At 41.7% G+C, this 144,179-nt stretch overlaps 4 protein-coding genes across 7 annotated transcripts; 1 reads left to right on the forward strand and 3 right to left on the reverse strand.

Annotated features, from left to right (window-relative positions):
• Nucleotides 1-30,752: 30,752 nt before the first annotated feature.
• On the reverse strand, nt 30,753-35,369 carry LOC127671112 (four and a half LIM domains protein 1-like). Of its 2 annotated transcripts, none has more exons than XM_052165793.1 (2): nt 35,138-35,369; nt 30,753-32,208 (listed from the first exon to the last, which is right to left on the reverse strand). In XM_052165793.1, exon 2 carries the CDS (start codon nt 31,631-31,633, stop codon nt 30,794-30,796), a length of 840 nt encoding a protein of 279 aa, XP_052021753.1. In that variant the 5' UTR covers nt 31,634-32,208; nt 35,138-35,369; the 3' UTR covers nt 30,753-30,793. The 2 variants fall into 2 exon arrangements, with proteins under 2 accessions (XP_052021753.1, XP_052021754.1); XM_052165794.1 differs by having other exon boundaries at nt 34,973-35,369.
• Nucleotides 35,370-35,540: 171 nt separating this feature from the next.
• Nucleotides 35,541-51,491, forward strand: Tmem263 (transmembrane protein 263). The gene is made up of 3 exons (XM_052165133.1): nt 35,541-35,808; nt 43,861-43,927; nt 48,530-51,491. Exons 2-3 carry the CDS (start codon nt 43,867-43,869, stop codon nt 48,814-48,816), a joined length of 348 nt encoding a protein of 115 aa, XP_052021093.1. The 5' UTR covers nt 35,541-35,808; nt 43,861-43,866; the 3' UTR covers nt 48,817-51,491.
• Nucleotides 51,492-52,759: 1,268 nt separating this feature from the next.
• Mterf2 (mitochondrial transcription termination factor 2) lies at nt 52,760-60,093 on the reverse strand. Of its 3 annotated transcripts, none has more exons than XM_052165132.1 (3): nt 60,010-60,093; nt 58,306-58,422; nt 52,760-55,545 (listed from the first exon to the last, which is right to left on the reverse strand). In XM_052165132.1, exon 3 carries the CDS (start codon nt 54,688-54,690, stop codon nt 53,512-53,514), a length of 1,179 nt encoding a protein of 392 aa, XP_052021092.1. In that variant the 5' UTR covers nt 54,691-55,545; nt 58,306-58,422; nt 60,010-60,093; the 3' UTR covers nt 52,760-53,511. The 3 variants fall into 3 exon arrangements, with proteins under 3 accessions (XP_052021092.1, XP_052021090.1, XP_052021091.1); XM_052165130.1 differs by having other exon boundaries at nt 52,761-54,718; XM_052165131.1 differs by lacking the exon at nt 60,010-60,093 and adding an exon at nt 59,658-59,979 and having other exon boundaries at nt 52,761-54,718.
• Nucleotides 60,094-63,838: 3,745 nt separating this feature from the next.
• On the reverse strand, nt 63,839-118,433 carry Cry1 (cryptochrome circadian regulator 1). Its single transcript, XM_052165668.1, has 13 exons — nt 118,270-118,433; nt 85,696-85,804; nt 80,223-80,365; nt 77,580-77,764; nt 75,466-75,554; nt 74,266-74,406; nt 73,870-74,181; nt 71,922-72,073; nt 71,398-71,600; nt 71,216-71,320; nt 65,423-65,494; nt 65,240-65,342; nt 63,839-64,454 (listed from the first exon to the last, which is right to left on the reverse strand). Coding segments are annotated over exons 1-13 (1,773 nt in total). The 5' UTR covers nt 118,428-118,433; the 3' UTR covers nt 63,839-64,453.
• Between the last annotated feature and the right edge of the window lie 25,746 nt (nt 118,434-144,179).

The following is a 144,179-nucleotide window of genomic DNA, read 5'->3' on the forward strand; positions in this document are numbered from 1 at the left end:
GCTTCCATGAAACACGAAGTTGGGAGCTATACAGTTGGAACTTTTGTATGTGTTTTGAAATATATGCATGGCTGTGTGTGTGTGTGTGAGTGTGTGTGCCTGTGCATGTGTGCATGTGTGCGTGTGCATGCACACACACGTAAGCCAGCTGTATTGGCACCTAACCTGAGCACTCTGAAGGTAGAGGCATGGCTGGAGAGCTAGATCAATGGTACTCGATTGTAATCACAAGACCCAGAATTCAAACACAGACCCTCACTATACAAGCCAGGTGTCCTGAAAACACTTGTGGCTCTAGCTGTGAAAGATCCAACACCTTTTCCTGGCTTCCACACATACTCACATACACACACTCACACTCCACTTATACACACTCACTCATATATACTCACACATACTAAATCTTAAAAAGAAATACCAAAGTTATCCTCAGTTACATTCAATTCAAGACCCCCCCACACATACTTATACTCACCTACACTTGTACACACTCACATATTTACACACACTCATTCACCCATATTTATACAAACACACCAAGTAAAATCTTAGCAAGAAATATCAAGGTCAGCTTCAGCTATGTTTCAAGTTCAAGACCAAATTGAAATACATGGGACATTGTTTCAAAAACAAAAGACAAAGAGCGACAAAAATCTGAGAACTGCCCCTTGTCCAGAGCATGCTGTTACAAATCTGCTGATATTATTTTATTTGAGATTTTTCATTGATTTTTATAAAATATTGACCTACACTTTTCTTCTCTTGCTCAGATTTTGGTATCGTTATGTTCACTTCATGAAAATAATTTGAATATCTTCCTGCTTTTCTAGGCTCTAATAGCTAAGTAGCCTTATATTGCTGTATTCTTTAAGGGATGATAGAATTAATTATCTTGGGAAATTGTTTAAGCCTTATGCTTTATGAGGGAGGAAAATATTTCAATTACAATTTTATTTATCCCATGAAAAGTAGTCGGTGTAGATTTGTGTGCTCTGAAGTACAGTCCATTTTCTATAATTAAAACAGTTTTACATTCACATCTTCAAGCTCATTAGCATTAACTCGTACAAATAGTCTATTGTTATTAATTACTAAGCAATTTTCTGTTCCTATTATTTTCCTTTTGCATTTTATTCTATGCTTCTAATGTTTCCTATGTTTTCTGTTTATATACATTGCATCCCATGTGTTACTATCAGCCGCTCTGGATAGGCCATCAACTTTCCTACAGAGCTTCTGACTCTTTACAACTGCTGGAATTCACTAACTAGAGGTAAGTGGTATCCAAGCAAAAAGGTGCCTAGTAGACAGTAAGAGTATAGGCTCATGAGAGGCTTCTTGGGGTTACTGGAATGAAGATGCTTCCCTTGAAGCATGCTCATGCACACACACACACTCACACACACATACACATACACTCACACACACACACTCACACACTCACACACTCACACACACACACACATACACACATACTCATACACACATACTCATACACACATACTCATACACACACTCACACATACTCATACACACTCACACACATATACACACATACTGTACTGACTGGTTTTGTGTGTCAACTTGACACAGGCTGGAGTTATCACAGAAAGGAGCTTCAGTTGGGGAAGTGCCTCCATGAGATCCAGCTGTGGGGCATTTTCTCAATTAGTGATCAAGACGGGAGGACCCCTTGTGGGTGGTGCCATCACTGGGCTGGTAGACTCAGGTTCTATAAGAGAGCAGGCTGAGCAAGCCAGGGGAAGCAAGCCAGTAAGAAACATCCCTCCATGGCCTCTGCATCAGCTCCTGCTTCCTGACCTGCTTGAGTTCCATTCCTGACTTCCTTTTGTGATGAACAGCAGTGTGGAACTGTAAGCTGAATAAACCCTTTCCTCCCCTGTCGCTACCATTATCCGTCCAGCAGAATAAGGGAGACACGGGAGACTCTTCTCAAAGCAGTTTATTCAGGAAACTTTACATCAGGAAGCCCCCGATCCTAGCCCTCACTGCCATGGTATCCAGTATCGGGCATAGGCCTGGGGGATGATTAAAAAACAACACAGACACAGGTCATTCTGCAAGGAGAATGCCAAAGCCTTATGGAGAGACCAGCAATATATAGAGGCCAGGGAAGGGAACAGGAAAAAATTATAGTCATAGGTCAGGCACCTGGGAAGCCTGTACCACACCGGGCAGGAAGGCAGGAATCAAGCTAAGCCACAGGATGTTTTGCTCTCAAGAAACCTGTGCAAACAGTTCAGCTGGGGATGTTGAGCCAAGTTCTCTGGTTCCCAACAACTCCCCCTTTTTTATTTTTTTAAGAATGAATAGCGTCTGTCTTAGGACACCTTCTGTCCAACTCCCATTACCCATCTCTGGGGATCTCTGCCAGTCCCAGAGCCCCTGTCTTAGGTTGGTGTGGACTGCAAAGGAGTTGCCCGTCATAGACTAACTGTTCTCGATACAGGCTGAGCCAAATTTGAGCAGATGTATTATCCTGTGCCAAAGACATAAGCACTTGTTCAGTTACTGCTCTGGACTGGTTTTGTTGTTTGCACATATGGTTTAGAAGAAACAATCCCAATCTGGCAGCTCCACAAGCCAAAAACCCCAGTGCTATAGACCCAGACCTTTTTAAATCAGGGGTGGCGATAATGCCAAAGTCTCTCTGATGGTAATACAAGGTGACAGGGAATCTCCCTTCATTATTTAGAGGCATAGACACAATTCCAGGAACTCTTCAACCACAGCAGCATCTTCATACTCTCAGTAGTTTGTCAGTACACACAATTGCTAGAACAATTCAATTTCTTCTTGTCTTCTTTCTGTTCATTAGAGACTTTTCGAACTACAGAAGAATGGGACTAAAACACATGGTTTAGTATTCATGGAAACATTGCAAAGCACAGGAACCAAAAATTGAAGTTCTAGCTCCAATAGGAGAAATAACCATCAGCCTATTTGCTCTAGAACTTGAGAAGCTGCTGGCCCTTTTAAAAGCAGCTTTTCTCTAGTTGTGCTTGACTCCTAGCTAAATGAAGAGCAGCTTAAATCAGCCTCTGCTGTGTAAACTGAGACTGGATCAAGAGATGGACCTCCAGAAAATAAAGTTTTTACCAATTTTTCTTTTCAACATGAAATAAAGTTTTTACCATTTTTTCTTTTCAACATGAAACATAGGACAATCATTCAAACAACGAAACAAGGACAGACACATGTGGACAAATTGGTGCACCAAAGACAATACATAGAAAGAGCACTTGTAACCAGTACTAATATCTTTCAATCCTAGTCTTTTCGCTTTCAACAGATTCTTAAGTGCTGCAAGTAAAAATCTACTAGAAGAGGTGCTACCCATGGTGTATTTAAGTCCACTACCGGAACCTTATAGTCTCTCAATACCCAGAACTTTACTTTGTCCCACTTAACTGGGAACTTACCAGCTAGCTACCCTGACTGCAACGAGTTCTGACGTCCCCATATGGGCCACCACTTGTCGCTGCCATTATCCGTTCAGCGGAATAAGGGAGAAGACATAGGAGACTCTTCTCAAAGCAGTTTATTCAGAAAACCTTACATCAGGAAGCCCCCAATCATAGCCCACGCTGCCATGGTACCGAGTATCGGGCGTAGGCCTGGGGGATTTAAAAACACAGACATGGGTCATTCTGCAAGGAGAATGCCCAAGCTTTACTGAGAGATCAGCAATATATATACTAGAGGCCAGGGAAGGGAACAGGAAAAATCAGTTATAGTTATAGGTCAGGCACCTGGGAAGTCTGTACCACACCAGGCAGGAAGGCAGGAATCAAGCTAAGCCACGGGATGTTTTGCTCTCAAGAAACCTGTGCAAACAGTTCAGCTGGGGGTGTTGAGCCAAGCTCTCTGGTTCCCAACACTCCCCAACTTGCTTCTTGGTCATTATGTTTGTGCAGGAATAGAAACCCTGACTAAGACAGTACTCATATACACTCACACACACTCACAGACATACATACTCACAGACACAACACACACACTCACAGACACATATACACCATACACACATTAACAGACACATACTCACACACATATGCACACACTCACACACACACACTCAGAGACACATGTACACTCATACACATACTCAGAGACACATACACTCATATACGCACACTCACACACACACTCACACACACACACTCACACACACACATACATACACATGCATACTCATACACACACAATACATACACTCACACACACATACACACACATGCATACTCATACACACTCACACACACATACACACACTCACACATATATACACACATACATGCATACTCATACACACACATACACACATACCACATACACACACATACACACACACTCACACACATGCTCACAGAATACATACTCATATACACTCATACACACACACTCACACACACAGACACACTCACAAATACACACACTCATAGATGCACACTCATAGACATACACACACATACACATACATATGCACACACTCATGCACATACACACTCAGAGACACAGGTATACTCACACACATACTCACAGACACATACACTCATATACACACACTCTCACACACACTCACACATACACACATGCATACTCATACATACACACACTCACACACACATACACACACTCACACACATACACACACATACACACATGCATACTCATACACACTCACACACTCACACACTCACACACACACTCACACACATGCATACTCATACACACTCACACACACATACATACATGCAAACTCATACACACTCTCACACACATACACACATACCACATACTCACACATACACACTCAGACACATACACACACTCACAGACACACTCACAAATACACACACTCACAGATGCACACTCATAGACACATACACACAGACACATATACACACATACACACTCACAGACACACATTCACAGACACATACACACATACACACTCACTAGTACACACACATACACACATACACTAACACCACCAATGTAAAATAACAGGAATTAACAATCACTGCTCATTAACATCTCTCAACATCAATGGACTAAATCCCCTCCCACTCCAAAAGACACATGCTAACAGAATGGATGCAAAAACAGGATCCGTTACTCTGCTACATGCAAGAAACACGTGTCAACAATAAAGATAGACATAGTCTCAGAGTAAAAGACTGGGGAAAAGTTTTCCAAGCAAATGCACCCAAGAAGCAAGCTGGAGTAGCCATCCCAGTGTCTAATGAAATAGACTTTCAACCAAAATCAATCAAAAGAGACGGGGAAGGACACTTCATACTCATTAAAGGAAAAATCTACCAAGATATCTCAATTCTGGACATCTATGCCCCAAACACAAGGGTACATTTGTAATAGAAACATTTTTAAAGCTTAAATCTCACATTGGGCCACACACATTAATAATAATGAGAGACTTCAACACCCCACTCTCACCTTTGTCAGGACATCCAGACCAAAACTAAGCAGAGAAATATTGGAACTCACAGACATTATGAAAGAAATGGATCTAATAGACATTTATAGAATATTTCACCCCAACACAAAAGAATATACCTTCTTCTCAGCACCTCATGGATCCCATATTGGACCATATAGTTGGTCACAAAGCAAGCCTCAACAGACACCAGAAGGTTGAAATAGAGCCTTGTATTTTATCAGATCACCATGGATTAAAGTTGGACCTCAACAACGACAGAAACACTGGTAAACACTACACAAATCACAGAAACAGAACAAGTCTCTATTCAATGATCTCTGTGTCAGGGGAGAAAAAAAAGAAAGAAATTAAAGATTTTCAGTGAAAATGAAGGCACAACATACCCCAATTTATGTGTATGTTGAAATGAAAGCAGTACTAAGAGGAAAGTTCCCAGCACTAAGTGTCTCCATGATGAAATTAGAAAGTTCTCATACCAGAAATTTAAAAGTATACTTGAAAGCTCTAGGAAAAAAATCAAGTACACCAAAGAGGAGTAGAAGGCAGGAAATAATCAAAATCATGCCAAAATCAATCAGTTAGAAACAAAGGAAACAATACAAAGAATCAACAACACCAAGAGCTGCTTCTCTGAGAAAATCAGCAAGAGAGACAACCCCTTAGCTTAACTAACCAAGAGTCAGAGAGACAGTATCCAAATAAACAAAAATAAAATCAGAAATGAAGAGGGAGACAGAACAAAAGATACTATCTTACTTCAAAACAGATTAGGTCTTGCTACCACTTACCAAAGTTAAATCAAGATCAGGAGAGGGGTTCTGAGGAAGGGGTTAAAAGGGTCAGCTCAGGAACTTTGGAAAGGTCATGGGACACTTGCCCCTCCCAGAAGGGAGAGGCTAAATTACATCCTTAGACCACAGGGAGGTCCCTTCCACTAGGGGAGGCCCAGAGTTATTCCAAGACCATTGGCCACCTACCTCATTCCCTAACAACCAATCAATTTAAAGATAACACTGTTTTGCCAATCACATTGTATCCACAATGTAATCCACTGTATAAAGGCCGCTGTGTGGGCTGAGCATGGTCGGTCTCTTTCTCTCCATGTGCAGGGTGACCCAACATGTTAGAACAATAACTTTGTCTTGCTATTTTTGCATCGACAGACTCCATGTTGTTCACTCAGAAGGTCCCGGTAAGCTAAGGCTCATCAGAGTCTTACAGAGTGTCTGGGAATGGGGAAAGCGAAGGACTCGAAGTCAAATTGTGCCCAAGCTGGCTGGCTTATGGTGTGCTGGAGACAGTTTTCCAGCTTGCTTTCTCTCTGTTCTGCATTCTGTTTCTCTGATCTGCTTCCTCTGGAGATCTCCAGACAGTGCTCTCTCTGTGTGTGTCTCTCTGTCTCTGTCTCTGTCTGTCTCTGCCTCTGTGTCTATGTCTCTCTCTGTCTCTGTCTCTCTCTCTCTTTCTCTCTTCTGCTTGAGAGAGTTCTCCAAGCAATTGCTATTCTGCAGATCTCATCTCCTGCAGATCACAAGCCCAGTCTTTTTATTTTACATATCAATCCGGTAACTTACTTCAGGTTTCCTTTTGATAATCTTATGAATCGTCATCCCAAGACCCAGCCCTTTGATTCTTAGGAGACAGCAAACACACATTTTCTTTTAACATTGCAAAAGAATTCCGACATCTGCCTGCCTCCGTTTAAGCACAGATGGTAAACTAGCTGGGTGGGACCCCACCCTGGACTTACCATTTCTGTCATACCTGGGCCCAACCTTGCTCTGTTCCAGGGTGATCCTGAACTCAGTAATTTCTCTGCTTTTGTAAGCATAAACAAAAAACTTACCTGGGTGGGTCTCCTGCAATCACCATTCTCTAAATCTTTCTACCTCCTTCTTTAGCATCTTTCTGACAAGTTGGCTCATAGTGTAGCTGCTTCTGTTCCTTTAAGTCTGTGAAGTCCCTCATATAATTCATATTTTATCCTTGTTTTTTGCATAGTTGAGAAATTATATATTTTCGAACACTTTTTTTTTAGAGTCCTTTTCCACACTCTTCAGGGCTGTCCTGAAGGTCCCAGTGTTTACCATTTTGCTGAGACATTAACCACACCTTTGCCTCCCGGTCTCATGCCTTCTCTGATTATCATGGAGTTATTAACAATGTTAATAGGGAGGGCATTCCTTAAAGGAGGAATGTAAAATATGTACAAACTAGCCTTCACTGGAGGCAGATGTCTGCTGGCCTTGTAGGGCAGGAACCATGTTATTCTGTCCCCACCAAGGCCATGCTGGACCAGGGGTGCAGGGATGGTTCAATATACAAAAATACATCAATGTAATCCACCATATAAACAAACTGAAAGAAAACATCACATGACATCTCATTAGATGAGAAAAAAGCCTTTGAGAAAATCCAGCACCCCTTCATGTTAATCAAGGATACAGGGCACATACCTAAACATAATCAAAGCAATCTACAGTGAGCCAATAGTCAACATCAAACTAAATGGAGAGAAACTTAAAACATTTCCACAAAAATCAAGAATAAGACAAGGATGCCCACTCTCTCCCTATCTAGTCAATATAGTATTTAAAGTTCTAGATAGCAATAAGAGAACTAGAGATCAAGGGGATACAAATTGGAAAGGAATAAGTCAAAGTATCGCTCGATATGATAGTACACAGCAAAGATTTGATGTGCCAGGGTGGGGGAGACCTAGAAGGACCCCTGCCTGTGCAGAGGAGAAAGGGAGGGTGTAAGACCCCCCCAAAACCGAGGGTGCCTCAGCACCCCACGCCCCAGAAGGCAACACCCAAATCACTTGCGAGAAACGGTCTCGATGCAATAGCATGAGGATTTCTTTATTCCAGAATTCTGTGTTCCACAGCTGTACACGGCGCAGGAGTAGAGGAATGTGGACCACGAGTGCCAAATTGCGACAGCTTTTATAAGTTTACAACAAAGCCCGTGAATCACAACCTAATCATTTCTTAGCATTGAGAGCCCTCGAAGTGCAAGCCAATCGATTTGTACCACTCCATAGTTTTTTAGGCCAATCAGTTTAAATTGTTGGAGCCCGAGCTCAGTGGACCAATTAGTTTCCTATTTTCTTGAATGTCTATAGCTGCGTGAATTCCTAGATAGGGGTAATGGCATAAGCAGTTTACAGAAGCAAGATAAGCTTAGCCCATTTCCAGTTACCTTATGGGCCCAGGATCACCTATTCAAGGCCTTTCTGCTAGCTCTAAACAAAGGGCGGGCTCTGGAATGTGACCTTTTACCTAGTTTCTAACAAACCGAGATAGCATTTTAAACTTCTGACTTCTTGGGGTCATTAGAGTTAGGCTGTATTATTTTCTATCCTTTCAGAGGGGAAAAGGATTGTGGGAGAGAGTGACTGAAGGGGGGGGGGGCAGTGAGCAGGATGTAAAGTTAATTAATTAATTTTTTTTTAAAAAAGATGATTACCTTGTAGATAAGAGAGATGATTTAAGACCTGGAGATACATAGGAGAACCAAAAAGTCTGTGCCCAGGGCCTCTGGGTACAGTCATGTCCTACTGCTTCAGATCTCTCTCTCTCTCTCTCTCTCTCTCTCTCTCTCTCTCTCTCTCTCTCTTGCTTTTTGCTTTTGAGACAAGGTAGCTCTGTGTAACAAAGACCCGGCTGTTCTTGACTCTCTTTGTAGACCCAAGTACTGTGATTAAAGACATGTGCCACCAAGTCTGGCCCCAGACCAGTATCTCTTCAGCGTGGTGATGGAACATTTCATGCCACCAATGTGTTATTGGTTTGTCTAATAACAAAAAAGTCATTGGTTCTTGCTTTAACCAGGAGTGAAATGTAGCTCAATCACAGACTGCTTAGCAATCAGGCATAAGCCCTTGTTCAACCCTCTGCACTGTGAAACAAAAATCCAGTTAATGTCCTACTTTTATGCCTATCAGTTCCCTCATTCTGTTTTCCTCCCACTCAGTCATTCCTTTTCTAACTTCTTTGTAGATGTTTTTCTAGATTATAGTTCCTGACAGTTTATGTAAGTGTTGACCCTACGAACTTCAGTGTGCATAACTGATTTAACTATATACCCTGTGAGTTCTGATATAATTTTGCGATTGGTACTCTCCAGCTTTAACATAACTGCTTTAACAACCTGTTTTATTCATATGTTTGAAAAGATTTCTATCTTCTGTGTACAAGTGTTTTGTCTGTCTGTGTTCCACATATATGCTTGGTATCCACTATGGTCAGAAGAAGGCACTGCATCCTCTAGAACTGGAGTTATATATAACTGTGAGGCACAACATGGGTGCTGGAAACCAAATCTGAATCCTCTCAGAGAGCAAGCCATCCCTGAGCCATCTCTCTAGCCTCTTACACCCTCTTTAATCCAACGCAGTCAAACTGTTACATCGTTTCAAGGCATTATTATCTTAATAATAATATTTTAATAATTGTATTAATTTCTGGTTTTATTGTGTCATAATCAGAGAATGTAATCTGTATTAATTCTCTTTGGAATTTTCAGAAAATGTGTGGTGTAAATATAACCAATTTTTGTGAAGTCTCACAGGTTCTTGGATGTCAATGTTCAGAGTGTTGCTTTGTCTAAGATGTGCCTGAGTGCTGAATTGCAGTTAAAACACACTTTGAGGGAATCTAGAGGGGCTCATCTGGTAAGATCACTTGCTCCTTTCGCAGAAGACCCAGGTTCAGGTCCCAGGACTCACATAAGCCATCTGTAGATGGCTCATACCATCTCCAGATCCAGGAGATTTGACATGCTCTTCTGGCCCTGAGGGCACATACATACACATACCAATATTTTAAAACCTGTTTGAGACAGGGCTTGCCTAAACTCAGGCTGGCCTTGAACATGTAGTCTTCCTGCTTTCCCCCTCAGCCTTTCGAGATGCTGGGATTCCAGCCATGTGCCACCATGCCTGTCTATGAACTCCTGTTTTGTTTTTATTTGCTGCTTATACAATGGTTTATTCTTTTTGTAAAAAAAATTGTTAGTTTATAATATTTATGAATCAGTCTTAAAGATTATCTCTTATGGGTATTATAGATGTATTTGTTTTATGAAGAGGATGTATTACTTTTTATAATGCCAAAATATAAACCCTGAAAACAGTCTGATAAATGAACAGAAACTAGGCACAAGTGGCCACATGTTTTCCTGCTGCAGATATTCCTTGTCCAATCACATTAGGATAGTGGAAGGCCTGTGATTGGACAGAAAACAGGAGGCAGAGCTAGGAGTTGGGGCAGAGAGAGAGGTTGCAGGAGAAGGCAGGAGAACTGACATGACTTCTGACGTGGACCTGCATGGCATTTACTAGCCACAAATAGCTATGATTTTATAAGGTTAGAAATATTGGGATAAAGCTTTTATAGTTATCAATTGGCTCTAAAATTATTGTATTAACATCTTGTAAATTGTAATATTATTTATGCATAAATCCGATTGATCAATTAAGCTTTAAGAGTTTGATTTACTTGGTTATTGGAATGTGGGTCCATCGATGATGGAGAGAGATGCTGTGGGAGCTAGTTGGGAGAGAATCAGCAGCGAGAAGACACCACCGAGCAGGACCCCTCTAGGACACGGTGTTGTGGCCTGGAAGGATCCCTTTTAAACGTTTGCCGCAACAGCTTCCATTCACATGCCCTTTCTAGACTAGCAAACTGTACTGGCTGGTTTTATGTGTCAACTTGACACAGGCTGGAGTTATCACAGAGAAAGGAGTTTCAGTTGGGCAAGTGCCTCCATGAGATCCAGCTGTGGGACATTTTCTCAATTAGTGATCAAGGGGGGAGGGCCCCTTGTGGGTGGTACCATCCTTGGGCTGGTGCTCTTGGGTTCTATAAGAGAGCAGGCTGAGCAAGCCAGGGGAAGCAAGCCAGTAAGGAACATCCCTCCATGGCCTCTGCATCAGCTCCTGCTTCCTGACCTGCTTGAGTTCCAGTCCTGACTTCCTTTGGTGATCAACAGCAATGCGGGACTGTAAGCTCAATAAACCCTTTCCTCCCCAACTGCTTCTTGGTCATGATGTTTGTGCAGGAATAGAAACCCTGACTAAGACACAAACCCATAGCCAGTTGCTGGTTGCCTCGAGCTGGAAATGCACGGGGAGAATGGGAAATACTTATGCTATGGTCTGACTCCTGCTCCCAGCACAACTGTAGCCATTTTGTTCCATGCTTGCCAGCTATTTCATATTGTTGCTGCAACATGCCTGCCAGTCATTAACACAGAGAAGTGACTTGGCTCAAGGACATGCTGACCACATACCCTGCTTTGTTCTGTATGTTCTGTATGAAGTTTGCTACCCTTAAGAAATTCCATGAAGCTCTATATAGGGTCCATCAAATCAACTGCCAATATGAACTGTTACGTCTAAAATATCTTGAGTCAGAGCTGACCACTGGGCAGTCCTTCCTGCACCTATGTATGAGTTCACTGTGGTTTTTGTGGTTGACACTGAAGAATGCTACTAATAAGGCAAAAAGTTATGATTATAATACTCATGCTCCGTTATCTCAATGAAATTCCCTTGTTCAGCACCCATCCAGCCCACATCTACCTTACTCAGGACCAGTCAGCTTAAAGGTTAGCTAATACTTTGCCTAGTAAGCCAACCGCTCTCCTCCTTGCCCTTTAAACTTTTGAACTGCTGGGCATGGTGGTGCAGGATTACACCTGTAATCCCAGCACTTGGGAGGCAGAGGCAGAGGCAGACGGATTTCTAAGTTCGAGGCCAGCCTGGTCTACAGAGTGAGTTCAAGGACAGCCAGAACCACACAAAGAAACCCTGTCTCGAAAAACCAAAACCAAAAGCAAAAAAAAAAAAAAAAACAAAAACAAAAAAAACAAACAAACAAACAAAAAAACTTTTGAACCTGATTTTTTTCTATAAAAATTCTACTCTGAGAGCAGACTAGTTTTTGCGCTCCTGAACATCCAGTATTATGGTTTGCATTCAATAAACTATTGTTGCTTAACCGAGATCAATATTTGCTTGGTTTGAGTGCCGATTCCTGAACTGCAAGAGATTGTTATTGGTCATGGGGTTACATTTTGAGCTGATGAAAATACTCTAAAAATAGATAATAGAGTCAGGTGGTGATGGCACACACCTTTAATCCTAGCACTCAGGAGGCAGGGGTTGTTGGATCTGTGTGAGTTCAAGATCAGCTTGGCTTACAAAGTGAGTCCAGGACAGCCAGGGCTTTGTTACACAGAGAAACCCTGTTCCAAAAAATAAAAAACAAAAAACAAAATAATAGATAATAGAAATGATCTCATCTCCCTGAGTATGTATAAAGCTGAAGTGTACACTTTAAATGGGTAAAATTGTGTGAATTGTATGTCAATAAAGTTGTAGTGAAACCCATTCTGGGACTCTGTACTGTTGCTTCAGCTGTACCTGCTTACCTGACACATGGTTCTCTGAGCTTCACTATTGATTCTAGTGCAGGCTAGAATCTTGCCAGAAAGATGTCTAGTGACTATTCTGTAAGACCCCAACCCTCAGTCAGTGGTACTTACTTCAAGATGCCCCCTGAGTGAGGCACTGAGATGCAGATCGATGCAAAAGCAAGAGATTTATTTTCCAGAGCATTGGGGTTAACCTTCAATTAGTCCCTCAAGGCGAGTGACTAGAAGGCAACCTCAAATGGCTATTATAAGCAGTTTTTATACTTTTTAGGGGCACAGGTTGCATAAGCAAGGTTACAGTTCAAACTTATTGGCTAAGCATATTGGCTAGCAAGCATGGACAGATCATGTCAAACATTTGAACTGTGCATCTGGGAATTATCAGTCAGTGCATTCTTTTGTTTTTCTGAGAATTTTTTACTCAAGAATGGAACTTGGCCTAGTGTTACCCCAGGTGGGAGGGAGAAGCTGTAGGGAGGGCGTGGGCCTGGGAAAGTCCTTAGGGTCCCTCATCCCCCACTTTTTCTTGTACAAGCTCCAATCCTGGAGCTAAGTTCAGGGGTCTTGGGTAATTAACTTATATTCTTCAGGTCCTTTCCTTGGGGTCTCATATTGTTGGTGTAGGACCATCAGTTGTACTGCTCCTAGTCTCTCTTTTATGAAGGCTATAAGCTTGTTCAATATGCAGGGTCCAAAGGTCAATAATAGCAGGAGAATGATTAGAGTTCCTAACAAGGTAGATAGCAGGGTAGTTAACCATGGGGAGGAGTTAGACCAAGACTCTGACCAGCCCTGACTCTATTCTCTTTCTCTTTTCCACTTGGCTAGCCCTTCTCTCACCTTGATCATAGGATCCTTAACTACCCCCCAGAATGGTCTGCACTATGTGCTTCCTGATGTCTCACACCCCCAGGTAGCACAGAAAAAGTGGTTGCTCCCACCACTGATGGGCCTGCTGCTGGTTTCTCCCATCTCAGGGGCACACATATATGGGGGTTTCTCGCAGGACACTCCTCAACTTTGTGTGTCCAAACCCTAAGTCCCACCCTCCAAGACTGCTTCTGGGGAAATGTTTAGATTAGAAATTTCCCCAGTACCCCACATTCAGGTAATCTCTTACCCTGTGTCTCTAGGGTGGGGATATCTCAGGAGTCAAGCCCTGACACTAACTTACAGATATCAAAGACAGGTCTGGCCACCAGGTATAAGGTGGGTGTTCCTCTGTAGTGGACCAAGCCTGTCTCCAGTGGCCACGAGTACTTTCAAGTCACTTTGGTAGGGTTGTCGGGGTGCTGAGCCTCAGTGTGGAAAGGAAGACACACCATAGCCATCTCATGGTTTCTCTGGCCTTGCAGAAGGGTGGGTTGTAGGGTTCCATAGCTGCCTGCAGCTATTACGAAGTGGGTTTCTGGAACAGAAGCTGAGGAATAAATAGGGAAGCATGTACAGAGCCATATTGGGGCAGTCTTGCACTTGGTCAGAGTTTGACTTTGGTCAAGGTTAACTTCTCCCAGAAAGCCAGGATCCTGCTCCACCTAGGGTGGAGCGCTCGAAGTAAAGGTTAAGTTCATTGTTCCTCCAGGTCTAGGAATTCCTGAATTAAGCAGGTGACCCACCCAGCTGCCGGAGCAGTCAAGACGAGGACCTCCAAGAGAAGCTAGACAACTTCCACCGGAACTCAGCCTGGAGTCTGGGGGGAAGGGTTTGCCCAAACTGTTAAAAGGTCTGGCGCCATTAAAGTTTCCGGCTTTGATCAGTGAACATTGACTTAGCCGCACTTTCTTTTCGCCCCTCTTCCCTATAACCCCAAAATTCTCTCAACAGGTAACCCGGTTTACATGTGGCTGCTGGCAGCTACAGTGGGTGATCTTGAGTTGGGGAGGTTGCTCAGGTGTCTGTCTACTCTCCAGTTGGTGTCAGGTGCAGGTGCTGGTCTGACGTGAGTTACACGAACCCAGGCAGTTTCTCCATCTACTTTAACAGCAGTCAGGGTGGTCAACAACACCAGGAAAGGATCTTTCCATTTTACTTCCAAGTTTTCAGCCCAGTGCCTCTTAACATATGCCTAATCTCCAACTTGGTACTCATGTGGAATCTCTGGGGCGCCTGCATTATACAGGGCACTAAGTTTAGGCCACAATGGTGGCTGGTATGGAAATCTTGCAATTGAGCCTTAAGACCCTTGTCAGCCTGAAAAGTCACTCTGGGGGTGGTCAAAAGCTGGGGTCAAGGGAGTGAGGGGTCCCATACGGGATCTCAAAGAGAGTTAGACTGAAAAGATAGGGACCCTAAAAAATGCCATGAGGAGCACCACCTAGTCTGCCCCAGTGTCTAAGGACAATCTGGTCAAGATCTCCTCCAGGGTCTGAGCCATCTTTTCTAACTGCCCTGAACTTTGGGAACAGTATACACAATGAACTTTCCAATCTGTCCCTAGAAACTTACCCACTCCCTGAGAAACAAAGGCTCGCCTTTACCTGAGCCAATGATTTAGGCATACCAAATCGAGGTAGTATCTCTCCTAGTATTTTCTTTATGACCACCTGTGTGGTTTCTCTCTTGGTGGAGTAGGCTTCTACCCACCCAGTAAAAGTATCTACAAAAACTAGGAGGTACCTATATACCCATGTTTTCCTGGTCTGACTTCAGTAAAATCAACTTCCCAAAATATTCCAGGATAATTACCCCTTAGCCTTTTTCCTGATGGTGCCTTAGTGGGATAGGCATTTACCTTCTGACAAGCTTCACAATTTCTAGCTATCATGTCTGCTAGTTTTCCTAGATTTAAAATAGCTACATCTGACACCTTGATCACCTGTTCTAGCCTTCTACTACCAAGATGGGTATATCTGTGCATTTGTGTAAGCAGTTCAAGGTCCTAATGTTCTGGTAAGATGGTTTTTCCCTCCAGTGTCTTCCAATGTCCACTTTTGTCCCAATAGTGGGACAGCCTTTAATCAGCTTAAGCTCATGATCAGTATACCCAGGTGACTAATTTGCCTTTTTTTTTTTTTTACTACAACAGACAGGTTCTCTCCTCTTTCCTTAACTTCCTCCCAATGCATCACTAAGATATTCAGCCAGCAGAATAGACTCAGTCTGTCCCATGTCCAAAACTATCATCAGTCCAAATCAAAAAAACACAGAATGAAATAGCCAACAAACACAGAAACCAAACCGGCTAAAAATTTGAGTGTGACTTCTGAATTGGCTGGAATTGGCTATACCCACAGGGAATTCTGAAGCATCCCTCTAGACCTCCCACTGTCACAACAATGTAGCATGTCTGCCGACCATTAATTGACTGTTCTGTTCAGTAGTCCTCTTGGCTATTTCCCTTGCTTGCGTGCCAACGTAAATGTAAAAGAACAGAGAAGTAGTCACTCACTCTCCACACTTCAGACACTCAAACTTGAGCTCAAGCCTGGTCCTCCAATCTGGGTAGTCTCAGAACCCAGACAAGTCCCCACATGTAAAGCCCCAGCTGCCAGGAGACCCCAAGTGAGACAATGAGAGACTCAGATTGATGCAAAAACAAGAGGTTTATTTTTCTAATGCACCTTCAGCAGTCTCTCAAACACCACCCTCCCCACCCCACCCCCACCCCGAGGCAGGGTTTCTCTGTATAGACCTGGCTGTCCTGGAATTCACTCTGTAGATCAGGCTGGCCTTGAACTCAGAAATCTGCCTGCCTCTGCCTCCTGAGTGCTGGGATTAAAGGCAGGCACCACCGTTGCCCGGCAAAACCAAGGTGTCCCAGGGTGGGTACAAACAATTCTAACTTACAAGCACCTTTTATACATTTTTTAGAGGGCAGATTACAGTAACAGCAACTAAGCACTTGGTGATGGGTAGTTAGGCTGATCTTTTTGGCTAGCCAATGATGAATGAGTACCTTCATTCCCCTGAGGGCCCAGGTGGCCTTTGACCTGTATATTTTATGGTTTTCTGAGAAGTGTTTTATCAGAGTAGTTTCTGGGAAAGCATCCTGGGGCCAGGAACATGAAACTCTCCTTTGGGGCCAAATGCCCTTTCCTAGAGCCATCTCAGGGCTGAGTCAGAGTAGCTTAATCATATCACTTGGTCTACAGAGCTAGTTCTAGGACAGACAGGCCTATACAAAGAAAACATGTCTCAAACAAATAAACAGCAAACAACAAAGAATTGAAATGTCATCTTGGTGAGTTTTTCCTTTGGTGAATATGAAGTGTTTTTCCTCATCTCTTTTGATTAAGTTTCATTTGAAGTCTATTTTGTTAGATGTTAGACAGCTACATCAGCTTACTTGTAAGGTTCATTTGCTTGGAAATATTTTTCCAATCCTTTAGGCTGAGGTAATTGCTAAATCTGCCTTGGCCATGGCTTGACATAGTTCCTGCCCCTGCAACAGATCCAGCAGGGCATGGGCTATATAAGTGTCAATGGTTGTTGTGAGCATAAGGCTTCTTTGTGTAATAATATACATATTTTCATATTCCTCTTTCAGGGAATGCAAAGGTATGGCTAATGTCTCAGCAAAATGGTAAATGCTGAGACCTTCAGGACAGTCCTCAAGGCTGTGGGAAAGAACTCTAAAAACATGAGTTCAAAAATATTTAATTTCTCGACTATGTAAACTCTAAAGATACAATAAGAATTATATAAGGAGCTTCACATATGTAAAGGGATGGAGGCAGCTGAACTATGAGGCAGACTGTCAGAAATATAGTAAAGAAGGACATGTTTGTGCTTACAAAGGCAGGCAGATTGCTGAGTTTACCAGCTATCCAGAAAAAAAGCTGTCTGAACAGTGAACACAGCTCTTTTAGAATGTTTTCTAGCATCTATCCAGAGAAAGAACTGCTCTAAGAGCTAACACAGCTCTTTTAGAAAAATTTCTGGCTTTCTGGTTTTAATCAGAAAACCCAAGAATTATTTTTAGAATTTTTTTAACGGGATTTCTGACTTGGTCTAAAAACCCAATAATTTTTTCTAGAAGCTTTTCTGACTTTAAGCTATCCAGAGAGCATTTAGAAATTTTTGTAGCATGAGACAGCTGTCTCTAGCAGAAAGCTGTCTTGAGCAGGGAGCTGTCTTGAGTAGAAAGCTATCTGGAGCAGACTACAGAGCCAAGAGCTATCTACAGAGAGCTATCTAGGCAGCTACCTTGAGCAGAACTTAGGCCATCAGCTTGTAACCTGTGATTTAACTTTGAGTCATCTGTTTCACTGCTCCCAAACACCCCTTCTCTCAGGAACCCTTCTCTAAGTCAAGGTTGGTCCTTGGCAGTAAGGTCTACTTTTGATGTTGAGGTGTGTTGTTTGCAGCAGTAGGATGGGTCCCCTTCTCACATCCATTCTGCCTGTCTGTGGGTTTGGGATTTTTTTCTTTTTTCTTTTTTCTTTTTTTTTTTTTTTTTTTTGGCAAGGGGGATGAGTCCACTGATATTGAGAGATATCAATAATTTTGCTTTTAATACTTATATCTGCAGTTCCTGTTCACTTATTGGGTTTTCCATTTCTATAATTCTCCCAGTTTGTGTCTTCCTTATTGCTTCTATTTCCATTTTTAGGTTGTGAAGATTTTTGTTTCCTTTAACTCTTTTTTCTTTAAGAGTTAAGAAAGTTTAAGGCTTTCATTAAGAGATTTGTTCATTTCCTCCAATACTTTGTCTTTTCCTCAGTTTCTTTAAGGGATTTCTTCACTTTTTCTTTAAGGACTTCGATCATCTTCATAAAGTTGGTTTTAAGGTCTTTTACTTGTGCTCCAGCTGTGTAGGGATATTCAGGGCTTGCTTGTGGTAGAATAGCTGGGTCTCGGTGGTCACATGCTGCCCTGGCTGTTGTGTTCTTACACTGGCATCCAGGTTCGGGATGAATTTAGGTCTGGGTGCCAATTTCTGGGTTTGTCTTCATTGGATGGGTATTTTATTCCTTAGTTTCTGGTTCCTCTCTGGTCTTCTGGCCCATGTGTCCGGTGGTTGAGCAGGAGGCCTCCACTTAAATTGGAGGCTGAACTTCTGGTGGCCATTATGGCTTCTGACACAGAAGGGAGTCTCTGTGTGAGTTGGGGGCCAAGATATGGCAACAAGAAGGGGACTGGGGATAGTGTCACAAACAGTAGAGGAAGTGTGCCCACCTGGTCTTCTGGCAGGCATGGTCTGTGATTTGGCAGGTGTCTTCAAAAGAGAATCAAGAGAGTAGGGAAGGTCAATGGGTGGCTGGCCTACCTGGTCTTATGGCTTGTTTTATTATTCTTAGAGGGAATTCATTAGGAATTCAAATGTGATTTTTATTTTTATTGCAGAAATCTAAAGAAGAGTATTTTAGTTAGTTATAATGAACAGTTCTTTGATAGAATTTGTTTATGAAACCATATACACAGTATTTAAGATGATACAAATTAATGATGGAATTGACAACTTCACATCATTTCAGAATCTTATTGATTTATGTATTGATTAATTTATTTTTCAGGTCTTACCATGCAACTGTAGCTATGCTTGGAGCTCTACAGGTTGACCAAGCTGCTTTCAAATTCATAGAGCACTATCTATCTGTGTCTCCCGAGTTCTGGGATTAAAAGCATGTGCTACAATGTCTGACCTCAAGAATTTGTATGTTTGTTTGTTTGAAACAGGCTTTCTTTGTGTAGCCTGGAACTTTCTCTGTAGAGAAGGCTGGTCTACTTGCCTCTGCCTCCTGAGGGCTGGGATTAAAAGCATGCACTGCTACTGCCTGGCTATAAGAATTTTTTATAATTATTATTTTCATAAAATCACTTTTGGAAAAAATGTTTGGCATTAAACAGATGGTTGTTTGATAAATATTTTTAGATTACATTTTGAAATAAACACTTTAAAGCAGTAAGCATTGCTAAGTGTTGGGTTCATTAGACAGTGTTCATTCTGAATTTCACCCACATTGCCTTATTTTTAGAGACCTTGGGTCACTGAGTTCTTAAAGCCTGCTACTTTTGGAAACTAACATTAACATAAAAATCCAGGGCAATACATATGTAATGTGTGGCTGTCCCATATTGAGATGAATTGCTCCGCCTACAGGTACAGAATCTTACAGAGCTGTCAAGTTTCTCTTGACCCACACCTTCTCTTCAGTCACAGTGCTTCCAGAGGGAGAGGTTATCCTGATAAGAAAATAATGCATATGTCTCATTTCAGTGATAAGTGTACTGTAGGTAAACACATTTCTTACAAGAAATGTGACTTCTAGTGCATATATATAAACCTTAAAATATTATTTAATTTGAGTGACTATCTTGTTGAAACTGGGTTTTAATTAACTTTAATCAAAATGCTTAAAGTGGGACTTACGCATGCATGATTGTGGAGGAGCAAGTGAGAAAGCTGAGATGTTGGGTTTTGTCACCAGCTGCATGGGTAAACTAAGACAGACATTGCATTAAGAAGTGACTAAGTGGGATGGACAGTGGTGGCACATGCCTTTGATTCCAGTGCTTGAGTTCAAGGCCAGCCCATTTACAGAGCCAATTCCAGGACAGCCAGGACTACACAGAGAGTAGTCCTGTCTCAAAACAATATAAATAAGTAAGTAAGTAAGTAAGTAAATAAATAAAGTGACTGTAGTTTAGTATGGGTTATGGATATAGTTAAAGCATAAACATGTTTGTATATTATATTTAGAAACTTTTCTTTAAAATGTATTTTTAGCCTTCAATCTAAGTTTAAAAAGGTCACACTTCATCTTTTTTTCTCTGCTTACTTGTTCCTCTTTCATTCTCTTGGTGCAAAACTCAGTTCAAAGCTATTAAGGGTGCCTGCACTTCCAAGGGAGACCTTCTTTGTCAGTTCCTCTATTACTTCCATGTTGCTAAAGCTAAGGTGAGAGGAGGGTATTCACACAGAAGAGAAGGCAGCAGATATTGTTTGGAGTGGGATTAGTCAAATAAGTATATTAAAATTAATCATAACTAGGTATCTGTCCTAGGGTTTCATTTCTGTGAAGAGACACCATGACCAAAGCAACTCTTCTAAAAGCAAACATTTCATTGGGGCTGGTTTACAGTTTCAGAGGTTCAGTCCATTATCACCATGGTGGGATGCATGTTAGTATGCAGGCAGACATGGTGCTGGAGGAGCATAGAGTTCTGTATCTTGATTCAAAGGCAGCCAGAAATAGCCTCTCTTCAGCACTAGGCAGAGATTGAGGTCTAGGAGACTTCAAAGCCCATCTACATGGTGATACACATCCTCCAACAAGGCCACACCTCCTAATAGTGCCACTTCCCACAGGCGAAGCATATAAAAACCACCACAGTGTCCCAAGGTCACAAGACACATAGTATGGAAAGATGGAAAACAAAAATTAACTATATAGTAATGGATTGGAATTAGAGATATTGGTGTGAACTCATGTTTGTCAATATGAAGGGAAATATTATATACCTCCCTCTGTGTATCTATATATAGTATAGAGTTCTGCCAACCTGGACTCTCACTATTCAAATCTGGGCTAAGATGAACATCAAGTAACAGAAGTAGTGGATAATAAAACACCAAATAAAATATAAATCTAAGAGTCTATATTCATTTGAATAAGCAAACAAATCAATTGAAAATTAGGTGAATAATGAGAACATTTATAAAGTCTTACATTGTTTCTGAAAAAAAAACCCAACTTATAATGATGAAAGACTGGTAGTATAGGATACCATATTAATCAAGCTATTAAATGAAATATGGTGAGTCAGACCAACCTAGAACACAGCATCACTCTGGCATGCAGTTGTTGTATGATTGTCTCTTGATGCCTAACAAGTTACTCCAAATATGTGATAGAAAATACAACTGTCTGACATGCTCACAGGGTCAGAATTTGCATGAACTGCAGCAAAGGAATTTCCTTATTCCACATCATCTGGGGCCTCATCTAGGAAGGCCATAACTTCTGGCTGACTGAAACAACTCAGATGCAGAATAGCTTGAAAGCTTCTTTACTCTGTTTGCTGTCTGGCAGGGATTCAGAAGTGCTGAGCTTGGTTTGGGCCATGACACAGAGTATCTGCATGTGACTTGCACTAGTTAGTTCTATGTTAACTTGACACAGTTTAAAGCTATCAGAGAAGAGGAAACAACAACTGAGACAACACCTCCATAAGATTGATCTGTAGGCAAGCCTGTTGGGTACTGTCTTGATTGATGATGTGGGAAGGTGTATTACCGCCCCTGGGAAGGTGGTCCTGACCTACATAAGAAGGCAAGCCATGATGAGCAAGCTAGTAAGCAGTATTCCTCCATGGCTTCTACTTCAGTCATGCCCCTGTGTTCCTGCCCAGCTTGAGTGCCTGCCATGATTTTCTTCAATGATAAACTGTGATGTGAAACTTTAATCCTATAAACCCTTTCCTCCCCAAGTTGATTTTGGTTATTAAAAAAAAAAATCTTAGCAGTAGAAACCCTAACTTAGATGTGGCCTCTCCATATGACTTTGTGTTTCTTTCTGGTTTGGTACTGAGTTCTGAGACCCGGCATCCATGAAGAAGAGGAGAGATATTTCAATAGAGTTCTGAAGGAGCCTTTTGGCTTTTTCTAAACCCAGCATTAGAACACATACATCATCATTTCTGTCTCCTCCTGATGGTTATGAGAGTATCTAACACCTACTTCTTTTACAGCCCAGGCTGACCTTGAGTTTTGGATCAGAGTGCTGGGATTACAGGCTTGGGTAATCTTGAATGACCTTAGCCCTCACTTCTTATTAATAGAGTTATAAAACCACATTACTGAAGATCATGAAAATAGAGGAAAAACTCATGGAAAACTCATTTTTTTCTCTTCAAAGTGGCTCAAGGTTTTGGTATAGCTGCCCAAACATTTCTTCTTCTTCTTCTTCTTTTTCTTTTCTTTTTTTTTTTTTTAAAGATTTATTTATTGTTATATAAGCACACTGTCGCTGTCTTCAGATACACCAGAAGAGGGCAGCAGATTTCATTACAGATGGTTGTGAGCCTCCCTGTGGTTGCTGGGATTTGAACTCAGGACCTTCTGAAGAGCTCTTAACTGCTGAGCCATCTCTCCAGCCCCATTTCCTCTCTTTTTAAACAACAGCTTTGATGAACATAATTTACATAATCCTGTTTTACATGTACAACATAATGAACTTTAGTTAATTTACATAGTATGCAAACATTGCTGTAATCTACGAGTAGAACATTTTCATCACTCTGAGGAGGTCCTCGTGCTCATTTGCAGTAAATCCTTAGCTCCAACCCACCAGTCCCAGATAACTGTGGATCTGCTTTCTGTCAACTAGATTTGCCTTTTCTGGACATTTCATGTAATTAAATAATGCAATATGCATCCCTTAGCATCTGGCTTCTTTCACATGTACAAAATGACTCATTTATATTAGAGGGGTATTGAAGCAGGTAATTAGAAAAAATATCACCTGACACAATTGAGTCTCCAATGAAAACAGAAATTACCACTTCATATACTCCCTTCTTTTAAAAAAAATGTACTTTTTTCTAACAATGACAATCTATATACAATAGGAATAATTATAAGAACCATAAAACTAGTACTTTACTTCATATATTAAATAAATGGCTTATGTACAATATAGTGAAACAATAACCTAACAGCCTTATGTTTTTATCACTATAATTTAAACAAAACACCCTTAAATTTCTATCAATACATAAACAAAAAAAACCTAAATTGCTAAGATTGTTTTTTACCATGAAAAATGCTTAAGAGGATACGTGATGTTAAAGGGTATATGCATAACCTAGCAGACAATGGATAACGCTCTGGCATTGGTCCACCTCGACCCTTACTTTCTTATTCATCCCCAAGATCTAAATTACTTTAAAAGTCCCACAGTCTTTACACATTAAAAGTTCAATCACTTCAAAATGTTCAATATCTTTAAAATTCAAAGTCTTTTAAAAATTCAAAGTCTAAAACACTTTCTTCCTTCAAGAGGGAAACATATCAGGGCATAGTCACAACCAAAAGCAAGTTTCATCTTGGGGATGAATAAGAAAGTAAGGGTTGAGGCTTAATAGTGATATGTTTGTGTGTCAAGTTGACAAGGGGTCATTTGTACTGGTTGGTTTTGTGTGTCACCTTGACACAGGCTGGAGTTATCACAGAGAAAGGAGTTTCAGTTGGGGAAGTGCCTCCATGAGATCCAACTGTGAGGCATTTTCTCAATTAGTGATCAAGGGGGGAGGGCCACTTGTGGGTGGTACCATCCCTGGGCTGGTATTCTTGGGTTCTATAAGAGAGCAGGCTGAGCAAGCCAAGGGACGCAAACCAGTAAGAAACATCCCTCCATGGCCTCTGCATCAGCTCCTGCTTCCTGACCTGCTTCAGTTCCAGTCCTGACTTCCTTTAGTGATGAACTGCAATGTGGAAGTGTAAGCTCAATAAACCCTTTCCTCCCCAACTTGCTTCTTGGTCTTGATATTTGTACAGGAATAGAAACCATGACTAAGACAAATTGGTACCAGCATAGTAGGGTATTCCTGTGACAACCTGACCATGTTTTGGGGAGGACTGTGAAAGGACTTTGGAACTTTGAGCTACAAAGTCCATTAGAATATTAAGAGCTTGGTGGAAAGTTCTGTAGGAGCTTGGAAGACAATGTTAAGAACAGTGCAAAAGATGAAGGCCTGGCTTGTGAAATTTCAGAGGGAAGATTAAAGACTCTTACAGTGGCCATGTTTTGATTGTGAAGATTCTGTGGTTTTGGTTAGCTGGGGCTGAAGAATCAGCTGTGATTAACAAGATACCAGAACCACTAATGCAAACCTTTGTGTTACTGGGACTATTGATGCTGGTTATCTGGAGCTAAGAAATTAGCGGCAATTAAGAAGAGACCAGCATCACTGAGATGAAATCTTCTTGGAAGTGTTTTCTGAGAGCACAGAGAGTGTGTTCCAGAGATAGCCACAGTTGTATTTTGTGCTGTGGCTGGACTTGGTACTGTGTAAGAGTCACCCAGATGGTACTGGTTTTAAAGGCATGAAGGGGTCATGAAGAGCAGCTGAGGTTCTTGGCACAGTGAGAGGCCCGGAAGGCCATTAGTGAAGGTGCAGCCTCCATTGCAGTTGATGGCACAGGACTTGAAGGGGTCATGCATAGGAGCAGAGGCTTGTCACCATGAAGAGAGCCTATGAGAGGCTATTGGTGAAGCCTAAATACAGTAGAAATCAGCATTGTTTTGGAGATGCCAGTGCCATGAGATGACCACCAAGAACAGCAGCAGCAGTGGAGTACAGGCAGCTGGAGCATAGAAGACAAGCTGTGTGCTACAAAGGGCAGAGCTGGAGAAGTGACCCACGCCCTTGGAGGAGCCCGGAAGATTGTGAGTTGGATCCCAGACATTGAACCATTGTAGTTTGAGTTTTGCTTTTGGTTGTGACTATGCCCTGATATGTTTCCCTCTTGAAGGAAGAAAGTATTTTAGTGGAGCCCACAGTTGACTTTGAATTTTTAAAAGACTTTGAATTTTAAAGATATTGGACATTTTGAAGTGATTGAACTTTTAATGTGTAAAGACTGTGGGACTTTTAAAGTAATTTAGATCTTGGGGATAAATAAGAAAGTTAAGGGTTGAGGCTTAATAGTGATGTGTTTGTGTGTCAAGTTGACAAGGGGTCATTTGTACTGGCTGGTTTTGTGTATCAACTTGACACAGGCTGGAGTTATCACAGAGAAAGGAGTTTCAGTTGGGGAAGTGCCTCCATGAGATCCAACTGTGAGGCATTTTCTCAATTAGTGATCAAGGGGGAGGGCCCCTTGTGGGTGGTGCCATCCCTGGGCTGGTATTCTTGGGTTCTATAAGAGAGCAGGCTGAGCAAGCCAGGGGAAGCAAGCCAGTAAGGAACATCCCTCCATGGCCTCTGCATCAGCTCCTGCTTCCTAACCTGCTTCAGTTCCAGTCCTGACTTCCTTTGGTGATGAACAGCAGTGTGGAAGTGTAAGCTGAATAAACCCTTTCCTCCCTAACTTGCTTCTTGGTCATGATGTTTGTGCAGGAATAGAAACCATGACTAAGACACTATTCATTTTGTGTAGTTTGTCCCCAGAAGATTACACTGAGCATATATGCCAACATCTGTTTATAGATTCACTAATTAAAGGGCACTTAGAGTGCTTCTAGTTTTAGGTTGTTATAAAATATGCCATTGTTTATAGATATATGTATATCTGCTCAGGTTGATATCTAGTTGGATATCTGGGTCATAATGTAAGTATATTATTAATTTCATAAATGACTGAACTCTCAAGCCATTTCCCCAGACCTTTATTTAATTCTGCATTTCTACTAAGTGTTTTGGTTGTTCTTCACTAATGGCATTTGTACTAAAAAAATGACCAAGTAGATTTTCATTGAAGGTATGTATATGTGCATGTATGCACAAACACTTGTGGAGGGCGCAGATCTAATTCTGGCATCGTCTTGTATTTCTCTTCACTGAGTAGCTAGCAATCTGTCTGTCCTAGAGATACCAGCCCTGGGGTCACAGAAGCACACCAATACAGCTGTCCTTTAGATATCTTCTAATGCTGGAATACAGGTTTTTACAGGGTTTCTGGGGATCTGACCTCAGTCCTCATGTTTGCATGGCAAGCAAAGATCAAATAAGCCATCTCTTCAGCCTTCATTATGGCTTTGATTTTCATTCCCTAATGACCATGATGTTGGGCATCTTTCCATGCACTTACTTGCCATCAATGTATCTTCTTTAATTATTGGTAATTCAATTAAACAATCATTTTAAAATTGTTTTGCTTTGAGGGATAAAAATTTTTCATATGCTTTGGATATAACTTTGTGTTTTGGAAATATTTTCTTCTAGTTGGCTACCTCTGTTTTCATTTTCTTAGCAGTATGTTAAGATCTCTGTGTGTGTGTGTATGTGTGTGTGTGTCTGTTCTGAATTTAGAGGGCCTCGGGACAGCCTGTTGGTAAACTGTTTTTCACGCAGGAGGACCTGAGTTCAATCCCTAGAACCTATGTAAAAATTCTGGAACTAGTGGCACATACTTGTAACACCAGTACTAGAGAGATAGTCTTACTGGTAAATTTGCTACTCAGCCAGGCTACCCTTATTTGGTAAGTTCCAAGACAGTGATCCATCATGCCTTAAAAAACAAAGTAGATGGCACTTGAGGAATGACATGAGAGTTTCATCTCTAGCTTTAACACCAACATCTGTCCTATATATATATATTTTTTTTGTTAGCCTTTTCCACAATGTCAAATATATACATGGAAACACACATGTACATACATGCACCCATACATATTAACGTGTGAACACACAAATACATTTATAACTTTTATGGATTACGTTTTGTATTCTGAAATGTAGTTTTCTAACTGAAGATCACCTAGATTTTTTTCTAACCATTTTGTAATTTTACATTTAGACTTATGGTTCACTTTAAGTTGTTGTACATGGTGCAAGCTTTGGTCCTGGGCTAAAGTACTTTTTTCCTCTTTGAAATGATATCCAGGGCTCAAGATGTGGTTCAATGACTGATAATTTGTCTGGCTTACCTTGATCCCTAGCTCTCAGAAAACAATATTTTTCAATGATTTCAGACTCTTTTTACCTTGTTTTGTTGAAACAAGTTCTTGCCATGTAGCTCAGGCTGCTTTGAACTTTCAATCATCTTGCCTTAGCTTTCTGTTGCTATCACACTCAGCTCCTTTTTGGAGGTAGTCAGGGAGGGATACTATGGGTTGAACCTAGGATCTTATATATGCTAGGATGTGCTATACCACCGAGCTGTATTTCAGTCATTTTCCAAAATAATGTCTAAATTGACCAGGATGGACTTGAATTATATGTATTCCAGGTAGGCCTTCAACTTGCCATCTTTCTGCCTCAACCTCCTGGGTAGTTGGGATAATAGGACTGAGCTGCTAGACTCTTTTAATGGTCTTCATTTAATAGTCACTATATATATAATCCATGAAAATGAAACAACCTTTTTCTGAAAATCCGATGGCTGCAGATGGATAGTTTTTAGTTGCTTTTGTAAGAAAGGGCTAATAAGTATTGTTATGGGGGTTTCCGGGTTCTTCTTGAAGAATTTAACACAAAGTTTCAACATAAGATTATATATCAAAGCAAAGCATGTAGTCCTAAAATAGTTGTTGGGGATTGGTTCTAATGCATTGAAATAATCTGGCTCCCAAAATCAGAAATCTGCCTGTCCAAACGCTGAAGGTCCTTGTCCCCAATTGGTTTTTGATTGATCAGTAAAGAGTCAAAGGCCAATGGCTGGGCAGGTAGACTAAGGCGGGACCTGTAGATTTGCATTTGGGACCTGTAGAAACTGGGAGAAGGGAGAATTGCTATGATTCAGAGGGAGATGGGTCAGATTTGGAGCTGCAGGAGGAAAATCATCCGAAATGTAGGTAAGAAGAAATGAGGCCCCTGGAAGAACTGTCCAGACGTCTCTTAGTCAGCAAAGACTAAGGCTGTCCAGAAGGTAAATGGCAGCAAAGATAAAACATAGACTTAGAAGGTATTGAGCCAGGAGTACTGGAGGGAAATGTATGCTAGGTAGGTGGAGGATTAGAACTGCCCAACTTTGAGTCAAGGCATATTCAAATTAACTGGTGTGTGTGTGTGTGTGTGTGTTTCATTCTTGAATCCAGATAGCTCCTGGGTAGGTGCACACATGCAACCCTCAGGAGTCAAAGCAGTGTAGTCAAAATTACCATTACAGATAATTTAGTGAGATTCCCTCAGTAGGGACAGGTAACAGCCTAGTGGGTGGATTTGGAGGAGACATATATCTTTATGAGGTGGGTGGTATATCAGTGAGGTTAAGTTGCAATGGTTAGTGCTGTCAACTTGACAGAATCTATAATCCTTGGTTATAGCTAAGGGATTCTTTTATATTAATTCATGTAGAAAGGTCAATTTTAACTATGATTAGGTTTACTCTCTAGGTAGGAGATCCCAGACTATGTAAAATGGAGAAAGCAAAATTTAGCACCATTAATTTTCTGCTTTTCAACTGTGATTTGATAGGCTATTTCAAGCTTCTCCTGCCTTAACTTTGACACAATGCTCACTTGACTGTTAGAATAAGCCCTTTCTCCTTCAAGTTGCTTTTGTCAATTTTATATCACAGCAATAGGACAAGAATGTAAGACATATAAGTTAAACTCTCTCTGCAAAAGTATGCTCAACAGGATCTCCTTGCAGAGTGTTTCTTTTCAATGATCCTCTAGAACAGTTGTTCTCAATCTTCCTAATACCTTTAGTATAACTCCTCATGTTATGGTGAACCCCACAGCCATAGAATCATTTTTGTTGCTACCTCATGAATGTAATTTTACTGTTACAAACTGTCACATAAATATGTTTTTTCTGGAGGTTATAGGTGACATCTACAAAATGGGTCACTTGACCCGTAGGTTGAGAAACAGTAAGAAGCCTACAAAAGTTGGGTGGGGAGGTAGTGCCCATAAGTGGGTCTGTGATGCGGCACCTCAGTCTCTGGTATTGCAGGAACAATCTATTTGCAACTCAAAGGACATATAACCACAGAAAGTCAACATTAGGAGACACAGATACCAGGAGCTAACTGTGTTTTCTTGGTTACCTTCTTTTTGAGATATTTTGAGGTTAACGATTGATCTTATGGATGTCTGTCAGTTAAGACATTTTTTGATAGTAACCTTAAAACATTAAAGTAGAAGCTTCAGGATGAAAGCTGAGGCTGTTCTTTTCCCTTTCTTTTGATGCTGCTACACTGAAATGTTAAAAGCTACTGACAAAATGTGTCATAGGCATCTATAACCACTCCTATAAGAACACCATAGATATTCTCATTTTCATTTACTTTGACATTGTCTCATCATGTACATAATATCACAACAGAGAGTACAGTTGCTGGGTAATCCTATTATTTCAGAGAAGTAGGAAGTGTTAACCAAGGATCACCTATGAAGGATTGTAGCCAACCCATATCCCCAGAGATCCAGCTAGCCTCTTAAGAAAAAGTCCTAAAATCGTAAGGAACTTCGTAGTTTTCTTGAATATATGTGCCAAGGGCAGACAACAGTTACAAAGGATTCAACTTGTCTTGACTTTGAAATGTCATATTAATGTTGATGATGGCTTTGCATTTCTTGGCTACCCATTTATTTTGTCACTTTTACAGGATGAATCATGAAACTGCATGGATGTCTGAGGATACTCAGATATTGCCATGCAAGTTTCCAAACTCAAACTATTTCACATTTTATTAAACAAAAATATCATTAACTTAAAAAGTATAGAAGGGTTAGTTTTGTAAACTTCTAGAAGCAGTTATTAAGATGCTCGGAAACAATGTTTTCTTAGATCAGCTTATAGTTTTCAAACTGTCTTCCGTATTTTAAAATAGGAACACCTATGCTTCTTGCTTACATTATGTGGTACACTTTTGTGATTTATAAGAAACATGCAAAATAAAATAATCCATATGGACCAATCTAATGTTAGTATGTAGAAAAGGTCAGCTGAGAAATATGGCTAAGTTCAAAATTTTATTTTCTGGAACATTTCAGTGGAAGGTTTATTGCCTATGTTTCTCACATCATGTGGCTATATGGTTAGCACTGTTCTGATCTCTCAAAGGAATCTAACTTGTTTTTCCATTGCAACAAAGAAAAATTATATTTTTGCTGCAAGGCTGTTGACTCCTAATACGATCACTGTGTGTTCTTAGCTGAGCAATACTATAAAATGTCAGAAAAGACAGAGGAGCAGCTTCATAGAGGTCAAAGCCCACCCATCCCCTATGGTTGGTGCAGCACAGAGACAGTAAGGACAAAAAACATGGTTCAAATGCCATTTTACAAGATAGGAGCCCTTGTCAAGTTACAGCTTTTTGGCACAGTCAGGACAGTACACCTGCTCCTCATGAAACACAAAGTGCTTATTGGCTAGATTTACAGAACAGGTTTTGCAGTTGAAGCAGTAGTCATGCCAGGAATTCTTTTCATGGGCCACCACATTGGCGCCTTTACCAAACCCAGTGATGGGGTTCTTGCACCCAGCACACTTCTTGGCTATATAGTTCTTGTAGCAATCAACGCAAAAATACTGGTCATCCATAGCAGTGAAACGCTGTCCACTCAGCTCCTTAGAGCAGGAAACACATACAAAGCACTCATTATGCCAGGGCTGATCCTGGTAACTGACTCCTCCAGATGTGATGGGCTTGTTGCATTTCATACAGTACTTGGTAAACAAGGTGTCATAGCAAGTCACACAGTAGAATCCCTCATCTTTAGGGAAGAAATTTTTGGTTCCAATGACTTCCTTGCAGTTGGTGCAGACAAAGCAGTTTTTATGCCAGATGGTACCTTTGTATTCCACATTTTGGTCTCCTTCCACAATATCCTGGAGACACCCTTTGCATTTGGGGAAGGTCTCTCGAGCGGCACACTTGTTGCACAGGATCTTGTTGTCCCAGGCAACAAAGGTCTCAGTAGCCAAAGATTGAGAGCACTTGGAACACCGGAAGCAGGTGTTGTGCCAGAATTGCTCCTTATAACACACCTCCTTAGAATCTGCACCTATGGGCTTGTGGCATTCCTGACAGATATTGGCACAATGTGTATCAAAGCATACCACGCAGTAGTTGGCTCCATCCTTCTGCACATACTTTTTACCTTGCAAGGACTCCTCACAATGGTGGCATTTGAACTCAGACATGGTACCTTACTTATATGGGGGAACCTCACACTGGATGTGCAGAGAACAGGATATGTTTAGGATGAGTTGTATACAGTTGAGAACAGCTATCAGTTGTTGCATGGAGATACTTGCTCATACATAGCAGTGTAGGCCGTCTGCTGGGTGATGGATATGGAGCTTGTAGTTTGAAATTATTAGGTTGTACAAACAGGAAGATGATGTGGGCTGTTTTCTAGGACAACTCTTCCTAGCTCCACTACTCATGTCTATCTTCTACCTAACAGCATGTTTTCCACTCCATAGAAATAGATGGTACAGATAACACAGAAAGAATTGCTAACACGATTTTGCCAAAAATCACCAAGAATTCCTGCAAGCTCAACAGGCTGTGATTATCACTCATTGGAGAAATGGAGAACACACATCACAGTGAATCACATGGCATCTCAGCAATAGGATGTAAGGCAGGGCTATTAGGATTTAGGATTGGGTTAGATATTTTGATGGAGAGTTTAAGGAAGAAGAACCTTCTTGCCTTACTTTCGTGATGAAGCAGGAGTGATTGTATGATTTGTTATCTTCATAAATTTTACCTATAAAGAGGAAAGGCTAGAATGAGTAAAACTAACTGGTGAAGAAGCAATAGCCACTTACTAGTTGTCATTTTCATTTTTTATATACTCTATTTGGTGAGATAGATTATATTCATGATTTTGTTCATATTCAAATATTGTAGTCTTATTTTTGTTTTGACCATTACTGATTGTGAAGTAGCTTTGCCTCATGCTGTTTGGCTTAACTGGAAAATACCAAGGCCTAGGTATATCAAGCCAGCTCCTAGCAATGTTACAGCTTCCTGATAGCACTGAACCATTTGCTAGATTTTAGGAACTGCTTTTCTCTCTTAGAATATATTGGTTTGAGTGCAGGGGCTTTACCTTAAGCCCAGAACTTAGAAAGATCAAACGTTTGAGGCCAGCTTGGATTAGACAGTAAATTCAAGATCACCCTGGCTTATATAGAGAGTTCAGCTCAAACAATAATATGATGGTTTAGAACTTGGGCTGTGGTCACAAAATTGTTCTGTAGAATTTTATCTTCAACAGTTGGGAGGATAGACCAAATTATCTAACTTATCTGCTTCAGTTTCTTTGCATGAATATATATTGTATATATATTAATATACTTGCCTCATTATTGAAAGAAATGAGTGATACAGATTAACAGCAGTGTCAACCTAAACGTTAAAAAGGGTAGTGGGTCAAAGGAAAGACAAAACAGTTCAAGTAATTATGCCAGGAGACCAGTAAGAATGTGTAAATAGAAAAGTATTATAATTTACACTGATGGTAACCTATTCAAAGCTCCTGTTCATTTAGTTCATTTAAAAATACCAAAAGAATATAAAAATGTGTTGCTCTTACACTGATTTGTCATATAAAGTCCAATAGAAATACTGTGAAGGTGATGACAACTCAACAAAGGAATTACTTATGCAAAGAACTGGATCAACTTCCTATACTGGGCAGAAGGTTGGACCCCTCTTTCAGCTTCAGTACTACAGCTTATAATTTATATTTTCCTTTTACAATTCTGTCTTCTGTCTTGCTACTTTCCGGTCTTAGCATTTTGAACTACCCCAGTCTGTTAAGCAATGTCACTTCTAATTACTCCAGGGTCTCAATAAGGTAGCTCTCTGAATATAACCAAGTAGAGAAAAACTCAGGCACTTAAACTAGAATTAACTTTTTTTGTACAGTTTGGGCCATGCTAGGCAAGTGCTCTAAACTGAGTCATAACTTCAGCTATTTATAATGTATTACAAGAAAGTTTTGCTTTAAGTTACTACAGTAAGAACTCATTATTTAAAGACATTTAAAAATATTATTTAGAAATAAAGATATTACAATATTAGAATCAAGAACTACAATGGAGGTCAGCCTACAAAATAAATAGGATCTGATTTCATTGAGGTCCTTTCTGGTTGTATCAAGTTATCTGAAATCAAGATAGCACTAAGATAGAAATAATTCAATCAAGATCTATATACTTACTCTCATATAGACAAGAGTGGCTTAGAACTGAATAGGATGTTGTTCTTAAAAAAAAAATAAGATGGCATTAGTTGTGAGTTGCCATGTGGGTGTTGGGAACTGATCTCAGGACCTTTGAAACAGCAATGAGTGCTCTTAACCACTGGGTCCTCTCTCCAGCCCTCGTTCCATTATTATAGGTAAGGAAACTGAGACAGCAAGAAATGACTGGGGTCAGATCTATAATACTGGACTACCTGTATTTGTAGTTTTAGAAGGAGCCGAAAGCTCACCAGTACCTTCGTTGGTTTATGAAACAGAATAAACCACTGCTTTGAATTATAGCCTTAATTACTAGCAAAACTGTAAGTTAATTTGGGGAAAAAGTTATAAAGTGTAATTCTGCATATTGTAACTTTGCCCAGAGTTCAATCTTGAAAGTCACCTATTAAAATCCTATTAAGAATTCAGGAGTCTGTGACAATAAAAGATAGATACTCAGTTAACACCACAGTTCACTTTCCTAATCATCCATCTCATAGTAAAGTGATAAGATTAGCATTCTCTTTAAGTTCTGTAAAACAAGACTATTATAATTTCAGCACTGTGATCTGAATAGACTTAACTCATTGATTTGATCATGGTTAAGCTGAAGCCATGCTCTAGTTCATTCTATTTAGGAACTGAAGCAAGGTTAGCTCCCTCTCAGGGTTTTTGTTTTTGTTTAGCATCCCTTTTCTGAGACTTGTCAACACTTACTATCTAGTTACACCACGCTGATTACTTTCATTTAAAAATTGAGGCCCACGGTCCCGTGTATGTTTCCACTTCGTAATTAGGTTGTGAAAAGAAAAATCTCACATTTTTGGCATGATTTCACACTTTATAAAGCCCCTTTACAGCCACAGTCTCTCTCTTCTTATCCTCTCAAAAAGCTTAGGGTGGATTTACTGTCATCTTAAAGATGTTGAGAGTCAAGGAAAAGCTAACAGCATTTATCTGGGCAGGTGGCTTTTGTGCCATGTCCCTGCTCCCTAGGCAGCTATGACAAGCCCTCTTGTAAGCTCACTGCCCCGCTTCCCACCTGAAGCAAAGGAAAAGCTGACCCACCGGACTTCCCTGACAGCATCCTTAGGCTGCCCAGGACTTTACCGGACCCCACCAGGAATCTCCCCGCAAGGCTGGAAAGACCCTGGGGTGGGGGTGGGGGTGGGGGTGGGGGTGGGGCTTGGGGTTGGGGCGGGGCCGGGACCTGAAGAAGCCCTAGTTAGGAAGTGACCTTGTCCCTCCCTTTCCAGTTCATTTCTCACATCGATGGACCAACCTTTTTCGTTACCAAAATTCACGGCCCCCTGAAAGGCCTGGGCATCCACTGTGGGACGAGGGCGAACCTGACAGATCTTTGTTTGTTTGTTTTTACGCTCGAGGAATCCAGCCGTAGGAAAGAACAACGAAAAAGCCCACACACATTAGCAAGGCCTCGCCTCACCCTATCGCTTGGTGACACAGGCTCGCAGGCAGGGCGCCCTGGGGAGAACGGCTGACAGATGGCCCTGCCCGTCACTCCCTGAGGGCGGCAGCTAAAGGTTGAAGCCCCTGGGCGAAGGAGAGGGTGACACCGGCGACCATGCCGCCCTCCTCAGGGGAGAAGTTCTAAATCCCCATAACCGTTAGCTCCCTCGAGCCCGGCAGAGCGACGGAAGAAGACTCGGGCGAGGTCGGAGGCGCGCGCCTCGCAGGGCAGCGCCCCTCGCCCGCTCTGATTGGGTGCCTGGGCGGAGGGGGCGGGGAGACCCCGGCGAGGCGCGCGCGCAGGCGGGCCGGGGGGCTGCTGGGAGGGCTGCGCGCGCCGAGCGACCGGTGGGCGCGGGAGGGGGGGTCCGGGGGCGCGAGCGCGAGCGCGCGTGCGCGTCGGAACCCGAGGCGCGGGAGGAGGCGGGAGCTCCGGAGGCTGCGGAGGGGGCGGGTCGCGTCAGGCGCCACGTCCGCAGCCAGAGGCCGCCGCCGCCGCCGCCTCGGACCGAGAGCCTTCCGACTCCTGAGCCTCGGGAGAGCATCTGGGTCGCGGAGCCGCCCCGAGCCGCGTCAGGGCCTCTGCTGCCCCGGCCGCTCCTGCTGTCCTCGCTGCCGCAGCTCCCTCCGCCCGGCCCCGACCCCGCGGTGAGTGAATCCGTCCCGTGGCTGGGGGCGGGGCGGCGCGGGCGGGGGGCGCCGGGCACTCGGGCCCTTTCCGTTAGCCCCATCTGCGCCTCACCTGCACGACCCGGGGCCTGGCCGCTCCAGCCTGGCCTTTGGGGGGAAGGGGACACTGAACGGGAGGGGGATGGGCGGGAGTCGTGGGGGTGGGGGTGCGCACGGAGGCATGGGGTTACCCCAGTGGGTCCACGAGTTCGCGGATGCGGTGTGTGCAGTCTAAGGGAGTAGCTCCGGAAGCATGGGTCTGACCGGTTGCCTTGGGTCGGGCTGGTGCGGAGGAGGAGATGATGGGGCATCCGAAGAGGAGCCCAGCTCCCTTGCCCCACGTAACTTCTGACCTGTTGATAAACGGTCCCGGTGGGTTCAAGTACACAGACAGGGCTTGGCTCGGAGCGGAGATTCCCGCTGCTCTCCCTAAATCGGGAACTCCACTCCCACGCCTGTTCCAAACCCGCAGGTGTGGGGCTGAAGCGCCCGGGGCGCTGGCAGTGTCACGGAGCGACTGGGGAGTCCTGGAGCGGCCGCCAGTGCAGTCGCTGCCGACCCCCGGGTTCAATCCAAACCCGAGCCTGCTGTGCACAAGCAGCATCTACACCAGCCCCGGAGCTTCCACTCCGGATCAAATCGGATCGGCTCCCTTAAGCCGGTCTTAAATTGGAATTCCGCAGGAGCTAGGGTGTGCTGGGTGGACAACGAAGGGGCGGAGGAAGGAGGTGTCCAAGTCAGCACCAGCCTCTAGGGTCATTTTCTGCCTCTCCTGCCACGTCACTCCTCTGCTAAGGAAAAAAAAAAAAAAAAAGACTTGCGGAGCCTAAAGGCTAAAGGTGGATCAATGATGGGGAGGGAGTTAGAAACACCTAGACTAGGAAGCAAAATCTTATTTGTGTCTTTTGTATCTTGTGAATGCTGCTAATCCAAAAGGAAACATTGTGGTATTTGTATCCGCTGTTGGTTAGTGCTTAAAACTTCTACTTGTTTTCGCTCAAAGGCTATCACACCACAGGTACGTGTGTTTCTATTCTTGATTTAGCAGTGTTTAATAAACTCATACACATCTGCTTTCATTTTTCACTTTCATTTTTTTTTCTTTTGGTCTTTGTTATATCACTTATACCGGAAACTAAGTTCAATGAAAACCTCATTCGAAAAGTTTGTCATTTTAACATATACATTTTTGACATATAAATTCAAAAGTCAAGTGTTTGACTTTTCTTTAATTCTGGGAAAACCTTTATCTATCTATCTACCTTTCTTTCTTTCTTTCTTTCTTTCTTTCAATTCTGGGGAAATCTTGACTTTCCTGTTTCAGTCCTCGAGTCTTTGCCCTTTTCCTACATTCTGGTGATATTGTACCAGATTTCATACAAGTAAGAGTACAGTCTTTATGTTCACTCATTGTCTCAACAAGATCTGGCACAAAGTAGGAATGCCAGCATCTCTTGAACAAATGAAGTGTATTTTAGTGAGGATGACATAGGTAATGGTTCTCTGGCTTGGCAGAATACTTTAATCCTATTTCATGTTTCTTTTAAGAAAAATACTTAAAATTCCTATTTTGACACTCTCAATTATTTGTCACTTTGTGTGGGATTTTTAAACGCCCATTGATAAAGTTTTCTTCATTGCCAAACTCAGTGCCTTTCCTGTAGTCTATTTGCTGTTAATTTAGTTGGCAGGAGCCACCTTTTATACAAGCAGTGATCAGTATTGTTAGCTACAGAAGCATAAAAATCAGCAAGATGATGTCTTGCTGTACATTGCTTGTTGGTATATGTGTAATCTTGAAACTCCTCAGAGTTAGTTGTCCAAAGAATGAGGATGTGCCAGTTTCCACATAGCCGGTGCAGAAGAATTCCCTACCTCCTTCTTAGATAGTTTCTCCTTCTAGAGCCTAGACTGACCTAGACCTCCAAGTCTTGCTGTAGCTTCATGAGAGCTGAGATTCTGGGCGTGAGCCACCATGCCTAGCTTCGTCTTTTTCTTATACAAGAAGCCTGTTACTTGTGTAGCAGATGTTTAAAGTGACTTTGAAGGTAAAGCATTGCACACTGTATTTTGTAGTTGAGCTTTTTACTGTTAATTTACTTGACTTTGGAGGGGTTATACCCCAAGGCTTTTTTAAAAGACATATTTTTAGATCTTGTTTTCTTTGTGACCCAAAATTTAATTTGTATATAAATGCTACTGAAACCCACAGACGACATTTCTTTATCAGTGATTTTATTTTTCTTAAAAAACCCCACACATACAACAGAAGGTTTCCAACAGGTGTTTGGTTGCTTGTTTCTATTATTGGAATAAATTACCCTCTAGGGAATAGTGGTATTGAAATTTGCTCAATATATTTGCCAGCTGCTATATTATTTTGTACTAGATAAGAATGATCCCTTTCCCATTATTTGCTATCATGTTATACAGTCTGTAGTAAAGAAATCTTTTGTTGTTGATATTATAATGGTTTATCTATGCCAGGACCAAAAATTGAACTGATTATGTTTATAAAATAAATTAAGTCCTTCGCTTTAATTTAAAGGCTGTTGTCATCATTGCCTTCTTTAGGGAAGCTTTTTTTTTTTTAAACTAGAAACTTGTATGCATCACAAGCTCTTAAAATACAGATAATATATTCATATATTTTGCTTTTTAAGGTGTGATCAAAGTAATTGCTTGAAAAGTGTATTCCCACTTAAGTTTTAGAATAGAGCAGTACCTGCATTGTCTAAATGCATAACAAGATGCAGTTTAGTAGGGTTCACATTATATGTTAAATCAATGATTAAGTCAATTTAGAACAGATGGATTATACAAAAATTAATAATTTGGGGGCCTGGAGAGATGGCTCAGTGGTTAAGAGAACTGGCTGCTCTTCTAGAGGACTGGGGGTTCAACTCCCAGCGCCCACATAGAGGCTCACAATTAACCGTGACTCCTGTTCTAGGGGTCAGATGCCCTTTCTTGGTCTTCATGGGAAGTGTATGCACAAGGTACACACATATACATTTGTACACACAGGCAAAAACACATAAATATGATTTCCCTTTGAGATTCAATCTTGTTTTCTTACTCTGGCTGGCCTGCAGCTCACCCTGTAGCCAAACTGATCTCACACTCACGGGCAAGCAGCCCGCTTTAGTCTCCAGGTGTTGGGATTAGAGGATTGCAGGACACCTGGATTCCTACTTGTAATCTTAGTTAAAACTTTAGGAGTCAATCTTTTTGTTGTAAAAATAAATAGATCACTTGATAGTAATCTTTTATACGAATCTGAGTTAAATTTGTAGAAGACTTGATGTATCTTTCTTTTCTCGGTCTAAATTCCTAAATTCCTTTCTTGGTCTCTATGAATTTATACCAACTATTCAATGAATACTGACTACTCATTTGACTGTTTTTGCTAACTTCTCTTCTTCAGCTGACTCTTAAATACACTCTAAAATGAAGGGTGTAAGTCTGTTTTAGTTATTCACAAGCATGAGCACATCTCCCACTCTCCATAGATTAAGTCGTCACTTAAAGCCATTATCTAAACCTCAACTTGTCTCAGACTGTCTCAGCTTCTTAAGTCCAATTGCCTAATGAATAACTTCTGTGGACTCGATGAAGGCATCGTCTTGTAACTTTCTGTGGATGTTTTGAAGGTGTCTAAAATTGAACTTGTTTAGAAGCTTCTTGATGAAATGGTTTTTTTAAAATGTATACCATCTTGATTATCATTTCTGCGTACTTAGTTGCTTATTCTAGAAATCTAACAAACTAGATTTTCTCCATAAACTTGTTTTAATACTCAAGTTGACTTTATATAGAAATTCAAGTATTTGACCATATCAGACATTAAGGACCTAAAGATGAAATAGTGAACAAACTTCAAACCCTTGTTCTCACAGAGCTTATATTCTAATGGGGATACATATGAAATAGATATTAAGTGATAATAAAAGCTAAGAAGAAATCAGAGTAAAGTAAAAAATGTTAGGCAGAGTTGAGAAGAGAGTGCTTACCTAGAGATCTTAAAAGGAGACACTTACACAAGGACCCCTTAATCGCTCCTAATCCTGACAGCATTTGTTTTTATTTTTCTTGAAGATAGCCATTCTGATTGGAGTGAGAAGGAATCTAAGTTTTGATTAGCATTTCCTTTATGTCTAAGGATGTTGAGTACTTTTTAATACATTGGTGTACTGGCTATTTTTGTGTGTCAACTTGACACAGGCTGGAGTTCTCACAGAGAAAGGAGCTTTAATTGGGGAAGTGCCTCCATGAGATCTAGCTGTGGGGCATTTTCTCAATTAGTGATGGGGGGGGGCTCTTGTGGGTGGTGCCACCTTTGGGCTGGTGCTCTTGGGTTCTATAGAGAGCAGGCTGAGCAAGCCAGGGGAAGCAAGACAGTAAGAAATATCCTCCATGGCCTCTGCATCAGCTCCTGGTTCTTGACCTGCTTGAGTTCCAGTCCTGACTTCCTTTAGTGATGAACTGCAACGTGGAAGTGTAAGTTCAATAAACCCTTTCCTCCCCAACTTGCTTCTTGGTCATGATGTTTGTGCAGGAATAGAGACCCTGACTAAGACAATTGGTTATTAGTAGTTCTTTTTGGTAGCTGTTTAGTTTACTTGCCCACTTTATTGATTATAGTATGTGTTCTTTTGGTGTTTTATTTATATACAAATAGTCTGGATATTAATCCTCTGATGTCTAGTTGGCAACGGTTTTCTATAGGCTGTCTATTCATTTTGCTGGTGTTTCCCTTAGATATGCTAAAGATTTTTGCTTCTGGCTTTTGTTTTTTAAGGGAGGAGGGGTTTAATTTGGCTCAAGGATTTGTAGGAATATAGTCCTTCACAGCACGGTAAGCATAACAGAATTGATGGTATTGGAAACTTGCAGCAGAGACTCCTTACCTAGTGATGGATAAGAAATTGTTGCTAGTTTTTGTATTTCTGTATAGATTATCATAGCTTCTATTGATCATGTTGACCATCAGCAATTGACCATGAATTTCTATGTATATAGGCATATGTGTATAGATTTGTATAGTAGGATATAAAGAACAGTTTACACAGAAATTAATAGTCTGTTGGGAGAAGAAAGTGGCAATATAATAGTTTTTCCACAGAAGGAGCACACATATTTTCCCAGGATTTTCTACATGTCTTGCTTTAGAATCTGTTAAATAATATTCTCATTTTAGGATTAGGGCTGGAATATCTTAGTTTCTATTTTAAATCTCTTAAAGTTATTTTCCTTTGTCATATATTTTATGTCAGTTAGGATTCAAACTTAGGCTTTCTAAAGCTAGAGTCTTTCTGTAATCCCAGCACTCTGGGAGGCAGAGGCAGGCAGATTTCTGAGTTAGAGGCCAGCCTGGTCTACAGAGTGAGTTCCAGGACAGCTAGGGTTATATAGAGAAACCCTGTCTTGAACAAAATCAAAAAAAAAAAAAAAAAGCTAGAGTCTTGAATCTATGCAATATAATTTGTTATGTTGTTACCATGTTTATAGATATAAATGTAAATAAATGTAACTTTTTCGTTTGAGAGTTTTCTAACTAAGTTAGTCAAGAATTTTGTTTTATTCCTGTGCAAGATTATATATGTTTATTGTTACTTTTTTAATCATATGAAATCATGTGCCAAATTCACAAGGCAGACCAGATTAGGTGCTGCTACTAAGTTCTTGAGTCAGGACTTTTACCAGAGCAACTGAAAAATAGTTATCATTATATGATTTATGTTGTTGGATTTTAGGGCCCACTGACTTCTGTTTTGGGATTTAGGTTGTAAAGTCAAGATGTAATACAAAAAATTAAAATTACCTTTAAAATCTCTATTTTTAGTCTGCTGTGCTTTCTATACCCGTCTCCATTTTTATTTCGTTTTTTGGCTAGGATTATTGAAATATAGTGCAATAGGTCTTTCTGTGGTGGAGTGAGCTTTCCTGCCCTTCCTTCCCTCCAGGTAGTCAGAATGCTCTTTTTTCCTCCTCCTCCTCCTCCTCCTCCTCCTCCTCCTCCTCCTCTTCCTCCTCTTCCTGTTCTTCCTCCTCCTGTTCCTGTTGTTCCTCCTCCTCCTGTTCCTCCTCCTCCTCTTTTTTGGTTTGGTTTTTTTTTTCAAGACAGGGTTTCTCTGTGTAGCCCTGACTGTCCTGGAATTTACTCTGTAGACCAGGCTGGTCTCAGAGAGATCCGCCTGCCTCTGCCTCCCAGAGTGCTGGGATTACAGGCATGGACCACCACCGCCTGGCTCCTCCTCCTCTTCCTCCCCATCTTCCAGCCTTAACTTCCTGAGTGCAAGGATTATAGGCCTGAGCCCTCACACCTATTTTATTATTTAAAAACTAAAACAGAACACCTCATTATTCTGTTCAGTGTATTTCATTGGATCTCCAACTCACTCTGCTAAAAGCCAGTTTCCACCATTGACTGCAGAGGCTTGTATGCTGCAGACCACATTTTGTGATTCCATCTCTTTTTGCCCTTTGATACAATCTCTTCACTCTTTATTAGCTCTGTTTCTTGCTGCTCCTGGTAGGCTTTCACCTCAGGGCCCTTTTACTTGCTGCTTGTTCTGATTGAGGACTCTTCATTTAAATATCGGATGCTTTACCTCTTGTGGGATGCACCCAAAATGAAACCTTCACAGAATATCCATTTAAAACTGCACACTTTGTTCTTTTCCATTCGTCCACATGAGTAGCTTTTAGACTGTTTGACACACACTGTAGTGTAATATAGCGTCCTCTCCAGCTAGTGTGACTATTGCCCTATGGCAGGGATTCATTGCCCTTTGTACCTGGAACATCAAGTTGGTACTTAATCATTACTTGTTAATTAGTGTGTTAAAGTTCATTGTACATCCTCACAATGTCTTTTTAAATTCTTCATTTTGTGTATGTATGTACATGCTTGCACATGTAAGATGGTCTGCAGGTGCCAAAGTACATGTATGTGTGTGCATGTATAGGCCAGGGGTGCACATTTGTTGTGTTCTTCAATCAGTTCTCCATCTTACTGTTTTTGAGCCGTGTCTCCCACTGAAGCTGGAGCTCACTAAGTTAGTTAGAATGGCTGTCCAGCCAGACTCATAGCTCTTCAGTCTCCTCAACACTTCCGGGTTTACAAGCATATGCACAGATTTGAAGTTTTTTCTTTAAAGTGGGTATTGGGATTCAGAACTGAAGTTTTCAATATTTGTGTGATAAACACTTGACTGATTGAGCCATCTGCTCAGTCTCTTTGTGATATCCTTTTAAATATCTGTTGTTTATGCATAGATATAATAACTTAGTCCTTAGAGACATAGGGCAAACACTTGGTTGACTGTAAGGCCTTAGAGACATAGGAAAAATACTTATTTGCCTGCTGGAATCACAATTCTAGTTTTCTGTCCAAGCAAGATATCATATAGTCAGTTTTTGGTCAATCTTGTCTTGCCTTTACTTAGTCATGTTTGTTTATTTTTAAAAAGGCAAATATTTTCAGATCATAAAATAATTTGGAAAAGGAATTCTAATCATATTTTCTTTTTCTTAGTAGAGTATTAGTTCTGAAATTTCTTTTATAACTTTACTTAGAATTAATCATAGTTTGTTTTTCCACAGGGTTTTCAATTCTCTCACTATTTCTGTATATAACTATAAGAGAAACAAAACATTCAAGTCTTTCACTGATATAGATTAGGTGTGTTATGAGCGGGATCTTATTTTTCTGTGCTTTTTATTATCGTCCAGCTCTCTTTTACTTGCAGTTTTCTGTTTAAGTTGAAGTGTCACAGTGAAAACAACAAAAGGAAACTTGTGTCAGCATTGCTGTTCTTCATCAGTGCTGCCAGTAAGATTTCTAATGTCTCTGGGTGAAATTTCAAGTCTTTTGTAAACTCTACAGTTTGAAATAGGAGTTAAGATGAGTTACTCTCTGGTGGGTACTTGAAAATGTTCTTTATATCTAAACAAAGTTGCTTAAGTTGATTTAACACAGCATGCAAGAAGTGGTAGTCTTACTCTGAGATATATTTTGTTTTACAGGTGATCATGAATCAGGCAGATAAAAATCAAGAAATTCCATCTTACCTTAGTGATGAACCCCCAGAAGGTAAGCATATACTCAGCACTAAGCTAATACGATGGTAAATTAAAGCTATGATCATTTTAAAAAAATTAAATGTAAGGAATCATAGCCTTTATATAGTCAGTGGACATGTTCTAAAAGTAATTGAGCTTTTAATAAGAAAATACAGAGCTTGGTGTATAGAGACACAATTTCTATTACTTAAGGTTTATTTTCTTGTCACTTTCATTTGAAGTCTATTTCACAAGCAAAAACATCTTTTTATTTGCAGAAGCGTGGAAGGTGCAGGATGGACTGTTTGTTTTTGATGTCCTGCATACGAACACACCTAGTTGAAGATTTGAGAATTTAAAAAGTCCTATCATTTATTGCAGTATAATCAATCCTGCTCTCTATGTTCATATATGGTCTTGTGTTCTGCTTAATTTGTCTAAGTCATAACTAGTTTGGCTTGAAAACTGTGACATGAGTTACTTTTACCCTTGCTTCTAAAAGTCTTGGAAACACTATTTGCCTCTTTCTCCCCTGGTGTCCTAACTCTGTGTAGAAAATGACTGAAGTCTTAGTTTCCTTGTGGTTTTGGTATAAGACTTTCTAAGCTTGATATAAATAATGACCTCCTTGGAGAACTGCATGTTGATTCCTGGGCTAGATGTCCTAACTTTAGGTATTAACATTTTTTTCCCGGTTCTGTTTTCCCTTTCTGAAAGTTTCTTCCCATATTATTAGTCACAAATCAAATTTATGGGAAGATATAAAAATCTTACAGGTAAGCCTAAAAGAAGACTGATGCACTTGTCTGCTGTGGTGACTGACACATGTACTCCCAGCATTGTGAATAAAAACCAGAGGATACCAAGTGCACAGCTTGGCTACATAGTGAGATACCCCCCCCCCCCCCAACTGCTATGAATGAGGAGAAACTATCTAATTGTTTAATTCAGTTTAGACTAACCTGAAAATTATTAGCTCAGCTTTTTTTTTTTTTTAAAGAACAATTTGTGTAAGTTTATATACTCAGGGTATATGTAATTTACAAATATGTGTATATTGAATGTATGGTTTCTGTTTCTGTGTTTTGAATTTTAAAAACTTGTTGTTTTTGGGTTTTTTTTTTTTTTTTTTGGTTTTTTGAGACAGGGTTTCTCTGTGTAGCCCTGGCTGTCCTGGAACTCACTCTGTAGACCAGGCTGGCCTCGAACTCAGAAATCCACCTGCCTCTGCCTCCTAAGTGCTGGGATTAAAGGTGTGTGCCCCCAAGCGCCTGGCTTTTAAAAACTTGTTAACCATGTGTAGTGGTACATTTCTTTAATTACAGCACTTAGGAGGCAGAAGCAAGCAGATCTCTTTGAGTTCGAGACCAGCCTGGTTTATATAGTGATTTCCAGGACAGCCAGGCCTACATAGTGAACCTGTCTCAAAAAAATAAAAAACAAAACAAAAAACTAACTCTTTGTTTTCCATGGAGATAGGATCTCTCTCTGACAAGTATGTGCCATCATTCCCTGATCCTTATTTTTATATTTTACATTATAATAAAGTAAATATATTATTTTTTGAGACAAAGTCATCTAATGTAGCTTAGGCTACCCTCAATCTGAGGCCTTCTTGCTGCCTCAGGACTCTAATTTTATATAATTTTATAATTAAATTAAATTTTGTTATATATTTTATAATTTTATATCATTTTATAACTAATATATTACCTATACCTTAAGTCTTTTATTTTTAGCCATTTAAAAATTAAAAATTTATTATGCTTAGTTGTTTTGATATTTGTGTTTTAAAAACAAATTCAGCAGTAAATATATTTTATATGTGTAATATTTTGTTGGTTTTTAATATTTGTTTTTATATTTAAATCCAAGTATCCTGAAAATTTAAAGCGTACTTTGTTTTAGCTGCTTTTCCTTCCACAGTGTCCCGCTTCCTTCCTCGTCTCCTGTCTGTGTTCCAGGCCGCATGTGTTCCTCTGCCTTCGTGCCCCCTTTTCCTTAGCATCTCTTCTTGCCTTCTTTTGATATGTTTTAGATTTTTAGGTTTTATCTGCATTTCCTCCCTCTTGTATACACATATATATTAAAGCTAGGATCCAAATATGAAAGAGAATATGCAATTACTTCTTTCTGAGTTTGCATTACCTCACCTAATACTTGCCAAATCCATTCATTTTTGGCATATTTTGTAATTTCATGTTTCTTCACAGCAGAATATAATTCCATTGTACATGTGTGCCACATTTTCAGTATCACCTCTTGATGGGCATCCAGGCTGGTTCCATTTCTTTGCTGCTATAGATAGAGCAAATACCATATTATGGTATACTGTCTTTGAGGCTGTGCCCAGGAATGGCATAGCTGGGTCATACAATAATTCTATTTCAGTTTTTCAAGAGACCTTCATACATAATGGCTGTATTGATTTGCATTCCTTCAAGCAATGAACAGGGGTTCCTCTGTCCTCACCAACATTTGCTATTAGTTTAAAATTTTTGTTTGTTTAGAGACAAGGGTCTCTCTATGTCTGGCTGGTCTGCACCTTGGTATGTTGATGGGGAAAATCAGAACCAATTTTGATTGCAAATGCCATAATGATACCTTGTATGTTAAGGTGGAAAATAAGTTTACACAGATATATCTGCCAGTTCTGCTTCCTGAGTACTGGGATTAAAGATATGTGCCATGCAACCAACCTCATTAGTTTTGATGCTAGCAATTCTTACCTGGGTGAAATGGTATCTGACAGTAGTTTTAATTTGCATTTTTCCTGAGGGCTAAGGATATCAAACACTTTAGTTAATGCTTTTTGTGTGTAGGGGGTTTTTTTGTACTTTAAGAAAATAAAATCTGGATATTCATTCTTTGTGCAGCTGGCAGAGATGTTCTTCTGTTCTGTGGGCTCTTTGTTCTTCTTATAGTTTCTTGTGCTGTGCAATAACCTTTTAATATCATGTAGTTCCAACTGTTAATTCTGAGTGCTGTTTTATGCCTAATGTACTATTTGGAATAATCAGCAAGACTGCCCTAGTTAGAATGTAAAGCGTCCAAGCAATGAAAAAAAAGATGAATTTGTGCCTTGTGTCCTAGAAAAACTCCATTTTAGAACTTTCAGATAAGAGATTTGTTACTTAGTTGATACTGTTTGTGCATTTTTATAAATCTCATTACTGTTTGGAGAAAGGACAGGTACATTCTTGCAGCTGTGTTTGCCAATTGTCTTTTGTGCTTTTCATCATCTAATTTCTGGAACTCTCAGTTATAGATTTGTGAGAGATTAAAGTGAAAAGACAAAGGCATTTTAATGTATTTTGAAGGAGATTTTTACTATGTGTCCGCTCTCCTCAAAGTCCTTAGAGACCCCCAAAGTACCTTCTGAACCATATTATATGAAGATGATTATTTTGATAATTAATAACTACATCCTGAATAAGAGATTGAAGGCTACATATGTTTATATTTTATTTTTCATACTTTCTAGGGTAAAATTTTTTTTAGCAAAACTGAAAATCAGAGAGGCATTTAAAATATATCTTTCAAAATAAGATTATATTGTATAAAGTGGTTTAATCTCTATATTATTTCTTTTTATAAAAAATTTTCCTTTTATGGATAAGACTTAGCACTGAGCCACACATGTGTGATATACTCCTGGGTAGACATGGATACATGTCTACTTACTCCATAGGGAACTATTGATATACTGGAGTCAAACTTGGTAAACCAGTAAGTTTAGTTGGATTTACTTACAGGAGTAGAAGTGATTCAAAGACCGCTGCATCACTAAAGTCCACTCCAGTGTGGGTGGCAAGCTCACAGAAGCTGGCAATGTGGAGTGCACTGTACAGCCTGCAGGGGGCTCACAGGGGAGAGCCTCCCTCCCGCGTGGCTCGGCTGGTCTTTGCTTCTTTCAGGCATCTTGTCTGAATGTCTTTCACTGGCCCTTATACTTGGAAAAGGAGGGACTTCATGAATCTGGTCAGTTTCAGGAACTTCATGAAGCTGTTCTGATTTACTTTCTGAGCTTAAGGAGCTTCTATGTAGAATGGAACTTTTACCTTTTTAATAAAATATTCTGTGTCTTATCTTAACTAGCTTCCCTTCAAAATGGAAGATTTTAATCTCAGAGGAAATTGCTAAATAACACTATGTATGTTGGTACATACCTATAATCTCAGTGTTTGTGAGGTGGAGGGAGGAAAATTTTGAGTTTTAGGAAAGCATGGGCTACATTAACAAGACTTTGCTTTGAAAGACTTAGTTGTGAGGGCAGTGGTGGCGCAAGCCTTTAATCCCAGCACTTGGGAGGCAGAGGCAGGTGGGTTTCTGAGTTCGAGGCCAGCCTGGTGTACAGAGTGAGTTCTAGGACAGCCAGGGCTACACAGAGAAACCCTGTCTCAAAAACAACAACAACAACAACAAAAAACAAACAAAAAATAAAAACAAAACGAAAGACTTAGTTGTAGACCAAGGTTAATATAAGACATCTGCAGCTGTACTCAGGCAAGAGCTGTACTCAGTGTAAGGAGCTTATCAGGTTAAGCTACTTGTTGTGAGGAAGGTTACTTAATGATTTGAACTGTTCTTACAAAGACTTGACTTTGACTCTCATACCATTTTCTCTCCTTAGGGTCAATGAAAGATCACCCACAGCAGCAGCCAGGCATGTTGTCTCGTGTGACTGGAGGGATCTTCAGTGTTACAAAGGGAGCTGTTGGTGCCACCATTGGTGGTGTGGCTTGGATTGGTGGAAAGAGTCTGGAAGTGACCAAAACAGCTGTTACAACTGTGCCTTCCATGGGAATAGGGCTGGTGAAAGGAGGTGTATCTGCTGTGGCTGGAGGTGTGACAGCTGTTGGGTCTGCTGTTGTAAACAAAGTGCCCTTATCAGGAAAGAAGAAAGACAAGTCTGACTAAGAGGGGAGTACACTTGCTCACCACAGCCAATGGCATTGAACAGCTCAATTACAGACTACAACCAAGTCAACCGCTAAACTGCTGGGTTGAAAGTATTGGTAACTGGCTGCATCTAAAACAAGAAGAGACCAGTACTACCGCAGTGTCTGAAGGCTTCTCATCCTTAAGTTCAGCTTTTTATCTGGTAAAATGTTACACTTGCTCAGTTGTAACTGAAGATATGGGATGTTTAAATATTTGCTCTAAGTCTTTCAGTTTGACTAAAAAATGTGAAAGTTCAACTTAGTAGACGATTTTACAGTTCCATGTGTACAGTGTGCCAGGTAACTCATATGACCTTTACAAAGGGACTCGAACTACATAAACTGTACCTTTGATGTGCCTAATAGTTTCAGATGTCTTAGTTTTTTTTTTATAACTATAGTGGTGTAGGCCAAGAGGCATTCTTATTTAAGCTGGCAGAAAAGTAGCAGGAATTCAAAAGTTTAGAAGACAAATGGTTTTATGATACTGTTAATTGTTTTTTTTTTTTTTGGGTAGATAAGCATTCTATTTGTTTAATCATTGATGCCTTACAAAAGAAAACATCTTTTCTAATAATCTTAAATATGTGCAGTTCTTATAATTATCAGTGAATTCTTTTAAAGGTTGTAAAACTAGTTTCCCTCTTAAAAATCTCAGGAGTATTGAAGTAAAGGAGTTTCCTGGTGTCAGTGGGTAAGACTGTGCTTGTTAGCTGTTGTGAGTAGTTAACATGAAACTTAGGCTTTAGAAGTTGGATTCGTGGTCCCATCATTAGTACACCCCACAGTATCTATGGAACCTTTCTTAGCTCTTCAAAAACTGTGTGGAGAGTTTGATATTGAGAAGGAATAAATATTAATTTTTAAGTTTTTATAATTATTTGAGGAATCTAAGATAATCCTTCATGCTTATTTCCTTAGGATGTCTTAAATTATTAGTAGTAATTCCTTTAAAATACAATAAAATCAACCATTAATATATGAGGATTGGCTCTTCAAATGAATGAGATGGGCTCTATACATTGGCTTTGAATAAAAAAAAAAATCCATAAGTGCTTTCAATGATGTATTTAGGTTTTTTTTCTTTTTTCTATTGAGATGGGGCCTTCTAAAGCCCAGGCTGGTCTTGAACTGGATATGTGGCTGAGGATATCCTTGAGCTCCCAATTCTGCTTCACCTCCAAAGCGCTGGGATTACGGCATGAGATACTGTGCTTGCTTTATGTGATGTTGGGGAAGGAACCCAGGTTGCATGCACAGTGGCCAAGTACTGTACCGCCTGAGCTGTGTCCTCAGTGGAATGCATTCATGGCTTTAAACATGTTCTCTTATATAACCCTTAAAGTAGCTGTAGACAGACCTTTCTCAAGCCAGTTTCAGGTAGGAGTGGAAGGTCTTTCATATGGATGGTAAGTGTGTTGTGTCTTAATGTGTTATAGCACATTCATTCTCACAAAATATAACTCAAAAGTTCATTTCTTTTTGTCTTAATGCTTAGTTTCACAGAAATTTATTAGTGACATATGTTTGGCATTTATCTTATAATCTAAGCCTGGGAAAAAAACCCTTAATTTTCTTTATACCTAAAACTAGAAGTCTGTCTCCATCTGCCCCTTCTAACTCCCTGGAGGGAGGGAGGGAATGGTTGGTGCCTCGTCGTAAGTCAGAATGTAGTGTTCCTGAGAACAGGAGGGTCACCTGAATATGGAGTTTCAAATGCTTGGAACTCTTAAGAGGATTCGATTAGTAATGTGGACCAACAGTTGGATAAAAGTATAAATTTAAAAAGCATTCATAAACAACAGCAGGACTGTCAAGCAAATCTACAAGTGTTTTTGGAACTTTGTTTATATAAAACTTAAAATTGTTGAATTAAATTTAGAAGGAATTAAATGGTCATTTATTTCATGCAATATCATTTAAAAGACATTTGTTGGTACATCTGGTGAAATGTCTGAACAAATGGTATTTTTTATATTCCAAAATGAATAGACCCATTCTCAGTGATCTAAATAATGGTATTGGAGAACTTGATTCCTGCTATTTAGAAGACTTTATCGATTCATTGCTGGTTTGTATTTCTAACTTAGAGGCTCTGCTATGCTTTGTACTCGAATCAGTCTAAATGTAGGCTTAGTATACTGTATGCTTGCATATTTATTTTCAACTTTGCTTGTCTTTAAAATCACTTGAGGAAAAATGGCTATAATTAATTTCTGCTATAGAAAAGCCAACTGGTAAATTTTGTCAATTGTCTTAAATGTGGTTCAGAGGGGCTTTTACAGCAATAGCAGAGAACTGTACAAATGTACAGGTAGCTGTAGTTCTACCATTTGATGTGTACAGCTATATCCCTGAGTCTCTTCTAGCTTATGTAGACTAGCAATTTGACCTGTTAAACAGGACTAGTTCACTTTGTTGTATACACTTGGAGGTATCTGTTATTTGGCTCCTTTTTTAAGTGGGTTTTGGCATAGTGAAGATACATTTGTGTGACCCACTTGAATGACTGATCTAATAATGTTGACATGAGTACTGTATTTAGTAAAATGTCAGATGAAAATACCTGATTGAATAATGCGGGGATTTTTGTATTAAAGGGATGGGAAAGAACACCTGAATCTGATAATAAAGGATTATGATCTGCAAAGATGGAATGTTTCATAAAGATCTACAGAAATAAAGGGAATTTGTAAACAGGATCATCTTAAACGTTAAGATTACACAGCAGTTCAGGAAGTGCTATAGTCAGTCTTTTTGATGATACTTTACAAACATGATATGGGTGTAGACACAAGAGTAAAGTACAAACACAAACAACTAAAAGTCTGAAAATCAGATGTCTAGGTTTTGTATCTCAGTTTGTTCAGTCTCTTTAACAACCTTCGTGGGTTATTCTTAGCATACTCAGCTGTGAAAACTGAAGAGGCAGACCTAGGGAACACTTGTCTATCGTGTGTAGTTAAGGAGCAACTTGAGATCGCTGCTGCAGGGTCCCGTGGCCATTCACACTGGCGTTTCTTATGAGAGTCCTAGGAGTTAAACCTAACTTAGGTTCTAATGCCCCGTTGCTTCCTCCTCCATCCATATCAACCACTCTACATTGCCTTGTCACTCCCCTATTCCACCAGTCACTCTTGATAAGTCAACCAGTGATCGCCCTATTCCAAATTCATTAGTCACTTCCTACATCTTAGTTGCCTCTGTGACAATCTCATGTATAGCCACGACTCTAAATGCCACAGCAGTGCAGGTGGTGCAGATGTTTATCTCCACTTCTGATTTCTCAGAGCTTCATTCTTGGCCACCTGCCTGTTACTAAGCACCTCACAGTTGACAGGTAACTGTAGAGGACCTTGTCGCCTGCAGTGTTTTCCAGACTGGCTTTAAGAAAGTGAGCAAATGCTTGTATTACTGATAACTGCCAGGACAAAGGTCTAAAGGTTCACTATCACCCTCTGTATGAACCCCTGCTCCTTAGATACCTCTCATTTTGTGCTACACTGAATGAAGCACATGGTCTTTTTCTTATACACATATATGTATATATTCAAGTACACAATTGTGATTGGATTCACGGTGAAGTATGTACTCTGCTACTAGGCTACAGCTGCCAACATCTGGTCTTAGCATTTTTCTTGACAGTTCTAAGTACTTTGGCCTTACTTTGAGTCTTACTGTAAAAGAGAGTATTCTTAACTTCCTGGGTGCTTGTTGCTAGTCAATATCCCAACTAAGGAACTGAACAGATTTGGATAGTGAGGGATATTTCATTGGCTAAGAGAATGAAAAAATAAGATAAAGGCTGCATTTCTCACTATATTTGAGAAGCTGTGCATACTACATAGTCAACTATTGTGCATTACAAACAATGAATATTACAGTTGTTACAAACTATACACCTGAAAATGGGCCAGGCTTTATCTGGGTAATGTTTATCTTAGATATGGAAGTGGAAACACTACAACTGAAGGTGGTATTACATAAAGTCTATTTTCAGGCTTTATAGGAAGCTACATTCATTTCAAGTGCCTGAATTAACTTTGAAATTGGTTTCTAAACCCCTCCCCTATAATCTGTTTGCATTCCTTCTTTTTGCTGTGCAGGAAAAGGTGGAAATCTTTTCCTGGAATTGAACAGAATTCAGATTTTAATAAATCAGAACTCTGCCACGAACCTCATTTGTAAAATGAGGAACAGAATGAATGTGTGTTTTTCTTAAGAGATTTCAAACTGACCATAGAAGTAGGCTCTTGTTCCTTCTGGATGAGTAATACTCCTCATTACAAGGTGAAGTTAGCTCTCTCTAAAGGAATGTGTTGTTGGCCTGTTAATGACTCAAGGCTGGTGGTGAGGAATTATACTTTGGTAGCAGCTCATGGAACAGAGGTGTTTCTGTACTCTGGTCAAGAGTGTGTACTGTCAATTTCTTAAAATGATTCCTGTGAACTATCACACTCCTGCTGCTTAATATATGACGTTTTGAAATAATAGTTTCAAGTTCAAAGTTACCAGTTTTATTTAAACACAATTTATATTTTAAAATACAGCAAATGAGTCCACCAATTATGATGGAACTTGAACACAACTCAGAAGCTCAGTAAGTCCTGAGAATCATTAGTTCTTACAAACTGAATTGCTTAAGTCTTTGTGAACTGGTCATTTTGCCCTGTCACTCTTCAACCTTTAATGATGCCACAGGGTTAAATAATGGCCTTCCTTGTTTGGCTTGCATTTTGCTAAAGTTAGCCTCAAACTCCTTTTTTGTTCCATTTAGACTTGCTAGATGTCCATCCTTTATTCTGTAGCCTAAAGAATTCAGCTTTCTTATCCTATATTGAATTATCTGTGGCGTCAATTCAAGAACCATTGGTGACTCTCTTATTTGAGCTATGGAGATGCCTTCTTTCAGCAGTGCCTGGATTCTCTCTTCTAGGACAGAAGCAGGATAATACAGAAGGGCGGGGCATTTCACAACTAACTGTCGTAGGTCATGGTCTGTACACTCAAAAGTAGTTTCAGTGAAGGAAATACTGTTTTGGATACTTCCTGGCTGAAGTTGAAAAAGAAACCCTTTAAGTTTGGACAGAAGCTGAAGAACTTCAGAATCTGTGAAGCCTTGTCCTTGAAGAAATTTCAGTATTTCATCTACAGCTGTAGGAGAATTTAACACAATAAATGGATTTTGGCTTAATAATTTTAGTAGCCATACTTTAGCATTGGCCTCAGTGCCACCTAAGTTTAGGTAGCTCTCCTGGAGAACCCTTATCATTTGTTTATTGTTCTCTACAGGATTATGGAAAATGCTAGAGGCTGTTGTCAGAAACCTGCTAATCACCACATTCTTGAGTCCCAGCTCTTGAAAGAACTGAACATTTAGCTTCTGGTTTTCCTGGTCCTTGACAGTAAAGAAAGACTCTGGGAACCGCTCTATTAACTGGACTAACTCTGCCTCATTTTTGCAGACCATCTGCCAGAGTTTCCTTTTGGTGTTAACAGCAGCAGGACTGCAGACAATCGCTTCTGGACAGCGTTCTAAAATGCTGGCTATCACAGTTTTGTTGGCGCCTAGTTCTTTCAAAATATTTGCAATCTCTTCAATGTAGGTTTCTTCCTCCAGAAGCACCCATCCTTTCAGCCTGCGGATTTTCCTAACGTCAACTGAACATTCACAGAGCTTTTCCACCGTTCTCTTGTTTTCTTTATTTGACTGGCTGTCGGTTCCATAGGTGACACATGCTGAAGAGGGGTTGATTTTCAGAGCTGGTTGCAGCTTTCTGCACAGTCTACAGAGTTGGTATCCTGTCAGCAACCTCCACGCCATGCTGTGAGCTCGTGCTAATTCCCACATCCTAATACTGACAATGTCCACATTGTGCCTGTGTGGAAGATGAAGACTTAAAAGGAGCGCCGGCTTTTACAACACTTACAAGTCTGAGTTCTAAGTAGTAACTGGGAACAATTTAAGCTGGCAAGGAAAACTATTCCATCATAATACATCTTATCACAATTTAAGGCATCTCATCCTTTATAAAAACATTGTTTGAGCTCTGTATCCATCCTGTGAAGCAGGTGCTCCAATTACAGGTTGAAGGTCATGGGGTTCAAAGGTTCATAAGCCTCAACTTTTCTGACACAAATTCACTTTTCTACAACTGTTATATTTCTTATGTCAGAAAGCATTAAAACCAGCACTGCTGTGCAAATGAGAAGAACATCTATGCCTTGCAGGCACTGCCAAAGTCAAGTGCTTACCAAGTGCTTGAAGACAGTGTGACACATAGTTAAGTATTTACTAAATAGTAGTTGTCATTGGGAACTATCAGGAGCCAAAGTCTTGTAGTGATACAACTTTAAACTGAATTTTAATGTGACTTGGGGTAGAGATCTGGAAAAGGAGTTCAGGTAAGGTGTAGGGGGCAAATATGACCAAAATATATTGTATGTATGCATGGAATTCTCAAAGAATAAACTATATTTTAAAAAGGATTTGAAGAGATTGCTTGTCTTTCCATTGTGAGGCCCATAAAAGATGGCATGTGAGAAGAGAGCATCCTTCGAGTCTGTAGGTATCTTGGCCTTGACCACTGTGGCCTCCAGGAGTGATGGGTAATAAGCCTGTGTTGCTTGTAATTAACCTTTCTCTTTCCTTGGACAGTCCACATGCATTAAAACAAAAAATGTCTTCTTATGCTAACTCCAAATTCTAGGGTTTAAATAGAAGTATGACTTAACAAAGGGCAAATGAGAAGTATGTCAGATTTTCAAAATCACTCCATAAAATTAACACACTGACTTCAGAGTTGCTGAAGTCTGAGGTACATAAGCAGAAGAAAAACTTAGAGCCCTACCACTTATAATTTAACACGTCATTGTTTTTGAGATAAGGTCTTGCTATTTAGTCCTGGATGGACTGATACTTGATGTGTGGCCTAGGTTAGACTCAAACTCATGGCAGTCATTCCCCATCCTCTTGAACGTTGGAATTGCAGGCATGTGCCTTGCTTGACAGCTATTCATATTTCACTATGTTCTGTTTTTGTACAATTCTCACTTGTAATTCTTTAAATATACAGAACAAATCTGCACATGGGAATTACATCTGAATCCTGTCTGTAAAGTGAAATTGAAAAAAATGTATACTCTAAGCAAGTCCCCAACAGCCAAGGGTTCCTTGAGGATGGGGGCAGGTCTTGTGTAGCTCAGGCACCAGTTAAAGTAGCTCAGCCTGAGGCTCTCACCTTGAAAAATGACAGGAGATCAGAGCCACATTTTTATGGCAAGGCGCCACTAGCAGGCACCTGTGAAACGAGACAAAGGGAAAGGCGGGCCATTGACCCATTTTCTGCTTTCTTAAAGGTCATCTGGACGTAGTCATCAGGACAGTCAGGGCTGTCCATCTTGCTGCCTTTCTGCTGGGCAAACATGGTTAACAGTAAAAATGGAAAGCCTGACTTATAATAAATGTACATTATGACTTCTTAGGAAGTCTATCTGCGGTGTTAGAATGCTGCAGGAAGCAGAAGGACCAGCATTTGGTATGGGTGTGCCGACGTAGCTCTTACTGTTGAGTAGCTGTGCTATTTGCAGTTTTGCGACATGCCAAGCATTTGTCTGCCTACATTTCATGTTTGCCCTTTAAAGCGAGTTTCTAGAATCCCAGAGAGGGGTGGAGAGCCTTCACTTACAGTCAGGAAACCCCATCTCAGATGACCCCCCCCCCACTAAAGAACATGAGCATATAAATGATTCTTCTGTTATTCTGAAGTGTGGAAAATAACTCACTGGTGAAAAGCTTTGTTACTGAGGCTGACTTTTGGCTAATATGTTATTTTTGGCCTTATCTTCCCTTTGCCTGTTTGTCCTTGATACATTATCAAAATTAACATGTATAAACCCTTATTATATAAGGAAAACATAGTTTTCTAGAATTGGCATTCTTTGGTTCATTTTTAATAGCTATCACTTTTTTGAGAGGGGGGAGGGGAGGGGGAGGAGAGGAGAGGAGACACAGAGATTGAACTCTTACATTGTAGTTCCTTCTGCTTTAGCTCCCAAATGCTGGTGTCACAGGCATGAGTTAGAGTTGACACTTTTTAACAAGTTATGGTAAGATGTTAATAAAGGCATGGTAGTATTTGGATCCTTTTCAAGTGGATAGTTCAGTGGCATAGGGTACTTTGACAACACCGTACAACTATTAACTACTACATCTAGGACTTCCTGTCAAATACAAATTCTGTGCTCTTGTCCTCCACAGCTCTCGATAAAGACCGCTTAGTCTGATCTGGTTGACCGAATGATGCAGTCACATCAATGCGTCTATTTCTAATCCCACTTCTGCCACATTCCATATTTCTTTCTTTTACAAGATTCCCAATGGCATCTGTGAGGATTGAAATCTTCTCCCTCCAACTCCCATAATGCTGACGTCTTGGCCTCGCCCGCACGTTTTCAACAGCAGCTGGAGGAGTGAATCCTCCCCACAAGATTTTCAACGAACTCTGCCCATATCCCGGGACTTTGTACGTCAACAAGGAAACGAAAGAAAGGCCATCAAGACAGGCAGCAGGTAAAGGTGCTTGTCGCCAAGGCTGCTGCTCTGACTTTAGTCCCAGAGATGACCGTGTCAGATGGAGAATACGGACTTCTGCAAGCTGTCCTCCGATCTTCATACATGTACTACTTTGGCTCATACCTCCCCACCGCCCCTAAATAATCTTCTCACTTTATTAAGAAAGGCCAACTCTCCCCACCCAACACATAATCTATGAAGGGCAATAAAGATAAACAATCAAATGAGGTCACATTCACATTTGTGCCTTCAGTTGTGTCCCTTTCTTTTTCTGCATTTCTGATGCTCACTGCTTCCCCCTCAGTCTCCTTCGTTTCATCCTCTTAGCTAATTCTTGCAGACCCTCCTTCCTCTTCTCCCACACAGCTCTCAATAAAGACAACTTCCCTGCTATCGGAGATAATGAGTAGTTTCAATTCCTACTTTTCTGGACTTTTGTAGGATCCAGCATCATTCGACCATTTGTTTTTTGGAAACAGTCTCTTGTCTGCCTTCCAAACTCTTCTTGTTCTCCGTGCTGCTGCTCCCCTCCGGCCACCCCTTATCTGTCCCCTCTAGAGGCTCATCTTTATGCTTGGTAGCCTGAAATTCCAGCACTAGGAAGGCTGAGGCATAAGTTTCAGGCCAGCCTGGTCTACCTAGAGTTTTTTAGGTCAGCCTGGACTGCAAAGTAACAACTTTTATATGTGTGTGTATGTGTATATATATGTATGTATATATATGGTGTGTGTGTATATAAATTAAAGAAATAGAGATCATGAATTTGAGAATAATGGGTGTGTGTGTACTAGGGAAATGTAAGTGATGTAATTATATTTTATTTAAAAGCATTAAAAATTAAACAGGTTTTTCTAGTGAAAAACAAACAAATAGATATCCTTTCTTTCTTACCTTATAGTTGCTCCTGAGAGACTTCGTCCTTGTCCAGGGCTTCAGTCAGTCCACTCAGGGCTTCTCTGTAGCTTCTAAACTGATTTTGTCACCTTTCTGCAATAGACTTCAGTGGCACTTTAGGACAGACATACAATAATTTGTAGGAAAGACTCTTGAGTTTTGCTGCCACCTGAATCCCCATATTCCTTCCTCACAAACCACAGTCACTGCTCAGTCCCAGGGGCTCTAACTCTTCCCACTACATAATCTCCAAAGACTGTGGGCTACTCTAACTGTCCTTTTGTCAAATGACTCTCAGAAGTAAGTGTCACTTTCTTAAGGAAATGGCTCTGATGTTTCAGAATAGATAAAGCCCCCATGTCCCCTTTAAGGGCATTTAGGGCCCCATGGGCTGCAGTGCTCTACCTGGGATGGCTTGACTGCTCGTTTCTGCTTCAGTAGCCCACACTACACTTGCACCGCCATGTTCTAATGCGTTGTCTCCCTGCCCTTGATGGGCTGGCATCACTGACTCTGGGAACCAGAGGGGCAGGCACCTTCCGGCGGTTTTTTGTTTTGTTTTGTTTTACTTTATAGTAGTATTTATCAATTGTCCATTTATTCATCTGGTAGTTTTTTATTTTTATTTTTATTTTTTATTTTTTTAGCTTAGGCTGCCATCAGGATGGATGGTAAGCACTAGCTCTCCTGGTCAAACACTTCAGATTTCTGTTGGGATCACAGGCCATCTGAGAACTTGAGAGTTACAGACTTTACAAAAAAATAAAGAAATAAATAAGACCCACAAAATGACTTTAGCAAGAACCACGAACAACCTGTAGTAACTATACGCCCGGGGAGGGCGGAGACTGAATACTGTTATTTCCTGTAATAAGCAAAGAATGGTGCACAGAGCAGTAACGTCAGACTAACAAATCAGGCTATGAAACAATGTAGAGGGCGAAAGTGAGTTACTTCAGCAGAGCTGCGCTGCCTTGGAATTAATTTCCGATTAGCTGTGACTTTTTAGGAAGTAATATCACCTTTCTGTGCCGGCAGTGTGGGCATCAGGAACGTGGACGCCACTCCTCGGTGAAAGCTCATGCTACCCGAGTTACTATAGTTCGAGTATTAAGAAACAAAAGCCGGGCGGTGGTGGCGCACACCTGTAATCCCAGCACTCTGGGAGTTCGAGGCCAGCCTGGTCTACAGCGTGAGTTCCAGGACAGCCAGGACTACACAGAGAAACCCTGTCTTGAAAAAAACCAAATCCAAAAAACCAAACCAAACCCCTCACATGTACTCATCAAACCACAGTTCCCCTTAAAGATGAGTCGGGATGCAGGTGTAGTTTGCCCGAGGCTGCCCACCTGAGAACCGCAGTCCTCTTAGCCTCGCGTCCTATGTACAGTGATGCTCTTGGTTAAAAGGTCACATGGTCTGCTCTCTTAAGCAATCCTCCCCTAAGCAATCCTGAGGTGCGAAATACATTTTTATAATTAAAGCAGTTCTCTCAATAGCACCAATTAAGTTCTGATCTGACAGTTTCAAGCGAATCCTAATATGAAAGCAAAGAACCGCAAAGTTGGTCAGAGTAAGGGCACCCAGGACCGCTACGGTGGCCTCTTATTTACGCGTGCAGCGTCCCTTTCTCGGTGCTCCGAGCTGGGGTGTCTGTGCACAGGCCTGAGGCTCGGCCTGAGCGGGACGACGGTGGCTCACCTGTGGGCAGCAGCTCCGGCACGGCGCAGAGCCCCGGGCGCTGCGCTACGTTCCCACCCTGCTCCGCAGGCCTCTCCACTCAGGAAACAGAGCCTAGGTAACTGGCAGGCCTTCTCCTTGGCTGGTAACCAATCAGAGCTCGGGAAACTGATGGGCAGGAAGTCACGCCCCCATCCCGAGCGTAGCCAATTAGAACACTGGGTACAGGCTCCCGTGGGAATCAGCGAGCCATGCAACAGTGCCTTTTGCTACCAGTGCCACCTGGCGCTTCTGTCTCGGGTGTTTCGGTCACTTTGTCTCTTAGAGAATGTCACAACCCGCTGAGAGAGAGAAGGGAATGGGGTGGGGGAATCAGAACCTGTTGTAAGGTGGAGCCATTCAGAATTCTCTGAAGTTTAAAACGTTGAAACCTGACCTTCCTGTTCATCGCTGCCTTAAACCCCAGGTCTGACTTCTTAAAGGCTGTTGATCCCTTCTTCTCCTAGATGTCTTTGCCCAAATACTGCTAAACCTCCTTGTGCTTTACATTCTAGTTATTCGTGAGGCCAAAACTCATAAGCCAAACAAACTAAAGCCAGAATCCTTTTCATCCATCCATCAAAGCGTTATTTATAGCCTGCAGCCTCGGAACTGCACGCGGAACTGCAGTGCTAGGACCTTGGACAGGGCAACAGGAACGGAAACACATTAACCACAATTAGAGAGAAGTCCTCCCCAGGACAGAGTCCCCTGTGGCCACCCTGTGCTGTTTGCAGTTGGAACAAGGAAAATGGTGTTTTGGTGTTTCCCAGGCTGGTAGCTGCCTCATTACCTTTCTAAGGGTCTCTCACACAGGGCTGGGGTACACTCAGGGTGACACCTCCCCTCATGTGGAATGGAGGCTACCGATTATGTTCTTAGCCTGGCTCACAGTTAAGAACTCCAGCAATGTTAATCAATTCTCAGAACAGCTTGTGGTTTACACTCTGGGCTTTAGTTAGAGGACCAGTCCTGACTCCTCATCTCAAGATCAGTTCTGATCCTCAGGACACCCTGGAATTAACTGAGCAGCTATTACCTGGATAAGCAGGTTCTCTATGTCCAATAACCCTCCTTGGCACGTCAACACTCTAGTCACAGACTTACGGCACACTTTCTTACAAGAATTTGGGATCCATGGTTAAGATGTGCTGTAATTTCCTCTTCCCCACTTGGGGAAGAGGAAATTACAGCAAAGTATAGAAAAGGAGTAAGTCGCCCCATCTATAATCCTAGCACGGGGAAGGGTTAGTATGGCCTCAAAGACAGCCTGGAATTACATAGTAATCCAGGCCAGTTTTGTTTACAGTCTAAAGTACTGTCTCAAAAAGCCAAACCAACACCCCCACCCCCAAATCAGACAGTTAAAAAAAAATGAAGGGAGAAAGTAAAAGAAAGTTGTAGGTGTTAAAGTCAAGACTTGGAATTGCACACTATGCAGTCACTTGTTAGGAGCGGGAAGCAGAATGAGCATCGCGGTGTGGGAGGCTTGCACCAAGGCTCCACACAACCCGTGCACTGCAATCAAAAGAGATGCTAACTCAGCCGCACCAACTGTGCCCATGACTGGCCTCAGACTTCGCTCTCTTCTTGCGGTGCATTTCTAGGTCCTGACTCAGAAAGTCTTAGGAGGAACAGATGATGAGACTACTACTATGTCTATTTTCTTAAAGGAAATTACAAAATCAGACAATTGTGAAGTCTCTAGTTTATAAGAAATAAAATTATAATGAGTATAGTGGTTTGAACGAGAATGGTCTCCATAGGCTTATTGCGAATACTGCCCCCCCCCCCCCGTTGGTGGAACTGCTTGGGAAGGATAGAGGCGTGGCCTAGTTGGAGGCGGTGTGAGCTTCTTGGTTAAGGATTATGTGTGAGCACTCAGGTGTGCCTGTGCTCTACAATCATGAACTCTAACCCTCTGAAATTATCACATGACATGCTTTTATAAGCGGCACTGAGTTTTATCTCAGCAATAGAAAAGTAACTAGCAATGGGTATCAGCCACGACTTTAGGGACTTGAAACTGTAAGTTAATTCAAAAGCATGGTTCCTTCAGTTTCCCCAAGTGTGAAGTAACTAGAACTTCAGGATTCAGGAAGCTGATTCTTTCCTTTGTACTTGAGGCAGCCTGCACTCTGCCTGCCTTTTCCTTTCTTAACAATCTGTGCTACTTCTATTCCACACTCAATTTAAAAGGCATGACTTTTTCTTTCTTTTCCTGGTGCTGCCACACTTTTACTCTAATAAAATTGTTCTTAAGCTAAAAGTCAGAAAGCCATTTATTTATTTATTTATTTATTTGTTTGTTTGTTTATTTATTTAAAGATAGGGCTGTCTTGGAACTTACTCTATAGACCAGGCTGACCTTGAACTCAGAGATCCACCTGCCTCTGGAACCAAAGGTATGCACTACCACACCTGGCTTAAATGATTTTAATACTTCAACCTCTGGAAGGATTTTGATGACTTGATTCAGCTTATAAGGGGGAGAATAGCACATTCAAGGATAGTGTCAAACTGAACTCTGATTCCTACCTCGACTTTTTTACCTTTAGTGATACCTCCTGGGCAGCTTTCAGGAACTCTCTGGAGAGAAAACATGTCACCCAACAACACCCAGTTGCCCACATGGCCGGACTGTCCCTATGCCAAGAGGAGTTTATATCAGAAATGAATCTGCTCCCCAGATGGGGATGGATGACTCTCAGGCCTATGACCTGCAGCTCTGTGTAATACAATCAGGTCCACGGGAGGGTTTAGTGAAAGACAATTGGAACATTTTGATTTTCTTATTGCTGGAGTTTATTGAGCATTATTAATTTATTATCCAGTATATATTTTAAAAATACCTGTCATATAAAAACATGTTTGTTTCTTAAGTCAAACATACTTTTAGTTACCTTTAAATAAAATTAAACTGTTTTGTGCATGTGTGCATGTGTGCCTGTCTGTGCATGTGGCAGTGAGAGCTGAACATAGGCCTTCTTTACACACACCAGGCAAATGTCCTATTATGGCCACCCCTAGGGCCCACGATACTGAGTGTCTGTTATTACTGAGGACAGAAAAATGAAAAGCCAACGGTTAATTAATGTAACCCGTAGTATGAAAGTGCCTAACAGAGCACAGCAAGAAGAGTGACAGTGGGACAGGGGCAGCCAGCTCGTGTAATCCAGGGCACACGCAGCCTGAAGCTAACATACACTAGGCGAGGCTCTATGCCCCGCAGCAGTGAGAGCACTTTACATGAACCTGGACCATGAAGCAGATACTGCCCTTACTCCTATTTAGGATGGAAAAATGAAGACAGAAAGGTAATGTCTTGTCGGAGATCTCAAAGCTAGTAACTGGAAGGCTTTGACTTGAAACCCACACTCTTAGCTGCTGCCTAACAGAAACAATTATGTGAGAACACACAAACCAGGCTATAAATCTAACTTCAGATAATTCTAAACATACTATCTGCTGGTGAGAGTACCTATTCTTTTGTTCAGAATGGTGACAGACATATGCCTTCTATATTTGTAATCTAATTATACTTCACATAACAATTCTCTTAGGGGGCTAGAGAGATGATGGCTCAGTGGTTAAGAGCACTGACTGCTCTTCTGAAGGTCCTGAGTTCAAATCCCAGCAACCACATGGTGGCTCACAACCATCTGTAATGAGATATGACACTCTCTTCTGGTGTGTCTGAAGAACAGCTATAGTGTACTTACATATAATAAATAAATCTTTAAGAACAACAAAAAAAATCCAACTCTCTTATCAAGCAAACAAAATGAAAAATGAACACAAGTACACGATATTCCATATACGCATATATTTTAATAATAAGTCACAGTAGCTGTAAATAAACAAGCGGAGAGACAATGGAGCTCAGCACAATGCACAGTGCGAGTCAGAACAGCTGCACAGGAGGCTTCCACACAGACTGTCCACGCCGACAGAGGCATATGCACTTGATTACATGTATTTTCTAAAGCATCATTATCAAAGACTGCAAAATTAGGCCAAACAATGATGTCTGGAAAAATGTGCCCTAAAATTTTAACAAAGTCTTTTAAGAAAGTCTAAAAACTTCCCATTTTCCTGCAATGACTCTCAAAACTCTTGAGATTTATATCAGAATATCTGTTAACTTTAACCATACATGAAAAATTATCAAAAATATACTGATGAGTCTATTCTAACTGTGGCTATATTTACATTAAGCAAATTTTTTACCAAGTTCTTTATATACAAATTACCACTTGTTCTATGTGACATTCATTAAAAAGTTAAAAACCACAGAAATATTATTAGAAATAATATGTTCGAAATGTAACTGTTTTCCATGAATGAATGACATTTTAAAATAATTTAAATGAAAAGTACTGACTTTCCCACCGACTTCAGTGGCGAGGACTCCTCCTGCATGCTCTCTGTGATTTAAAGGGGGAAAAAAACAAGTAAAACTTCATTGCAAAGAATTAAATAATTAAAAAAACCAATGAGCATTTACCAACTTTTACTTCAAGAAATGTATAATAGGGTTGGCATAAAAACTAAGTGATAAGGAAAACAGTTTAAGATAACCAAAAGCATGAAAATCTTTAAAACTGACAAAAGTAGAATGTAAATACTGTTCTTATTAACTGAGTCACAAAACAGCATTGTGAATTGTATTAGACTGGATGTAGGCAGGATTGCTGCTACTTCTCACAATGCCCAGCATGGATTAAAAATGATCGATGAGGTTTTCACAGAAGCACAACAGAAGATGAACAGATGAACCGAGCCACGGTGTGTCTGCGGTCCTAGCCCTGGGAAGATGGCTCAGAAGGACCGCGGCAGTGAGAAGCTAGCCTGTGTATGACCGTGTCTCAAACCCCTTCCTCCTACATATCAATAGTTAGAGTAAAGGTCGAGGGAGGGCTTTAGAGGGGTCTTATTAGGTACTGAAAGGAGGAGGCTCATAGCTATCGTAAGAGAACCACGCCTTCTTCAGAACCACAAACTCTCAAGTTCAGACAGTGTGGTTTGGGAGCCTAGCTCTGAGTTCAGTGCTTTGTCCAGTACAGGGGCTCCTCTCCTGTTCAGTCGGTAACTGTGTTTATGACAACTGCTCATATATTAGAGAACCGTTCAGTCCTCACGTAGAAGTTACTTGATTTTAATTATATACCCTGCTAAAGCAGGGAAGAGAAGGCCTAAATATTTACCGTACCAGTTACTGCTCTGTCGCTGGACTTTGGGGCCGACACTCTGCGCATCCTCTTCCTGACTAGGGCGCTTCCCACTGCTGAGGCCGGTGCCCACAGAGCTTCTTCCTACACATTGACAGAGGCATGTATGAGCTGGGTGAGTCGGGGAGGGGGCAAGTCAGCGGGCTCGAGCGCACTGTCCTTACCTTGCTTTAGTGGGTGAGTCTGCTGACTGTCTCCGTGAGCGTAGTGTAAAATACCACTTCCTTGAGAGCAATCTGGATTTAAAACAAAACAAAACAAACAAAAAAAGACTTAAAACCTTAAGACATAATTATTAGGACTGTAAAGCTAATTTTTAGCTTTTGTATTTAAGTTTAGTTATATACTTTTCTCAATTTTAACTCAGCCAAAAATTATGATCTCAAATTAAGAAAATTGTTGACAGCCGGGCGTGGTGGCACACGCCTTTAATCCCAGCACTTGGGAGGCATAGGCAGGCGGATTTCTGAGTTCCAAGACAGCCTGGTCTACAGAGTGAGTTCCAGGACAGTCGGGGCTATACAGAGAAACCCTGTCTCAAAAAACCAAAAAAAAAAAAAAAAAAAAAAGAAAGAAAGAAAGAAAGAAAGAAAGAAAGAAAGAAAGAAAGAAAGAAAGAAAGAAAGAAAGAAAGAAAGAAAAGAAAAGAAAATTGTTCAAGGCAAAATCCACTGGTTACCTTTATTTTCATTTTGAGTGCAGTGTTTACATGTATGTATCTTTATGTATAGTGCATGTCATGTATATGTTTGTATATGTGCAGAGCAGAGGTTGATGTTAGGTGTCTTCCTCTGCTGCTCTCCAGCTTAGCTCTTCAGACAGGGTCTCTCAGGCCCGAGTTCACCGACTGGCTACACTGCATGGCTCACGGAGCCCCAAGCTCACCGATTGGCTACACTGCATGGCCAGTGGGCTTCTGGTCTTCCGATTTCTTTCTGGTGCCAGAGGCACAGATGTGCATCACCATACCTAGTTTTTACAGGTGTGAGTCCTTGCATGACAGGTGCTTTGCCGAGTGCTTTACTGTATGTTTAGTTATGTGTTTATATGTGGGTATGTGCATGAGTGTAGGTGCTCACACAGGCCAGGACATCAGTATTCCCTGGAGCTGCAGTTAGAGGCAGTTATGGACCACCCAGAGCAGAGGCTGGGAACTAAACTCAGGCTCTCTGCCAGTACACATTCTGTTCATCACTGAGGCGTCTCTACAGCCCTAGCATAGGCTTTTTGTTAAACTAGGTGATACCTGGAAATGTGATCGTGATGGTTTGTATATGCTTGGCCTAGGGCGTGGCGCCATTAGCAGGTGTGGTCATGTTGGAGTAAGTGTGTCACTGTGGACGTGGGCTTTAAGAACCTCATCCTAGCTGCCTAGAAACCAGTCTGCAGTAGCAGCCTTCAGATGAAGATGTAGAACTCTCAGTTCCTCCTGCACCATGCCTGCCTGGACTCTGCCATGCTCCCACCTTGATAATACTGGACTGAACCTCTGATCCTGTCAGACAGCCCTAATTATATGCTGTTCTTGTGAGAGTTGCCTTGGTCATGGTGCCTGCTCATAGCAGAAAGACCCTCACCTCACTAGGAGAGTGAGCATGAAGGAAAGCACTAAGGCAGCAGTGAGGAGCATGCCAGTCCTGCGCCCTGCCCTTCTGGTCCACGTCCTCCTGTCAGAGCCCTTTAAAAATGTGTTTCAGTGGAGATGAAGAAGTAAGGGTCTGCTAGCTGAGAGCAGAACAGCTCAGATCACACAGGCAATGTAACAACCCTTCCAAAGGGAAGCCTCATATAAGGAAACTGACTTTCTACAGCAGAAAAGCTCTACTGTAAGTGTGCCCAGATTATGAAAAGTATATGCAAGCTGGGTGTGGTATGTGTGTGATCCCAGAAATGGGAGACAAAAGCATGAGGTACGCTCAAGGGGTCCTTGCCAAACACACAGTGAATCAAAGGCAGACAGGGCTACAGGAAACTGTTCAAAACAAACAAACAAACAAACAAACGATAACTCAAAACAAACCAGAGAGAAAAAGAGAAAAAGAACATAGAGCCACATGGCCCATGGGTTAGGTCACCACAAAATATACTTGTTTTCTGGGCATAGTGGTGTATACTTGCAGTCTCAATACTGGGCAGGCCAAGACAGGAAGACTGCCATACATCTGAGCCCAGACTGGTCCATATGGCAAATCCCAGCTCATCTCTGGCTATATAGCAAAACCCTTTAATAAATACAGAAATGAATACTGAAACTTATTCATTTATTTTTCCTGTTATGGAAAATAGACTCTTGCCAGGTGGTGGCACACACTTTTAATCTTCCCCCTTTCTGTCTCTCATTAGAAAAGAACAGACTTCTTGAATGAAAGAGATAAGAACCAAACATGACAAAATAAAACATAATAAGACAGAGCAAAATCCACCACATCGAGGAAAACACCCAAGAGCAGGCACGGGATAGGAGACCCACTCCTCCTCACATGCAGGATCCGATACAAACACTAAGTTGGAAGCTGTAATATATCCAGAGGACCTGGTGCAAACCCAAGCAGGCCTGTGCACGCTGCCTCAAGACAACTTATTTCTATCAAATGCTGATAAAGTTTTCTTTTTGGATAAGGAATTCTATTTTTCAGGTACTCAGAATTTGGAAACAGGTTACCCTGGCTGACGGATGACAAGCCCCATCCCTGTACTGTGATAAGGAAGAACTGTCTCTGTACTTCAAGAAAGAAGAAAGCCAGCTGCGGGGGCACACGCCTTTGATCCCAGCACTCTGGAGGCAGAGGCAGGCAGATCTCTGAATTCAAGGCCAAAGCAGGTTCCAGAACAGCCAGGGCTACACTGAGAAACCATCTCTCAGAAAAACCAACAAAACAAAACAGAACAAAAAGAAAAATAAACAAAAGGAACAAAAAAGAATTCTATCAGACCTTCAAAGAAGTCCTAACACCAATACTCTTCAACTATTCCACAAAATAGAAACAGAAGGAACACTACCCAATTCGTTCTATGAAGCCACAGTTACACTGAGTATTCTCTCTTGGAGATGGAACAGTTTCTGTCTAATCAGGAACTTGTCACAATTTCCTTTCGTAGAAGACTTCATAAGAAATTTTTTCTACTTCTATCATGTTTAAGGTTCCAAATAGATTTTAAAAACTGGTAAAAAAGAAAAAAAGACCCACTTCATATAATTATTTCTTAAGATCTGAAAAAAAAAGAATACAGTATTTCACTTAGTCAATGTTCAATATTTCTTTGCTTACAAGTATCAGATTTCCTTAAAAAATAAAGAAAATGTTTATGTCTATTGAGAAAGAAAGAAAGAAAGATAGAAAGAAAGAAAAGAAAAGAAAAGAAAAGAAAAGAAAAGAAAAGAAAAGAAAAGAAAAGAAAAGAAAAGAAAAGAAAAGAAAAGAAAAGCACTCCTCCTGACTCTTGAATTCATAGGGTGCTGTTGTTGTTGTTGTTGTCTGGTTTCTGGAATGTTGACACTGTTGTTCACAGAGTGGCCATTTTCCAACCCCACTGAACACACACAGCGTGCCTACGTGCGTGCGCACGTGTGGGGACGAGGTCACCGTGTGCAGGCACTGCTGCCAGGCATTACTGTACAGCACTGCCTGCTCTGTCACGAAGCTTTGTTCATGTTTTCAATGTTTCTGACACGTATGTCCAGGGACAGTACATGAGAAGTTCATGCTCTATGTATCATATAACAATACAAGGTCAGCAAATACTTGTTTTGAGATCGGGCCTTATCATGCAGTTCAGGCTGGCTTTGAGAGCCTTCCCAGGTACACGGGGTCAGTCCTGCTGACAATATATCCTCACCTACTGGACTAATTACACTTCCCATGTCGCTTTATTCATTTGTGTTTTACACAGTTGCCACAGTGTGACACTATGGATACAACTACTATAAAGAGACAGGATCTACACCACAGGGCTCAGAGTCCAGGAGTAAGCAGACTTACTAATTCAGTGTTATTTAGGACACAGTGGTGACTTTGAGGAGGGACAGATCAACTGAAGGTCCTTAGACAAGGCACAAAATACTAACCTGGGTTTCATTTTCTCAAGTTCATCAATAGATACTAAGTGAATAACCTTGAAAACAGTGAGTTCGAACAGCTGGACCAACACACACACACACACACACACACACACACACACACACACACACACATGGGAGGGAGGGGGAAAGAAGGAAGGAAGGAATGAAGGAAGGGAGGAAGGAAGAAGGAAAGAAGGAGAGAAATCCCTAAATCCCTACGTCTTCAGGGTCTTTATTGCAGTTACACTAAAAAAAAAACCGCCAAGAACATGTAAGAGATAATGAAATGGAAACACCCTTTACTCCATTTTGTGTGTATGTGTGTGTGTATACCTTGTGGGAGTTCTGTCCTTATGCAGATCCTAAAGCTCAAACTCAGGTGCTCAGGCTTGGTGGCTTGTACCTTCCTGAGACAACTTGCCCACCTGGAATTCACTTTAAAAAAGTATTTCCTACCAAGTGTAGGGATACACAACCTGTACCCTCAGGTTTCGGAAGGCTGAAACAGGCTGCTCTTGAGGTTGAGGCCAAACTAGGTTATATAATAAGACACTATTGCTAAAGCAAAATTAGCTTATCGTTGGGAATAAGGCGTGGCTCAGGTGGTAGACTGCAGAGCATGCACGTGACTGCATTTGATGCCTGCACTGGGGAGAAACAATCTTATTCCAGAAAGTTGTGTAAGGGCAAAAGCATCGCTTCCCTTTATGGTATAGCCAATTGCACGGAATGGGCTTTTCACAAAATTATGACAAAAAACTCAAGACAGACTGGGCAAAAAGTACATAAAATACATTGGAAATTGGTTACAATAGAAGTCTCACATAGGAACTACAATGGCTATGACTGCATGTAGAAGACCTGCACAAAACCAGGGCACACACAAGTAGGAGGGGCTTGTGAGCTTCCAGGTCAGCGTGAGGAATTACTGGGGCCCTGGGGTCTGGCTGTGGACAGGCAGCACCATGAGGACTCTGCACCTTACAGAGCACAGGAAACTGGAAGAGCCCGTGTGAGGGGAGGGACTGGAGGAAAGGGAAAGGGTGCGTTTGTCCAAAACATTACACGCATCTATAAAATTCTCAAACAAAAGAAGATTCTGAAAGGAAATGCACTGGCACTGTATTTTAATAAGGACTACATAAGCTGGAATTACACGAGGCATTCTTTCGCTTTTACATTTTTCTGTGTTTTCTAAATTACACTGAAAATTATTATTTTATTTTTTCCTCCTAAAATGAATCACTTATGCCTACTGTTCATTACAGGGTCATGTGCAGCATTGGAAAGGAGCTTGTGATAGGCCTTCTAACACACAGTCATCTTTCCAGGTTGTCACACTGTGCTGGACTCATCGATACATGGCTGTCCAGTGTATGTGGATGTGCAAAGCACAACCTCACAGTGCTCAGTCTGCAGTTCTCTGGTGAGCAATAATGCTGATAAACAGACAGTTTTTAATAGGAAAAAGTATACCAAAAATGAAATTAAAACTAGAAAATAGATGGTGGTTATTTCACTATTAAAATAAAAGTACATTAAGACATAATTGGGTCTATGACTAATTTCCTAAGCATAAAGAGGTATAAAAATGAAAAAAAATGTTATTTGTATTGCAGAGATTAGCAATTTTCCAGTCATGAAAAAAAAAATCCTCCCAAGAGAGGTTGCTGTGTAGCTTAGAGTAGTACACAGCACATACATATCATTGAGGATGGTGAACCTCCCTACCAAGGGAGGGGGGTGTGCACATGTACTCTGGTACACATGAACACAAACGACTTTTAATTTAAAGACAGCTTTGCACAAAGTAAAACCTATTCCAACAAGGTGCACTCAAGAGTGTATTTTGTCACTACCCTCTTTATGTTACAAAGTCCAGAAACGTCTCACTTACTTCCGCCGCCACCGCCACTGCTGCAGCTCGGGACATTCTCTCCAGGCGCGTAGCCCATGAGTCCTCCATTGCCGTTAGGGTTCGAAGGGACTGAGGCAAGAAGACCTGAAGGGAAACATTTTCCTATTAAACTGTGGCCATGCTGACCAGGAGACACGCCCAGATGACGGGGACTGACGTACCGAGCCCTCTGTACCGGGAAAGCTGCTGGTAGATCTGCTTCATTCTCTCGATGTTCAAGCGGCTGGCCTCAGCATGGTTCACCATTGGCTTGGGATAGTTAACGCCTATCAAACACTTGGCTACCTTCTGGATACCTTCTGGTGCATTCCAAGGATCGTAGATATATTTTGCAGGGAAGCCTCTTAAGACAGGCAAATAACGCCTTTTGGGAGAAGGACGAAATTTATTTTAATGAACTGCACCATAAGCACATAACAAAAAATGAACCATGAATGAAAAAGAGCAAGTCTGTATCATTAAATGATGTGGTGTCACTCTTCCCGGCCCTCTGCCCACCGAGACCACAGAATCTCTTGAATTCCAAGATGAACCTACCTCTGCTCCCGGTGCTGGGAAAGGTGTGTGCCAGCCACCATGCCCCAAAATACTAGAGAACACTAGTTTTCCTTAAGTGCTGCTAAGCACAAAAAGCTCTCCCTTCGATTTGCTATTTCAAACTGAACAATAACCACCCCTGCCTTACCTAATATAGTCTCCATTAGGATCTGTCCTCCTACCAAAACCAACAGGGCAGTAGCAGTGGAAAAACTGTTGGAAAAAGGAACTGCAGGACAGCCACATCCAACTTCCAGCATTTATGCTCCAGTCCGCGTCAAGCAGTAGTTCTTCAAAGACCTGGGGAAGTAACAGTAACCAAGCAATTTACACACATGTTTAACAAACGAGCATCTCTAAGGTCACTGTAGATCAAAACTCAAGACAAGAAAATCTAGGAAGAACTGAAAATTAAACATTCCAAAATATATATTGTATTCTAGAAAGTAACTTCTGGGAAAGAGTACACAGCAAATACAGCTTTCTAGATAGAACCTACTTTCATAACTGAGGGTTTGAATGAGAAGGGCTCCCACAGGCCCACACACATTCTCGTGTGTGTGTGTGTGTGTGTGTGTGTGTGTGTGTGTGTGTGTGTGTGCCGTGTGTGATAGAGACAGGAGACAGAGACAGAGAGGCGTTGAGGGAGAGGGCACGAGGGAGGGAAAGGACATACACACAGCTGTTCAGTAGTTGGAATTGTTTGGGAAGGATTAGGAAGTGGGACCTCTTTGGAGACAGTCACTGGCAGTGGGCAGGGTTTCAGAAGCCTGTGTCATTTCCCAGGTATACATCTCCCTCCCTCCCTCTGCTTCGCACTTATGGGTCAGTTGGAGGCTCTTGACTCCTGCCCACACTCACACCAGCCTCCCAGCTGCTGTGCTCCCATCAAGATGGCCACAGACTCTAGAACTCTCTGAAACCATGGCCCTCAGTAAATGCTCTTGTTTATAAGATCTCTTGGTCATGGTATACGGTCACGACAATGGAAAAATAACTACGATAATATCCTTGGAGGTGCTACTGTGGGAAGAGTAAAAAATTACCCAAATCATTGAGTTTTAAAGAGCTGTACGATATTAGTAGATTATAAAAGGGTAGTATCCCACTTTTAAGAAAGCAAAAATACTGCCAACTAAATCACAAAGAAAAATATAGAAGCTTGGATGTGCTGCATAGACAAAGGGAGCGTGCCCGGGAGTGTGCCCGGGAGCGTGCCCCAGGAAGGCGCGCGCCATGAATGCAGCGGCCTTACAGTTTACATCTCACATTCTCTGATCCAAAGAAAATATGACTAAATAATGCATGAATAAACTTGTTAATTAGGCACTAGGAGATTTGAGATGGGAAACAAATCTTTAACAATTAAAAACCAAAGAACAGCATTAGAAACAGCCCCTAAGGAGATGAGGCGGCTCACTGGGTAAGGGGACTTGCTAGCTAGGTAACACATGATACAGGGCTTCAGTATAACTTCATGGTGATGTTATGAAAAGCTATATGCTTCAACATATGCATTGCAGGATGCGTGAGATGGTGAGGTGGGGTACAGGTCACGTCATGTGCACTCACTTTCTAAGACGAGCATGACATGGGTGAGCACGACAGAGACTGGCACCTATAAAACATCTACCCAGTAAATCACTTTTACTCTTAAAGATAGGAGGACGGGGTAGCCCAGGGTGGCCTGTAGTACAGGTCTTCTCACAGCTATCATGTAGTATGGGACTGCACCTGTACTACCACAAGAGGCCAGAGTGCTGCAGTAAAAGCTCTCTTAGTACAAGGAAGGTCTAACTGTAAAAATGACTTTTGGTTAAGCAATTAAACTAGCCCCTGTCTGAGTTTAACACCTTGTTCTTGAAAACTGTCTCTATGGTGGGCATTATATGCTTTATCCACTGGAAAGCCCAACTACAGACTGGACAAACGCATCCCGCAAGCCGAGCTCTTCCCCACCTCACTCACACTGCAGCCCAAGATGCCTGGAATTCACCCTTTACTCAGCTTCCCAGGCTGCTTGGATTTCAGATGTGCACTACACATCTTGGTGTGCTCCAGACTCCTGCAAATGCTACATCAGTCAGAACATTTACCTTCATCCCTTCTTCCCAGCTGATCCACAGGTCACCGCGAGTCAGAAAACATGCAACCGCATGTCTGGCTAGATGGTGGATCCAGCCCTCCTGACGAAGTTGTGTCATGATGGCGTCAATCCATGGAAAGCCTGTCCGGCCTTCTGCCCATTTGGCCAGAGCCTCGGGATTCTTGTCCCAAGGGATCTGAACACAGATGGGGTTCCCTTCCATTTTGTCAAAGCGTGGGTTGTTTGTGGCTGCTGTATAAAAAAATTCACGCCACAGGAGTTGCCCATAAAGAGAAAGGGGAGGGGAACTATTTTTCTTTACCTGTGATTAAAAAACAAAAAAGTATTATCAGAAAAACTTTTTTTACAGTATTTCAAAAAAATATACTCTGACTTCAGATAATACCTTTTTGTAGAGATCTGTTAGTTTGAAATAAAATAGCCGACATGATAAACAACCAAAGCGGAGATAAGGACTGAGTCCAGTTGGGCTTGCAAGCAGGGAGTTTGCATTCATTCGAGGTCTTTCAAAGTTTGCCACCCAGGCCTGGAAAAACAGAGACAATTACACAATTACATTACCTTCTTTAGAATTGTCCCAGTGAGACAGCTCGAGTCTGAAGACATGACTCAACTCCCCAGCACTGTATGGAAGAAGAGGACCTATACTTACACACACACAGACACAGACACACACAGACACATAGACACACACCCTCAAAACTGAGGATTTTGAGGGATATCTTACTATCCCAGATATAGATCTCTGATTTAGTAATTTTAGAAAGGAACTTTAAAAGATGAGTTGTCTTTCCCTGAAGCCATCCATGTGCAGCGCATACTCATATGAAACAAATGACCATCCAATCCCCAGCATCAGGAGTACAGCACCTTCATCCTGTCTCTTTGAGCACTGAGGTAAAAGTGGAATACAGGGCATACTTTGCCCAACATTCCTTTCCTAAGGTTTCAGATGCTCATGGTCAAATAGTGATAGTTGGAAGACATTAAAAGGAAAACTCCACAAATAACTTACAGGCTAGAAATCACAATTATACTATTTTACCATTAGTAAGTATATTAATCTTCTGATGCATCTAACTTACAAACCAAGCTTTATTAAGTGACCAGAGAGTGCAAGGATGAGGGTTATTAGCAAAGGGAATAGTATCTGATGGGGTGGATGAACATGATCAATACATGTGAGTCTTGTTAATTTGTAAATCAATATGTATTAACAGTGATACTAACAGAATAAACAAGTGAGACTGTATCATGGAATCCACTGGAGTCCCAGACAGAGGAGCACTGGAGGTAGAATCCCGCTCTAGCCTGTTAGCTGACACAGGTGCAAAGACCAGAAGCAACAACAGCATGGCACCAGCAACAGGAATAAGCAGTGGGAGGAGACGCATGTAGTGATGACTAATGGTGACTTCCAAACACTAGATTTGTGTTGTTGTAACCATTCGTGCCTGTCAATCTTTTGTCAACAGCATATTTTGTTTTTAAAAGCTTATGGGTAAGCCTCCCTGGATGTGCCTGATCTCATCTAAACAAGAGTGAAATAAATTTTTGAAATGTTTATTTAGAATCTGCATTGTACCTTTCTTTCCAAATGCCTTTCCAAACGTGTAAGTGCCTCAGTTTCTCCTCCTGGCCACACTGCAGAGGACAAGCCATCTGTATCAAAGCCTATGGAAAAAGAATAAAAGAAATGAAGGAAGGAAAATCATTATTAATATTATTATTATAAAACAAAAATAACTTTTTTCCTGACCACACTTACTTGGGAAACAAATTACTCTGCAAAAATAAAATAAAAATAAGCAAATAAATACAAATCTATAGGCCTACACTGGCTCACAGAGGACTGACTCTACAGGACGACACAGGCCTGCACAGGCCGACACAGGCCTCCTCTGGCCCCACCCAACGTTGACCTCCTGTCCAAAGACCACAACATGGCCCGTCTTCAGGATGTACATCTTTACCTGACAGCAGGTCACATGTTAAGAACGAACAAGGTATTTTTGGTTACTATGTCTTGCTTTTCTTTTCTTTTTTCCTTTGGACAAGCGGATAGGTTTATTGGGGTTACTTGTAGAGCATAGATGGGGGCTACAGGGGTGTAGGTAACCTAAGCCTACTGTTATCCAAAGCCTCAACTTTCACTAACAGTGACTCAGGAAGGCCGCGCTCCTGGGCTTCCTCCCAAGGGAGCAGGTGGAGCTGCGGCAAGGCCAGAGGACCCTTCCGGCTTCTTCATCCCTGAGGCCCAGCTGCCACGTGTTTTGCTGATTTCATTGTAGTGGCCGTGGGCCAGGTACTTTGTAGTTATCTCAGCCTCAGCCCCATGAAGGACATGGTCACATTACTTGGGGAACATAGTTAGACCTCAGCTGGTGGGTCTCTGCAGGTAGAGGGGTACACACAGGCTCAAGGGGCAGAGAGATGCCAGGGGGCAGTGTGGCCTCTTGGCAAGGTTGGGTGCTGCTGGGCGGGGCTTTGGAAATCGGGGCAGAGCGCAGCTAGATGAACAGCACACTGGCAGTTTTAGAAATCTCTGGTTCCTAGGGTGACTAGCGTGGGAGTCAGGAGCGCCGGGATGATCATGGTAGAAGTCAACAAAGCCTCATTAGTGGGAAGAAAGGGAGGGCCATGGGTGGGCAGGTGGGCAGGCGGGAGATGGTGTGAGGCAGCACATACATACATACACACATACATACATAACACACATACAGATACATATACATACACACGTACATACATACATGTATAGACATATAGACACACAAAGACATATATATATATATACACACACACACAACACACCTAGACAAATATACCTACAGACACACTACACATAAACATACAGACACATAGATACACATGAACACACATACACACATTTACACACATACACACATTTACACACATACACACATTTACACACATACACATACATAGACACCCACAGATACACAGACATACACCATAGGCACACACATAGACACACACACAGATATACCTGTAGACATACTATACACAAACACACAGACACACACACACACACATGAAGACACAGACACACACATGTACAGTACAGACACATTCACAGACACACACACACATATAAGCACAGATACACACATATAGACATACACAACACACATACACAGATACATGCATATAGACATACACAACACACATACACACAGATACATGCATACAGACACACACACAACACACACACACACACACACACACATCTGGCCAGATACTCTGAGTATCCCTTGCTGAGTGCTGGTGTCACTTTCCGTCAGGCGGTGTGACCACTGATCTTTCTGGACTTCATACAGCAGCCTTTACTGGCCAAAAAAGATATTTTTGGTTACTAGGTTTTGCTTTTATTTTCCCCTTTACTTTTCTCTCCTTCCGTAAAAATACATTAGAAGTGAAATTTCCAAGTGATTTATGATTATTAAGTATATAAAATAAAACATATTTTTAAATTAGTTGTGAATTTCATCCATCGTATTCTGATCACACTCCCCTTATCTGCCCCACTAAGCTTCCCGGACCCACCCGAATCCCCCTACCCGTCCTGATTGTGTTTTCTGACTGTTCTTGGCCACCTGTGAGGTCCCCTTTGTGCTGCCCATGCCCTCTAGGTGCTGGTCAACCCCTGAGCACCACAGGTATCACGGCTGCACCCACCGAGCTCTTCCAGGGAAGGCACTCCGTATTTCTCATCATGGTCATCAGACAGAGGGGTGGTGCACTTCCCTATCACATCTGAGGTGATGGTGTCTGCGGGCATCTCCAGTGGCTCCATTTTGCTGACGAGAGTCTGAAATCTTTTATATGTTAGAGGTGGCTGTCCACCATTGAGTTCTATGATCCTGTTATGAGAGTAAGACACAGTTAGTAAATGATAGTACAGTTTGGCTGATAAGCTCAAAAAAGCTTACTATCAGAAAATGTATCAATTAAGACCTTTTGGATGTTAGCTTCTGATATAACCAGAAAGCGTGTTCAAAAATCGTAAATGAATCTAAAACCATTCTCTGGAATTCCTAGATGTCAACTAGGTGTCAAATAATACAGTGTGCAAACATCAAATCACTGATGACAAGTCTTTAGGATTATGACCAAAAAATCCAAAGTAGTTCACCTAGCCTATAGGCTATGTAGATAAGAATTAATATAAATGGACAAGTGAAAATGAACCAATTCAATAAATCTCAAGAGGCAACAATAAAACTAAACTAGGCTGATAATTCTAACAAGAAATAATCAGTAAAAGTAAAATTTTCTATCAGTAGTGGTGCACACCTTTAATCCCAGCACTCAGGAGGCAGAGGCAAGTGTGTCTCTATAAATTCAAGGCCAGCCTGGTCTACAGAGTGAGTTTAGGACAGCCAGTGTCACACATAGAAACCCTGTCTTCTCTTGCTGCCCTTTCTCCTGTGCCCCCTTCCGGTTTCCTCTATGGACTTGAAGACCATGCTGCTGTTTTCTGCTGTGTGTAATCTTGCTGCAGACCTCAGCACATGTGTATCTGTTACCTAGCAGTAGCCCAGAGCTGAGGCTTTGTTTCCTGGGGTCAACTGTGCTGCAGAAATACTATATCTAGATTCACGTAACTTATTGTAGCACACTGCTCTACTTGTTCAGTAGTATTGCTAAGTGCCTATGATTTACAATTTACAACCAAGCTTTATCGTGTGTGATCTTGAAACAGACAGCACTGTGAATACGGGCTCAATGTGATCAGTGCTCTGCAAATCCACCGAGGCTTTTGGAAGGCCGTGACGGTAAGGAGAGAAACATTATGCATACACGCACCCCCACATTATGTAGTCATTGCTGACCACTAGGTACCCGACCCCACCACACTCCCAGGAGCAGAAAGGCCAGCAGCACGTGCAAAGGTCTGCATTAAGTCTGCACATGGTGTCCGAGTAACTGATTCCATTTTCACTCCAGCTGTCTCCTTATCAGCAGTTAAAGCCAGCTTTACCATCTGCAGATGCAGAGACCGGGAGCCTTCCACGGGGGTCAAAGGAAGCAGCCAAGATCACCTAACTAAAACTGCTAATCAAGTATTTCTTCACCCAAAGCATTATGTAATTTCTTTATACCCTGTATATTATTGATTGTTTATAGGAAGAAACCACCAGGAAAGCTGTCCTCCCTGCTGTAAGTACAGTTTATTTTGGTTTAATATCTTGAAATTACATATAGGGCTATAATGAAGTTTGTTGAATTCAATAATGCTACAATGACACTATTAAGTGTCTCTTAATTATCTACTAGCAAACTGAAACTCATAGAAAAGATATTTACACACACACACACAGAGAGAGAGAGAGAGAGAGAGAGAGAGAGAGAGAGAGAGAGTCTTCCTCTTAGAAGCAACCTCTCTTATCCTATTCTTATCCTATCTCTTATCCTATCATATGAAGAGTATGAGTCTCCTCATACTCACACACTGATGTTAAGAAAACTGGGACCAGACGGAAGTTACCAAAAGGACTAGTACATGTAAGTCAACACAAAGGGAAGATGCTTATCTGGATCAAATAATGCTTTTATTCATTTATTTGCTAACACAAGTAAAATCAGTTTGTTATGTTATTTATACAATTAGTTTTGTTAACTTGGTACAATGTGTAAATAACTTAAAAGGTAAAATGAATATACATAATTATGAATTTTCATGTTTATAAAGACAATTTCATGCCAGAAATTACTGTAAACTTACACAGCTCATGAACCTCCTAACTCTCAGCACGTGTTACTTTCTAAATTCAAACTGGTCCCAGGCTCTGTGCTAGTCAAAGCATCCCTGGTGCTGGCATACTCTGGCGGACAGGATATAATGTCGTGGTTCAGAGGACTCTAGCTGGGTAGGTAATTACTTCACTGCTCATCTCAACTAAATGAAGAGATAAGCTAGTGTACATATAACAAAAGCACATAAAATATATCAATGTAAGATTTCGATATGTGTCATATAAGCTGTTTATTTAATTATGCTGACAGCCCCAAAAGGCAATAGTGGGCCAAGGTTGCAGTAAAAAAAAAATGTGCTGCATTTCTTAGTTTAAAACTTAAGCACTAGCTATTTTTATCTTATGCACTATGGTATTACAACTGAGTGAATAAAAATCGCCGCAGCTAAGGAAAATGCTAAGGGCTTGATATAAACCCATTTAATTCTTACAATTCTGAGTCTAATATTTCCCATTTTTACAACTTTACTCAATTATGTACTTAATATCACCCAACAGTGTACCTAAAAATGTCTAAGATGGCAATATCATTATATATTTTCTTGCAATAAGAAAGCCTTACTTGTCCAGGTCGTACAGTGTATGTGAGATGCGCACGATGACTTCCACGCCAGCCTCAGTGGCCAGCTTCTTGATAGCTGCATCTCGCTCCTTCCCAAAAGGCTCAGAATCATACTCAATTGAAAGTTTAGTAATGTTCCATTCCTAAAACAAGACAAAAAGGGGCAACAACACATTACAATTTTATAGTTATGTTCTTCTTATAACAGTTAATAAGAAGTTCAAAATCCACATCAAACCATTATACATAAATCAAATTTCAAATGTGAAGAAAATTATACAATTCACCAATATGAAAATATGCAGATGACATATATATACTAACTGGATTTCAGGCTTGTGCCTGGCATGAGCCAATCTAACAATATACTTAAATGTACTCTTTATATTAAAATGTTTAGGTAGTATTCTTTTTTAAATTACCTACATTACCTTATTTAATTCTGGATGAAAACCACCTCAGTTTGGCATTTTGCAGATAAAGTTATTATTTTTTTAAAAGGGGCATGCTCAGGTTCATGGAAACAGAACACCTGAACGCATACCTGCCAACTCTAAGAACCGCTCTTTAACAAACCTTTGGTAGCTCATGTGGTATGAACTGTTTTGCTGAGAATGAGTATTTTATTTCCGACCACTGCAAATGTTGGCAGCAAAACACTTGGAACCAGGAATAAAAACAGCAACTCCTGACTGATGTTGTATATATACAAAATTTACAATATATACAATATACATACAATTGTATATACAGTTACTATAAATAAGGAAACTATGACTTAAGATAATTAAATGATTTTCTCAGGAAGGTAGTTAAGTTTTGTTGAACTCTAGAATCTATTTTGATTTGCTTCAAAAAGGAAAAGAAATCTTATAATTCTACTATTACTTAACTGACTATATGATACCAGATTATAACAGACAAAGGTGTTCCCAATAAAGTCTTCTAAATTCATGTTAAACAGTTTGCAGTTGGTTACTTTCAATGAATTTTTTTCAAGTGTATGTGCTCATGCGTGTCAATACTATGGAAGGCAGAGGAAGGAGCTAGAGTTAGAGACCACTGTGAGCACTGGGATCTGAATTCAGGTCTTCTAGAAGAGCAGCAAGCTCTCTTAACTGCTGGGCCATCTCTCTAGCCCAGGGCATACATTTAAAGCACAGTCAGGCATTTATTCTATTTCCTCCTAGAAATCCTTGAAAATCAATCCATGGATTTAAAATAAACATATTTAAAGTTCTGATGGATGGGCATATTTTCAGCTGTTTTGATTTACACCACCAACACCAGTATCCTAGAGTGACTGCCAGCTGTATGTATTATTTATATTAAAAGGATGTCTGTGAAACTACTAAGAGAAAAATAAAGCATTAAAAAAGTTTCCCTTTCTTGAAGGTCTTGAATGTATCAGCAGTTAAGAGCTGTGTATTTTCTAGAAGAACTGAGGAAAGGACATATATATTTTGCTGCCTTGCTCCTATTTGTTAGCACAGACATGCTGTTTCTTAAATTTAAGAATACAATGTAAATGAGGATAGAAAACACTGTGTATACATATTTATGTATGTATATATTTGTCCCATGGTAAGGCATACAGACTACTAGTAAAAAACACAGCATTTAAAGCTGAGAGTCCCCTGGTGAGAAGACTGCTCACTCTGCTGCCACACTGCAAAGTGCTCCTAGTCTGCATACGCACTAGTGAGCTGAAGGCTTGGAGTGTGCAGTGCGCCTGGGCATCGCAGTGTCCATGATGCACTTGTGTGCACCCTAGCTGATGTCTTCTGGATTCTGTTGTACTTAGCTGTGTTTCTTAGAGTCCTTGTAGTTTAACAACAACAACCCTTTATTGTTGGAAAGTCATGGAAACCTTTTGCCTAATGAGAACTTGTAATTAGTTCTATGTATTTTTTTGAGAAATAATATGTTTAATGGTGTCTTGAGGTGAGTCAATAAATAATACTCCCTGCTAGTTTTGCTTTTTGAGTTCAGGCATGTACATCAGAGAGGAAAAGGTAAGAATATATAAAGCATCATTAGTAAAGCTAAACTGAAGGTAATATTTCTAGGTTTAGGACAAACCAGCTGGCTGATGGTCCACTACTGAACTGAACAGCAGTATTTAACATGACCTGTTCTGTCAGCCATAAGCAGCTCTCCCTTGCACGAAGGGCTGCCACTCTGAAATAGCACACAGGGGAATGAAGTGCATGTGGAGAGACATGGACCTGTCTGAGCACACTTCCCAGGTCTTCCTCTAAACTCATTAACCTCTCCATCATTCACTTCTTCCCTGGGAATGAATTAGTGAACATCTCTCCATAAGAAAAACCGAAAAGTCGGAGAGAAGAACATTCCTTGAACATTAAATGATTTATTTACACACCAAATACTTCTAGGAAGGCCCTTCCCTGACATGCCTTTTTGTGACTGGATTATTCCTTTTCTATCTTTGAGGTGAACAGCTACTTCTTTGATTCCTTCCTTTCTATAATTTTGAAAACTATTAATTCCCCACCCCCATACTGCTGACTTATACATATTTGGTATTCACTTGCTACTGATTTTTAATTTAATTCTGTTGAAGTAAGAAAGTACAATTTGTGAGACTTCAACTGTCTGCTACCTATTTTATGAGTGTGGTCCATTTTGGTAAATGTTTTTTGTTCATCTGTCTACTTTGTAATTTCTGGATGTCCTGTTCTACAAATATCAGGTACATCAAACTGATTGATGACATAGTAAAGAAACCCAGCAGAGTTCTCTTTTTTATGTTGCTGAAATAAATGTTCCAGAATAAATGGAGGCTCTCTCCCTGTGTGTGTTCATGCACCTATATTACAATCATTAATAAGTGTGTGTATTAGTATGTGTGTGAGAGAGAGCGTGCATGCCTCAACATGCAGACGGAGGTCAGAGGACAACTTGCAGGAGTCACCTTCTCCTTTAACCATGTGGTCCAGAGACCAAACTCAATTTGTCAGACCTGGTGACAAGGGTTTCCCCTGATAAACCATCTGCCAACTCTGTGTAAGATGACTTGAAACAGTAAGATGCTATTCTATCCAGAAGAAAAAATTTTAAAATGTGCTTAAATTACATACTTTTATTTTATGTGTATGAGTATTTTTCCTGCATGTACTGTTTTACATGTTTACATGCATGCAGTGTTCTCAGAGGCCAGAAGAGGGCACTGGATCTCCTGGAACTGGAGTTCCAGATGATTATGAGCTGTTACATGGGTTGTAGAAACCAAATTCAGGTCTTCTGGAAGAAAAGCACTTATTCTTAATCACTGAGCCATCTCTCTAGTCTGAGAGCAGAAAATTCAACAACATAAAAAAAATTGCTGGCCTGAGAATAGGTTTGTCTAAAAACAAAATAGAAATCTTGGTATTTGTAATAACTAAAATCTTAGAAGACATTTACTTCTCCACTTTCTATAAGCTGTGGATGAGGTATTACCATTATTTCCAGTCTGCTTTCTTGTTAAAACTCTTCCACACACCTATGTTAAATGAGAACTCTACCATAGTGAGCAGTTTCTACTAGCTAGGTATTAATTTCTTTCATACTAACAAAGGAAGGAAAGAAGGAAGGAAGGAAGGAAAGAGGAAGGAAAAAAGGAAGGAAAAAAGGAAAGAAGGTAAGCAATACTGACTTAGGAAGGTAAGTAATACTGACTTGTTTCTAGCACTGGAGACCTCATTCAGGAAAAGGAGTATCTCTTTTTCATTAGAAATACTGCTAAGTTTTCTGGGCATGGGAGTACAAGCCTTTAATCCCAGCATTGTGCGGCAAAGGCAAGATGAATCTCTGAGTTTGAGACCGCTCTGGTCTACAGAGAAACCTTGTCTCAAAAAACCTGGGGGTGGCGAATGAGGCAATTTCACAAAAATAAGATAAATCAAATATCTGCAATATATGCAGATATATAGTTAGGAAGCACATGTGTAATAAGTAGGAAGGAAAGAATATAAAAGGGTAGTCAGGAAAATCAGCTTCTGTCTGCTCTGAGATACTGAGAGGAGCTAACTGTATGATCTCAGGCAATTCATCTAATGTCCCTTAGACCAAATTTTCCCTTTGAGAAGTTTTCATTGGACTAAAACAAGGAGATCAGTAAGACTGTTCAAATTAAATCAAAACAACCAAAACTCCCAAGTACTATAATTTAAATTATCAGTAAAGTTTCAATGTTACAACCCTTTGATCCCAGATGTCCTTGTCTTAGGGTCTTTTCCTGTAGTTGTGATAAAAACACAAGCAACTTAAGACAGAAAGGGTTACTGCGACTCCCAGTCCTAGAGCGCAGTCCCTTCAGACAGTCTGATCACATGACATCGAAAGCTGCAGAGAGTAATGAACCTGCAGCTTCTCAGCTCAACTTGTCCGCTCACAGCCCAGGATCTCAGCCAGAGAACGGTGTCCCCCCCCCCCCCCCACAGTGGATGGGTCTTTCCACCAACCAACAGTCAAGACAATCCCCCCCAATCATGGGCAGAGGCCTATCTCCCAGATAATTTTAAATATCAAGTTGACAGTTGACATTAACCATCACTGCTCTCTTAAAAAAAAAAAAATATCTCGGGGCTGCAGGGATGGCTCAGTGGTTAAGAACACTGATTGCTCTTCCAGAGGTCCTAAGTTCAAGTCCCAATAACCACATGGCTCATAACCATCTGCAATGAGTTCTGGTGCCCTCTTCTGGTATTTAAGCATACATTCAGGGAGAACATTGTATATATGTATACATACTAAATAATAAATAAATAAATATATCTTTTAAAAAATTATCTCAGAAGGAACACAAATGTGGGCAAAGATGTTCATTGGCTACACCTGTATTAGCAAGAGACCTAAATGATAGCAAGACACTCAATAGACAACCAGCAAAAGAAATAACATTACAACCATACATGCTACTACTATAGAACTCTATAAAAACTCAGGATATAATATGGAACAGAGATTGTGTATAATATGCTCTCATCTGACTGTTAGCACAGAGAACAGCTAACACAGACAACCATGGATGTCTAAACCCTCATAAATTTTTGTTCCTACGAAGAGTGTTTCCATGTACATACTCATGTAACATGAATAATTCCTGCTCTGCGGGGAGAGGCAGTCTGAGGTCAAAGAAGGACCTTGTCTTTTGAAGTTTTCTCTGCTGTTTAATTTTATTACTAGCATTGTCACTGAAGAAAAGAGCTTCAATTTTAATTGTTTATATTTTCAAGACAGAGCTTCTCTGTGTCGCCCTGGCTGCCCCTGAACTCAGAGATCTGCCTGCCTTTGCCTCACAGTGCTGGGATTAAAGGTGTGCGCCACTATCACCTGACCAAATTTTTTTATTTAAAAATACTATTTCCTATGCTTTCCTCATTTACCAAATATGTTTATTTATTTACCAAGTATTTTACTTTTCTCCAGCAAAAGCCATTATTTATGCATATATTTTTCAAATTACCTTGAAAAGCCTGGGAAATACATCAGCTGGCTGTCCCCGAATCACAAACAGACGAGAATTTAATTTTCGGAGATTGGCATCCAGATCCTCAAGACACTGAAGCAAAAACCTAGAGAGAAAATATTACAATTCTTAAGATGCACACTTAAAGGTATACAATATTGTAACACTGGATTATTCTACAAGTGTAAATGCTAATTTGTCATTCTATGTATTGGTAATTTAGTATTTTACAAGACCATACTTATGAGTTTTTTATTACATCACAATCTCCAATATTGTAAGCAAGTCTTGAATGAAATCACTAACTTTCATTTAAATAATCTAGTAAAAATTAACTTGTAAACAAAAAATATGTAAACAAAAATTACAGCAATTAAATGAACTAGTTTCATTGTTCAAACCTGATAAAATGAATTTTTTCTTATAAAAAAGTCACTTTGAAAAATCTAGAATATCTTTTATTGGGAAAAATGGAAGCCTTCTACGGGGAAACTCTGAACACCTGAGTGTGAGGTGTGGTGCTACACACCAGTGATCACACAGCTGAAGATGGCTGCAGGGCCTCAACCTCAAGGTTAGCCTCAGTTATGTAGCAAGTCTGGGGTCAGCCAGGGATACTTGAAACTCTGATTCAGAAAACAAAGCAAGCAAGCAAACAAGAATTATTTTTCTAGAGAATATTGCAATCACCTAAGGGAAAGAAACCATAACGTCCTTTTCTAAATTAAGAAAAAGCAACAAAGATTCACTGAATTGTAGGACATTAGTTTTTGACTGTGGAGAATACCAAATTATTGAGCTTCATGAAGTGGGTGAGATCACAGGCTTTTTCAGTGAGGTGAACAGAAACGAGGTTTACGTGTGAGAGACCCTGGGGAAGCTTCTGGAGCAGCAGCGAAGACTGCTTACTGTGCTCTACTGGGAAGAACGAGGGTTTCCCAAGAGCAAGTCCAGAAGGGGTGCCTGCTCTGGAGGGTCAGTCTCTCTCGCTGTCTGTTCCTAATTTCATCCAGACTCTGTTCCCTCAGTGGGGCATACTCAATCTATGTCTGCTTTGCTTCCTCCACGTTCCTTAGGTTGAAGTTTCTTATTCCTTTGCCTTTCCCACAGCTATATTCTCACTGAGAAGTAACTGCGGAAAAACACCCCAGAAATGCACGATCCAGTAGGTGCCCAGAAGCTAAGTGCCCAGTCTTTAAGGACAGCAGTGAGCACATGGACAGCACAGAGGAACCTGGTTCAGGGCTCCAGCACACAGTACTGTCCGGAAAGTCTGCTTACTCTGGGTATTGTGTTTTCCTCCATGTTCGTCCTGCTGATGTGACTACTGTAAAGAACTGTAGTTATTAGTGACCTAAGTCCTGTCTGGCGTGCTCTTCTAGCAGGTGCCCTCTCCATCATAGCTGTAAGGGCCACAGTGATGCACCCACACAGACATGGAAGACACTCGTCACTTCATCTTAGGAAGTCACACAGTGTTGATAAACAGATGGAAATCAGACATCATTCTCACTTTTCTATCTTAACTAGCATCTTTCTGTCTTGGTTTGGAGTTACTTACCAACCCCTGAGCCCCACTCTGACTCCCTACTACAGTATCTAACTGCTTTGAGAGAAGGCTGTTGTCAGTAGATGCACACTGACACAAAACCATCTGAGAGGCTCCGCATCTTGTGTGCAAGCACACACCCTCTCATAAGTGAGCAGTGCTAGCTGTGGCACTAATGGCACTGCATGTGTTTTCTTAGCAAGGTTGGGGACAAGACACAAGGTCCTGTGTGGTTCAGGCTACCCTCAGGTTTGCTGTAAAGTCAAGGATGGCCTTAAACTTCTGATCCTGAGTTTTGAGACTCTAAGTATGTGTCACTGTGCTAGGTTTTCTTATATGGCACAAGAGGCTGAATCTAGCATTTCTCACATGTGAGGCAGGCACTCTCTCAATTCGGCAGCTGTAGCCCCAAAGAGTATTTTAGTTTAGTTTTTTTTTTTTTAGATTTATTTATTATTTATATGTAAGTACACTGTAGCTGTCTTCAGACACACCAGAAGAGGGCATCAGATCTCATTACGGATGGTTGTGAGCCACCATGTGGTTGCTGGGATTTGAACTTAGGACCTTCAGAAGAGCAGTCAGTACTCTTAACTGCTGAGCCATTTCACCAGCCCCCAGTATTTCAGTTTTTAAAAAAATAATTGCTAAAGATTATTATTTGTGAGTATATGGCTGAAAGTGTAAATATTCGTGTGTGTGTGCGTGCGTGCGTGCGTGTGTGTGCGTGTGTGTGTGTGTGTGTGTGTGTGTGTTGGGGCAGGGGGTGCCTGTGCATATCACTGGAGGACAGGGAAGGGGAGGTCAGATATTCTGGTCTCTAGTCCCACCTATTCCCCTGAGGCTGGGTCTCTCCCTGAACCTGGAGCTCACATCTAACTCTGCTCTCCTGGAGACAGCAAGCCTCCACAGTCCTGCTCTCTCCAAAGCACTGGTATTGCTGGCACTTGAGGGGCACCAGGCTTGTTACCCTTTGCTATGATCTGAATTCTGGTCCTCAGAATTGCGCAGTGCTTTTTTAACTAGTCTCAAGCTCACCTTGGCAAGGTATATTTGAGAAGCCTTAGATGTTAATAAAGACCAAATAATTTTTGGTAAAAGAAATAGAATGAACTAGTTTGCTTAAGTAGAAAGAGCACAAAGCTCACTTGTCCTGTAGAGTAAATCCAAGGCAGAGGTAATCTCTGAATCTCTGCTGTTATCACTAAGTCCATGTTTCTATTGAAACTGGCAAGAAGAGCTTTTCATACTAAACTTGATGGTGGAGTCACATCTATAAGAGGTAAGGTGGAAGGACAAAAACACCAAAAGGATATAAGTAGTTTATAAGATGTACAACCAAGTGTAGATTAACATCACACACATGAACTCATATCCATGCACCTACAAGAACTCATATACACCATACACAACACAGAAAATCAGTGCACATTTATAGATCAAATAAAATTTATACTGCATGTGTCAATTTATGTTTAGATGCATGTAAGTAACTGGAAAGTTACTTACCAAGGTACTTATTATATCTACCCTTGAGAAATGAAATTCTGGTTAGAGATGAAGATGGACTAATATTAGCTTTATTAAAAAAAAAAATCCCAGGATTTACAACCAGTACACATCCCTGCAGAGCAGAAAGAGTGGGACCGGACTCCTGCACCGCACACATTCCTGCAGAGCAGAAAGGGTGGGACCGGACTCCTGCACTTGCTTTACTTCTGCTGAGCCCCTTCACAGACGAGTTTATGCTTCCGAGCACCCGTTGCACACATGTTTCAGAATCTTAACAAGTCTAGCAGTTAAGTATTATTCATGGATCAACTGTGAAAAACCAGCCGGGCGGTGGTGGCACATGCCTTTAATCCCAGCACTTGGGAGGCAGAGGCAGAGGCAGAGGCAGAGGCAGAGGCAGAGGCAGAGGCAGAGGCAGAGGCAGAGGCAGAGGCAGAGGCAGAGGCAGAGGCAGAGGCAGAGGCAGAGGCAGAGGCAGAGGCAGAGGCAGAGGCAGAGGCAGAGGCAGAGGCAGAGGCAGAGGCAGAGGCAGAGGCAGAGGCAGAGGCAGAGGCAGAGGCAGAGGCAGAGGCAGAGGCAGAGGCAGAGGCAGAGGCAGAGGCAGAGGCAGAGGCAGAGGCAGAGGCAGAGGCAGAGGCAGAGGCAGAGGCAGAGGCAGAGGCAGAGGCAGAGGCAGAGGCAGAGGCAGAGGCAGAGGCAGAGGCAGAGGCAGAGGCAGAGGCAGAGGCAGAGGCAGAGGCAGAGGCAGAGGCAGAGGCAGAGGCAGAGGCAGAGGCAGAGGCAGAGGCAGAGGCAGAGGCAGAGGCAGAGGCAGAGGCAGAGGCAGAGGCAGAGGCAGAGGCAGAGGCAGAGGCAGAGGCAGAGGCAGAGGCAGAGGCAGAGGCAGAGGCAGAGGCAGAGGCAGAGGCAGAGGCAGAGGCAGAGGCAGAGGCAGAGGCAGAGGCAGGCAGATTTCTGAGTTCGAGGCCAGCCTGGCCTACAAAGTGAGTTCCAGGACAGCCAACGCTACACAGAGAAAAAACAAAACAAAACAAACAAAACAAACAAAAAACTGTGAAAAACCTTGAATTTCTATGTCTATAAAACTGAAGTATAATAGGGCCCATATCATAGACACTTTTGTGAGAGCTGAATCAGTTCACACGTGTGGTGCTCACAGAGCAGTATCTGAACACAGTGAGCACCATTATGTGTTATTTAATACTTTTCAGCTTCTTCCTTGCTACCAGCTTCTATTTTTACCACAATAACTCTAGTTTTATCACTTGCTTGTATTTACTGCAGTGCCTTAAAATAGATCTGCCTACCAACAATCTCTATCACTATAATCCATTTCATTACACATTATCAAATCATTGTGGGACATATAATCTTGTACAAAGGTCTTCAAGACTCATTCCTTATATAGTAAAGAACAAAGTATGTTCTCAGCTACCATCTAATGATCTCAGGGTCATTTTCTGCCTGCTCCCTGCTGCTCCTCTATACCAAGCCACTACTCTTTGTACATTCATTCTCTTGGAAAATGTGATCTATTCTTTCTTTAGTCTGAAATAATTTTGCCAATTCCTATCTCAAGTTTCTATTTTATTAAGTCTTAAGTCTTCCAGTTGAAGGTCTTTCTCTATTCTCTTAACTGTCAGAGGGGAATGTAGTTAGTCCTAGAGAAAATTCAAATTGTTTCTTATAACACACAAAACTGCATACAAGCATGTATATACATGTATACATAGACACACAGACACAGACACACAGACACACACACACACTTACAACCCACTTGTTTCTGTGGATTTCATATTAAGCACATATGTCTGATTCTTTTTTTTTTTTTTTAAAGATTTATTTATTATATGTAAGTACACTGTAGCTGTCTTCAGACACACCAGAAGAGGGCATCAGATCTCATTATGGATGGTTGTGAGCCACCATGTGGTCGCTGGGACTTGAACTCAGGACCTTCGGAAGAGCAGTCAGTGCTCTTAACCGCTGAGCCATCTCTCCAGCCCCCTTGTCTGATTCTTAATTATACAGCTTTCTCAACCTATGTTTTAGTTTCTATATCTGGTAAATATCATAGGTCTGGCATAGGGTATTGAAAAGAATTGAAGTAGTATAAGACGCGAGTAGGCTTGTTTTACATAGCTTTTGAGATGACTAGAAATACATAAAACCAACTAGTAGCACAATGGCTAAAATCCATTAAACAGGAAGTCAGTCTGACAGTTCCTCAGAAAACGGGGAATGATACTTCCAGAGGACCCTGCTATACCACTCTGGGCATATACCCAGAGGATTATAATAATACCCAGAGGATTATGTAATAAGGATACATGCTCCACTATGTTCATAGCAGCCCTATTTATAATAGTCAGAAGCTGGAAATTAGCTGGAAATTAACATTGCCCCTCAACAGAGGAATGGATACAGAAAATGTGGTATATATACACAATGGAGTACTATTCAGCCATTAGAAACAATGAATTCATGAAATTCTTAGACAAATGGATGGAACTGGAGAATACCATCAAGTGAGGTAACCCAGTCTCAAAAGAACACTCATGGTATGCACTCACTGATAAATGGATATTAGCCTAGAAGCTTGGAATACCCAAGACACAATGCACATATCAAATGATGCCCAAGAAGAAGGAAGGAGTGGCCCCCCAGTCCTGGAAAAGCTCAGTGCAGCAGTGTCGGGGAATACCAGGACAGGGAAGTGGGAAAGGGTAGGATTGGGGAACAGGGGGAGGGAAAAGGGCTTATGGGACTTTCGGGGAGGGGGGGATCCAGGAAAGGGAAAAATCATTTTAAATGTAAATAAAGAATATATCGAATGAAAAAACTCCATTAAACAGAAATTATTGTTACTTTCCCTTCAGAATAATTTCTATTCTTGAGATGAGTGGGGAGGTGCAAAATCATACTTCCAACACTCAAGATGTGGAGCAGGAGGATCACAGGTCCTAGGGCTATATAGCAGACCCATGTGACCCATCTCAAAAAAAAAAAAAAAGACAGAAAAAAGGGGTACTACCTGTTTTTGAAAACAAAATCCCATGTATTTATATGTGTAAGGACTTGGGCATGACAGTAGGAAAGAACGAATTAGTTGGACACTCAGCTTATACAGAATCTCACTACACGTGCACCTTTACCTGAATGTGACTGTAAGCCAAAGTTTGATTTTCACCAGTGACAAAGCCAATGCTAATATAAATATCTATTTAATTAAAAGGTACAGTACAATAAAAACTCAAACTTGACTAATCTTAAAGCCTGTAACTCTGTGGCAGCACTATAGAAAAATAAACCTTCAATAGTGTGTAGGTTCAAGTATCAAGACACTGATCAGTGAAATTTCTTTTTAGTGATAAATAAAAACTACTATTTGAAAACTATACAAAATCTAACCCTTTGTCCTTTGTCCTCAGTTTAGAATGGGATCACTCAGAGTTCAGATTGTGTGCTTCAGAGAACATCATTTCAACATTCATATATTATAAAGATGTGTCTTAAAATATCATTCAACACTGAACAGACAAATTTGGCAAACACTACATAGTCACATACTCCCATTTGAAGGTTTGACTAATATAACAATAGACTGGTTTTTAAATACGCCAAATGATAGTAAAACTCACTACAATCCTTTATGTATAGAAGCACAACTTAATTATAATACTGAATGAACCACTCTGAAATGAAGAGATTAATGCACTTCTTTATTTTAAACATTTTAAGGAATTTTCCACTAGAAATCACTACCTTTTTTACTACTATAAAAACGTACATGTAGTAACTTCCTTATGCTACTTCCAAAAGATGATTTCAACATGAATCAACAGAAATAGTTTCTAAAGTAGGTCATCGCTATAGCAACCAGTGGGTGGTTTAGCATACTCCCATCACAATGACCTACTTTCTAGTCTGTGCTAGAACAGCTTATATAACTAGTATTTCTAGTTCTGTCTATAAAATAGTCTGAAAAAGGCAATGGCAAGATACAACACAATCCCACTGCTACTGAAAACAAGACATTATGAATTCACATAACACAGCCATCTGTCCTATGTCATAGTTTCTACACTGTGTCATATACAGTCATATACACTCTTAGACTTTCTAAACCAAAACCATACAGTGTTGACCCTAGAGACCTGATTTAAAGAATATATACTAAAATCATTAAAAAATCACATGAAGAACATCTCCATGTATTATTCTGTACATATGAAAACAAAGATGTGGATCTACTATCATAAATAATAAAAAATGAAGGTTTTCAGCCATAACCCAAGTATTTGATTAGAGGTTTTAAAACTATAAATAGCAATTTATGTGTCTCTAAGTATGCAATAAGGTTTGTATATGTTCCACTTTTTAAATTTCTAACAAATTCTTAGTAGTTTCATTTATTCTGTCAACTGTGATACACATTTTCTTAATAGCCAATACTTAAGCATTTAATCCAGATGAAGTGAGAAGGGGTGGATGGGGGAACAGGAGGAGGGAAGAGGGCTTATGGGACTTTCGGGGAGAGGGGATCCAGGAAAGGGGAAATCATTTGAAATGTAAATAAAGAATATATTGAAGGAAAAAAAAGAAAAAAAAAGTTCAAGGATGCAGTGAAGGTAAAGAAGGGCCTTTTAGTATCAATACGGTTTAATGGAGATGGAGAAATAGATGTAGAAATAGAATGAAATAGATGGCCACTGGCCAGCAATTTTTTATTAAGGCCAGGCTTAATTAAAGCGATTAACACTTTCTAATGACCACACAATTTCTGACCTAAAGCAGAAGTGTTATACATATCTACTTAATTAATCACTAAACAAATTAATTATGTCATGAGAAGGATTGTAAAGCTTGGCTCAATAGTCAATGGAGAAGTAGGATAGGAAAGGAATATTTGGTGCATGTCTATTTCTCTAGGCATGAAGGTATACAACCCTGTATCACATTAAAAAAAAAAAAGCCACTACAGAGTTGAAAACATATCATGTACATTTTCCAAAACTCAGCTCTGAAATGAAATAAAAATTTTAATTTGGGGCCAGTGAGATGTCTAAGTGGGTAGAGGCACTTGCCACCAAGCCTGAAGACATAAATTTATCCCTGGGATCTACATGATAAAAGGAGAGAATAGATTCCTGTAGTTATGCTCTGGTCTCCAGAAATAGACTATGTAATGTGTGCATGTGTATATGTGCAAGCCCATGCATGCATGTGTGCAGACACACAGACATGCAGGCAGACAGACAGACAGACACACACACACACAAATAAATGTAAAAATATTTAAATTTAAAAAAGAATTTAAGGGCTAAAAAGATAGCTCAGCAGTTAGAGGCCAAGATTACAACCATAGCAAAGAATTAGATATGATTATGTTTGACTCCAAAGCTGTGCTCTCTGTATTATATAACATTACTTTTCTATACAGTATGCAACAATACGGAGTGGCTAAGCTAGTGCCACCCTGTCCTGACCCCTTTTGGGTTTACTTCAATGGTTCGAGACCTCTATCCATGGATGTTCACATGTGCCCTGGCAACATACTGAGATTTCTATGACCTTGATGATAGTCCAGGTGTATTAACCAAAACAATTACTGTAAACTAAATAACTAAAGAAGGTAAACGTCAAAGGTAACTGTCATGTTATGTCTGAAATACTGTGTTCTTCTAGGAATGAACATTTCAAGGTTACTCTGACCCTCACCTAACTGTGATATGAATCTTGTTCTTTGTGGGGTTTGCCTTTTAAAATCCTGAACTCCCGAGCTTAGGCACCAAGAGGCTGAGCATGAACCTGCCTTTGGTTCCTGGCTAATAAGGGACTCATCATTTTTAATTGGCTTAATCAGTATGGTTGTCTGTATCTTGCTCGAATGAATTATTACAAGAAAATGTTTCAGAAAAACTAATCAGGCAGCTTTAAGGATACAAGGTCGGCTGAGGCCATTCTCTTTTTCCATCACGGTGGGATGAGTACACACCGCATCAGCTCACTTTCCCTCAGTACAAAATACCTGCAACAAGAACTTACAAGAGGAAGGCTGCACCTTAGCCCATGCTCCAGACTTCAGTCCACGGCCTGAAGTTTTGCCTAAATTAGAGCTCAATGGAGGGAGCTGCGATGAAGCACAGGGCCCACCTCCTGCTGGATGGACAGATGGACGGACGGACAGGTGGGCGAGCGGAGGCAGGCAGAAGGAAAAGACCTATCTCTCCAGAGCGGGGTGGGTCCCCCCTACGCCCCCATGTACTTCTTCCAACTAGGCCCCACATCCTAGTTCCTACTATTTCCCATTAACGCTATCAGTGCATGAATCTATCAATGCAGTAAGCCACTTATAAAAACACGCCATGATCTAAAAGGCTTTCAGTAGTGTCTCAAGCCAGACACTGTCACTTCAACAACGCCTAAGACGCAATGGGTCAGGCAAATGGGGAGTAAAGAACTTCAGTCACACAATGAAAACAAGCCCCTCCCAGACTTCAGGTATCCACAGGTAGTGATTCTTCACTCATGCTCACTTACAGATCTGCTGAGGTCGGTCTACTCACAGAAGAAACCTGAGTGTGTGTGTGTGTTGGGGGGGGAGTGTTGCAGTAGGAAAGAATCATGCATGTCAATCAATCAAGACATTGAAGCAGGAAAGGCAATCAGAGAAAAACATCATGCCTAAATCAAGAACACTCATAAATATGGAGAATGGTGGGGAAGTGTTATTGAAAAAACATGACTATATTAAGCATCATACATTCTAAACTGTGTATATCCCTCAAGTTTTACCACTTCAAAATATATTAAACTTCAATGCCAAATGAAGCCTTTTACTAACCCTGTTGACAGTACATTGGATTAAGATATTCTTAATAGAAATAGCTAATAAGCTCATAAACAACAGAACTGAACATTCCTTAAAATAACTTTCTGGGCTGCTCTAAAAGCAGGGTGCTAGAGTCAGCATTAGCCTGAGGATTTCTACAGAGCCCTGGAAAACTTGAGCTTAATCCAGGTTAAGGAAGACAGAAAATAAAAGCCCAAGGCTCATCAGAGTAAGGAAGCAAAAAGCAGACCCTCCTCCCCTAGTCAGAGCTTGCAGAAGCTCCACTCCCAATTCCGCTCCCAATTCAAATGTGAATATGACAAACACAAAGTCACAGGATAAGTCAGGGTAAACAACTGCCTTCCTTCCCAGCCTTGGAAGGATAAAAAGTTTACCCTTGAGTGGAAAGAGTAAAACATAAAATTTACAGTGGGCAACAGTGGCACCACAGAGTAAGCCCTGACCAGAGAGCGCAGACCACTCCGAGTCACCATGTCAGCATCACACACTGAGGTGATGTGACAGGAGAGCTCAGCAGTAGTTGGAGTTCTCTTTTGTATGTGTGAGGGTGTGTCTGCGTGTATGTGTGTATACTACATGCATGGCTGGTGCCCAGGGGATCCAGAACGGACACTGGGTCTCCTGGACCTGGAGTTACCGGCAGAGTGAGCTCCCGTGTGGGCACTGGGAACTGAACTTGGGTTCTCTGCTTTTGAGAGCTCCAGGTAAGCCATCTTTCCAGTCCTGAGAAGACCATTTTAATAGGACATTTTCCCTAATCCTAGGACTCCAGTCTAATCAAGAAAAAAAATTAGACAAACCCAAACGTAGGTTCATTCTTCAAAATAGAGAAACAATATTCAAACCATGAAGGTCCTGAAAACACAAAAATCCTGAGGAACAGTTACAAAAACAGATGAAAGAAATATTTACTATATCCAATGTTATACTCTGTATGAATTTCTAGAATGAAAAAAAAGGGAAATCTGAATAATGTCTAGAGTTTAGTGACTAATGTAGTCTTCTCAGGTTTTTTTTGTTTTGTTTTGTTTTGTTTTGTTTTTTGATTTATTCGAGGCAGGGTTTTTCTCTGTGTAGCCCTGGCTGTTCTGGAGCTCACTCTGTAGACCAGGCTGGCCTCGAACTCAGAAATCAACCTGCCTCTGTCTCCCTGAGTGCTGGAATTATAGGCGTGCGCCACCACCGCACAGCTGTCTTCTCAGTTTTGGCAAAAAATGATGTATTAATATTAGAGGGAACTGGAGATAATGTAGGAGTATTCTGTGTACACATTGTCTACATATCTAAAATAATTCAAAATATGTTTTCAAGGAATTTACAAGATAGAAAACACTTTCCAGCAGGGCACTGCATTTAAAGTTGTTGTGCCAGGTTTGTAGTAGTCTGAGATAGCTAATCTCTCTCTGCCTTCTCATGCCCTCCCAGAAGCAATACGTGGTTCCCAGCACCCTCCCCCCACAAACAACAAATCCTCTCAGATTCTTAACTTGAATACATTCAAAGAAATCCCACCAAAAGTTCCACTGTAAATCAATCATAAAATAGAGAAGAGGAATTTGAGTTGCACAACAGTGAGAGATCTGAAAACATTTGAGAACTTTTTACAACCCATGAAAAGTACTAATTCAAGAAACACATGGATCTTAAGCAAGGAAACATGGAGAAAGATTTAGGCAGGCTTTGGTAGGAAGGGAAGAGTTAAAATAAAGAAAAAGAAAATGAGAAACCTGGAGAGGGGGTGTGAGGCCATGGAGATAATGATTTAGGAAATGCCGAGAGCTAAAAACTTAACTTTGCTGAACACACTTAAGTGGCCCTGTTGGTCAGTCTTGCCTCACTACAACAAAATGTCTGCGATAACTAACTTTATCAAGAGCAGTAGTGTATTCAGATCTTACGTAATTTTGGAAGTTGGAACATAGGTTGGACCTCTGTGTCTGTGGCATGTGTAGCTGGGAAACAGAAGGAACGAAAGGAGGGGTACAGACCTTCTGCCCCCTTGAAGAGCACATTAATGACCCTCGAGACTCTGTCTCCCCTAAGGGTCCACCACCTCACAACAGCACCCACTTGTGGAGCTGTCAGCCATGGAACTTTGGGGAACGCACAACCCAATACCTAAACCACAACAGGAGCTTAGAAGGAAATGTATTGGCTTAAATACTTACTAGAAAGAAGACTTTAAATTAAGTTAGAAAAACAGCGGGAACCCCTAAAAAAGTAGAAAAAGGAAATTATAATGATGTGAAAACAGAACACAATTCATAACAGAAAAGGTCAAAGTTAGCCTATAAAGAAAGTAATATAAGCAGGAATATAGAAGTAATATAAAAAGCATGGTAGCTCATGCCTACAGTCCCATTACTTGGGCAGCTGAATCAGGACAGTTACTATGAGTTTGAGGCCAGCTTAGGCTATAGAGTGAGACCTTGTTTCAAAAAAAAAAAAAAAAAACAAAGTAAAATAAAACAAAAATATATATAAATTTCTGGTAAGACTCATTAAAAAATAAGATGGGGCAAAATAAGCAGTATTAAGAGGGAAGGAAGGCATACCTCAGATACTGATGGTTTTAATTAGAAAACAGTATGAAGAAATGTTATGCAAATGATTAAAACTTAAGGGTCTGTGAGAGATGGCTTATCAGTAGGCATGGAGACCTCAAGCTGATTCTCAGTATCTGTGTAAAAGGTTGGCCCAGGACTGTGGGCCTACAAGCCCTGTGCTGTGGAGGTGGAGACAAGATCCCTGGGGCTTGCTAATCCCCTGTTTAACTGAATTAGTAAACTCACCAAGACCCTGTCTCAAAAAATAAGGTGGAAAATAATCTTCAAAGCCACTCAACATTGGCCTCTGGCCTCCATATTCCTATGTCTCTGTCTCTCTCTGTCTCTCTCTGTCTCTGTCTCTCTCTCTCTCTTTCTCTCTCTCACACACACACACACAGAGAGAGAGACAGAGAGAGAGAGAGAGAGAGAGAGCTCATGTAGACAAAAATAAAAAAACTTAAGACGAAGTAAGTTTCTTACCAAACACGACCTGAAGAAACAAAGTTTGCCAGAATGGACTCAGGTACAAAAGCAATGCATGAATGATCCTACTAGCTACTAAGAACACTGACACCAGGGTGGTGGTGCAGAGGCAAGAGAACCATTGAGACAGTGGCTCATGGGGGTCAGTCAAGATGGCAGAGCCAAGCAAAACAACAAATACTCAAAGCTGCCATGGCAGTGCATGCCTGTAATTCTACTACTCAGAAGATAGGACTACATGGCCCAGGAAGGAGTTCAAGGTCGGCCTGGCCTGAATGAAACTGTCCCCAAAAATAGGGGCTGGGTGGGTGGTGGGTGGGTGAGAATCAAAAGTTAAAAAGATTACAAAGAAATCATAGCTTTACAAACAAATTTCTATTAAACATTCGAGGAATGGATAATTTTAATTTTACAGAGGTTCTTGATTCATAAAGAGGACAGACAGATCAAAAATTAAAATTTTCTTATTTCTCTTTGATCTCAAAAAAAGAAAAACACAAAACAAAAGCCACAGCTATTTATAATCTAGAAATCATATTCCTTGTCTATTTTTAGACACTCCTGTGTGACTCCACAAACGCAGGCTAAATCAAGTGTAATATACACTTGTAGGCTTTAGAGGACTTACATATAACTAAATAGCATCTGCCTCATGTGTTCTTCAAAGCATGCCGTCCTAGATGCAGGTCTGATGCTGCTGTAGTCTAACGGTCTTACTAGATCTAGGTCTGATGTTGTTGTAGTCTAACAGTCTTACTTTAAATTGCTGGCCTGGAGATTAATAATAGTAAAAAGAAAATTCTCCCTTAAAAAAAAAAACCAAAACCAAAACCAAAACCAAAAAACCCACCCTCCATAAGCAGTGCATGTTAGCTACTCGGGTGTGCTGAAGATCTGACTGATAGCCAAGACCTTTCTCATATGGACAGTACTACTCGGGTGTGCTGAAGATCTGACTGATAGCCAAGACCTTTCTCATATGGACAGTACTACTCGGGTGTGCTGAAGATCTGACTGATAGCCAAGACCTTTCTCATGTGGACAGTACTACTCGGGTGTGCTGAAGATCTGACTGATAGCCAGGACCTTTCTCATATGGACAGTACTACTCGGGTGTGCTGAAGATCTGACTGATAGCCAAGACCTTTCTCATATGGACAGTACTACTCGGGTGTGCTGAAGATCTGACTGATAGCCAAGACCTTTCTCATATGGACAGTACTACTCGGGTGTGCTGAAGATCTGACTGATAGCCAAGACCTTTCTCATGTGGACAGTACTACAAAGGGCGACAGCTACATAATACCACCAGTTTATCCATTCATCAATGTACCAGAAACTCACAGAGAGATAATTCTGATCACACACTGATACAGTCTCTAGCAATAGAGGAAAACAACAACAACAGCAAATCTAGAGTTACAAAGTTGGCATGTTAGATAAAGTGTCTATCACTATCAGACAGGAATCTCTTTATATACACAATACCCCTTTGATGTAAGTAGTATTAAATTCCTAGTAATGGACAACTGAGGCATGTAAAAGCTAGGGAAATTTCCTATATTAAGGTGGCAAAGTCAGGACATTAAACCTGTCTGCCTGGTGTAAATTCCAACTTCTTAAAGCACCATGGTAAATGTTAATGACTGTAACGGGAAGGGGGGGATATAGAGGTGGGGTTACAACTTTATACAGTGTGTTACTCAGTTTTCAGCGTAACGAATACATGAAGTAAATAAAGTCATAAAAGGAAAGCCATTCTTTGGCTCACGGGTTTGGAGCTTTCACTCCATGATCAACAGAGCTTGTTGCTTTTGCTGCTCTTTAGGTCCAATAGCACATCATGGCAGAAGTGTGTGACTAGAACAAAATTGCTTTCTCCATGATCCAGAAACAAGAGAAAGAGGAAGAGACTGGAAGGTAAAGGCTCCACAGTCCTCTACAAAAGTATACCCCCAGTACCACTGAACCCTAACTATTAAAGGGTTTATCAATTTCCAAGCTGTGCTGGCTGAGGAGAAAATCTCTTACGTAAAGAGTGGCCTTTGGGGTTCATTCCAGACACAGCTGGGCCACAGAGGGCTTACTGCTGCTATGCCTCTGACCATCCAAACATCTGTTTTAGAAGGTGACTTTGCCTCTCCTTCCAAATATCCCCATCTCAGGAAGCTTCACTTACTTGTTGAAATCTAATAGGTTTGTACTGCTAGCTTTAGTACATGACTTTTTAGTTCATTTATACTGCAGCTCCAGGCAGTTACCCTCTAAATAGCAGCTTACCATTCCAGTTGCTTTGATCTACTACTGGGCTCTAAAATTCTGATCTGAGGGGCCTCCTTCAGGAGAGGAAGAACCAGAGAAGCATGCAGGGGACTTGCTTCAGCTAAGCACTTCCTCACATAACTCATGGCCCACGGTAGTAGCACAGCCTTGACAGACTGCAGAGAAGACTGGAAAGTGAATAGTCAGAAAGACAAACTCGACAATGGTGAGCACTATCCCAGCATCTGGGACTTCTCTTTCTTCCAAGCTCCGCATTTATAACTAGAGCAAACCTTAGCAGTCCACCTTTAAAATACAATTGCTGCCCTTACAGAGCACTACAGATAAAATAAGTTCTTAAGGAGCTCTTTGGTTCCCAGTTCTAGAGACTGGGATGTCCAAGAGGGAGAACAGGGGCACCTATGGTCTGAGCCTTCTAGCTGTGCAAGGAGCGAGCAAGCACACAGGAGACAGGAGAGTTGGGCAGGGCTCACCCTTTCATCAGGAGTCAACTCTTGGGACAGCTTACTCTGAAGTAGAGCCTTAATTAATTCATGAGAGATAGCCATAGGACCTACTCACCTCTTAAAACTCCAGTTAATACTGTCACAAAGTCAATTAAGTTTCAATAGGAGCTTTGGCAGAAAGGCTCATGCCATAGTCAGACTGTCACATGTGCAAACCTTACACCTGGAATAAGCAAGAACCAAATGGCATCAATGTATTCCAAGGCCTTTGTGTTGTTAGAGAAGTAATAAACACAGTTTTATTTTGGCTTGGAGAAGTCAGTTATGTTTGCTGTTGCTTTCAGATATCCACTAGAAGAACACTAAAATAAATTATAACAATTACAGAATGAAGGAAAATAATAAAGAAAAAGGTTTTCATCAGAGAAATACAAATCAAAATTATAATGAAATATCATGTTAGCAACTAGAGTTGCTAATATCAAAAAGGAAAAATAATAATAAATTCTGGCAAGGACAAGGAAGAAGAGTATTTTTGTGAATTGAAGCAACATGGACACTGCCTCAAGTGAAATAATCCTGATATACTGAGATGGTATGTGGAAGCCATAAAAGCTAGTTTCATAGACGTATAGGATAGACCAATGGGTGCCAGAGGTTAGGAAGGAGAAGGAAGGGATGAAGGAAGACTGGAAAACAGGTACACAGAACAGCTATACAGAGGGAACAGCCCTAGTGTCACCGGGTGGCTATAGCTTATAATAATTACTATATAGTCATAAAGAGATAAAAGGGAGGAATTTAAAGGTTCTCAACACCTGGCATCAACTTTTAATTGAAAGATAAAATAAATAAAATAGAGCAAATGAGATCAAAATATTAAAAAAAAAAAACCACGAAAAAATCTAAAACATACAAATGGATTTCTAGCCGGGTGGTGGTGGCACATGTCTGTAATCCCAGCACTCTAGGAGGCAGAGGCAGGCGGATTTCTGAGTTCGAAGTCAGCCTGGTCTACAGAGTGAGTTCCAGGACAGCCAAGGCTATACAGAGAAACCCTGTCTAGAAAAAACCATATCCAAAAAACCAAAACAACAACAACAACAACAACAAAAACTCAAAAAAACAACAACAAAAAAACCCCAAAACAAATGGATTTCTAAAAGAAGAGAAAACAAATCAGAGATGTATTCAAAAGGGTAATCACTAAAACATCTAAACTGACAGACACCAGTACACAGGTTCAGAAAGTTGGACATACTCATAAAGAATTTAAGAGTAATACACAAATTGTCATTTTTAATATTGTATAACATCACAGAAAGGGAATATTTAAAGCCAGACAAAAATAGTATGTTGCTCTTACAGAATTAATATTGGAAGCAATAGCTTCTAGTATTCAAGGGGAAAAAATTAACTATTATTCTCTAATTCTATTACCACAGTGTAAAAGAAGATGGGATCTGGTATGGAGGCATATTTATGACCACTAAAAGCTCATATGCTAAATGCCTGAATACCAACTTGTAGAACTAGTGGAAGGCAGGAGAATTTTTTGGAGCTAGGGCCTGGTCATAAAAGGACTACTAAGCACCAAGGGGACACTCGTGACTCCACCCACCTCCTCTTGTCTTCCAGTTTCCTAGACACCATGAGGTCACCAAGCACTTCTGCTCTAACACAATTCCCTGCCAAGTCCTCTGACACTGACCTAGGTCCAACCTATATGGCCACATACGCTGAAATCTATGGGACCATGAGCTAAAGTCAAACGTCTGTCTTCTCTAGTTGATTCTCAGTGTTTCGTGATACAATGGAACTCTTCTTCTGCAGTAACTTCTAACAAAGGAATGAATTTGCCCTATATACTCCACTACAGCTTGCTCTAAAGTCAGGCCAGATAAAAGGAAAGTGGTTCTAAGTGGAGGATCTGACATGCATGGAGGAATGAAGACCACAGAACATGGCTATAGCTCACTGTTGGAATGGATGCCTAGCAGGTGCGAGGTCAATCCCTAACATCAATAAATAAATAAGGAAGAAACGATGACAAACCCCAATAGAAAACAACAGTAATCTTAGTTCTCAAAAGATCTTTAACTAACATCTAGTCAAGATAAAAAGAGAAGAGACATAAATCAAAACTACTAGAAATGAAAAACGGCCAGGCTGGGTAGTGGTACACGTCCTTTTTTCCCCATTAATTTATGTATTCATCTTACATCTTGACTGCAACCTTCTCTCCTCCCCCAGTCCCATCCTTACAAATCCCTCCCCCCATTAGCCCTCCCCTTATCCTCAGAGAAAGGGAAGCCCTCCTTGGGTAGGTGATGCATATCTTTAATCCCAGCACTGCACTTAGGAGGCAGGGGCAAATGGATCTCTGTGTGCTCAAGGTTAACCTGGTCTACATAGCCAGTTAGAGTGAGATGGTAAGACCTGTGTTACCAACATGTTTGCCTAAACATGAACTGAACAGGGACGACAACAACAGACAAGCTAAAAAGCCTGCAAGGCCCCAGTCCTATACTAAGAACTATAGGCAACTAAGGAAGGCTGAGGGTGGGAGAAACAGGCTTGCCCAAAAAAGAGCATGTCCACTGGTTATCTAATACCAATGGTTATTTCTAAAAATGTATATACAAGTAACATTACACAGACTAAGGAGGTAGTACTTAAGTATGTAGTATGTAGGATGTATACACACACATATTATATATGTATATATAACAATTAATGAAAACGAGAGGCCACGGAGGAGGATCTGGGAGACATTGGGGGAAAAGGAAAGCATGATCAAAATATTTTATATGAAAAACAATTTTTCTAATTAAAACAAAAAGAAAAAAGAGACCATAAATTTTGAATGAGAAAAAAAAACAGGTATACAAGGGAGGATTTGTAGGAAGAAAACTGAAGGGGAAACAACGTAACTATAATCTCAAAAGATAGAAGAAATAATTAAAATTTTAAGATAAAAAAGAAAATGAAAAGGGCAAAATGAGTATAGATGATATATTTAAGTCTATATATTTACCTATATAGGTAATATACACACACACAAAGATCAAATGTGTTCAATTTTAAATAATAACCAAGGTTATTTAGGTCAATCTTCTCACTAACACAGAAATTAAAATAGATAACTAAATCTTCCTAAAAGCATTCCTAACTGTCAACAAGGAATCACTGTGGAGGTCTGAATAGGACTGGTCCCCATAGACTCATGTGCTCTGAATGTCTGGCCCATAGGGAATGGCACTGTTAGGAGATATGGTCTTAGTGTGGTTTTGCTGGAGGAAGTGTGCCACTGTGGGGACAGACTCGGAGGTCTCTTATGCTCAGGGTATGTCCAGTGTGGCAGTCTCCTGCTGCTGCCTGAAGATCCAGATGTAGGACTCAGCTCTGTCTCTAGCACCTGTCTGCCTGCTGCTGCCAGGTCCCACCATGGCAATAAGAGACTAAGCCTCTGGAACTGAAAGCCAGCCCCAGCCCCAGCCCCAGCCCCAGCCCCAGCCCCAGCCCCAGCCCCAGCCCCAGCCCCAGCTAAGTTCTTATGAAGTTCTCGTGGTCATGGCATCTCTGCACAGAAATAAAACCCTAACTAAGACAATCACAAACAAATGGTAAGGAAAGCATATAATGAGCTTCCGCCCTAACAGTGCTGATCCCAGAGAACCTGAACTGTTGGCTCTGATGGCTTTACAATGCAGAGGGACAGAAGTCAAGGCTTAGTACCAGGGTAAGACATAAAGTGTCTAAGTAAAGACACTTTGAAGCATTAAGCCAACAGTTCTAAAAAGCCACACATGCAAGGTAGGGAAGGGGTGAGGCAGAAATAAATCCCCCTCCACACTTTATGGTGAGATTTTCTTGGAGAAGAGGGTAAACTAGAAAGGAGGGACTAACTCTTGAGTGGATTTGCAGCCCAAATTTAAATTTTCCACGTGTTGCAAGACCCCCCTGGAGTGGAGTCAGTACCTCTCCTGCCTCTAAGAAATGTAAACTTTCTGCAGAAACACACCTTCTGTACCTCTGAATGATTCCATACTTTTTCAAAGACTACATGAGAAGTTCATGTAGTGAATTCATTGTGGCTATGGGGTGTAGATGACAGTTCCCCTCCAAAGGAACAATCATTCTCGATAGCAACAATGGGATTTAATAGAGGACACAGTATTTTTAACATGATGAAAACACACTCAGCAACATAAAGTTCTATATTCATCAAAACAGCCTTCAATAATTAAGGCAAACACATGAGACACAGTTTGATAAAAAGCCTTTTTCTTCAAAAGATGTCACTGAAGGAAAGTCTAAATTATATGTTTCAGACACAAGTAAAGAGATTACAGATGATGACAAGGTATGGAAGAAAAGGTACAAGAAAACTGCTAGATTCATACCTTCCAAGTACTTACAATGCAGGAGGAAATCATTACAAAACCACCCAACACCCAATCACGTACTGTACAATATTAGAATGATGCTTCTGTACACAAGGGTAAAAATTATGAATTGATGAGACAACCACAACAACACAACAAAAAAAGCTCAAGAACTGTCAAGTGGAAAGACTCCTGAGGTGCCTACAGGCCCGTGCGTGTGGGACACACAACAAACAACGGCACTGAAGTTTGGTGCGATCAATGCATGTTCTGAGTGTGTCCTGGACAAGTTAGAGCTGGAAGCGTGTTCCCTAACTTACTGGTATTAAGTGGTGGTAGATCTTTAAGAGGAAGGCCCTACCCTGGTGGTAGTGGCAGAGGCAGGCAGACATCTGTGAGTTTGAGGCCAGCCTGGTCTACAGGGAGTTCCAGGATGGCCAATGCTACAGAGAAACTTCCTCAAACAACAGCAACAACAACAAAAGAGGAGGAGGAGAAGGGCCCTGTTAAAAGCAACTGACTAAGTCCGGATACTGCATCTTTAGAAGGGATTGATTTAGCTCTCCTGACTAAAATCAAGTTGGTTTCCTTGAGAATAGGCCATCACAAGGCACAGCCCCAACTGTACTTGGTCTCCTCTGCATGATGTCATTTCCTGTCTGCTTTTCACTCATGTGACTGACCCTGGGCAGGAAAACAGGTACCTGTGAGGACAGCACCATGGTATTTAAAGGAACCGCAATACAAACAACCCATCGTTACAAAGCATAGTGTCTAGTGTTTTATAATAGCAATATAAAGCAGACTAAGATCGGTAAACTGGCAAAGCAGGAAGCAAAATAACACAAGTTTAAAAACATAAAGTCTGACTATCCAATCATGAGTGAGAATAGCGAGAAAGCAGTGATCGAGAGCAGGGAGGTAACGAAGACCTCGCTCTATCACTATGAAGAAGAGAGAATCAGCTCATAATCAAGTAAAATTAACAACTCTCATGTGTTAGGAATTTTAAAAATACATTTAAATGCAAAACTGTCTAATAATGCTCTTTATGTATTTACTGTGTATGTGTGGAATATGTGTGGGGAAGCCAAAGGCCAACATGGGGTGTCGTGTGCTGTCTTCCACCTTAGTTTTTGAGACAAGATGTCCTTTTGAATCTAGAGCTAAAGTAAAGGAATGGCAGGTGGGCCCAGTCAACTCAAGCTGTTGACTTGAGTGCTACAGATCTGAGGTCAGGTCTCCATGCCTGACAGACTCTTCTTACTCACTGGCCCACCACAGCCCCTAGGCCACAGTTTTTAATGAGGGTTTGTCACAACCATGCTGGGGTAGGGGAAAGCAGTTTATGAAATAAGCACAAAGCCCTACCCTAAATAATTATTTGACAGATGTAGGTCAGAAACTGGAGGCGTATTTTTTAAAACCCTCAAAAGACTAGAAGAGGGCTACCAGTAAATTTTTTGTGGTAAAAGATATGTTCTATTGTAATTAGGATAATTGTTACCTGAACATATCAGTTTATTGAAACCCACCAAGTTACATATATTTAGGATCTGAGGCTGGCAAATGTGACAGTTCTGTGCCCTGGGGCCTCCATTTGGTTCCAGGTTATGTGCACCCACCCTTCTGGTATGTGCCTGGAAGCCTAGTTCTTCAGCTGGTAGATTGCACACATCCTTCTCCAAAGAATGCAGCTCCCAAGTCATTGTCTTCCTCTCCAAAGAACCGAATAACTCTTCTGTGTATTATTTTATATTTTTGCATCCATATTACTCACACATACACACACACAATTTACAGTGTGTATACACAGTTCCTCTAGACTGTTATGTTCCCCACTGACAATCCTTCCATGGGATCTGGGCAAGGTTGTTCTAACGTGGCTGCTTAGTGCTGAGAGAAGGGGTGGAGGCTGGGGCGTGCGTGGAGTAGTTTTAGAATGGCAGGCCTGTGACATGATGACATATTTGGGCAGATCCAGACATGGACATCACACTGCTTTGATCTCCTGCCGCTAGTTAAATGAAAACTAAGGAGAGGCTTCTCTTTGCAGAGGGAATTAGAGAGGGATTGGAAACATAAGGAGCAGCTACGGAGCAAGGAGCAGTTTCTAATAAGCCCCTATGATCATGTAATCATGACCTGTATAAAAGAATGGGACTTTATGAAAGGTTTTCTTGACTATTATTTTTATGTGTATGAATGGTTCACCTGCACTTATGTGCAGCACACGTGAGCAGTGCCCTGGAAAGTCAGAGAAGGGTGTCAGATTTCCACGGACTAGAGTTCCGAAGGCTGTGATCAGCCTGGTGGTGCTGGGTAACAAGCTAGCCTTTCTGCAAGAGCAAGCCCGCACCACCACTGAGCCAGCTCTCCAGCTCCATAGATGAAAATTGTCATTTTTTCATTTTATTGTTATTATTGTAGTGTTGATTATCAAACCCAGAGTCTCATATCTAGGTAGGCAAGACGTTCTGTCACTAATAGCTACTCTAGCCCTATGACATAAAACTGCATACATGTGTGATGGACATTCTCTGGTTGCTTGTTTCCAAACAGACACTGATGTATATATTCTATGGTGGGTGTTATGTCTGTGTTCAAGAATTACCCCCTACCCCATTTCTTGCTAAAACAATCATCACCGTGCTTAGATTATTTAGTAGGAGACTGGTTTGCTTTGTGTTTTGAGAGAAGGTCTTGCTATGTCGCCCAGGATAACCTGGAAGTTGCTTGTAATTTCCTGCCTCGTCCAAGTGCAGGGATTACAGGTGTGTATGACCACACCCATTGAGACTGATTTCTAGAAGAAAGTCTACCTAGTTGCCCTGACCTTTGGCCTTAAGTAGTAAGTGTGAATACTATAAAGCTGCAGAGATGCAAAAGGCAGTATGCTTTGGCGTTTGTGATAACGATGCCCTCCACCCCTACCCCAGGGTGGAAAAGTGAGGCAAACCTCAGGAAGGTTTGATGTATTTAGCAAGGGAGTCACAGACTATGCCACTTCACTCTCTGATGGTGCTTCACAGAGTAGAGACTACATCCTGTAGACCTAGCATTTGAGAGGCTGAGACAGAGGGTACTTAGGAGTTTTAGGCCATCCTGGGTTATAAAGAGAAACCTTATCTTGAAGGGGGGGGGGCAAGAAAGCAAGGGGGTGAGGAAGGAAAACAGTGGAAGCTCGTGTATTCTTGGTTTTTCTCTTAGGGTTATAAAATGAGAGGGACACAAGGGGCTTTAAATATTACATCTGTCATACTTTATGCACTTTGGTTTATTCATGACAGTAAAGATGGTGAGCTGAGCCCCCCAGAAGGGAGAATGCTTAGTTTGGGCCAATGTCTGTACAAGGCTAAATGACTGAACTGTGTGCTGATGGTCAGCAACAAATTATCTTAGGTCCCTTTCAAAGTCATTCATTGCTTGTCCGGTCTGCTGGAAGATCATGATTACTACTGAGGCCTTTAAAACATGTTTGTAACAGACAACCAGCCTCCACCAACCCCAAAGCCAAGGATATTAGCAGCTCTGATCTGAGCCGTCTGAGGGGCTTCCTTGCTTTGCTGTAACCTGTCTACCGTAGTCCATACCAGTGCTTGTTAAATTCCTTCATTAATGGCTTTATTTGTTCTGTAACTAATAAAACTCATGTAATCACCTTCCACGGTGAAACATGGTATTTGGGGCATCTATTCCCAGGCCAGGTTACTCATATTTGACTACAGAATAAACTCTTTTCTTCCCTTTGATGTGAAAGATGTTTTTTTTTTTTTTTTGAATGCCTCTCAAATGCTAGGTCTAGAGGATGTAGTCTCTACTCTGTGAAGTAACATCAGAGAGTTAAGTGGCATAGTCGGTGACTCCCTTGCTAAGTAAATCTGTCTTAATTCAGAGATATCTCAGACTCATTCTTAATACCTATTTATAGAAATCAATCAACCAATCTTCCTTTCACCCTCCCCTCTCCTGTTAGCCTGTTTTGTGTCTCTAGATGGTTTTACTCGCATTCATGTGGAACCCATCTTTAATAGCAATAAAGCGATTAAGGTAGCTTCTTCCTTATCAGTTGTTTCTTTCACTATATTCTCAATTACCTACAGACAAGTGAGTCCTGCAACATTAAATAGAAGTATCAGGCCGGGTAGTGGTGGCACATGCCTGTAATCCCAGCACTTGGGAGGCGGAGGCAGAGGCAGGTGGATTTCTGAGTTTGAGGCCAGCCTGGTCTACAGAGTGAGTTCCAGGAGAGCCAGGGGTATACAGAGAAACCCTATCTTGAAAAAACAACAAACAAACAAACAAAAGGATCAGAAACTCACAGGATCAAAATTTTCTTGAACTATATTGTTAAAATTTTTTATTACTGCTATTAACTTCTTAAGCGTTACACATATCTATAGTGCTTGATAAACATAGATATGGTTTTATATTTGGTGTTGTTGCAGGCACCTGAGAACATCTTGCAAATGTCTCTGCAGATAAGGGAAAAAGTGTATTCGCTCTCTTTCGGTGTTTGGAGACAGGGTTTCTTTGTATAGCCTGGGCTCTTCTGGAACTCGCTCTGTAGACCAGGCTGCCAGGCTGCTGTTGAACTGAGATATCAGTTGCCCCTGCCTCCTCAGTGCTGGAATTAAAGGTGTGCACCAGCACTGCCCAGTTATTATTTTTAACAGTACAACTCCTGGTATATATCCACTTGGTTGTGTGTGTGTGTGTGTGTGTGTGTGTGTGTGTGTGTGTGAAAATCTGTCTGCCTCTTTTTAGAGGTGGTGATGAACACTAAACCTAGGGAAGAGCTCTACTACTAACCTTGCCCTGCAACTTAGAAGGTGATGATATTACTGACCACGGGCCAACACTAATTTTATAGTTCAATGAAACAATTATTCTGATACTTGTATCAATTTATCCCCTTTGGCAATTCCTGAATCTTACTTCCTCATCTTCAATTCCCATATTCTCATCCTCCCTCCCTCCTTCCCTCCTTACCTCCTTCCCTCTCTCCCTCTCTCTGTGCACTCACAGAGCTCCTCCTGCCTGTGCCTCTTAGAGTTAAGATTAAAGGCTTATGCCACCACATCTAGCACTTCACCACATTTTAATACAGGTTTTCTCACTGAACCTGGAGTTAATCTCTCAGTGTCCGGCTGTCTCCATGGATGCGTGGTGGGGAAGCTGGAGATCTCAGCTCAGATCTCTCATATTGTGCAACAAGTACTTTAACTCCTGAGCCATTTCTGCAACTCCTGCTTTTGAAAGTCTCCTGTGGCTCAGGCTGGACTCAACTTCACTATATAGTAAAGGTGACCTTGAACTCTAGTCTCCAACTCCCAAGAGCTGGAATTACAGGTATGTGCCACCATTAAATCCTCTTTTAATGGCATATATAATATGAACCCATGTGTATTTCCCTATTCAAACTTTATTTCCCACTCAAACTTCTACCTTTAAATGGGCAAAAAGAGATATCTGAAGTATTTACACAATATTTAAGATGTACTTTCTAGTTGGTAGATTTTTTTAAAGCCTCTTTGTACTATTTTGATTTGCTTGGTTCTGTTATAAAGAGTATTTTCATAAAAAAACAAGTTATTATCTTAAAGACCATGATGTCATCTAAATCTTAAGACTATTTAAAAATCCAAGGAATAGCCAGAGTGGTGGGTAGTGTATATCTATACTCCAGGACTCAATCTAGGGCAAGAAAGTTACTACAATGTCACTTTGGCTATATTGTGAGACCCTATCTCAAAACAAATGATTAGATTGCTCAGTGTGCAAAGAATAAAAAGAAAAGAAATCTAGAGAAAAGGGAACAAATAATTCAAGGCAATTTCTGGGACTCAAAAATATCAAACAGTAGTCCATAAACAGTGGTCATCAGCCAGTTAAAAACTCAGTCAATTCCAAACAATTATGACTAATGTGGCCATAGAAGTTTAACATACCTGATGAAAATACTCGAGAAATAAAATATAGACCAAAAATTTGGAGATTGCAGATGCAAAAGAAAATGTGTTACTAGGTTCATATTACTGATGGTAAGGTCAAAGACACTGCTTAATTCTTAACTGTTAAGAAAAAAAATTAGGTCCAAATATATTGCTAGAAATTTAACCCCTAGTAAAACAAAAGTTAAAAAAATGAAATTGTCAATCTATCAAAAGGGCCAATAAAGAATAAAATTCACATAAAAATAGATAAAGAAAAATATGGAGGAAATAAGGCAAACATAAATTCTAAAGTCGAGCCGGGCAGTGGTGGTCTATGCCTTTAATCCCAGCAGAGGCAGGTGAATTTCTGAGTTCGAGGTCAGCCTGGTCTACAGAGTGAGTTCCAGGACAGCCAGGGCTACACAGAGAAACCCTGTTTTGAAAAACCAGAAAAAACAAAAAAAAAAACAAAAAAAACAAACCCTAAAGTCAGCAATAACAATAAATGTGAAGGGATCATAATTTGCTAGCAAATGTGAAGGGAACATAATTTGCTAGCCAAGCTTAAAAGCTCAAAGCAGGTCACTCATCTATGCTGTAGGAGAGTCGTTCAAGCTGGCCCTGCTAGCACAAGCCGGAAAAGTGCTTCTACTTGGAAGGCTGAGGCAGGAGGATTCAAAGTTCAAGGCAAACCTCAGCAACTCTGAGATCCTATCTCAGAAAATTAAAATGAAGGCTGGGGATGTAGTGCAGCCATACAGCATATGGATCGCATCCTCTTGTCCCCAAAAAAGATCAGGAAGAGAAACCAGCATTTAAGAAAAAAAAAGCAAAGCAAAGATAAGTCAGATAAAGACAAACACTAGCAAAGCCAAAAGCACTCATTAAGGAATAAGCTACAGAAACACTCCACTGTTTGCTCTTGTATGGCCTGAAAGCCATTTTTATATCTGTAAAGGGTTGCATAAAATATTCATCAATATGAAATAAAAATATGAAATACTTATGGTTTACAAAGCCTAAAATATTCACTGTGAAAGTCTTTAAGAAAAAGTTACTATCTTTGGACATTTTGTGCAATTATAAAAGAATTACGTAAGCCTGGGAAATTTATAACTTATAGAAATTTTGCTCACAGTACAGAAGTCCAAGATCTGGGAACCAGAATCTGGCAAGCGCCTCCTTTCACCCCATGGGAGAAGGTGGAAGTGTAAGCTGTGCACATGGGAATACAAGAGAGGAAACCCATTTCTAGTATCACAGCCCTTCTGATCTAATCACCTCTTAAATGGCCATCTCTCAACACCGCTACACTGAGGGTTACCTGTCCACCCAACATATGAACACTATGGAATACATTCAAACCAAAGCAGCTGCCAATATGGCCTACACTATACTCTAGACGGAAAAAAGGTGTGAGATGCCTGATTCAGAATTCCCTGATGTACAGAGGCCCCTGTATGCTAAGGACATCACACTTTACTACACATACTGTCACCACTTACCTAGCATGTCACTGAGATTTCTTTGGCATGTTGATATTGACATGTACAACTTTTATACAATTACATCATTGAATTTACCAATTTTTTATTTTTGTTTTCAAGGATATATATTAGAAAAAGGTTCTGCTTCAACAGTATTTTGTTTTTGTTTTAATGTATTATTTCTGAGTTTTCATATTACATTCGCAAGAAATGAACTTCCCCTAGACACTCCTGTGACCACGAGAAGATGATAAGATGATAAAACTCTAACAGCAAGAAGGCAGAGCTGAGATTAATGGAGAGAATTCTGGAAGCGTTGGACAAATAGAGGAAAGAGAAGGAGGACGATGGACAGAAGTAGGTAACAGGGCTTTAGAAGACCTTGGAATTCTTCTTGCTGGAAAGACTAAGCTGTGCTCCACTGAATCCCTAAAGAACATTCACAACTGATGAAGTCCTACTATCCCGTCACCCTGCACTATTAGAGAACAGAGCCTGGACAAAGAATACAATACATTATTGTCTCTGCATATGAACTCAACTCATCTAAGGGGTGAGGCACTGCTGTGCTCAGCAAATACTGCTCTGCTGCAGATACCCACTACTTCTGGCTCTGACAACCTTGCCACCCCCTCTTTAGAGATGGTCTCCAAACCTAAAGGAGAACAAAGAAAAGGAAACCTTATAAATCAGATACTGAACTATATATCACCCCAATTTTCTGTAACTTATATTAAGAAATACTGTATCCAGCCACACCCCTGAATTGTTACCCTGACCTCCATATAAATTGTCACCTCATCTAAAAACAGCAGAAACCTTTCTTCCTTCATTTCTATGCTCCTTATACCTCACAGTGCCTCAGGCATATGCTGCTGCATAGTGCCTCTGGCATATGATACTGGCCAGGGCTTTTATCCTGCTCCAGACTTGAAAGCTTCTGTTACCGACCTCAAGCAAGAGATTTGAGGAGCTTTTTCATATCACCAAGTATCCTTTTGTTTCTGACCAAGAACTAGTTTTTATGAATAAAGAATGCTGGATTTTATTGTTTTCAACATCTCTGGAAATGATTTTTCTCTTTGATCTACTCAATTATCAATGACTTATATGAGTGCATTACAGTACTGAATTATCCTAGCATTCTTGAGACGAGTGTAGGTATATTTCAAAGGTGTTGTGGTATTCTATTTAACAATGCTTTATGTGGTTTCCTTTTATTCTTCCTGTGCTTAGGAACCATCTGCACACCACTGACTTATCTGTTCTCAGAACCTGTAAGTGTTGCTGTTCCCTCTGGGTTAGGCCTGGCCACCCCTGTTTTAGAGTAAAAGAGACTAAGGCCCTTACAAGACCTTGAAAGATCTGGTTATTACCATTCCTCCTGGAGAAAGAGTAGGGGCCACAAGGCTCATGAGACCCTTATCAGGGCCATCCTCTTTCTGAGGATAGTAAGAAAAAAAATAGATAGAAAAAAACAAACAAACAAACAAAATGAGTGACTGGGGTGGGACTTCCTGCTGACACAGCTGTTTGATTTGACCATGCTCCAACAGGTGGGATCTGGATGGAATCTTTTCCTTGTTCTGTCACTGCCCTTTCTGAGATGTCAGCAGATGTCACTTTACATCTCTCTGGGGGAAGTGTCACTCAACAAACCTAATTATGAAACGATGTGGACCCTGGACCTCACGCTTTGTTGTAAAGGTGCTCTGTTTAACAGTACTACTATTTACTATTTTTATAGGAGGTTGTCCACCCTCTCTCCCCTCCTCCCTCTCTTCTTGCTTTTCTTTCTTTCCGTGTCTTTCCTTCCTTCCTTTCTACAGCATCTTGCAATGAAGTACAGGTTGCCCTCTAACTTTCAACAGTCCTCCCGCCTTAGCTCCCCGAGTCCTGGGATTACAAATGGGTATCATCCTATTGAGTAATGGCCAGCAAAATAGAAAACAGCTAGCAAGACTTAGACCCAAAAAAGAGAAAAATCCAACTGAACTAACAACTGTGGTAATTAAAAGTTTAAACGTGCTATGTTTTTCAGAAATATATGTAAGAACAGAAGTTACAGATTAGAGACATTTGAAAATATATGGATATAAAGTTAAATAATCAAACTAGTAAAGTATATCAATGATCTACATGTTTCTTACTGAAATCATATACTAGAAGGAAGGAAGCAGGCACATTTGTAAATTTAGTTCTTAGTACATTAGTAGATTAAGAGGTCTTATATGTGATGGCTTCAATTGTGTAGTTAAAGTTTAACTGCTAAAAGTAATGCATTCACTGAAAATATTTTTAAATTTTATTTTCTGAGATAGTCTTCAATATAGTCCAGGCTGACTTCAAAATCACTATATAGCTGAGGCTGACCTTGAATTTCTGATTCTTTTATCCCCCGAGTGCTAGGATTACAAGGCACATAGCACCACACCTTGCTAACAAGGTTTCTCAGTTATAACTTTCAGGTTTATATCAGTATCTAAGTTTTAAATAAAGTAAGTGCTTCATTCTTAAACTCTAGCTCTATAAAGAAAATTAAACTGATATTTATCAGGCGACTACTATGTAGTTACAATGCTATAAAGACTGCAGACCCCTCCCCGAATCCTACAGTTTGCTTGTTTCATTTCCTTTAGGTCTATGCTTTCATGTTCTGCTTTTTCTCTCATTTATCACACACACACACACACACACACACACACACACACACAGTCTTCTACAAGAATGGAAATTCCTCAATGGTAGAGACTTTGTTATAGTCACTGATGTAAATTCCTAGGAATAGAACCTTCCACAAACAGGGAGAGCAGAGAATCAGTTTCTGATTTAATGAAAGTTATAGCTTCTCTTCAGGAAGGTACAATCTGTATGGAAGAGAGGAATGAGTGCATATTACACCTGCTGTGGTCTGAATGTTGCATTTCCATTCCCAAAATTCTTATGATAAAACCTAAACCCCAATGTGATGTTATCATGGGACAATCAAGTTAGAACTCTAACCTCGCCAGTGTGATCATTCCCATGATCAAACCTGTGAGAGTCTTTTCATTTCCTCCACAATCTAAGAACATATAGAGCATGTATCACGAGGTATCAGATATACCAATGTTTTGATCTCAAACTTCTCAGCCTCTAGTACTGAAAGACGTCTTTTATTTGTAAATTACTCAATCTAAGGTGTTCCGTTACAGCAGCCCAAACCAACGAATGACACCTAATATTCATGTACATCCTAAGAAGGTATAAGAAGCAATGACAAGCAAATGGTGTAAGAGTTCAGAAGTTCCCACCATCCTAGACCAGATAATGAAGGTACCAGGGAAAAAAGGGACATTTGGGCTGAATTTCCAAGAGGTAAGTAGACTTTTTAAAGCTCACAGTTTAACAGCTAGTCATGGAGGTGTTGTGTCCACAGAGACACCTTCCCAACCCCCAAGCTTCCCCAGGACTAAGCCACCACTAACTCACTCTCTATCCCTGTGAACTTGCCCACTGTGCATACTTCATATAAGCACAATCACACAGTATGAAGTCTTATGACTAGCTTCCTCAGCTAGCATGCTCTCACGGTTCACCTACACATCTAATGGCATTTATCAATGTCTCGTTCCTTCATGGCCAAGTAACTGGTGCACGGACACACCACATCATGAAGTCCCCTACTCAGCTGACAGGCATGTGGGCTGTTTTCACCTTCTGACTGTGGTAACACAGCTTTTTGTTCTGATCAACACCACAACCCCCTTGCCGGCACATCCACACAAGCCATTCTCCAAGCTTGCACCTGGTAACGGACATCTCAGCGTTTGCCCCACTTCTTGTCCAGCTTCAAAGCCCGACTCACCATGTTCTCCGAATCCCTGCCGAAGAACCTGTTTTCTAACTTAAGTCACTTCTTTGCTAATAATCCTGTAATCATTTCCACTTTCCGTGAATAAAATCAGACCTTAGTAACTGCGCATAAAGCCTCTATAATCTGGCCCCGTTACAACTCTGACTTCATCACCTCGTACTTTTCCCCAGTGGTTTTGCTGCAGTCATCCTGGCTGGCCGTTCCTTTCAAAGATCAAGCACATTCTCACCTCAGGGCCTTTCCCATAGACAGCTGCATCCCATCATGCCTTCAAATCTGCGATCACCTTCTCCATTATTTTCATATCAATCAGCATTTCCACTATGATTCCTAGTATTTAACCTCACACATCCTAGCTGTGGTAACTCCTCCAGTAAGCTATATCCCCAGCTAACTAACACTGTCTTAAACTGTGTCCCCACCCCTGTTCCTGTTTACCTGTTTTTTCTTTGCAGCATGTCTCATCTCCAAAAGGACTACATACATATTTTTTTCTTGGGACATAAGCCTGAAGAGGGCAGACTTCTCGTGCACAACTCTATCCCTCATATCCAAAGATATGGCTGGCACATAAGCTATCAATGTATCTGCTGAACTAACGCTTTCCTTCCCAGTTACAGCTCATAAAATGTCCGGAGGATTTCTTCCAGTGGCGAGTCCCTAGAAGGATTATACTTTGCCTCGAAAGAAAAACTGTGCTTTATCTCGTCAACCACAAGGAGGAGTTGAGAGAGAGAGAGAGTGAGAGTTAAGCAAAGAGAAATCAGTTCATTCTTTCCCTTGCTTTTCCTCCTCTAACCTCAAGGGGGAAGAAAGCCGGATCGGGAGCCTGGTATAATAAATGAATGGTTTTCCTCCATACTATGAGTTACCTAGACACACACGTCAACATTAAAGATTACAACCCTTTCGGAGGGCTTAAGATATCAAAGCCATTGACATCTGGGAGTGTTTAATTCTCCTCCTCGTTATTTCTCACAAATCAGGGAAGGAGTTCCCATCCACACAGACACATAACTTACCGGTGAAAGCTAAAGTGTCTCACGGTCGTCCGAACTCTCTACTACTAAGTCTGTACTATTTCATACCGACCACATCTACAATTCTTTAACGAGGGAGGCAATTCGGTCTTTGGACCAAAACCAAATCTCAGATCTGACACTAGCGCACCGCCACCCGATTCGTGTACACCGCGATCGATTTCCTAGGCGCTTCGGACTCACCGCCACCTGTTGATGCCCACGTTGGAAGAGCCTGCGAACCAGGGGTCGAGGATGTAGACGCAGCGGATGGTGTCGGCGCCCTGGATGCACTCCTTCAGGGCGGGGTTGTCGTGGAGCCGGAGTCCCTTTCGGAACCAGTGCACGGCGTTCACCCCCATGCTCGGGGCGCGGCGGGTCACCCCGACTTCTTCTACCGAGAGCTTCAAGGAAGGGAAGCCGGGCTCATAACCGACACCTGCGCTTCCAAGAGAACCTCCTCACCCGAGGAGTGGGGATCGGGCTGCAGAGAGGGGACGGGAGGAGGCGACGCCGAGGCGGGGCGCGGAGGCGGCGAGCTCGCAGCTGGCAGATGAATGGAGGCTGCCGAGACGCCGGGATCCACGCGCGACGTCCTTCAGGAGCCCGCGCCCGGCGTCCGGAGGACACGCATACCTTCCAGGGCCTGAGACCCCCGGAGCGCAAGCGAGCGCGCGGGGCCCGAGCCGCCACGACGGCCCGAGCTGGTCGCAGCAGCCCCGGGAGGCTCGTCACGGAAACCTCGCCCAACCCAGGCGGCCCGCGAGGAGACGGTGGCGCGCCTGCGGCGGCCTTCACGGACGGACACGAGCTCGCGCGGCCTCCGCGCGACGCGGCCTGTGCGTCCCGGAGCGGGCAGCGAGCTCGGATAGCGCGCGGCTAGAGCTCCAGGCCGCGGGACGCTCGCCGGTCGGTCACCGGTCCCGAGGCTGCCCGGGTGACTCCGCCGCGTCAGCGGCCTCCGCCCCGCCCCCGGCTCCTCATTGGGCGGCATGCGCCCCACGTGACCCCCGGCACCTCACGTTTCTGAAGTGTGTTTACTACGCTGGCTCGGACCCCGCCGTGCGCCGCGGCGCCCGGTGGTTCGGGGTCCGTTGCGATCGCTGGGCGCTCGCGACCCGATTTCTCGCGTGGGGGCCGGGCTGGCAGCCTCGGTGGGTCTCCTCAGCCCCAGGCCGCTCGCGGGGGACCACAGGCCGCGAGGAGGGGGGGAGGAGGCGTAGCTCTGCTCCCGGGGCCGGGAGCCGCCTCCATTGGCTGAGGCTCGCGGGGACCCGGATGAGCACGGGGCTGCGGGGAGCTCGCGGGCGCGCGCTCCGCTGGGCACGACTCGCGGGTGCGCGCTCCGCTGGGCACGGCGCGCGTGCGCTCTCGCTCCGTAAAGAGAAGGGGCCAGGGCACGGGAGCGCGCCCAGGGCTCTTCCTACGGGGCGTGTGGAAGGTCTGGAGCCAGTTCCTTATACCCTGAGCTTTATTGCGGAGCTGGGCGAGAGGCACGGTCGGAGGAGTCACCGCCAGCTTCAATCCGGTGTTAACCGGGAGTCCCCTGCTCTGGAAGGGGCAGAAACCACCCCGTTAGCCTTTTTAATGTTTGGGGTGGGCACCTTTGCCCAAACTGGAGAAGACGGGTCCCATACCAGATATTCAGCCCTTCCCAGCATTTCATAATATTGTCAGTACATCATCAGTTTATCAGCCCTAATCAATGACACGAAGTGTAGTTTAGAAGGTCTCTTGATTAGGTTTTGTTTTTGTCAACTGAAGTTAATATGGGAAGAGGAACCTGGAGTAAAGACCGCCATCAGGTTATCTGTTGGGAAGTCTGGGCACTTTCTTGATTAATGAGTGGTGTGGGAGGACCCGGCCGGTGTGGGTGGCGCCACCATTAGGCACGTAGCCCTAGGCGGTTTGTATAAGAAAGCCAAAGCCGCAAGGAACCGAAACAGGCTTTGTTCCATGGCCTCTGCTTCAGCTCTGTCTCCAGGTTTCTACTTTGAATTTCTGACTTCTCTCCATGCTGGACTATTAACTGTAAACGGCAACACACCTCTTCCTTCCCGGCCAAGTTGCCTTTGCTCGTGGTGTTTCATCAAAACAATTGAAATGTAACTAGAACACAGGACCACGTGTGCGCACCTTTCCCAGACTTTCTAGCAATAACGTACAGGCCCCATGCCTTAGACATACAGTGAGTGCCCTTTCCGTTGAGACAGGGTCTCTTGTCGCCCTGGCTTACCTTGAACCTGCTGCGTGCGTAACTGGAGATGGCTCTTGATTCTCCTGCTCTCACCCAAGTCCTAGCATCACCTATGTGCGTATATTCACCCAGGATTGATTATTTGTTTGTTTGTTTATGGAGACAGTATATCATTAATTCACTTTGCAGTGCAGAAAAGCCTCAAAGTGAGCTTTAGATGCCCCTTGCCTCTGTTAGTATTCTATCTAAGCTCCACCCCACACTTACCACTACTTCAGGAATACCTGGTGTCATAGGCCTGTGCAACTAGAGCCAGCATAGCAGTTACTTATTGAATGAGACAGGTGCGCTCAAAGAGATAACAGACAAGTCAAACAACAAACCCAGCCCTGTTTTTTTTTTAATTATTATTTATATGTGTTGGATTTTCCTCTGATAGAGGAATGCTCTTTGGGATCCACAGCTCACTACAATAACCTTTCAACTACCTAAAGTATGTCTCCTCATACCCCTTCAGACCCAAATAAAATGCTCCCTAATTTGTGAAAATATCCTTTATGTCTAATACAAATATAGCGCCTCCCAGAGCCTTCCAAGCATATGTCTGATACATCACTTGTGACTTTGTTACAAAGACTAATAAAAAGTTTTTTATTATAATACCTAACTATATTGCTTCCCAAAAAACCTCCACTTACCACTATATGAAAGTGTTTCTGTGTCCCTCCAAAGTGAAACTTCTCAAGGATAAGCTCTTATTTTTGTGTGCTATCAATACCCAGTACAGAACTTGACATGTGTAACTGAATGTTCATTGAGTAGATGAAGGAGGGAATAGGTGGAGAGGATGCAGGGCACCCTTATGTCTGGCAAAGTTAAAAGGAGGAAAAGAACAGTGATAGTGTACTGGCTGGTTTTGTGTGTCAATGTGACATAGGCTGGAGTTATCACAGAGAAAGGAGCTTCAGTTGGGGAAGTGCCTCCATGAGATCCAGCTGTGGGGCATTTTCTCAATTAGTGATCAAGTGGGGGAGGGCCCCTTGTGGGTGGTACCACCTTTGGGCTGGTGCTCTTGGGTTCTATAAGAGAGCAGGCTGAGCAAGCCAGGGGAAGCAAGCCAGTAAGAAATATCCCTCCATGGCCTCTGCATCAGCTCCTGCTTCCTGACCTGCTTGAGTTCCAGTCCTGACTTCCTTTAGTGATGAACTGTAACATGGAAGTGTAAGCTGAATAAACCCTTTCCTACCCAACTTGCGTCTTGGTCATGATGTTTCTGCAGGAATAGAAACCCTGACTAAGACAGATAGTTACAGGCTGAATTGGGTCTCCTTCAAATTCTTACAACACCCTTTTACTTGTGAAAAAGGTCATATTTGGAAACAAGGTCTTTAAAGATAATCAATTGAAGAGTAATTATTAAGCTGTCCCCTAATCCAGTATGACAAGTATCCTCAAATAAAAGGTAAATTTGGACATGAAGGCAGACATGCACCTAGGGAGAATGTCACATGAATATTGAAGTAATGGCTGGCCCCAAAGCAAGGGACTAGCAGAAACCAGCAGAAACCAGCAGAAACCGGGAACGGACTCGGAGACAGCATGGCTCCCCAACGCCTGCTAGAACTTCTGGTCTCCAGAACTGACACAAAAATTCCTGTTACTTTGAGCTGCCTTTATTACGCAGCACTTTATTACGGCAGCTCTAACAACTGACAGAAGGAAACTAACTTCAATAACTTAGGGAGCCAGTGTCTCAATGTCCTCTCTACCTCTGCTTTGGCTGCTGTAGTAGGAGCTCTTCCTTTTCTCTCAGTTTCTTCAGAAAGATTTGAACACATGTGCACGAAGGCCATAGAGCCGTAAGCACACTGTGCCGCTGTGGGAGGCATGGTTATTTCTGCTCTCTCCTGGGGCCTTCTGAGCCTCTCATCAGCTGTGCAGAAGGCCGGACAGTGGAGCTGTGCCTCCACTTGGATTGTGTGGTATTCCGGGACTCTAGTTTTGTTTTTGTTTGTTTGGTTTTTTTTAAAGATACAGTCTTTTGTTTTCAGCAGTTTGAACGGAAACAGACTGTGTCCAAAGACGTAAAAAGTGTTTTTCAAGCATCCAGATGAAATCATGGGGAGAAAAAAATTGATCCATGTAGAGTTGGCTTCTGCTTATGGGATTGTTCATTCAATAAAGATAAATCTTTGAACAGTGTGCAGGTGTTTCGGTAACTTTAGCATTGAAGAATTAATCTGTTATAAAAGCATCCTCAAATACTATAGGGTTTTAATGGCACATAGACCATGGCTTTAGTATATTTGGATTGGGGGATGGGAATTGCCATTTAATGGCAACTATAACTTACTGAGCATTTAGTATGTGCTATATCCTACATACCGTGTATTAGGAATAGTTGTGATACTTTTTTCTCTGTAGCATGGTTTGCGGATATTATGAGGTTGTGCTGGAGCACCATGGAGAAAGTAGCTTTCAACTCAATCACACTGAAAAACAGTTCCAAATCTTGGCAATAACTTATCTGCATCTAATACTGTCAGTGGATGCCCAAGTTGTGTCTTTCTAAACTGTCTTGCTAATCCAGTAAGTGTTCTAAAATGCTCTGGAACGAAACCAGGACTGAGAACAGGAGGAAGATCCTCATGGTGGCTGCAGGGGCACCCTGTGTCTGTGGAACAGTAGCAAGACACATTAGATATAATCTTTATAATACTATTGGGGTAGAGTTAAATCTCATAGGGTAAATTAAATCATATTGATCAGAATCGAGAACTCCAGGACATAAGTGATAAAGCTAGATGAAAAGCCCAAATTTTTTTCTGAATGTAAAGCTTTTCTCTTGACATACAGCCCATCACTGTGAACTCAGGACTAGCTAAAGCTCTAAAGTTCTCTCTCTCTCTCTCTCTCTCTCTTTCTCTCTCTCTCTCTTTCACACACACACACACACACACACACACACACACAATGCAAAGAATTACTGGTGAAATTCGTGTTGGGTAGTATGAAAATAGTAGAAAGAATCTAGGACCAAGAGGAAGAGACTGCCTTGGTCTCTTGCCATTAACTACTGCAGGACTGTGATGATTTCGGTGTGGTTTGTGCTCTGAGGGTCCACATGTTAGAAGTTTGGTCTTCTGTGTGGTGCTTGAGATGCTGAGCCATCTCTCCAGGCCTATAATAAATTCTTCTAGAGACTGTGCTAATACTGACTGGTCATATCTAACACCATACTTAATTGACACATCAGTTATTAATTATTGCATCGTACTCCAAATTCACCTTTCATTGCCTCTTGTTGAAGGAGCAAATCCAGGTAAGATGTCTCCTTTGCTTCTGGCACACATTGCCAGGGGAAGGCAGTGATGGAAACTTGAGACTGGTGGAGCATTTCTGAGTTCTGGTAAGCTTTTGCACTGTTGCTGTTGCTGCTGCTGCAGTTGCTTTTGCTGTTCCTGCTCTTGCTGCTGCTGCTGCTGTTGCTATTGCTGCTGCTGTTATTGCTGCTGCTGTTTCTGCTACTGCTGTTGTTGCTGTTGCTACTGCTGTTGCTGCTGCAGTTGCTGCTGTTGTTGTTGTTGCTGCTGTTGCTGTTGCTGCTGTTGTTGTTGCTGCTGCTGTTGCTGTTGTTGCTGTTGTTACTGCTGTTGCTGCTGCTGTTGTTGCTGCTGCTGTTGCTGCTGTTGCTGTTGCTGCTGCTGCTGTTGCTACTGTTGTTGCTGCTGTTGCTGTTGCTGCTGCTGTTGTTCCTGTTGTTTCTGTTTCTTTTTCTGATCCCCACTCCAAGGTTAGCAGAAGCCCTTAGAGAATGGACATGTAATGAACCAATTTTTTAAAAATCAGGTTTCAGTAGCAGACTGGTTGGTGGCTTCCCAGTGAGCCTTGAAGACATCCTGGAAGTTGGCTGACCAGCCTCAGCTGAACTACATTTTGGGAAAGTATTCCTTGTGGTCACTACCAGCCATGGTATTCTGCCTACAAGCCTCAGAGTGGTGACTGTGGAGAAGTTCTGTCTAATTTCCTTATCATCCATTGCCTGTAGCCATACCCTGTGTAGTGAGGTATAAATCTGACCCTTGGGGAAGATTCTTGGCATCAGACTTGCAAATGTATCCTTAGTACTTAAACACAGGTTTGGGGTGGTTTGCTCAATTTTTGTTTTTGTGTTTTTTTTTTTTTTTTTGTAGTTCTATTTATCTCAGTCAATTGCTGAGATAAACTCACAACTCCTTTTATTAAAAATTCCCCCCATTTGATTTGGCAAGTCATCTTTTTGGTCTCCTGGCCGAACAGTGATGCAATCCATAGCTGACCCAGTTTTTATGGATATGATCAGTCTTCTCCCTTGTTCTTACCTCCTTGCTGACTAAATGCATTTAGAAAGTGTAAATAGTTACAAATGTAGCAATATGCTCTTGTGAAATCCAATGGTTTTTTTCCTGCCCTGCAGACTTTTTGTTGTTGTTGTTGTTCTATGATGATCTCTGTGCAGGTCATTGGATCTGAGTCCAGACAATTAGCATCTGTGATCTGTTCTGATCTTGGGGCAGCAGAACTAGAGGACAAAGTCTTATTCTGAACTCAGGCTCTGGTTCAGGTGGAAATCAGGAATGCTTTTCTGCTTCCCATTCTTTCCCCAACACTATGTAACACCCTCCATGCTGGACTCTTAGATAAGTACACAGAAAATAAGATTAAATCTGGAATAAGAAGGTAATATCTTACACACTTTTTCAAATATCTAGGATCAACTCCAGATTTCCTAGGTAGGTAGGGCGATCTAAGGATAGAAAGGACTTATGCCAATTTCTATCTGAAATCCGGAGGACAAGTTTCATGGAAGAGCTACCACTGGAGAACAGAATGTGTGTATGGAATGCCATGACAGCACAGAGGAGGTCTGGAAAAGCCCAGCCAAACTCCCAGCTGCTAAGAGAACAGCCGAAGTTTTCATCTTTATTGTTTTTGCTTTTAAATTTTATTTTATGTGTTTGAGTATTTTGCCTGCACGTTCATATGTGCACCATCTGCCTGGCTGCTATCCCAGGAGATGAGAAGCCAACTTTAGATCCCTTAGAACTGGAGTTACAGATGGTGGTGAGCTGCTGTGTGGGTTCTGGGAATCGAACCTGGATCTTTAGCAAGTGCTCTTAATCTCTGGGCCACCTCCCTAGTCCCTGTTTTGTTTTTTGAGACAGAATCAGTCAATTGCCCAGGCTGCCTTGACTCTCTGTATAATAGATGGTGACTTTAAATTTCTGCTCCTCCTGCCTTCACCTCTTGGAGAAGCAGCATTCTCTGGAGCTCTGGGATTACAGGTGTGAGCCGCCATGCCCGGGTGATGTGGTGCTGAAATTCAAACCCGGTATTTTATGCTTGCCAGGTGAGTACTTTATCATCAGATTTTTCTCCATGTCTTCTCTTCCTCGGAAATGTGAGAGTCAGCTAAAATAAAACAAAAACAAAAACAAAAAAATCAAAGAAACCACAGCTACATAAAGAGTTATACCAAAGGGATGGTATGATACAAAGGGTCACAGGAATTGTGACTAGCAAGCAGAGGACGACATAGACATTCAGCAAATGCCAGCTTGGAGAGATTATAGCTTGGGAATCAGACAACATCACTTCTAAATCAGACTGCAGCACAGACAGCTTTCCTCAAGATGTGACAGCCATAAATGCCAAGGAAACGGAAACTGAGCAGTGGTGGCGCACGCCTGTAATCCCAGCACTCTGGGAGGCAGAGGCAGGTGGATTTCTGAGTTCAAGGCCATCCTGGTCTGCAGAGTGAGTTCCAGGACAGCCAGGGCTATACAGAGAAACCCTGTCTCGAAAAAACCAAAACAAAAAAACAAAAAACAAACAAAAAAAAGTTACTTGCCTTTTTCCCCTTACTGCTTTTAATATTCTTTGTTTAGTGCATTTGGTGTTTTGATTATTATGTTCCTGGAGGAGTTTCTGGTCTGGTCCAGTCTATTTGGAGTTCTGAAGGCTTCTTGTATGTTCATGGGCATGTCTTTCTTTAGGTTAGGGAAGTTTTCTTCTATAATTTTGTTGAAGATATTTACTGGCCCCTTAAGTTGGAAATCTTCGCTCTTTTCTATATCTATAATCCCTAGGTTTGGTCTTCTCATTGTGTCCTGGATTTCCTGGATCTTTTGGGTTACAAGCTTTATGCATTTTGCATTTTCTTTGAGTCAATGTTTTCTATGGTATCTTCAGCACCTGAGGTTCTTTCTTCTATCTCTTGTATTCTGTTGTTGATGCTTGCATTATGACTCCTGAATTCTTTCCAAGGTTTTCTATCTCCAGAGATGTCTCACTTTGTGATTTCTTTATTGTTTCTACTTCCACTTTTAGATCCTGGATGGTTTTGTTCAGTTCCTTCACTTGATTGTTTGTTTTCCTGTAATTCTTTAAGGGATTTTTGTGTTTTCTCTTTAAGGGCTTCTACCGGTTGACCCATGTTCTCCTGTATTTCTTTAAGAGAGTTATTTCAGTTCTTCTTGAAGCCCTTTATCAGCATCATGAGACACGATTTTAAATCCAACTCTTACTTTTTGGGTGGGGTGGGGTATCTGAGACTTGCTGTGGTGGGAGAACTGGGTTCTGATGTTGCCAAGTAGCCTTGGTTTCTGTTAGTAGGGTTCTTGCACTTCCCTTTTGCCATCTGGTTATCTCTGGTGCTAGTTGGTCTTGCTGTCTCTGGCTGGAGCTTGTCTGTTCTGTGGCCTGTAAGCCTGTGTCCATGCTCCTGGGAGACCAATTCTCTTCTGGCAGAGTCTGTGCACAGAAGGCTGTGGAGCCACTTGGTTCCCTGGTGCAAATAGCAGCAGGAAGACCTCTGTCCCAGCTGCTCCACTGATCTTATGCCTAGTGTGCTCCTAGCTGTTCCCCTCCAGAGAGAAGGTGGAGATCTCACTTCCACTCTCAGAAGTAAAAGTGCTGCTGGGAGATGTCTCTCTCCTGTGGGCTGTGCACAGGAGGCTGTGGAACTGCCCGGCTCCCTGGTGCAAATGGCGGCAGAAAGACTTTCATCCCAACTACTCCACTGATAGTATGCCCCATGTGCTCCTAGCTCTTCCCCCCCCCCCCCCCCCCCGCCCCCAGAAGAAGAAGATTCTTAAGTGGAACAATTGTTTATCATTCCTGTAGTTTCTGACACAGGAGGAGCATCACAAGTTTAAAGCTGGCCTGGGCTACGTAGTGAGTTTCAGGCCAGCTGACACTATAGTATGAGAGAGACCCTGCTTCAAAAAAGAAATTCTGAAGCAACTGAAAAAGCCCAGAATTGACCAGTTTTGACCAGTGAGAGGTCTGTGGCTTTAGGATAGGCATTAAGCTCAGCTGTAGAAAGACGATAGCAGTTGCTTCTAGGGTTCATCACTATCTAGCATTATGCTACTTTTTTTTTTTTTAAAGACAGAATCTCATGTAGTCCAGGCTGGTCTCGAACTCACTAACTAAGTGAGTAGCTAAGGATGGCCTTGAACTCCTGATCATTGTGGCTTCCCACCCTAGTGCTCACCTGAAATGAGATAATGCCTTGGATATTTATATCTAGGGTCAGCTCCAGATATCTGTAATCCCAGGGTCCCCCGAGGATAGAAAAGACTCAACTTAAACACCCCTCCATCTCTCAATTTCATTTCTCATGCTTTGCCTCTGCTTTACCAAGCTGGCAAGGAATTTACCCATAATTCTTAAAGCTTCCTATTGCTCCCTGGGGGATATCGCCTTGCTTATGTCACAAGTGGTACCCACAGTTTGGGGCCCTCCGTGTGTCCTTACTGGCCTCTGCAGAAATGATTATTGTCTCTCCAACAACAGTCCTTTCAGATTGGGTTGCTACTTACTGACTTTGAATGCTATGGGAAGCACAGTAATAGTTTGTTCTGATTGGATTGGGTTTTATCGCTCACTTTTCCACCAGTTCCAGCAGTGACCTGTCACCTCCTAGGGCCACTGCCACTGTGCACTGAGGAACCCTGCTCTTCCTGTTGCTGGGGGGGGGGGGGCAACTCCCTTCCTAATCTTTGTCAATCTAAAGTCATTTCTTGATCCGCTGAGGTACTTCACTCCTGCCTTCCCAACCCCCTTTCTCCCTAGCAGTGGAAAATCTTGAGTTAAGCATTGGTAAGTACGGTGCAAAAACACAGCTTAAACTGGCTGGAGTGGGAGTAAAATGACTGTAGGGGGAGGGGCATTATTTCAAATAACTGAAAAAAAAATAAATGAGAAGTAGGGCTTGTTTCAAGCTGGAGTTGTTTGGGCCAATCAACAAATTTACAATTTATCCTTGCATTTCAGTACTGACATAACACATACTCTCGACCCCACTCACGGCCCACATGGCCAAGAGGCAAGCTGTGCCTCCCAATACTACCCAGATGCATATAACATTGCCCAGATGCATATTAACGAGCAAATTAGCATCCGTTGCTGTTTCAAGCCATTTAATTTGTGCAGAACAATGATAGGAAAGCACCACTTACGAAACAAAGGGAAATTGTAATATGGATTGATAATTGTAAGATTAATAATAATTAAAGTTAAAGGCATCATGAATTATGCAGGCAAATGGATGGAACTTGAATTTATCATCCTGAGTGAGGTAACCCAGTTCCACGGTATGTGCCCATTTATAAGTGGATAATAGTTATGAAATGCAGGTACCACGTTTCACTCCACAGACCCAAAGAAGCTAAACAAGAAGAAAGGCCCAAGTGAGAAAGCTTGAATCTCACTTAGAAGTCGGGATAAAAAGAGGCAGATAGGAGGGACAGGAGTGAAGACAGAGTGGGCGTTCAGGATCAGGTGTGGGGAAGGACAGGAGAGATGGCTACACGGCCACAAAAATGAATGGAAATCTGCAACTGATGGGGGTGAGGGGGTGGGGACATCTCCAGGGCGAGACAGAGACCCGGAATAAGGGAGGCACCCAAGAAGCAGTAGGGGTAACCTTAGCTATGACTCACTACCATGGGGGTACGGAACCTGAAGAGGCCACCTTCTGTAGCCAGGCAGTGGATGGAGAATTCCAATGGAGCGTTAGAGGCACCAACCCACACACAAAACTTTCAACCCAAAATTTATCCTGTCTACAAGAGAGGCAGGGATGGGGGATGGAACAGAGACTGAGGGAATGACCAACCAATGACCAGCCTAACTTGAGACTCATCCCATGGGCAAGCACCAGTCCATGACACTATTAATGACACTCTGTCGTGCTTGCAGACAGGTACATGTTGTCCTCTGAGAAGCTCCCTCTAGCAGCTGACTCAGACAGATACAGACACCCACAGCCAAACAGTGGACAGAGCTTGGGAACTCTTATAGAAGAATAGAAGGAAGCGGGTAGGAACTCCACAGGAAGACCAGCAGAACCTACTAACCTGGACCCTTGGGACTCAGAGTCTGAACCACCAACCAAAGAGCATACACAGGCTGGACCTATGTAGGGGTAAATATTTAATAAAGAGTACCGCCCTGCCAGGCCTCTGCACCAAGTCCTGGCAGGTTTCGCTCAGGTCAGCTCTCGCTGTCGCCGCTGAGCCAATCTTTCTCAGCTAGCTCTCACAGCGTCCCAGTTGTGTTTCCTCTCCGCCACAGACTCTGTAAATGGTGGGAGTCCCACACTTCTGCCCAGCACCCACTCCTTTCAAGTATCCGTATCCAGCAAAGCATGACTCTTAAACTTGAATAGTTAAACATTTATGTATATAAAACTCCCAATTATATAATGCCAATTTACAATGATAAAGTCTTATTTCAATGTTTCTAACCTCTCCAAAACACCAGAGATACGTCTGAGGCCATCTGGATATCCGCCTCTCCCTCTCTGCTTGCGAGGTCCTACCTCCCTCCCCCTCTCTCTTTCTCTCTCCCTCTCCCCGCCCCTCACTTCTACTAGCTCCTCCCTTCTCTCCCCCCTCCAATCACTGGTCTCTCACTGCCTCAAAGTGAATGGATAGGAAATATCTTTTTGTTTGTTTTTGTTTTGTTTTTTGTTTGACAGGGTTTCTCTGTGTAGCCCTGGTTGTCCTGGAGCTCACTCTGTAGACCAGGCTGGCCTCGAACTCAGTAATCCGCCTGCCTCTGCTTCCCAGAGTGCTGGGATTAAAGGCGTGCACCACCACCGCCCAGCCGGATAGGAAATACCTTGCAACAGACCTAGGCCTCCCCACACATATGTAGCAGACATGTAGTTTGGTCTTTGTGTGGGTCCTGAACAACTGTGGTGGGGACTTGAAAAGCTGTTGCCTGTGTATAGGATATGTCTGTCTTGTCTGGCCTCGGTGGGAGAGGAAGCGCCTAGCCTTGAGTCTGCCAAGGTTGAGGAATACCCGGGGCCAGGGAGGGCAGCACCTGCTCAGAGGAGAAGGGAAGGGGAGATGAGGCAGGATTGTGGCAGGCGGTGACTGGGAGGGTGGCATTGAACAGGGTATAAAGTGAAAAAGTAAAAAAATTAAATTAAAAAAACAATGCAGGATTTGTCCTACTGAGTTTTACAACAATATAGAAATTTAGAAGCTTCTATTGTTGGTAACTGAGTTGGGACCTCATACGTGCTAGACAAACACTTCTAGGCTTGCCTACAGTACCTTTTACACAGGACAAAAAAAAATCATAATCTGCATCTTAGAAAGTATTTTTGGCCAATCATGGTGGTGCACACTTTTGAATCCTGTACTTGAGAGGCAGAGGCGAGCAGATCTCTGTGATTTTTGAGGCCACCACCCTGGTCAGTCTACACAGTGAGTTCCTAGCCATACAGGGCGACATAGAGATACCCTGCCTCAAAAACAAAAAATAATTTTTAGTTTTTATTTTAAAGTTTTTTTAGAAAAACATTTTTTGGAGAATTTTGTATACTGGTACTGTATGCATGTCATTTTTACGTATTTTGTTCCCTGATCCAACTCCTTGTATGCCCCTCTACTCTTCACATTCATGACCTCTTCTTAAATTATTATTATTATTATTAATGTGCGTGCACACGTGCGCGCGTGCGTGTGTGTGTGTGTGTGTGTGTGTGTGTGTGTGTGTGTGTGTTTAGGGCTGATGGATTGGGATTAGATAATCTATCAGGTGGTCTTATATCTACCAAATCCAAGTCTTCCCTTCCAGCTGCCACCATAGCCCTGCAGCTCTTCTTCTAGAGCTGGGCCCTTGTAAAACTTCCCCAACCTACACTGGCATATCAGCTGCCATTGCTATTATGTAGGCCTTGCTTAGGCAGCCATACCATTGAGATTTCTTGGCTCCAAGGTCCTTGTCATATATGGAAGACCCTGTCTTGTAGCAGGCGTCCTGGTCCTCTCACTCTTTTAACCTTTCTGTTCCCTCTTCCATGGCTTTTCCTGGGTCTTAGGGGCAGGGGTTGCTTTGCAGATTTGGGTTGGACAACCAACGCCAGCTACTCTGCGTTTTGACCAGTCATAGACCAAGGTAGTAGCATCCATCTGCTGCGAAAAGAAGCTTCTTTGTTAAGGGCTTATCTGTGGGCATCAGGATAAGCAGTTAGAAATTATATTGGCTTAGGAAATTGGCAATGGTGCTTTCTCCTGTAAGGTCCATGGCCTCTCCAGCCACGAGTATTTGGCTAGCTTTACAGTACCAGGAATGAATTCCCTCCTACCAACTGGGACTTAAATCCAATTAGGCAGCTTAAAAAATTTTTACGGTGGGAGGCAGAGGCAGGCAGATTTCTGAGTTCGAGGCCAGCCTGCTCTACGGAGTGAATTCCAGGACAGCCAGGGCTACACAGAGAAACCCTGTCTCGGGGTTTTATACATTTATATATTATATGCTTATCATGTTCTTCCTCACTCTCTACTACCCTTCTCTTTGATCGGTCATTTTTAGACCACTAGATAGTCTAATTTCTACATAAAAATCAAGAAACCAAACATGAAAGAAAGCGTATGGCACCTATGTCTTTTCTTCTTCTGAAGTTGGTTGAATTCACGTCACATGATTATATCCAGTTGTACCCAGTGTGAAACACTTTTAAAAGTCAAGGATGAGTCCAGGCAGTAGTGGCACATGACTTTGATCCCAGCACTTGGGAGGCAGAGGCAGGTGGATTTCTGAGTTCGAGGCCAGCCTGGTCTACAGAGTGAGTTCCAGGATAGCCAGGGCTACACAGAGAAACCCTGTCTCGGGGAAAAACCAAAAAAAAAAAAAAAAAAAAAAAAAAAGTCAAGGATGAGGCAATATATGCATCTTGGAACAAAACAAGACAATTTCTTCTATTTGCTTTCCTGAGCCTTGTGACTTGCTGCTGGGTGGTCTCACCAGACTCTCAGTCATCGTCATAGCTCTTCCAGCATTGGCTTCCCCCGTTTGGGTTTCCCTTGTTTGAAAGACTTAGAACAATTTCTTGCTGGATCTAGCATCGTAGTCTTAGATCCTGCTAACTTGATGTGATTGATGGTTTGTGTATGTTCAGCCCAGGGAGGGGCACTACTAGAAGGTGTGGCCTCATTGGAGTAGGTGTGTCACTGTGAGTGTGGGCTTTAGGACCCTCATCCTAGCTGCCTGGAAGCTAGTATTCTGCTAATACCCATCAGATGAAGATGTAGAACTCTCAGTTCCTCCTGCACCATGCCCGCCTGGAAGCTGCCATGTTCCCACCTTGATGATAATGGACTGAACCTCTGAACCTGTAAGCCCATCCCAATTAAATGTTGTCTTTATAAGACTTGCCTTGGTCATGGTGCCTGTTCATAGCAGTAAAACCCTATCTAAGACACTTGGGAAGGTGAGACTGGAGAATCAGAAGTTCAAGACTTGCCTGGACTTCTGGCTAAATCCAAGGCCCATCTGGGTAAATTAACAAGACCTTGTCTCAAATTAAAAATAATTAAAAGGGTTTGGTGGTAAGGAAGGCAATGACGGGGCTAAGTACGACTAACGGTAGTGACATACATGCTTGCCCATTGCTTTATGCACCAACCAAAACAATCTGAAAACCCAGGAAAGGGCTGAGAGTGTAGGCTAGTGACAGAGCATAGGACTAGCATGTTTGAGACCAGAAATTCAATTCCCAGTACTGAATTTTTTTTTAAAATGAGAGAGACTCTTATTTCATGCCTAGTGCCTAATCAATTCAATTGCTAACATTTATTGCACATTCCAGGAGGAACCTTGTTAAGAAGCCACCAAATCAGTTTTCCGGATGAGAGAGCATAAGACTTTAATAACAGAGTTATTCTCTGTAAATGTAAGTTTTGAAATTTTAATCACTCATTAAACACGTTTCTGAAAAATTAACTTTCAAGATACATCTTTCTCTTTAATCTTAAAAAAGGTCTTAATTCCAGACCCATGTAAAGGTTGATGTCTTCCGGAGCTCACGTAGATTTTCATCAGATTTCTGGTTTTGATGGTTTCTTTCGTTGACTAAGCTTGGCTGTCCTGGAAATCATTCTGTCACCAGGCTGGCCTTGAACTCAGAGATCTGCTAGCCTCTGCCTTCTGAGTGCTGGGATTATAAGTGTGTGCCACCACACCTGGCTCTAAGGTTTTCTTTAATTCCTTTTTACAAGTTGTCAGCTAAGTTGGGTGGGGTCTTGCTCTGAGGTCACCACTCCCTTTAATCTACCTGGCATCCGGCTTTTCTTTAAATCTCTTTATATTTCCTGCTGTTCCTCTTCTGTTCCAAGAGCTCATTTTACATTTTTACTTGTTCTTCTTGCTTCTTTTCATTACAGGGCTGCATAAGACTGACCAATAGTAGCTTGTTTGGAAATGTCTTCTTCCAAAGTTGTTAATCCATAACTCTTTGACTTAGCCTCAGGCAAGGTTTTTGTTTGGTTTGGTTTAGTTCTTTGTTTTGTTTCTATACAAGGGCAGAAAGCAGACACATTCTTAGCCAAAATATCACAAGCAGAGTCTCTATGCCACATAGTAATGTGTTCCTCTGAAACCTCGTGAACCAGGTCCAATTCAAATCACCTTCAGCACCATTGTCTTCCATGTTCCTACTGGTACGGCCCATTAAATGGATTTTCTAGTCCACATTGAAAGTGTTCCATATTTCTCTAAACAAAAGCGTGGTCCAGCCTATCACACAAGTACCCCAGTTCTTGGGATCAGCCTCTGTCTGTCTTAGGATTTCTATAGCTGTGAAGATAAAATATGACCATGATAACTTTTATAAGAGAAAACATTTAACTGGGGCTAGCTTACAGTTCAGAGGGTTAGTCCATTACTATCATGGCAGGAAGCATGGCGGCACACAGGCTGACATGACACTACTGGATCAGCAGACAGCAGGAAGAGAGAGTGAAACTGGACCCCTCTTGAGCATCTGAAACCTTAAAGCCCACCCCAGTGACACGCTTCCTCCAAGAAGGCCACACCTACTCCAACAAGGACACACCTCCTAGTAGTGCCACTCCTAGTGAGCTGATGGGGGGCCATTTTCATTCCAATCACCACAGTTGGGAATCTAATAGTTGTTACGGACATAACCCTGGCCCTGGCACAGAGTGCCAAGAAGGACATGAGCAGGGTATAACAGCACACGCCTATGATCCCAGGACTTGGGAGATGGCACCAGAGAGGTATCAGGAGTTCAGTGTCAGCCTTGGCTTCATGAGACCCTGTGTCCAAAAAATAAAAAAAATTGAAAAAAACTGAAAAAAAAAAGCCAGAAAACCAAAACAGGGTGTTGTGATCATAAAAAGGTAAAGGGTATAAGAACATGCTCTATGGGGGGGGTGTGGTGAGGTATGGGGGAGGGGTTGCGTCAGCAGGTCGCGCTGAGGGACCAGCCACATACCAGTACAGCATGGAAGAGAGTTTATTCAGGGCCTGGGGAGGGGAGTTAAGAGGGCAATAGGGGCAGAGACAAGCAGAGAGAAGGGGAGAGGAGAGAGGTAGGGGCCAGCCATGACCTCGTGGAGAGAGAGGGGAGGGAAGGGGAGGGAAGGAGGAAGAGAAGAGCCCAAGAGCCAGAGAGAGAGAGAGAGAGAGAGAGAGAGAGAGGAGGGGCCAAGCAGTCCCTTTTGTATAGGGCAGGTGTACCTGGCTGGTGGAGTCCAGACAGAGCACCAACACAGGGGAGTGTTCATTAGACAGTGGGAACCTGTGGGGAAGGAGGAGACTGGCAGAGACCGAAATCGGATTGAAACGAAGGCGCTCCAGGAGAGAAGGGACAAGCAGAGGAAGCCTGCAAGAAGAACAAGCTAAAGGTGCCTCAGGAAGCGACCCTAACTGCGCAGAGTGACAAGCAGAAGGAACCAGGAGAGGAGAGAGCAGGAGCTGCCGCAGTCAAAAAAGACGGGCTACCACATTTCAGCCAGGAATTTTACAAAACCTATTTGTGGTTCTAATAACTCTAAGGCCCACCTGCAAAGAAATACCTAAGGAAAGATTTACCTTCAGGAGTTCCCTTGGAATAACTGGGTAGCAGAAATACATAGTCCATCTTTCCATAATGAAGACGAGACCCTCCCTACCCAGACCTTTCACCACCACCACCACTGTGGTAAGTGACTGTGGTGGCTATTCCTGGTTGTCAGCTTGACTATGTCTGGAATGAACTACAACCCAGAAATGGAGGGCACATCTGTGATCCAGATCTTGAGTTATAGTGGCCATGAAAAGTTCGTCCCCGGCAAGGTAGTACGCGCCTTTAATCCCAGGAGACTGAGGCAAGCAGATCTCAGAGGTGTAGGCCCGTCTGGGACAGAGCAAGTTCTAAATACAAGCATAGTGGTGCACACCTTTAATCTAATGGACAATGGAAGAAGGAAGTGTTTGTTCCTCGTTTTGCCTGCACTTACTTGCCAGCACATCTGTTGGAACCCACTTCTTTAGGATTCCAGCTTATACAGAAGCCCAGCTGAAACACCTAGCCTTCTGAGACTGAGAAACTGCTAGACTCTTGGACTTCCCATTCTCAGCTGCCCATTGTTGGGTTAGATGGACAACAGACTGAACGTACAATAAATTCCATATATATATGATATATAATATGATATATATGATATATAATGTGATATATATGATATAATATATATATTCCATAAGTTCTGGGACTCTAGAGAACCCTGGCCAATAGAGTGGCACAGGTTACAATCCTGGTCAGGGTTTGAGATGGGCCAGGGGCCGAAGCCTGGGCTATGGTAGTCATTATCTCCCCTTCTAAGCACGAGCAGCTAAGTGTATGGCAGACTCCTGCCTTCTCACACTGTGTACAATGGCCCTGGGTCTCCCTCCTTCCGTATTCCCACACCGAGCAGAATTTATTATCATATAGTTCCCAGGACTCCATGCCTTCCACAAAGTCATCACACGCCATCAATAAAACTTGAAACTTGTACAGATGGCAAAAACAAACCTTGAAAATTATTTCATTCGATCAGACAGTACAACTATCGTTTGAATCCGATCAGTGTGGAAAAGCACCAGAGAGGGGTGGGGCAGGCTTCTATCTCAAAGAGAAGCGGCAGTATAAGCCTCGTCTCCTGTACAAGACGATCCTCTGGGCCAGGATCGTTGTTAAGAAAGAAGCTGGTGCTGTTCACCAAAGCTCATGAGAGCTGGGCTCTTTGACTGTGGACACTCCTTCAAGGAAAGAGTGGGTAGGGAGAATTATGGGACCTTCATCTGAATACGAAGTCATCCCTCCCAACCACTTCTATGTAATTCTGACCTAAGCACGTGGCCTCGGGGTCTCTGGGAGGGGCTTAAGAATTTAAATGGGGAAGAGGGCAGGAGAAGAACAAAGGAATCTGTGCTGCCTGGAGAGCCATTCTTGTTCACGGAGTAACCCTCCAGGATGCTTGGTTGTACTTCTGCCCACAACCTCTTCCTTATTGTTCTGTATGTAAGCCTAAATAAGCTCATTGTTTTCCCCAGGTGATCTGTGCAAAATCCCACCTTAGTGCAGTTGTGCTATCTAGTTTTATGGTAAACGTAGCACACGCTAAAGCTGAGAGGAGGGAACCCTCATTAAGAAAATTCCTCCCTAAGATCAGGCCATAGGTAAGCCTGTAGGCCTTTTGCTTTATTAGTGATTGATGGGGGAGGGCCCCGCCCCCGCCCATTGTGGGAGGAGCCATCCCTGAGCTGGTGGTCCTGGGTTCTATAAGAAAGCAGACTGAGCAAGCCAAGAGGAGCAAGCCAGTCCGCAGCACCCTTCCATGGCTTCTGTCAGTGATGTGGAAGTGTAAGGCAAATAAACCTTTTCTCCCCAACTTGCTTTTGGTAATTTATTTACCATGGCAATAGTAACCCTAACTAAGACAATTGTCATTTGGGCCTTAGAAGGAGGAGTAGACGTTGCTTATCTTCCCTAGGAAGGAATTTTAGCTAGTTGGAGTGACTAATTTTCAGAAAGGACAAGTGCATATTTTTTTTAAATTTTGGTGAAAGTAAAATCACTTTGAAATTCATATCTGACTTTGGGCCAAAAGTCTCGGCAAAGGATCACTGCTACTTGCTTGTATAGAAACAGCCACTCAGTTTGAGATTTACTGCCGATTCCCTTAGTTCTACTGTGCCTACGTGCACTTTAGCTTTGGGAAGACTGGAAAATAAGTGTTTATAAAATGAGATGTATGAGTGTGTCTGAGAGAGTAATCTTTAGGTTTCGACTTAGAATGTGCAGTGGGGAAATGGTTTAGATTTGTGGTCCATTACTAGGAGGTATGAGAGGATTTTATGTCCCATGAACTGTACTGTATTAGTATCTTTAAGAGATTCATTATATTTATAAATTTAATTTAGTCTGCAAGTACTTGGGGATGTTTTGCTTGTCCGAATTGGTAATTAATGTGCTTAAAAGAGGAAAATTGAAAATGCTAAATTTATGAATGCAATTTAAAGTGTTTTAAGGGAGATTTAATTAAACTAGCTGTAAACAGAACTGGTCAAAGGGACTTTAGTCTGTGTGAGTTGAGAATCTGAGCCTAAGCCTCCCCGTTTTAGAATGTACTACTGGATTTATCAACAGAAAAAGATGAATCACTTGAGGCTTACATTTTACCTTTATATTTTACACTTTACATTTCTCCACTGTTTAAAAGTGATCTCTGTACATAGCACCAATTTCCCACCCCCTTCCCTTCTCACAGACAGCAGGCTAAAAGAGGAGTCTTTAAGTTCTTTCCTCCCTAAGAGCTTTTAGTTTTAGCAGAATTGGCAAAGAGTGGGGGAAACCCTGTTTGCAATGCAATCTGAGGGTTCAAGAGGGAAGAACTGGGAACTTGGAGCAGGAGGGCGAGCTCCTGAGAGCAGGAAGACCCCTGGTAGGACCAGCCTTTTCTAAGGAGCCACTTAGGTGTAATGGACTCCTGTAGGTTACAGCGTCCTATCCAGAAGGCTCCCTTAAACGATAGAAATGGTTTGTTTCCTATAATGTTTTTTCCAATTCAAATGTAATTTATGAGCTGGGTTTGGTGGAGCATACCTCTAGTCCTAGACCTCAGGAGGCAGAAGCAGGTGGGTCTTTATGAGTTCTAGGCCATCCTGGTCTACAAAGTGAATTCCAGGACAACAAAGGCTATGCAGAAAGACCTTGCCTGGGAGAGGGGGATGAGGGAATGGAAATTAAAATTATGGGGTGGAGAGATGGCTCAGCAGTGAATATCACTGGCTCCTTTTGCAGAGATCTGAGGTTGATTCAATTCTCAGCATCAATATGGTGGCTAGCCACTATCAGTGGTTATCACTCCAGGGCCAGGGGATCGGGCATTCTCTTCTGGCTTCTGAGGGTATCAGGCATGTAAGTGGTGCACAGGTACATGCAGGCAAAACATGCATATACATAAGCTAAAATAGTCATCTTGAGGCTTTTGGGGCCTGAATTCTAGTCCTTAGCACCTAAATACAAAGCCAGGTTGGGCTGCAGAAGTGTCGCGCGCGCGCGCGCGCGCGTGTGTGTGTGTGTGTGTGTGTGTGTGTGTGTGTGTGTGAGACAGGGTCTCTGGTTCAGCCTTGATTCTAATTCACTGCATAGCCGAGGATGACCTTGAATTCCTGATCCTCCTACTTCTACCTTCAGAATGCTGGCATTTTAGGTGTGAACTGCCTTACCCAGGTTAAGCTCTAGTGAGGAAGGAGCCCATAGCTACCCGTGTGCTATGCAAGCATCCTCTTCTCCACAAAGAACATTTTGATAGAAGCTATTTTAAGGGAGTGCTACACTTTCCCTTTTGTTGATTGTGGGTTGCCGTGACGACCACTACTGTGTGACTAAGCCCTAGTTGGTCTGCTGGATGAAGTTGAACCTTGTGGGTGAAGGCCTCAGTTATTCCAATAGACCCAGACAGCCTGATAAGGTCTGCCACTTTAGATTGGGTGGTGATATCGCCACTGCTAGTAACCCGTCCTTCTGTCTGGGAGACAACGAGACTCTTCAGTCTTGTAATAAAGATTGGGTTAATAAGCCGGGTGGTGGTGGTGCACGCCTGTAATCCCAGCGCTCTGGGAGGCATAGGCAGGCGGGATTTTTGAGTTCTAGGCCAGCTTGGTCTACAGAGTGAGTTCCAGGACAGCCAGGGCTACACAGAGAAACCCTGTCTTGAAAAAACCAAATCCAAAAAAAATCCAAAAAAAATAAAAAAAAAAAAAAGAATTGGGTTAATAGCTAGCTTACAATCTTTTGAGATAATCTCATAATTAGAAAAACCCTATGTACTTTGAAAAAGATACTCTCTAACTCATTCCCCCTACCCCCACCCCCGAAACAGACATCAAATGACTCCCAAATTTTCTTTGCAATGTTTTTGAAGGTACTTATTGCCTGAAATTTCTGCTTGAGAAAAATTCCCTTTGAAATCTCAGGACCCGGAGGGTGATTATGGACCAGTTTAATTAGCTTCCAAAGTAACACTTCTCTGCATTACCATCTACAACTTCTCTCTCTCTCTCTCTCTCTCTCTCTCTCTCTCACACACACACACACACACACACACACACACACACACACTTTAACATCTTCTCTGGAAAAGTGCAATAGGAATATTGGTAATAAGACATGTTAGCTCCCTTAAGGATGTGTCTGTGGTTGTCTTCTCAGGGGTGCTGGTCTGTGGGCCATTTTCTGTGCAGACAGTCTGTGCTGGTGGTGAGTGCTGCTATGTTGGTATTTTAATCTGCAAAGTGCTGCATTAAAGGCCCTGTCTTATTCTAGAAGTCTTTTAAAAAAAGATAATAGCTGCTATTTCATCTTGTTTGAACATCTTGTATGAATACATGACAAGTCAATTCTGAAATCCCTTGCCTGCCTCATGGTTTCTCCTTGGCAGAGGGAGAAGGATGAAAGCATCCTCTCATCGCTCTGTTTACAGCGAGTAATCTGGCTTCATTAGGCCGCATGCTAATTACTTCCTGAAAACAGAATTGAAAATACACAGGGCAAATGGAATGAAGTCGCTAAATGCTAAAGAGTTTGCAAGGCTATTTTCAAGCTTGCTAACTCCTCCAATGCTTCTATGAAGATTAGATTGGACTCTAATCCATGTTGTTTACATTACTGAAACTTTTATAGCAAAAAAAAAAAAAATCTGGTATTCTGGAACTTTTCTCCTTAATGCTATCTCTACTTATCAGCAATTGCTTACTATAATTTATGTAATAAAACACTTCCACTGTCACTATTAACTGCTCTGGCATTTTATTCTGAAACATTAAAAATATGAAATTAAGCCAGATGTGGTGGCACATGCCTTTAATCCTAGCACTTCAGAGTCAGAAGCAGGTAGATATTTGAGTTTGGGGCCAGTCTGGCCTGCATAGCAAGTTCCAGGCCTGTTAAATATAAGTCTATATAGTGAGACCCTATCTATGACAACAAAACAAAACAAAATCCCCCAAAATTATATTTTAATCGAATAACAGGAATCCAAAATCCAAGGCGTATCAGTCTTGTTTGTTCTTAATTAAATCTAACATGCTTACCGATATTTGAAAGTATGTGCTCACCTATTGATAATGACAAAGAGCGACAAGCCTTACTGGGTTAAGTGACGTGGTTCTGCTGATTAAATTCAGTAGTCAGTCCTTGACCACCTGCTCATCAATCATGAGTCCACAAAGGAATGCCGGAAATGGTGTTAAAGTTGAAATGTCTGAGAGGTCTGCTACTTGGCCTTTCAAAGGTCAAGGCCAACGTTCAAACAGATTTCCTTCAAATACTGTGACTGTTGCCAAACTGTGGCACCACTGTGAGTCCTAAGAGACAGCCATTAAAGGGGGAATGTAGGCATTTGGGCAGGAAGTAAGGGTAACTATTGGGAGAGAAAGGCCAACTGCAACCCCCTAAATACCACATCAAAGTGAAACACACTCTGTGTGTTGTCCAAACTTGATGGCCCTTCCAGTGGTTCTCACACCTTCACCTGCTTCCTGCCCCCAGCTGACACCCTTGTTATTTCCAAAAGATGTTCAGACTCGTAACTCCCATCTCCCTTGTGTCCTCTGGTATCCTGTGCATGTTGACTCTGTCTAGGCAGCTTCTTGGGAGAATATTCTCCCTTGTGAATCACCCAGCATGAATGCCCAAGACACGCATGGCATTGTGCTAGTGGCTTACTCGAAGGCTCTCTTCCAGATTTCAACTGCTGAGATGCCCGAGACCTGATTTCCAAGGATTTGAGCAAGTGAGTGGATAAGGGATTTCTTCTAACACAGCTTTGCTTACGCTCAGAGCCCCTCAAATCCCTCTTGAACAGCCCTACCCATTACGCCGTGTCTTCCAGGGGATAGCATCAATAATTTAGAACCTTTCTACAAAGTTTAATCATATTAGTTCAACCTTGTTTGTTATATGCTCATCTTTCTAAGCCACAGAAGATGAATGTCTTAAGGATTTATAAATACAATATATTATTTAGCTATTATTCCTTACATCTGAATTCTCTTATTTATGTCTCAGGCATTTATTTTTCTGCCAGTTGCGTGTTGACTCTTATGCCGGGATCTAACAGTGGAAAAAGAACAGTGTATGTTTTCTTCACGAGCATATGGCTTTGTTAAGGGAAATGGACACGGACAGAAAACATCCATTCTTCTTCTGTTTTCACCCTTCCTGACAGAGAATTTATTTATGTAACCTACAGTGTTTTAACATAATAGGCAAAATTATGATCACATATGTGATGGCTATTCCTGGTTGTCGACTTGACTATATCTGGAATAACCTACAATCCAGAATGGAAGGCACATCTGTGGTCTTGAGGCACAGTGGCCATGAAAAGCTTAGGCCCAGGAAAGGGAATTCATGCCCTTAATACCAGGAGACAGAGGTAAGCAGATCTCAGAGTTGTAGGCCAGCCCGGGACAGAGCAAGTTCCAAATCTGGGTGGGGTAGTACACACCTTTCCTCTGGGCCACACCTTCTGTTAGAGGCTTACATAAGGACAAAAGAAGAAGGAAGTGTTTGTTCTTATTCATTTTGCTTGCACTTACTTGCCTGCACATCTGTTAGAATCTACTTCTTCTGGATTCCGGGGGTTTTTACGGAAGAGTGAACATCTAGCCTTGTGGGACTGAGGAACTACTGGATTCTTGGACTTCCCATTCACAGCTGCCCATTGTTGGATTAGTTGGACTGCAGATTGTAAATCATTACAATAATTTCCCTTAATATACAGAGACATTCCATAAGTTCTGTGACTCTAGAGAATCCTAATACAACATACTCTGTGGTATATTTAGGCATGCTAACATAACTTCAGCAACAGCTATAAATATAACCTAGAATGATGTTAGCTTTGCCTTCCTGTTTGACAGTGCTTCCCATGCAACCTGACTAATCAAATACATCTAATTAATTGAATATCTCTTCTTTACAAGGTGAGGGCAAAATTTCACTGAGACTCTGGAAATTCCAATTAGCTCAAAGTCAAAAGGATTTAGTTTAAAATGTGATTTTTAGAAAATGTCAGATGGGTTAGAAAGTTCAAAAGCCTTTGGCTCCATGTGATCTTCATTATCTGTTTATCAAAAGTAATAATACAAGGTTTTCAATGGCCAATTTAGAAGGCTACATGATGACATATGAGCAAACCTCATGTGGTGGTTTGAATATGCTTGACCCAGGGAGTGGCACTATTAGGAGGTATGGCAATGTTGGCGGATGTATGTCTCTGTGCATATAGGCTTTGAGGTCCTATGCTCCAAGGTGTAGGACTTGAGGTCCTGTGCTCTAGCCCTGTCCAGTGCAGAAGAGTCTTCTTCTGGCTGCCTTCAGGTTAAGATGCAGAAGTCTCAGCATTTCCAGCATCATGCCTGTCTATACACTGCCATGCTTCCCACCACGAAGAGAACGGACTGGACCTCTGAAAGTGCAAGCCAGCCCCAATGAAATGTTTCCCTTTATAAGTGTTACCTTGGTCATGGTGTCCCTTCACAGCAATGGAAACCCAGACTAAGACACCTCAATAATTAAGTCACGGACAACATAGAGAATAGGTGTTATGTTTAAATACAAAATAGTTGTTTCATAGGTCAGTTAGCTGGACAAAGCAAAAAAGTTATATATATGTGTGTGTGTGTGTGTGTGTGTGTGTGTGTGTGTAAAATCCCAAGTCTTTGAAGCCAGTCTGGGTCCTCTTTGCTTCCTTCTGTGTTTTTTCCCAAAGGTGACTCACTATTATGAAGTCTATCCTTTTCTTATTTATCTTTAAGTGTACAAAACACATTCATATATACAGGCATACATATAGGTTTCCAATCAAAGTATGTATTGTATTTCTATATCTTCAGCGTCACGTGTGCTGAACAAGGTAGATTCTAGTCTTCTGTGGCTTGTTTTTTTCATGACTCATTTTGGAAAGTCAGCCGAGCCTGTTTATTCTCATTGACTTATAATTCTGCCTTGTGTCTGTTTCCAGAGATGTCCACTATCATTTTTGTGTGTAAGTTGCAATTTGCTTTAATAAATAGA

The sequence above is a fragment of the Apodemus sylvaticus genome, chromosome 20 (assembly GCF_947179515.1).
Source record: "Apodemus sylvaticus chromosome 20, mApoSyl1.1, whole genome shotgun sequence".
Taxonomy (NCBI): domain Eukaryota; kingdom Metazoa; phylum Chordata; class Mammalia; order Rodentia; family Muridae; genus Apodemus; species Apodemus sylvaticus.

Excerpts from the sequence above, each read along its gene's own strand:
- LOC127671112 (XM_052165793.1), bottom strand. The coding sequence starts at position 31,633 with ATGTCTGAGTTCAAATGCCACCATTGTGAGGAGTCCTTGCAAGGTAAA.
- Cry1 (XM_052165668.1), bottom strand. The coding sequence starts at position 118,427 with ATGGGGGTGAACGCCGTGCACTGGTTCCGAAAGGGACTCCGGCTCCAC. Across the intron at positions 77,765-80,222 it reads ACACTGTACGACCTGGACAA|GATCATAGAACTCAATGGTG; the intron begins GTAAGGCTTTCT and ends CTCTCATAACAG. Across the intron at positions 65,343-65,422 it reads GACTCACCCACTAAAGCAAG|GAAGAAGCTCTGTGGGCACC; the intron begins GTAAGGACAGTG and ends GTCAATGTGTAG.
- Tmem263 (XM_052165133.1), top strand. The coding sequence starts at position 43,867 with ATGAATCAGGCAGATAAAAATCAAGAAATTCCATCTTACCTTAGTGAT. Across the intron at positions 43,928-48,529 it reads TAGTGATGAACCCCCAGAAG|GGTCAATGAAAGATCACCCA; the intron begins GTAAGCATATAC and ends TTCTCTCCTTAG.
- Mterf2 (XM_052165132.1), bottom strand. The coding sequence starts at position 54,690 with ATGTGGGAATTAGCACGAGCTCACAGCATGGCGTGGAGGTTGCTGACA.